The following is a 142,471-nucleotide window of genomic DNA, read 5'->3' as shown; positions in this document are numbered from 1 at the left end:
CAGGGAGTTTCTCTCTGAATCTGCCACATACATTTTCTCATATTAAATCCACAGGCCATGATAAAATAAATCAGAGCCTTTCAGTTTTTTCTGAATGGGTGGATTGTCCAAGAGAAGGAAGAAATGCATAGGCAAGCTATCAGTAAATCCAGTGCATCTTGATGAGTGTGTCCCCCTCCACCCATCACAGCAATCTTCCTTCTCTCCCAGGACCCTCACTGCCCCTTTCCACCCCACAAACCCGACCATCAAATCTCCTCCTTGAGGAAAAAGACCAACTCTGTGTAAAAATGGGATGAGAAGGGCTCAGGTTGGCCTGCTGCAAGGATCAGAGAGAGCAAGCCATCCCCTGATCCTGCAAGTCTTCCTCTGCCTCCACTTTGCCTGGCACAAGGGACATATCTTCTGCACGTGATAGTAGCAGCAGGGACCTGGGTAAACCCAGACACCCAAGCTGTGAAGCGTAGGAATCACGTGCTGGGTCCTGCCCTCTCCCTCCAAATTGACTCTACTCAGGGCTTCAACTCCTTGTCCTAACCCCCTGTGCCTGGAGACCCTCCAGTAAACTTATGGTTGTTATGTACCACTCATCCTTCAAACCCTTGCCAATCCCACAGGAGAATGTCATTTCAGGTGCTGATCCTGCTGTGTTCAAACACTGCATTATAGATTACCCAACAGCAGGTTTTCTCTGGGCCTATTTATGTATGAATGGGAAAGAAAAAGAAATTTTAAAAATAAAAAATTAAAAAAAAAAAATATCAAACTATTCACTTCAGGGTCCCCTGGAGCTGCAGCTGCAAAATCAATGTTTGCACCAGGTGAAAGAGTTGTGGACTCTGCCAAAGGCAGCAACCACGGTCCTGTCCTTCCTAGGAGGGATGGGGGGCTGTCACTGAGCTCTTACCATTTAGGTTACAAGTGTTATTAGGCTTTGCAGCAAGACCTTGCAACCCTTGCAGTTGTTGGTGTGTCAGCAATAAGAGGGCAGCCTGTTCAAAATCCAGCATGTACAAAAAGGGAGATGGGAATAATTTAGCTGAGATATCAGCCCTTATATCCTTTTTCTTAGGAAAAGCACAATAGGATCATCCACCTGTGGTAGTAACTCACTTTTTGAATCGCTCTGATTCAAGAGGCACATCCAGAGACCAGCAATGCTCCACCGGGAGTCCAGCTGAAGGATGCAACAGATAACTGCATCCAGATCTTGGAGCTGCCTGAAACAACACTGCCTCTCTTCAACACACTAACCTCTGATCTCTCTCCCAGGGCACATGCATTAGAAAAGGCAAATAGATCTAATTAAGGAAAGCATCAAGCAGGAGGGAATAAAACTGGGTCCAAAGGCAGAAATTTCATACAGAACAAAACTGCAATGACACTTGTCTAGACTGTGATGTCTTTGGGCTGCAAGCCATTAGTGTGGGCTCATCGTTCAGTACTACAGGCTTCTTGCTGGTGCACGGTTAGAAGTCCTGGCTGCCAGGGTCCCAACCCTAGAGAAAAAAGGACACAACATGAAAGGTAAACAAGACTAACTGATGGGCAGAACCCCCAGTCTGGTGACTTTGCCAGTGCCCTGTGTCCCTGACCCACCCACTCCACCAGCCAGCAGTAGCTGTGAACACAAGAAAGTGCAGCTGGAAGCAACATCCCAGCTTACAGGCTCTGTGTGTGGGGACTCTACTGAGCTGCACCTTGGTTCGTACCTGCTCGTTGCCCCAGCCCACCTCACAGGAGGTGGAGCTGATCCAGCCAACTCCTACCAGCAGCAGAGACGTTGCTGCAGCACTTGAAATGCATGCATTTTGTTCTGGGGGTTTTGGCTCCTTTTCCTGCACAAATTTGGCACACTGTTTCCTTTATTGCTCTCTAGCTTTTGATGTTAATAACTGCAACTGAGTCTTCAAAGCCCCGCCATTCCCCCAAAGGCAGTGAAACAAAGAATTTCAAAGGGGAGCAGAGTGCTCACAAGAAGCATTGGAGAAGTTTCAGCCATCAGGTTTCCAAATTTAGTGTCTGTTATCTGCAGGCAGCACTCAAACTGCACAGGGATGCTAACACTGACGTGGAGATGTGCTTTGCTCAAGCACACGAGAAGGGATGCCATTACAGAAATGAATCAGTTCCTACTGTTTTGTGCACCTAAAAGCATCTAAACCTTCAAGACCCTCACTTTTATATAAAAACAACCTGGCTTAAATACAACACTGACAACCAGGCAAAGTTTAGAACAAGCAACAGCGTTAAATAACCAGTGTTTTGCACAGGGGATTACGTGAGGGGCTAACGTACCCACCTTCCTTGCAGCCCTGCAGCCGGGGCTGGTGCTCTGCAGGGTCTGGCACACAGGAACAAAGGCTGCTCAGCTCCACCACCTTCTAAGGAAAGCATTTTAAGATGCAAATCTAGGGGTTCAGTTCAAAGGACAAAGCAATTACTAATGGTAACTTCCAAAAAGAGCAGTAGTTGATCACTTACAAACAGGTTTCATGGATTTATTTTTTTCCCCAAATTGGTGTTTTAATGTTCAGGAGCTGGCCAAACAGTGGGCATTTCCCAGTAGCAATCTCTCATGGACAGTCAAAAGGCATGATGATTTTGCAGTCTGGCATTCAACCAAAAACCCCACATAAATCCTATCTTGGAATTTGCTTCCTCTGCTCTGACTTTTTTTTTTTTTTTTTTTTTTCAGAGATGCTCTGGTGAATGGGATGCTTGGGAGAAAATGGGAAGAGCCAGCTCAACCACAGGGAAATGAAACCACGCTCTTGGAGCCTCTGTCTTTTACCTCCTTTATTCCGTAGGGTTTGCTGCAGTCTCTCTTTAGAGCCAAACTCTTCACAGCAATATTGACAACAGGAAGGTTGGAAAACTCTGACCCAGGATCTGCAGAAGCACCAGACTTGAAAGCAATACATGTTACCTGGACAGGGCACTCTCTTTTTGTGTTGTTTCATTCTACAGCTTTAAAACATGAGATGCAGAAGTGTACCAAATTTTCTCACCTGTGGTCAGGATTCTCCAATTGTGACTGTAAATCAGAGTCCCTGAAATCCCAAGTTTCACAATACAGAAATTTGTTTAGCCTCACATAGGAATTTGAAGAAAGTAAAATGGGAAACATGGAGATCAAAGATTGCATTGGAAGTCTGCTTTTTTTTTTTAATGGACCCCATTACTTATTATTTCTGGGTTTAAATTACAAATAACACAAAAATAAGGCCCCTTGCTTCTTGATAGGACAAGAGGGAATGGCCTCAAACTGCACCAGGGAAGGTTTAGACTAGATACTAGGAAGTATTTCTTTACAGAACAGGTTGTTAGGCGTTGGTGGGGTCCCCATCCCTGGAGGGGTTTAAGAGTCGGGTTGACATAGTGTTGAGGGATCTGGTGGAGTTGGGAACAGTCAGTATGAGGTCAATGGTTGGACTAGATGATCTTCAAGGTCTTTTCCAGCCTAGATGATTCTGTGATTCTGCCCAACTTCCATGGCCCAGGCCTGGAGCAGATGGGCAGTACTGAGTAAGCACAAGATAAGGCTCACATTTGCTCCAGTACAGCTTTTATGCTGATACAGCTGTGCAGAAAGTGAGTTTTTTGTCATTTATCAGCCAGTGCAGTCCCTCATGGAGGCACAACCCTACCCCAGCAAAGTGCAAGGAACACGTATATGAGGACATGTGTACAGGGAACATGAATTTGCAGCCCCTCAGCTCTTGAATACCTTCTTGTCCTCCCACTTCCACAGAGAAGCTAATGAAGTTCCAGTTCATCTGCTGAACACAAGCCTGTTCACTTGCTTGTACTGCCCCTGCCTATCACCCAGGAACCTCTCTATCCATATGTGTCATATGTGTGCATTTTATTGTGTTTCCACCTGTGCTCATCAGGTTGTACTGCTTGAAATACTCTGCCACAGACAAAGCCTAAGGGATCCTCTGCTCCTTAACCCAGCTCTGCCCAGCACCACACTAAGCCATCCCTGGAGGATGACCAGGGAGTGTTGGCAACCAAGAGAGCTCAGAAATCCTCAGGATCACCTAAGATCTCATCCTTCCCTGATTTACCACCACTCCTCCAGTGGCTAATCATCAATGAGGTATAAAAGCCTTCATATTGTCTGCAGCTGGGGCTCATTTGCCCTCCTTGGTGTCATGGTTCAGCCCTGATGTTTCAATCAAATGGTTCAGCTTTGGTGTCATGATCCAGACCAGGGCACACCAGTGGGGAACAGACAGCCATAGCATCACACAGACTGTGTGTCACACCTCAATCTGCTGAGGATCAGTGGGAGGGAACAGAGCAAGACACATGCAACAGGAGACATTACAAGCAAAAATATTTCAAACCCTAAAACTGCTTTTCTCCATCCCACAAAATTGCAGGTGTTTCCAATCAGTTTCTTACAGGGTAAACACTGCATTTGGTTTGTAATTTGTTTTGTAAACCTTATTTTCAGCTATAATTACCCCATCAAGGCAGCTAAATGAAGATGACATTTAAAGTGACCTTCAGCTCACAGCTGCAATAACCGTCCCACCGGAGAGGTGGAGCAGGGAGGGGAGGCAGCATGCCATTCTGCAGGCCAGAGGTGCCTGTGAACATGCCAGCCAGATGTTCCTCCAGAATCAACCCATTCAGGCAGAGGAGTGTTTTAGTGAGGACGACATGCACAAAACCAAACTATTTGATTTCTCTGCTAGGGGAAGGGCTGCTGTAAGATGCAAGCAGTTGGGGTTTCCTCAAGTGGGAGAGCTCAGGATGTCTTTTCTCTTAGGGAATAACAGGTCCTGCAAAACCAAGTTGTGTGATGATACCACTCTGCAGGATGGTCCATGTTACATGCAGTGTACATCTCCTGGTGTCCCTCCTGCAAAGGCATATGCTTTTCTCCAACATTTACTTGCCAAAGGTCAGAGATATTATTTTGCCTTGTACAGAGACATCCAGCAAGACAACTTGATAAGGTACACTCACACAAAGTCCTTAAAAAAAAAAAAAAAGAAGCCTCTAGCTCCCTGCTATCTAGCTCCTTTCCTGTCCTCCCATCTTCTCCACCTGGCCCAAGCCCTACCTCAAGTGAGCCCCTCTCTGTACAACACTCCTGTGTTTTTGCCCTGGTTTTCTGCTCTAATCTTTCAGACAGTCAGGTTATCCCTCCTCCCCCATACTCATTGGATTCTCACCTTTAATCCCAATCCATTGTTTTTCCAACCAGCCTCTCACCTGCTCTCTAGTTGTCCCCAGCCCTCCTGGTGTCTTCTCCTCCTCCAGCTCTCTCTCCCCTATTCCACCTCTCCCCAGCCTCGAACTCCTCTACACCCATTCCTTCCTTGCTGTTTCTTGCCCTCATGTAGCTCTCTCAGATAATCACCTTTAACAGCTCCCGTGCCACCATCCCTTCCAGGGCGTGTAGGAGGGGCACATGGGAGAAACAGGCAGGAATCTGCCTGTGCCGGCCTATCTCCTGCACTCAGAGTTTATGAAGCAAGCTTAACACAAAGAGACAAAAAGAAAACATCAGTACTGAGGATGGCATAAAATCCAACCATGTCAGCATTCAGCTTCTTAATTATCCTCCGGATCACCTCCCCTTCAAATTCACTGCTGGAGAATCTCAAGCCATTGCAGAATCTAAATAAATATGAGAATCAGAGGGAGACCGGGAAGTCAATACTGCAAGCTAACTGCTTCTGCAAATGGATTTTCATTACCAGAAAGCACCACAACAAGGGTAATTATTTGCTGGCAGTGCTCTATATTCACAGAAGGTACTTTGCCTTGTTTGCAGCAGTAAAGGGCAGCTGAGCTATCGATCAGGTCAGATGCCTGTCACTCCTGGAGGCATCAGGGGTTTTAACAAGCCATGCAAAGACCATATTGGAATTGTCACAAGTTCACGCTTGGTTTGTAAGGCAGTTTGAAGCAGATTTATTGACCCCCTTCCCTCCCCTGCCATCCGCAGGGAAGGAAAGCTGTCCAGCTCAAAGTCTTGCCAGGACCTGCCAGAAGAGGTCCCTGGCAGTAGCCTCTGAAAGAAGGAAGAGTTGAATGCTGACACCAGCAAAGATTTTAGCTGGAAAAGCACTGGTGTAGGAGCACAGGTCACTGAAAAAATGCTGCTACTAAAAGCATCTCTGTCCTTTTCCAGCAAACAAACATATATTCTCATGGGCTCCTAAACCCCGACTCGTCTCAACTGATACAGGTCCCACAATCTCATTTTGCTCCCACACAGACCAGTCACAGCATCTCCATCTTCTGGCACTGAAGGCAGCAACTTCATCTCATTTTCTTTGCAAGTTAATTCTCATCAGTTTCGAAGGTCTTGAAGTTCCCAAACCACAGGGACTTAATGTGATACAAAAATTGTAACCCAGACAGATCATGCCCGAGTAGGACCCCAGCTACCCAAGCAGCCCCTCAGGGAGGTCACAAGCCTTTTTTAAACATAGTGTTATTTTTACATCAGGCAATAGTGTAGCTTTTGCAGAAGAGATGACAATGTCCAAATGTGTCAAGAAACATGGCAGTGAAAAGAGGAAATTAAGTTCCTTGCAAGCAACTAGAGAGCTTTCAGTGAGAATTTCAATTTCCCCATTTATTGCCTTCATGGCGAAGCTGCATGGGAAACCCTCCTTAAGCAGTTACCCCTGCCAATCAGAGGTCATAGTTACATGTTGGCTAATGCCTCCTAACTCAACTAGTGAAAAATTACAGCCTTTTAGAGTGATGCTTAAGGTAGCCTTCACCCAATGCCAGCACATGCCCTGATCTAGAAGTCAGGCATTTGAACAATGAACAGCAGAGACTGAATGAAGAAAGGCAGAAGTACATGAACATGAGAATTAAATAATTGAAATGTTAAGCAAACTGGTAGAGGGAGATGGGGGCATCTACCAAGAGGGAAACAAGAAGCAAGTGTCCCTGTGATTGCATTTAAAATTCAAATCAGCCTATAACTGAGTTATCACATGAGAACACAGCATAAGCAGGGAGGAACAGCAGTAGGAGAGGGTAAGATATAATCACTTGGGCTATAATTATCAGAATCAAGGAACACTACATCATTCCCAAGGGCTACTAAGAGCCAGAAGAGACACCTCAAAGCCTGTCTTCCCTGCTGAGGTGTTTGTCTAGGGTTGTCACATTACCAACACATTTCTTATTTCTATCCAAAATGACTCAAGAATAAGTGTGGATAGTCAGACAAGCTTGGATAAGATGGAGAACAATCTGGATACTTTCCCACAGCTCAGATGAACTTCCATCTTAAACACTGCAGAAATCCAGCCTGTTTGGTCATTCCCAGTTTCCTTCCACCTTTATCCCCCTGCTGTCTCTGCAGCATAAATGAGACCAGAAGAGGAAGAGCAAATAAAAAAAGTGAAACTATTCCTGTCTGTGGCTAGTCTTGGTCAGAACTTTGCCCCTTCTTGCTTGGTGTAACACATCTCCATGTTTCCCTGAATCTTTGGAGGTTAAACAAGAGGCAAAACACATGCAGATGCTTCCACTCAGCCTCCTCTTCTCAAGTGGAACTTTAGGAGCTGCTATGAGAAGGCCATGTTAGCCTAGACCACGGGGACTGTAGCAGCAGAGGACCCACAAAAGCCTTACAGGTGCCAGGCTGTCCTGCACCAGCTCCAGCAGAGCAGCCAGGGAGAGCCCAGCCACATGCAGCGCTTAAGTTCCCAGCTACAACTACAGAGGGGCCCATGAGCTGTGCATGGGGCTCCCAAGGCAAAAGCAGCCAATAGTGTTTGCAGGAAATAGATTTAATCAACAAGCAAGATTATGCCCCAGTGATCCATAAGCAGAAGCAGCATAATTCGCTAGGCTAAGCACTATATTAATATAGATCAGATGTGCTGCATTGACAAATCAATATCGAGTACAGGAATGTCTAGCTATTTCTTATAAAGCACTTTTAACCAGGCAAGTTGAAAAACAGGATTCAGGCACTTCTAGGTAACAAGGTGCAGCTTTGTTAGTGAGAAGACAGCATATACTGTATTTCCCACCAAGCAGCAGAACTAGTTCCAATGCTGCTTACAGTTAGTGCCCCACTTCCCACCCTCCAAGTTCAGCTGTAATTACATTAGGCAGACTGGATCTGCCTCCGAGCTCTTTTCCAGGGAGAAATCACTCAGCAGTAATCAGAGCACACAGTGGAGATAGGACCCCTGCAACCTCTCAGATCTCAACCACAGCTTGACCTGGCAACTTAAATTACCTTATTATTTTGCCTTCAATACAAACTAGTTGCTACATTAGGAACACAGGTTGGACAGTTATCCAATAGCCTCTCTGACATGCAGAGCTCAGTGAAGTTGGATCCGAATCTTTACTATACCAGAGGGTTGTGTTGCATCAATAGAATAACTGATGCCAAAACCCAAGGACCACAAGGCCCTGCCACAGTGCAGCACAAAGCCATTACACAGAATAAGGTAGGATGAGGAATGTTGCTGGAACAGTAGTCACTTCTATTTAAGAGAAGAGGAAGTTCCACCTCTTTAAATCTGTATTTGTTCTCCCCGAGAAAACACCCTCCCCAATCCCTGTTTCTGACCTCCATGAAACAATGATTAAACCATCTCTTAAAAACATTTTTAAAAAAGTCCAGAAGAAGCAGTACTCACACTGGGACCAGATTCCACTTCTTTCCTTGAAGAAAGAAGGATGAGAAGCAAGGGGCAGAGCTTTTTTTTGAAAGTTCAATAGGCATTTATTTCTGTCAGCCTTTGCTACATCGTTGCCTGGCAAGTCTGAAAGCACTGGGCTGTTCAACCTCTTCAGAGGAGTCAGACATGGCCAATGAAGAGCTCTTTGCTTAACTGAAACATCTGGCCAGGAGAGGTCAGTGCTGGCAGTAAGTATCTATCACCTACACCCTAATGACTCTCCATCAATGAGTCCACATCTCTCCCAGGGAGACGCTTCTGCAGCCCATTATCCCACCACAGACCAAAGTTTTCACCAGGTATCAGCAGACAGCTACAGGAGGAGAATTAGACCTAGGAGGACTAATGACAAGGGATGCCAGGATCCTGACAGCTCCCCACATCCCCAAGCATGGGAAAGTGCCAGGTAAGTACATACCTGCCTCCAGGCTTGGAAGCGAAAAGGAATTACAACTCCATACTTCCCAGGACAGTAGCAGGGTTTAGCAGCTGTAACCCTTCCTGTACCACTGACTGCTCACCTGCTCTTGCATCCCTGACTGCACTGTCTGAGCATCAAGGACTAGACTGGAAGAATACAGTTCACATCCATTGAGCAATACTCACTCTTGGCATCTTTATCCAAGAGATACTAGAGACACTAAGTGTTTTTGCATGAAGTAGTTTTATTTTAAGCAGTTCTGACCTCGTACAAGCAGCTTTTAGGAAGACAATTCTTTACACTGTATACTAGCTGAGAGTTTAAGGCCAACAGCAATCATTGTATTGAATACAGGCAGTGCCTGGATACACCAGTGAAGGACGTACCATAAACAGCTTGCTAGGGAGGTAGGAGCACCGCAGAGCTTCAGCTCTGTTCTCCTTCTGGCCCAGAACTCAGCCAGCATGCCTAAAGGCAGCTACAAGCACTTGACAGTGGCCCTGCTACTTCCACCACCTTTCTTAGAAGCTCCTAAGGATTCACCAGTACCCAAAAATCATCCAAGATGTGACAGCTCCACCCTCAGCTGGGGAGTGGGGTTACATAAAGCTCAGACCAAGCTCTCAGAGTCATACCAGCAGACCGGTTCTCACAGCCTTATCCCTTACATGAGGGTGCTGGAGGCTTCATGATGCCCTGCTTCTGCTCTCTCTGCCTCCTTCTCCTGTGAGGGTTCACCCTCCTGTGATGTTTCCTCCTCCTCCCTGGGGGAGAAAGGTCCCACCAGCCAGGACAGAGGTGTGTTGTTCTTCAGGTAGTCCAGCAGCTCCTCCATGTACTCCTGGATCACAGCCAGCTTCCTCTGGCTCTGGGTCAAGACACTGATGGACAAGTCCTGGAAGGAGTTTGCCACTGCGAAAGAAGTATGAAGCTCCTCTATGGTACTAAGAGATTTTTTCACCTTATCCTGAAAGCTTGAGGGAAGGCCTTGGATTGCAGACACTATTTTATAGCAGGTGATTTGCAGCTGCTGTGTGATACTGCATGCCATGAGCAGGGTCAGAGACTCCATCTCCTGGGAGGAGGCAGGAAGGAGAAGATCAGAGAAGTGAGTTACTTAAAGTTTAAAAATCAAGGGGATGCCCAGAGCCCTTTGCTTCCATCCCCAGGGATGTACCTCTGGTTCTGCAGAACTTTCATCTCCACTCTCTTTGGAAGACTTCCTACTCCAGTCCAGCCACATCTGGTGTAGTTTCTCCTGCCCCTCCTGAAGCTTTTGATTAAATCCTTGCTTAAACACTTCAATCTGTGGTAGGGAAAGATCAGAGTGTCAAGACAGATCTGCTGGTGAACAGCACAGCTCTATCCTAGCAATGAAGCTGAAACAAAGCCAACAATTTCGTCCCCTCCTTCCAGGAGACTGGACTCTACCTACCAGTTCAATGATGCAGTGAAGCTGCACAAGGGTCTCCTTCATGCCCTGCCAGACCTGCTTCATTTTGTCCATTGACTGCAGGTAGGCAAACAGGCGAAGTTCATCAGAGAGAGACCCCAACCGCACAAAGTATCTCCTCTTCTCCTGCTGTTGCTTCACAGACATTATGTCTACACCCTCCTCAGTGGCTGCCAGTTTGGCTGAGGAAAGAAACAGTATTTGTAAGTGGCTGACCAGAGGTGCTGATCACACAGAGTAAACAAGCATCTTGGACTAGGGGCCAGGTAGCCTCCAGCACACACTTCCCGTTAGCCCCATTCCAGAGCAGTGGGCTGAGAAATGGGGCTGGCCATCCCCACTTTGACATGTGACAACTAGTCACATATAGCATTTCCTTGCCTAGTTCTTCATTTCCAATAGGAAGAGAGTTGTCTTCTGTTCTCCCCAGCACAGCTTCTGCTCCACTTGCAGCCATCTGGCCCTCTCTGGAGTCCATAACCATCCCCACGCTACTAGCCACTGCAGATCTGGCAGCCACCATGCTGCTCTCAAGGGTCTCCTTAGTTACATCTATCACTGCCATCACTTTGCTGCTCACAGTGTCCTTTGCATCAGCCAGTCCAGATGATACCAGCTCTTTTGTGTCAAAGAGAACCTGTGAAAGAGGAGACATCTCAGATAAGTGATTGGGTCATGTAGTACACTACAATTCTGAATTGCACAAAGAGGACAATTAGCACAGTGTCTGCTAAGTATTTACTTCTTTAGGAGCTTACACTCTGCACCTAGTGGTAGTTTGTTCCTCATATAAGAGTCTACTTCACTCCCAGGGTTAGACATCCTGTAAGAACCAGGCCCCTCTGTTAGCCAGGGACAGCAGTGTCTTTGATTTTTACCTGCTCCACTGGCTTTTGAAGGAGTGGGAGCTTCTCTCCTAGTTTATCCAAGCCCTTGGAGGCACACTCACTTGCTGCAGCAACTGAAAAGAGAAAAAGAGTGTCAAAACTTGTTTTTCTGCAATTCCATCTCAAGTTCTACCTTCCTGAGCATGTTGCTCTACAGGGAGCCTAGATGAAAGTCTCCATTGAGATCACCAGGCCAGGTGTGTTGTAAGCTGAATTTGTAGAGCATCTTTTCTTGGTGTCCTGTTCACTTTGACAGAAGCCGCTTTCCACTTGTACTGACATAACCACCTACATGGGATCCCCTCCTGCAGCTTCTTGAGCTCTTGACTAACTAGACATGTCTCTGCCCAAGGCTCCACAATCACAGATTAACTGACAGGAGGGGCATGTCCACTCTGAGCTTAGAGCAAACTCAGGCCTGTCACAGACCATTTTGTCAGACTTGTCATTAGGCATAGACCCTCTATCTCCAGGACTTTAGAGCTTCTTCTCAGACGCCAGAGTCATGTTCCTTAAGGGCCATGGCAAACAGGACATTTAGATGTAACAGATGTAACAGTTCCTCCAAGAGGAGGCTTTTTCCTATAACCAAAATGCATTTGTAAGAATCTGACTATAAGCATCTGCCACCTAATATTTTGGACCCTGCAAGATCAGTTTTAAGGAAGTCAACATCAGAGTCAAGTCCTGGTCCTCCAGGGAGCAACCCTCCATCATACTACTTGGACTAGGACTCAGATTTTTAACCTTACTAAAAGGACAACTCCTGGCTTACAAGTATGGTGATGAAGAGCTGCATTTCCACATTCTAGGACTCCTTCCAGAGCTGGAAGGAGCCAGAGTCCCTCACAGGCAGGTGAAAACCTGCCCTTCCACAGGGGATTACCATGAGGCTCCAGTGTAGTCAGAACTGGCTGCACACAGCTGGCTGTGGCTTCAGTCACACTCTTCACTCCTTTCTCTGTTGCATCACACACAGATCTGATGTAGGGGTGGCTCTCCTTAGTGAAGGCATAAGCTGTAGAAACCATGTCACAGGCAGAGTTGACCAAGGTCAGGTTAGCCACCTTATTTACTGCATCCTAGGAGAGGAAAAAAAAAAAAAGCCATGAAGCTCGCAAACATGACCCTGAGCTTCCTATGCAGCTTTGCCCCAAAACTCCCTGTTCAAGTCACCTAGTCTGGTTGAGGAAGCAATGCTTGCCTTTCTTGGACACTTGCTTTAAAATCAACAAGTCAGTTGTGAAACAAGTTGTGGAACACTGACACATATGGTTGGTCCGTTCTACCTGAGGGACAGCTGAGTTTATGGGCAACCTCAATACTTCTGTACCCATATCCAGATCCAATTCATTTGGTATGGTTATTCAACAAGCTAACATGCCAGGAAAAGCTTCATCAGACAAGATCAGGTTGGTTTTAAGTTGACAGACTTTACACTAGTCTGTAAGAAGCATGCTGTTAGGCAGGGGAGTAAAGCAAGCGCAGCAGATTTCAGGGCTGCTGAAACATGGGATTCTTTCCATAGAAACATTGCCTGCAGCAAGCCAGGATCTTGACTACGGAGTTAGAGAAACATCTTTCCTAGAGAACAACCAGGCTATTTTGCTTAGCCTAGGAGGTTACTTAAAGGGTCTTCAGGCCTACCCTTTTGGCTGTGCTGTCATCCACATTTCCAGAGAAGCTGCAGGGCACAGCCTGAGCAGAGGAAACACTCCTCCCTTTGTGGAGGCTTAGCTCCCCCCATCCACAGCAGGGCCACCTCCTCATACCTGCACCCAGGAGCTGCCACCCCTTACATCTCACATGGAGCACCTACCTGTTGCTCCTCTTCCTTCACCTCCAGGGAGCTCTTGGCAGCTTCCTCTTTGTCAGGCATATCAGATGCCATTGCAGCTGAAATGCAAATAGCACCGTGGTTTTAGGAAGAGACAAAGACAAAGCAGCCAGGGAGCCTCCAGAGAGATTCCTCTTCCCGTGGGACACTTCCCTCAGACCCCATTAAAGAAAGAATCTCTTTTACTACCCATTAAGGGAAGACACCCAAAATGGGTCTCTTCCCATTACAGAAGGAAGGGATCTGTGATACTTGCAGAGCTACCTAGTATTTAGGTTTCACATGGTTTTTGATAATCAGAGGAATGATGAGAATAAAGTCTTTCCTCACACAAGAGAGCTCCTGTCAGAGAGATCATAATGCTTATTATCAATATATTTAGAAGAGGCATTGGGTACCTCCTGCCTCCCCATCAAGACATCAGGGAAGTCTTGAATTAGAGAAATAGTAACAGCAGAACTGAAAAAAAAAGCAGCTCAAGAAGCTGTCCTACTGCTGTTAGGATACCCCAACCAGAACCAACTTTTCACCCAAAACCAACACAGGCTATATCTAACCTTTCAGGCAGGACCACAAGAAACCTTGTGTTAACTAAGACTAATTCTATTCCATAATTAAGCCAGGTAAGGAACAGCCAAACATGAACCAGAAGTTCATAAAACAATTACAGCCTTAACACCCAAAAATTTCAAACCAGTACCTTCTTGCCCTGTTAGAGGTAAGCAGATAACCAACAAAGAAGAACCAGACACCACACCATGCTCCATCATCCCTGCTCTGCCTTTTTGTACTGGCTGGGGTGTGGGGTAGGGAGGGACCCTCAGTGACTGACAGCTCTGGGAAGCAGCAGAAAGGAACCAGTCCTGTCCTGGCCAATTAGAGGTGGAATGGGGCAGAGATGGGCCCTGCTGTGGCTCGTTAATTACTCTGTAATCAGGCACATACACCTTGCCCTGTGTAGAGGAGCTCCCTTTGAAGGCCAATGCTGCTGCAGAATGAGAGAGGCGTTGCTGGCACGGATCATGCACCCTCTGTGATCTTGCCTCAGATCACACAGGGTCTGGAAATGGCAATTAATTTTGTTTCTCTTTTTGATGGGAAACAATAACCAGAAAAGAAAAGCAAATATAGTAAAACAAATCCAGAGAAGGACTTCACACCTAGTGTGGGATTCCTATTGCTTTTACCTGATAGTGCTTAGTGTTTAATGACAGAAGTAGCTGCCCAGCTGCTGTCTAATCTTAGAAACACTGGAACTCAACTGCCTCATCTTGAAGTCCCCAGAGAGTCCGGTCTCTCTACATTTTCCCCAAAGGCCGTAAGGGTGAACAGCCGTGCATAGGACTGATTAGCAGGCAGGTAAGGCCTTTTCTGCTTGGGTTCAGTGTCTACTTTCAGGGCTGATCTGACTCTTGTCATCCCCCTCAGATAATCCACTTTCCTTCAAACACAAGCACAACAGTCCACTGATCTTTGCATGCATTTTGGGAATTGCAACTTCCATTCCTTCATGTGCTGGGGCTGGAATTTGGACACCTGGCATCCTGGGAGAGGGCCAGCCACGGCCATTCCCCCTCAGCAGAGCTTTGTCTCATTGCAGAAAGACTCTTCCAATTCCCCAGGTCTCAGACCATGCAGGGACCTGCCTCATGGTGGTGGGCACCATTAGTGGGAAGAGGGAAGCCAGCAGTGTCTGGGCCCTGCACGGACCTGCATGTAATCTAGTGACTTTAGAATACAGAAATCTTGGAAATGGCTCTTGTTTCATTTTCAGAGGAGCAATTATACTGAACAAGTCATTCCAGGAGCAGGGGGGTTTCCATAGTTCTGTGTTTTGGGGCTGCTTTCCTCTGGCTTCTCTGATGATTAATGAAGAGTGAGTCCCACTGTGTGCTTCTCTTCAGAGGAGGCATTGCCATGGACCCCTCTCCTCCTGGGCCACCTCTTTGATTTTATTGGGATCTTGAGGCCCTTGATGTTCTGTTAAACCTGGAATCAACTGAGCAGTTCATACATTATACGGGGGAAAGGAAAACTGATAGTCACATAAAAGCACAGAGAACATGGCACTTTGACACGCCAGGTTAAAGAGAAATAAGGGCACAGTGATGGGGACACAATGGCTGATCAAGGATAAATCACTGACTTCCATTTGGCAGCAGTGGAAAGGACTGGTACTAAAGAGCAGCGCTCTCTCCAAAACACATGGACCAGTTTTCATGTCATCATGATTTTGTGAGATCTTGCAAAAAAGAAGTTAAGCTCACTGTACATTCCTAGGACAGCCAGCCTGAGAATACATCACTATCCATACAGCCAATGATTCAGGCAGCTGCATGCAGTCCCATTGGAAAGCTTTGAATGGGAGTGGGATGTTTCAGGTATCCTCTTAGTACCCTGATCCTGCTAAGGGTCACTGCTTTACTTCTGTGCATGCATGGTCCAACATTTCAGCAAGCCTGTTCGTGAGTGGGAGCTCAACACTGACGCTTTGCAGGATGAGGGTTGATGTGATTTTTGCTTTGCTTGCAGGAGAACATGAAAAACATTTGTGTTACAGCCTGCATCTAAAGCCCCAGCTCCTCAAATACAGTGTCAGTCATTTCCTTCATTTAAAAAGAAAATCAGAGAAAAACCTGTGAGTAGGTGGCACCAGTGTAACATCAGCTCGGATCTGCTCTGCTGTTACCTGCCAGAGGAAGCCGGATCCCGGCAACAGAGCAGACAGGACTGGCACCCACCCACACGTGATGTGAACTAAATTACCTTCCTCTCTTTCCAGTATTCATGAGCTTAGTCCCATCCAGCATCCATCAGGGTATGGCAGCTACACAGCTGTATCTTAACAGCCAACTTTCCTGTGCAGGGAGCAGCCCATTTCCCAGCCCCATAGCAGAGCAGACACCCCAAGGCAGCCTGTGTCCCCCTTGCAACCCCTGACCTCCATGTGCATGGTGGGGGACAATGTGCAGAGCCCTAGGGAGACCCATAGGAACAAACCAGCACAGCCCTCCAAAACCACAGTTATGTATTGTGAAATAGACACAGAGAGTATGTTAGGTGTCGCCTTCATATGCGTCTGGCAAGGAAAACAAAGCAAATGTGTTAGTCCTGGGCAGCATCCAGAAATAACCTACACACTTCCTCCCCAAACATCCCACATCCCCCAGCCAGACCTCGAAGCTTGGTGTGATGGCACCTGGGCTGCAGAGACCCAGAGGCTGCCGCTTTGCTGGGCTCATGCCTTGGGCAGAGGATGGCAGGTTACACGTACTGCCTCCATGCTCCCTGCGGGCACACCTGGGGGTGAAGAGCCCCAACAAGCTGCTTCGGGTGCTGCCCAAGAGGGAATCTGCTGTTTGCTCAGAGGAAGCCCTCACAAGCACTCAGCATCAGTGATGGGCTCCCCGGAGCAAAACAAGAAGTTGACCAGCTTGACAGTGAAGATGCACTTTCTACAAGACATGAATGAGGTGAGAAGTCTCATTCCAGCTCATGGGTCTCCCCCAGTCTCACTTAGGACTTCCCTGAGCATGACCACAGGTCTCCCCCAGTCTCACTTAAGACTTCCCTGAGCATGACCACAGGCATTTTTTGGTCCTGTTTAGTCACCTCAGGACCCACATGCAGATAGAATTGACTCTGCACAGCTTACTGTGGAAGATGTGGTGGTCACACCATGTCATGCTATCTTGAAGAGGAGGAGGAGGCTGGTGGCTGATGGAATAGAGGTGACCAAAGGCAGGACTGTTGCACATCTCACCATTTTTGCAAAGCATGAGTCAAAAGTGTCACAAGTAAGGCATCAGGCCCTGGAACAGTGTATAGACACGTGTCAAACTGCCTTCGCCCCAGACAGCCATAGGAAAGAGGTTCACCAGGAGTGCGGCCAGAAATGGTAAATCACAAGGGTCTGGAAGTCCCTTATGACTGTGGTTGGTTCAACTATTTACTAAGCAAGTCCCTCTCTTTTGCTGCAGAGCCTGAGTGTGTCTGTACTTATAAAAATGCAAATAGGCTAAATTGTGCTTGTCCTGCACAATGGGAAGGCAGCATTTACCAGGCTCTGGACACATCTGCACACCTGAGGGTCCCGCATGCCCACAGCTCACACCTCATCCCTGCTCTGGGGCAGCTGCAGATTTGGGTTTCTCCTCCCTCATCATGTGTCTAGAGGAGGGGCCAGCCCAGTCGAAGCCCTCGCAGCCCTGAGGAGCACACAACACCTTCGTCTTTGCCCCTGACACTACATGTTTGACTAAGTATATGACAAAGCAGCCTTCAGAGTCAAACCATGCATCTGGGAGTGCCCAAAACTGCCGTCTGAGGGAAGGGTTGGTGTCTCCAGCCATGTGAATACCTGTGCTGGGAGCACCACGGGGAGACGCAGCAGCGGGTGTCAGGGCTGGCAGCAACCCACGCGGAGCACAGCCACCTGCCGTGGGTGTCATGGGGGACACCGAGGGCTGCGTGGCACACTGAGAAGAGCCTCAGATCTCAGCCTTCAATCAGCATCTAACATTTGCATTAGGTCCCTCCTAGAGCTAGTCCTGGAATTTGGAGTAAACTTCAATAATCTGACTGCTGTGGGAAAGGTCGCAGCAGATGTGTTCGCCTGCGGTGACAGCAGATTCTTCCCTCACACACCAAGATGATGGAAACCAGACTAATGTGGTGTGGAGCAACAAACATTGCTGGAAACAATGCTCGTACAGCCAGTGACAAAGCGAGGTTCCTTTCAGCCCTGTCCTTGGCAGAATGCCAAGCAGGACTCCTGCTGCGGAGGCAGATGAAGAAGATGGCAGATCTTTACATGGCAGAACAGTGGGGAGCAGGAAAAGCTAAACCAGGGAGGAAAACACACTTTAGCCAGTCCTTTATAAACACAAAACAGCTACCCTGACAAATCCAAACAACTCAAATGTAACAGAGATAAAAGCAAATCTTTCCTAATGAGATGATTGAAAATAAAACTGAAATTTCTATGTCCTTTCTCCTTTGACTATAAAGCCTGAAAGGAAACCCAGGCAGTCCTTAGCTTGTCCCAAGGCCACTTGCACTCCTGACGCACAGGGCGGTGGCAGGGGGGGGGCAGGGGTTGTGTACAGGTGTGGATGTATTAACCCCAGGGGCACAGCAGGCAGCTCTGGGCAGAGCAGGGGCAAGCGATGACCCCCACCTCACTGTTTGCTTGGCAGGTGAAGACCCCCTTGGCCTGCAGAAGGCTTTGAATTCAGCTCTCCTATAACCTGGATTAACTCTTTAGCTTCAGCACGTATATAGTATCACCACTTGTATTTTTGTGTAAGTGTAGCGTGGCTACTGGGTCTTGAGAGGAATAAATATGTGCTGAATATCTGACAAAAAAAACCTTGAAGATATATACAGAAAAAATGTTTGCCTGGATGATCCCAAACAGACATTGATTTGGTTGCTTCCATTTCATCAGCAATAGCTATGGGCTTGTGTAAAAGCAGTTTCATGTTCCTAGATAACATTATTGATGAGCGATGAGATTTTGGGCTATTTAAGGGGCACTTCATTTCTAAGTTTGTCTGAGGTGCCACAGTCCTTTGCAGACCAGGTTCTGTGTGTCTCTGTATGAGTTATGTACAGATTTCCTTGTGTCCCTGGATTCTGAACATCACAAGTAATTCAGTTGCTCTGATGATGGACACTAAGTACCAAAGATCCTAGATTTTACACTAAATATAACGTATTAGCTGTGGTTTCTCAGGTGCATTTAATGGTAAACTCAGTGTTAGAAAAAGGACAAAAACACTTTTGAATGGCCCTGGCTGCACAAAGATCACGGTGTCATGCAGTTTTCTGGATGATGAGCTTGGGTGATTGTGAAGCTGCAAAATAAGCCTGTTGTAATGGCCATGAAACTGCTGGCAAGTGTGATGCTGAAAGCTAATCCAGTAAATCTGGATGTTCTGACATACCATCTCTCATCAGAGCTTGCTATCACCATAACAGAGAACATGAGAGCAATCAGAGTCTAAATCCCTCTGTATGCTTCCTTGTGTCTTTTCTGCAAAACAGGAAAAAAATCCTCCTGGCATGAACTGTCCTCTGGACAAGCCCTGAAGCAATGGTAAACGTCATGTCAGTGGATCCATTGTCCCAGAACACCTTGAGGAAGGAGCAGTGTTTGTGCTGTTTGCCTTGAGGTCTATCTTTCGCTTTCCGTTTTGGACTGTGACAACAACATCCCTGAAATATGTCATCCTCCTGCACGAGGAGCCAGGCAGCGGCTCCCACCACCCATCTCTCATTGCTCCTCACATCCTCAGCTCTGAATGCCATGTGCAGCAGAGGCAGTGCATCCGAGGTAGAGCCCAGGATGGGTCTTACTGTGTTGAGTAGAGGAGTCAGGGTGAGTAGGTCCTCCACGTCACAGAGCTCTGGTAAGGCTTTGGATGATCAGACTCATAATGGTTTGTCATCTCATATGGGGACAGAAAAGCCCTTGGCGTCTTGAGCTATTTATGCAGCCTTCTCTGCCTCACGTGAGTCTCTTGAGGATGTTTACAGGAAAAATTGAATTTTGAACTTGTGGAAATGGGAGTTACCACTGCTTCCAAACATCTTCCAGAAGATGAGCTTCATCTTGCTCATCAGTACGGCACAAGCCTTCAGAGGACCCCAGACTCTCTCAGGAGGGGGGCTGCTCCTGCTGTCCCATACACATCAGGTGCACAGAGGCAGTGATGAATTGATCCCAAAACCCCTCAGGTTTCCCAGAAAATAGAGGGACATTAATATTTCTGTTCCTGTGTTGAACTTGAGCTGCCAGGCTGTAGAAAGTCAAGCAGTTAGATCTCCCTCTTAGCTCCCTTTAACTGCCATCAGAGGAAAGAATTACCATTTACAAAGAGACAGAGGCATTGGCCTGACAGCACCTAAACTCCTGCAGAAAACCTTTCAAAAACATACTGACTTCCAAACAACTGCTCCTATCCTCTCTTTCACCCTTTCTTTACCACTTGTTTTTCACAGCTCTTTTTGAAAGCAGAATGTTTTGCTAAGCCCCCTTGGCAGAAAAAAAGCTCTGGCTGAGGTAGAAAAGAGAGCAATTTCATGTTATGAGTCTGCTGCTGTTAGTCACCAAAAGGCATGTCCTAGTGCTTTGTGTCACAGAGGGAAGAGACTCTCTACCTTGAAATTGTTGTTCAGATCCTTTGTGGTATTGACTGAGCCTTTCTGTCTCAGGAAGATGTAATGAGTGTGATAGCTGTCAGCCTGCTGTGGAGCTTAGCATAATTGCTGTACACCCAGGTTTCAACAGCTGGGTAGTTATGGTGATAACTACCCCCATTGCCTTGGCCAAAGCTGGCTAGCACTTGGTTTGTAAGGAAGATGAACAATCAAAACCAAAGGGAGACACTGGGAAAATCAATGGGGGGAGTATTTGATGCCTGAGATCACCCATGCCAAACTTACTGTGGTTTAACAAGTAACGTTTTTTCCCCTCTTTTAGCAGGAGTGAAGGAAAGGCAAGTAAAGGGTGATGGGAAGAGGTAGCCAGAATGGGCATTGTCTGTACCTTTTTCCCGTAGTCCACACAATTATCACAGAGACTAGGAAAGATGATGGTGGAGAACTGAAGTGGAGAATGCTTTGCTGCCTGATCACTGACGGTCAGTGGGAAAACCTGTGCCAATCCCTCAGGCTGGAGTTGGTGCTACAGAGACTGCATCCAGCTCAGTGGCAGGCTGCTAAAACAGCAGTCAGCAGACCTGAGAATGGTTCCTCTGGAGGTAGACTGACTCTGAAGGACTGGGCAACACCAACCGTGCTGGTCTCAGGAGGAGATTGGCATTTTTTTAATGACAGCATGGGGGGTGTTGGCCAAATGCAGTAACTGAGCAATATTTGGTCTTCAGAACTGAGCATTATCCATCAGTAGGTGCTCTGAACTGTCCCAGTCTGGGGTAGGAGAGGTCAACACAGCGACACTAATGCAACAGCAATCCAAAAAATAGAGACCTTCTTCCCATCTGCTTCTCCTTGGAGCTGCTGAGTGTGTCACAAGTACTAGTAAATCCCTATAACTGCAATTTCAGAGACTAGTGGGAGAACAGAGAACTGAGTCTTACTTGGGCAGGCTGCCTGGACATTTCAACTTTTCCAAGGTATGAAAGATGATAAGTTTTTTTCTTTTCCTGGTGAAACTCAACCACACTGGACAAGGAAGAAAAACACACTGCATTACAACAGCTAAGCTATAAATCCACATCTTTCTAATGCTGCTGGACCAGTGTGGGGCTGTTCTTCACACCTGGCCAAACTGCACCAGGTGGGCCTGTTCTTGATAATGGTTCTGCTCATGGATTAGAGGGCACGGTGGACAAAGAGGCCTCTCTGTGAAGCACTGTATAAGAGTCCTGTCCTGCATACAGTAAGCAAAACATGCCTCTCCTCAGATGTGCTGTCAGGGCTGTTCTGTCTACTGGCTCTGAAATTGTGGCAGAGCCACTTTTTGTGAAAAGAAGTGTATTGGGAGTGACCCGAGATCTGTACTGAGCTCAGCTGGGAAAACCAGCACCTCTGAGAAGGAGATGGCGTGGTGCTCTGGTGAGCTGAGTGTCCCTGCATAGGCAGGGATGGCAGGTCAGGTTTGTCTGTGGTTTGGCTGCAAGTTCTCAGCACTGCAGGTGGGTGCTCATCTGTGCCTCTGCAGCTAAAACCTTCTTGGGGGATGCATGTTTCTCTGTGTGTTTGTGGCTGGGGGGGGGTCTTTCTTCCTATTCACTGCTGAGACCACCTATTACAGAATCACAGAATCATCTCGGTTGGAAAAGACCTTGAAGATCACCCAGTCCAACCATTAATGTAACATGGATCATTCTCAACTACACCAGATCCCTCAGCGCTATGTCGACTCTACTCTTAAACCCCTCCAGGGATGGGGACTGCACCACCTCCCTGGGCAGCCCATTCCAAAGCCTCACAACCTATTCTTGTAAAGAAATGCTTCCTAATATCCAGTCTAAACCTTCCCTGGCAGAGGAAAGACATTAGCCAAGGTGGGGACAGGGAGAATATGGGTGCTGTTCTGCTGTGAAGGGCACAAATTGAGTGCAAATCCTGTAAGGAAATTACAGGAGGTAACTGATCCAACAGGTCCGGACAGTCTGCTCCAGTTGGTGCTAGAGAAATCAGTGAATCAGCCAGCTCAGTTAATCTAAGAGGGTCACAGCTACCAGTTTATTCTGTCTTTGTACTACAGGGCAAGCATTTGCACCGATTGCAAATGAATTGCTGTTTCTGTACTCATTATTGCACCGATGTTTGAAAACCACAGAGCTATTGTGGAAGAGCAGGGCTCCAACCAAGGCAGAGGAAAGCCTGTGGATGCTGTATCCATGGCAACAGCTCCTTCCACTTTCAATCATTTGACAGCAATTAGAGGTAGTCTTCCCAGGCTAATGATGGGAATAGGGAGGCTGGAGCACTGGGCTGGACTTGGGGACTGTGGGACTCTGTCCTCAGTTCTGCCAGCTGCCTGCGGGGTGACTTTCTCTGAGACTGTTGGGCTCTGTGTCTCAGCTTCTCCATCTTTAAAATGGTGATTGTGATTTTGACCTTTTTCCACAACATGCTTTGTGATCTGCTGATGAAAAGTGCCAGATGAGAGGTAGGGATTACTGACAATAAACTCCATGCTTACCATTAGAAAGGCAGTTCCTGCTCAAGTCAAGCCACAGTTCCCTTAACCAGAGAAATAGAGCTTCTCTGCGCAGATCTGGCCAGCACCAGTTTCCGAGTCCTTGGATTTGCTTCCCTCTGGGAGAAGGAGCTACATACAGTCTCTGATGTGGCAATGTGCTTATGCAGGAGCCCAACACGAGCACGTAAGCAGAGCTGTCAGGAGGACAAGCTGGGCTCTGCTGCCTTTCAAATCTTGCTCCTTCTCCTGAGACCTGTGCAAACTACATACAACGACTGTATGAAATAGGTGCCTGTCCCCTGAGAAGGTGCCACCAGCTGCCTTCCACCAGCACCCCTCTTAGCTGGATCAGGACTTCCAGGCAGGCTGGACCACTGGGCAGCTCCTAGTTGAAGCAGGCAATAGCAGCTTACCGACAGGAGACAATCCGACCCCCTTCAACAGCATCCTTAGCTCGGAGGCTGATGCCTGCTTAACTGTGCTCGGTTTCAGTGTGAAAAATGAATCTGGAGGCCTTGCATGATGCATGTGCACAGAGGGCGTTATTGCTCTTCAACAAAGTGAAATCAAAGGTTTGGATGCCCCCCCGCTCTACAGCACGCTTGCTTAGATTGCACTGGCCTCTTTCAATCACCTCTGTATCATGCAATCAGCAGGTAACTCAGGCCAAATATTTGAAGAGGGTGCCCACTAAACTGTCAGAACCTGGAGCTTGAAATATGTACAGAGCACAGAAGAATAGGCTCTAGCAGCACATTTTGAAAATCAGTGCTTTAGGCAATCTCCTTAGCAGCTTGTTAGATGTTTTATAAGTGTCCTTCCCAGCTCCAGAAGAAATAATAGTACTAATGATTGTGTCAGATACAAAATAATTTCACAGCCTTTTTTGTCTGCAAGCTTTCCAATTTCAATAAATCACGTTCTATGCAGCTGAAGGAATCCAAAACCTATAGTATGGACAGCTTGGCTGGCAAAAAAAAAAAAAAAAAATAGAAACGACAGCAGGGCCATCCTTTTTCTGCATTAGTTCCAGCCAATACTTTGTTTGCCTTAGCAAGTCAGACACTTGCTGCGCTGTGATACCTTCTCATTAGCACGGCTGAGCACTCTCTGGGATCCCGGGAGAAGGTGTTAGTATTAAGCATGGAGAAGCACAGTATGGGAATCGGCACACGCCCGCACGTTTCACTGGTCTGCAAAGCGGACTGGTGTCCCCAAGAGAGGCGGTGAACACCAGGGGATGGGGCAGTGAGATCGTCACCCTGGCAGTGGCAGCTATGGCACGACAGGTATCGCCTCAAGCAGAGAAGTGATTTGCGTGTCTGATGTATTGGGGGAGTGTTTTAACCGGTGAACTGTGGGAACTAGTAAGCTCCCTGCAAATACTCCTGTGCTCAGGATGATTGTCCTTGTGGACATAACCACACCTGAATGATTGCATCAATCCACCAGGAAAAGCTTTCCTGCTAGCCACATCCTTGGGGACAGCAGAGATGAAGCAGGGCAGAAAGGACACAAGTGCCTTTGTGCCTTCTACCCAACAACACACCAGTGAGAGTTTTATTTCTTTGATTTTAAAGATGGAATATCGTATAGGGAAAGTGGCAAACTCATTTCACACTTCTCCCTTGAAATAGTTGGTTTATTTCTAAAAAAATAATTGAACCCAGGCTAGAGTTGTTTGAAATACTCAGAAACAGCCAGTAAAAATTCACATTTCCAGGAGTCTCTTGAAAGTCCCTGTTGAATTTTCACTGTGAATGATGGGGGGAAAGGTCCCAGAAAAGACTGTTTAAAAAAAAAAAAAGAAAAAAAAATGCATTGAAAAGAGCAGAGGACAATGAATCTATGAATCTTCAGTGCTCAATGCAGTTACAGATCAAGAATAAATAACTTGCACTGCTAGATCAATCTTCCTGTGTGGATTGCATTCATCTACTCTTTTTGTTCTGAATAATAGAAAACATTACTCCAGACTCTTGCAGAAAGTAGGCTAAGGCCAACAGCTCTCTGGAATCAAGGTTTGGGCCTCCAGTGGTCTGTAGAGCACTGGATGGGGTGACATGCTCCTCTTCTGCTCCTCCTCCCTTGCAGGTGCTCGCTCCTCTCCAGTCCAGCTCGTGCCATGTGCTGTTCCAGGCTGGGGTAGAGCTGTTCCGTCTGCATCGGTGGATGAGATAGGACTCGCCCAAGCCTGCATAAGGAGAAACACAAGAATGTGTGTCCCTTGGCCACACGTGGTCCCCAAACACTGGGGCTGGCGAAGCAGGTTTACATCTCATGACTAATTGCAGATCCTGGCTGAGCTTTATCTGGAATTTGTATGCTCTCCATCCAGTTCTCTGGTGTCTGCTAGACTCTGAGCTCACACAATGATCTTTCCATCAGTTAGGATACTTACACTACTTTTTCTTATCAGTTGCCTATTTTCACATTTTGTAAGAATTTAACTACCTTTGAAACCTCTTCCCTGCTCTGTAAGATCTGATTGAAATTTAGCCAATGGATTCAGAAACTACAATGTAGGGACAATTTAAAAACCCAGAGGAGATAGTTACACAGCAATTTGAAATAATACATAATCCATTTGTGTTTAATTTATGCACAGCACTTACAATTTTTCCATATATGTTAACTGATGTCATTTTGAGAAATTCATTCCAATCCTGTATGTCCCCTCTTTTTTCTTTGAACTGCCTGAAGTATCTGGCACCACCTGGCAGATGTTCCCCCTCAAGATGCAACCCCACGCCAAGCAGAGCAGCAGCCTCAGCTCACAATCCTTTCGATGTGTCTACAGAGTGAAAAATGCGATTCAAACAAGAAACAAAAGGTCAGAAACCAGAAATCATGCAATTAACTACATTTAAATTTTTGTGTGTGGATATTTAATCTCTTAATTGTTAAAAGTGTACCTGAACTCCTGGGGTTTGCCATACAGGTAAGTGGGCAACTCAAGCGTAATGATCTTCTTTGGGACATCTTCATCTTCCACCTGTGTTGTTTCCACTGCACTGCTCTGTGTCTAAACTTTGGGTCTTATCTTGCTTAAACCCCCATATGGTCCCTGTTCCCTTCACTCCCAGACACTGCCTCAGGGGATGGTGGGGACCTGCCTGTCCCTCACATCGATCCATCATCGGCCATGAAGAGTGTGAGCTTTTTCTTTCTGGTAGAAAAGACTCCCAGTAACTGAAGGCTGAGATTGATAAGAATGACTGTTTGGGGCAATTTGGTATTCTGAATCCTCCCATATATTGTCCTTTTTGGAAAACACCTGATCTTTACTGTCCTCCTTCAAATTGTCTTCCTACTGCACCACTGACCGATCCCAAATGGACGTCTTTTCTCCACACAGCATAGCTTGAGGCTTTCTTGGGAGAATGATGATGCAATACACAGTCTTTGAGGTCTGGAAATGTCATTTTATCAGGAGAATCCGTGTCATACTTCTTGGCAGGTAGACTGCAGGGTGGGTGTTATTAAGTGCATAGATGGGTCTGATTAAGGTTGTCCATGATCAGTTGAATTCCAGCTGACGAAAACAAACGCTGAGGATTTAGACTTCCATAGAGTACTTGCAAAGTGTTGCCACTGTTTAAGTGCAGTCGGTAGATTCATTTCACTGTGGTTCAATTTGCAGTTTATTGGCACCAAGGTTAGAATGGATTACAGACATTTTGTCTGGCCTCCAGCTTTAACTGCGGTGCCGGGTGTTATTCACTGAATTTCACAAATGTTTAAGAATATCACTGGTATGAAAACAGCAGCCTATGGACTGTCCCAGTTATTTTGCATTTGAATTTTAGAACTGGTGGCCTGAGGGGCAAAATAGTTTAAATGATTGGTTTTGCAAATAAACATCCAATCTTATGTGGCTACATGATACCAGGCAATCAAGATCACTTATAAATGTAGAAATGTTATGGGATAACACTGATGCAATCAAAGATAACTTGACTGTAACATTCACATATTGTGTTCCCCATCTGCCAACAGCTTTATTATTGCTTTTTTTGTTTGATTGTTTGATCATTGCAGAAGTTAATTTTAAAGATGTTATAGGAGAAACATGCGTGTCTACACTGCAGGGTCACCTACCTTTAACCTGATGCCCTCAAATATTACCAGCAGTGCATTTTCCAGCAGCCCCGTTTCAGAGCCGATGTCCACGCTGCTGTGGCTTCGTGGCCATCCCTGCACCAGTGACCCTGGGGACATCTGGCACAGCTCTGCCTCTGGGAGGAGAAGGTGCATTTTCCTCCTCCTGCAGTAAATCTCCTTTCTGAGCAGTCTGTGGAGGCTCGTAGCTCCAGTGATCATCGTGGTGAGCCGCGGGCAGGAGCTCCTCTCCCTGCTTCCGCAGGATTGCCGTTTCCTGTGGCAGACTTCCAGAAATCTCTAAATTTCAGGGCGACATGCTGCAGCTCTGTTCATAACTCATGAACTGCTGGTGTTTTATTCGACTGTGTGCTCCCAAGTAGCCTTTGTTTTCATTATTATCTGGAGCAGTGTGATATGACTGTCCTACTTTGGCTCTTGTAAAAATAGCACAGAAATAAGGTTTGATGTCTCTCCAACCACAGAGATAATTGTGAGCTGTTTTCTTCCGCGATCTTCCTAGTCAGTTATTATAGCTATTTTAAAATTATTCTTTCAAAGCTTTTTTTTTTTTTTGATGGGGTCACCAAGATTGGTGGTAAATCTTGATAAACCTGTCAAAATACTTCTTTTCACTGACAGAACATTTTGTATTATATGTTGCAGCGTTAGTGTATTTTAATATGTATCCTTTTCTTTTGCCATTCTTTAAAGTAGTTTGGAGGATACAGTTTTCAAGTCTTTCATTGTACATCCTTTTGTAAAAGTGTCTCCATAGCTGCTTCTTTCTTTCTTTCTTTCTTTCATTTTTTTGAAATCAGATTTCATTCTGATAGGATCAGATCTGAAATCATTTCTTATGTTCCTTGCATTTTTCATTTCTGAAGTTACGCATTGCTTTTTACACAGTTTCAGTGGGGTTTTTTTGAGGCTTTTGTATTTCTTTTCTCCCCTTTTAATATCTATTCAAATGTTTGTCAGACAATTTTATTTCTGGCATCTTTGTTCTCTGCTTTATTTGATCTTTCCTGTTGGTGCTTTCCTACAAGTTTTCTAACTAAATTTCTTTAATTTCCAACTGATGTACTTTCTCTAAGTACTGTTGACATGGAAGAAAAGCAGAAGAAACATATAGACTTTGTGCTGGTTTGACAGTCTAATAAGATAGAAACAAACTACATGCTGAAAGGGGAAAAGCAGCTCCTTATAAATCTTATAGGTTTCTTGTAATGAAAAGATAATTACCTGACAAATATGAGTGACTTCCAAAGGAGAACAGCACCAGGCTGTGGATCCAGCCAAGCCAGCGTGGGAACATAAATCAGTTGCTTCATAAAGTGGATCTCCTTCTGGAGAAGAAATGGAGTGACTTCCACCAGATTCTGGCTGCTGGTGGAAAGTGATATATGGTGTATTTGGGCCTGGGTAGAGATGGATGTCTTTACTCCATTTCCATGAGAATTCAGAAAGGAGGTCTTATATACCAGGGTGAAAATCCAAGTACAATAATAGTCACTGAATAGTGATGTGAAAAATTAACTAGCAGTTTAGAAAAACTTATCCAGCTACTGAGGAAAGCTGAAATGAATCGTGCTCAACTGCTGCTGTTTACATTTCTCATGCTCTGCTTGTTTCTTCAATTTCTTACAGTCCTTTTTGTTTTGGCTGTATCTTTTCTTGATGCCGCTGCGCAGCCCAGCTGGGTTTCAGCTGTGCTGGGGGTGGAGAGAGCAGCCAAGGATTCATAAGGCATTTCTGCTATACTATTTAATTCACAAAATCTGTATTTATGGCGTTGAAGTCTAACTGAGAGTTAGAGCCATGGTGTGCTGTGCTCACACGCACAATCCAAAGCAAGAAGTGAGACTGATGCAAAAACCTTCCAGCCAGAGCAGGGAGGGCAGCAAATGGGAGAAATGTCAGAAAAACCATGAGATATTGCTAATAAAACTAGTCAGAATTGCCAGTGTATGGCAGGGGGCTTTGCATCATCCCAGCCAAGCTGAGGTGTCAGGCTGGGGACAGCATCACATCCCATCAGTGAGCTGCAAGACGTGCGGGGTGAGCTGACAGTGAAGGTGACAGCCTGGGAAATGCCCTGGGAGGACGTGAACTCAGGGGGGTTTGCATGTGCTGACTCTAGAGTAGCAAAGCAAAAAAAGCTGCCCTCATTACAGTAATTACAGCCAGGAAAAACATCCACCTTTTTCCTTTTTTTCCAAAATTCTGAACTTTCCCTCAGAATGTATTAGCAAAGCCATCTTTCACCACCACCTCTCCGGAGTCCCCCTGGCTCAAGAGCTGCTCATTTTAAATGATTCGCACCTCCGTCTGTAGTAAGGTGAAAGTCCCACTGGCCCAAAAGGAAAAACTGAGTAGCAATACAACCTTTTAAAATGAATGATTTCTGTGTAAGAAAACCAAGCTAGCCACAGAGTAATTGTTCCCCAAAGAGCAGGAACATCATGAGGCCTTTCCTCCAAGTTTCCAGGAATCACTGCCACCAGGTAACACTTGCTATTGATCAGGCACAGCCTCGATCCATTTATTACTTTCTCATTTATGAGCCTGTTTTAAGAACCTTATAACTCAGCTGCTGGGGACAGAACAAAGGAGGAAATGACAGGAACATGTAACACTTGGGAATTCTGCTGAAAGAGGCTGATTGCAATGGTCTCTTCTTCTCACAGACCAGGTATCTTGGCAAGTCTGGCCGGGCCCTCCCTGAGGTCATATCCAAAAGCAAGAATAAACATTGCACTCAACAAGTCCAAGGGAGTAGATGTTTCCACCAACTCCTCCTGTGATCATCCCATTCTCTTTAGATGTGCCAAGGATACAAGGGAGAAGGGTCCGTCTGCCTGTATGTGCTGAAACAACTGCTGGAGTTGCACAGCTTATAGCACAGGTGAAGCCACACATAATTTGTTTTCCCTCCCATATAGAGCAAAACTAGCATAGAAGTGATTATATTGGCACAGACATATCCACCAGCATGCTCCCAAGCCTGCCATTTTTAAGCTTCATGTGTATTGTTAAGGCTTGCTGGTCCTCTCCGTCCAAACTTGCTGGAAATCAAATTCCTGCTGCCCCCCAGCTCCTGGCTGGTCTCCTGCAGGCACCATCTCCCCAGTTCTCCCCACAGCATTCAATCCACCCCAGTGCAAACACCTGCCTGCCCTGCCTGATGTCCCAGGTCAGGGAATCCTGCCTGGGGGCTGCTCTGTCATGTGCAATTGCTGCTGGCAGTGCTGGGAGCATCTCTCCTCTTCCCAGGCCACCTGTAAGCACCCCAGGATGGACGGGCTCCAGCTCTTCTGGGTTAATAGATGGGGAAAAGTGGGGTGTCTGCTTCCGAAAAAAGACCCCAATACCTGCTCATGAAAGCTACCAGCTGTGAAATCCAGCATGCAGCAACAAGGGTCCTCTAGAGCATGACCTATGAGAGCTCTGAAGGCTGCTTGGTTTAGAGGAGAGATCAACAACAGACATGGCTGCAGCTTCCACATGAATAACAGATTCCTGTGCAAGGGCTAGAGCAGAAACCAATGGGCTCAGCTTGAGGCAAGCGAGGCAAGGCAGGGGGTAGAAGGAATCACTGGCAGCGGGACAGTGAAACATGGAGGAAAGCGTAGTCTCTACCTTCAAGCCCCTGAAGCACAAGATAGAAGTTATCTGTCAGACAAAACATTGTGTGGATGATCGTGTCCTGGAGCAGGGGCTGGACACCTTCCAGCATCACTCTCAATGGTGCCAAGGTGGGACAGAGAGGGAGGGATGTGAATAGGTAACTAACTAGCCAGGGTGGAGTCTGGTGAGATTTAAAAAAAAAAAAAATGGATTTTCTAAAATCATGAGATGATGTCATTTTGCACATCTGCTGCCTTTCATTAATTATAAGTAACAAAATGTGGTTTATTTTATGAAGTCTGGAGGTGTGGCACATGCCAAACATCTATACAACTTATTTGTTACCAGATGTTCCAGTATCCAAACTAACAGGCAGTGAAACACAGCCTAACTCCTGCTAAGTGTTCACCTTCATCATCCAGGAGTCCAAGATTTCAACTGAACTGATTTTATTGGTTTGGGCTCAGTTAAGAGGCTTCTGAGATCAACAGCCCAAAGCCAAAATTGTCCATGGTCGCCTTGTCTTAACTCTTTGCCACATCGTGCTCAGAGTAATGATTCACTGAAGCGCAGCTGGCACAAGGCCCCAGCCATGTTCTGAGCTTTGGCAGTGCCCAGAAAAACAAATACTGGCAGAAAATATATTTCCTGGAGAAGAAAGAAGCTGGCCCTTAAGTTTCAAAGCAGGAGCTGCTCTGCAGGTCTGGAGCCATGGAGATATTCAGCTTGGGGTAAATACTGCGGGAGGGAGTTGTTCAAAGGGTTTTGGGGAAGGGGGGCATTGTTTTTTTCTACAAAACCTCCAGTGCTTGATTTGTGCTTGCAAAGCCCCTGCATTGGTAGAGTGGCTCATGGTACAGTTCGGGTGCTTGATGACTCTGCCCCGTGACCGCTGCCCATCTCCCATGAGAAGGAATCTGGGGGGAAAGAGATGTATGTATGGCAAATCCTGACATTTCCTGCACAACAATGGATTGCCTAGGCTGTATTATTAAAATAATAATAATAATAATGTCATGCATTGACTGTGAGCTAGCACAGCCACTCAGCAGGCCACACATAAACGTGTATCACTTCATTTACAAGAGCGCTCTCCTGGCAAGGAGCAGCTTGAAAATGGGGGGAAAACAGTGTAAATTTTTACAGAAAACTTCATTAACCTAAAACCACCTTGCAGGTAGGAAAACAAGCCAATTAACTGTAAATCCAGCCAAGTGCTGTGGCTGCCCATTGCTCCTCTCCCTGCATTTCAGGTGGGACAACATGAACTACCAGCAGCTCGGAGACCTGCTGACAGCCCACAGGAAACCCTCAGCTTCCTGGCACCCCTGTGCTTAACACCTCTGGAGCCCAGTTTATGATTTCCAAGTCCAAGCCCCTGAAGTGCAGCTAATCCCACAGAAACACTCCTAACCTACCATCAGCAGCAAGCAAGGACACATCTCCCACCTGTAACACTCTCCACGGTTTCCTGTGTATGCAGCTGTGACAACAGCCTTCAGAAATGATGGTGCAATGCAGGAAAACTGAGTTACATTTCAGGCTGCATCTTGGACAAGAGGTAATGGCCTCAAGTTGCGCCAGGGAAGGTTTAGACTAGATGTCAGGAAGTATTTCTTTACAGAACGGGTTATTAGGCAGTGGAATGGATTGCCCAGGGAGGTGGTGGAGTCCCCATCCCTGGAGGTGTTTAAGAGTAGGGTCGACATAGCGCTGAGAGATATGGTGTAGATGGGAACTGGCAGTGCTAGGTTAATGGTTGGACTAGATGATCTTCAAGGTCCTTTCCAACCTAGTTGATTCTGTGATTCTGTGATTGTTGCAGAGTGGAGAGCACGTGCCAGGCAATTGGGACACACATGTTTGCAGCACCACTCCGTCACCACCAAACGGAAGATCACCGTGACCAACACATCTCTTGGCTCCCCAGCTACAGGCTGGTCATCGCTACCAGGTTCATTGGGTTCTTTGCTCATTAGGCTCTTTGTAAATAGGCAGAAAACCCAAATACATGACACTCTACCCTTAACTCATTGGTGTTTATTTGAGAGTGCTGTGCTTTATTTTTAGCTTTATATTCACTGGTAAAAGGAAGAAAAATTACAGGCTGTTTTGGCCAAGGCTATGCAGTGACGTGCAACACCCCCTGGACAGAATAATCTGCGGATGGTCAGGTGAGTCAGGACAGCAGGCAGGAGGGCGGGGTGGAGGCAAGGGTTCCTTGTTTCTGCAGAAATGGGAGCACAGGTCCCCAAAGCCTGGGTTGCCACAAGATTGCCTGAACTTGGGGAACTGGTATGGACTCTGAAAAGCACCTCCACCCCAGTGCTCACAGACCCCTGTAGACACATACAACTTTTGGACCCCTGGTGCTGCAGCTCCTTGTGTTTTTCCCTTTGGCTGAAGTAAAAAATTTTATTCAAAATAGTAAAATTTAACAACAACAAGAAAAAAAATGTACACATCTCTTCCCGAGAAGTGTTCCCAGAAAATCCCTTAGAAAGACAGTCAAGACATACACATGGCTGGTCTTTCTCACTCTAGACCTGGGTCTCCAAAGCTCCACCTAGATCAACAATGAAAGCAAAGGAGGAGTAAAGCACCAGCATTCACAAAGGCATCCAGACTCTGCATGCAGATGGACACCCAATAGATTTTACCTTCAAGAAATAAATTGTGTAAATTTTAAGCCACTTACATTTGAGCAGCTACCAAGTCTTTCCTCACCTCCTGCGGCGGAGAGACAGGAACTCTTCTACCCTTTTCTCCAAGCAAGAACTCCAGCCAGGTCAGCCCTGCTCTACTCATGGTAAATCAAGGACCCTTGGCTCTTCCAAGGCTGTGGCACTCTCTCCCCTCAGCCCCAGCCTCCTTCCCCAGAGGTCCCTCGCTTGCCCCCCAAGCCTTCTCAAAGCTAAACATCCACTTAGCTCTTATCAGCACCGAACAGCACTCGGCTGCTTGCAGACCCCTGGGACACCATTACTAAGTGTGTGGCTGCGTCCCCTGGCCACAGAACAAGCCAGTCAGCCCCTTCAGGTTTGATGCCCCTCCAAGTCGTCCCCAGATTTGGTGAACTGTTCAGGAGCACCTGTGCTGGGAAAGGCGCCATCATAACCGGTGTACCAAGAGCAGTAAGCACCACACTTGGTTTTTTGTTTGACTCTTGATGGGTAAATGAGATGTTTAATGATTTCTGTATGGTCTGGTTTACAGCTGAGAGAAGTTGCTTTATCTGAGCTGCTCCACTTCATTAGTTATTTAGAGAAGAAGGGAGGATAAAAGTAAACTGCCTAGAGGCTGGGAATGAAATGCTCTTTTCTGTCTATTCCCCCTTGAGAAAAAGAGCAGCAGCATTTTGGCATTTGGGAGATCCCTCCCCCTTACAGCTCGAGGGGAAAGGGGGGATACTCACAGCAGGACATCAAGGGGTCCACCAGGAAACCCTGAAGTTCTGGCTAGGGCTGCCAGAGGCCACATCAAAGCTATTGACAGTTGATTTTCTTCTTTCACAGGGAAAGGGAGACTAATGAAACCCAGCTGGGGCTGGATGAACCCCACAAAGCACACTGAAGCACAAATCGCAGCTCGTCCGTGGTAGCTGGATCTCACCACAGCATCATGACATTTGCTGTGTCCCAGGTCCCCTGGGATTTGTTAAGAGGAAGTAAATAAAGTTTCTAGTCCTCAGGACTGCAAAAAAAATCTCCATTTCAGGTCATTTGGCACTTTAGGTCCCTTTTTAACCCTTCTGCATTTTTAATTTCCCTTTCACTTTTTTTTTTTTCACTGAGTTGGACCCAATTTTAAAGCCAAAAATTTATTTGAGAGAGCAAAACAGAAAAACTGCCTTTGAAAAGCTCAAGGGGAAAAAAAGATCCTCACTTAAAAATGCTCAAAGGATTTTATGGCATTTTTCTTTTCATTCTTTTTTCTCATTCAAAACCTATTCACTGAACCTTACCCTGAGCTGTTTCACACCCTCAGAAATATGATTTTGGGGCAAACACCCCATTCATGAGAACATTTCACCCAACACTTGTTTTATAGTCAACCAAGTATCAGGCTTTGCCAATGCAGGAGCCACAAATGTGCCTTACCCCAGTGCCAGGAGCTTGGGGCAAGAGCCCTGGGCTCTGTGACCACTCCTGCAATTAGTGCAATTAGTCCATATTTTCAAGAAAATGTTGGCAGGCAACACCCCAACAAACAGGAGTGGAGCTACTCTGCAAATCTGGGCCTGGCCATGTACGATACCATTTTCTGAAACCACAACCCTGAAACGCATCACCCCTGGAGGTTTTGTTATCCTCAGCTTTGGCTTTTTGACACTGAAGATCTCAAGGAGATAAGAGCTCAGATGCTGTTGATATTGGACACCAGCACCATCTGGCCCCTGTCCTTATTCACTCTAGATTAGAGACTAGAAAGCTTTTATGAAGTCAGAAGAGAGAAAAAAAGAAGTAATATGTCATCTGGATTTCCTACTGTTTGCTGGTAATTAAGTTTGTCACAATCTTGACAGAGCTGGGAACAATGGAGGGAATCAGAAAGAAAAGGCAGAGGGAGGGGAAATATAATAAGAGTCTCTCCAGAGCTTTTTCCTTCTAATTCTGTTACCAAAGAAAATTATTAAAAGAAATAATGATATTTCCATGGTGTTTGCTCCCCAGTTCCACTACAGATATAAATTAAGCCTAACAATTTGTCAGATTTTTTTTAAGCTCAGGTAATGTCATTCCAATATTTACTGGGCTGCATGCCAGTTCCTGGGTTTCATATCAATTCAAATCTAGTCACTCCCTCTTTGTTCTTTCATCTTAGTTCCTTTCTTTTACTTGGAGAGAGAAAATAAAAATCACCCCAGCTCAGCGGCAGTGTCTCAGGTGCCAGGCTGAAGGGCATCTCGACAGAAGCACCTGCCCATCTGTATCTTCCTGCAGGAAAAAATGATCATTAGAGTTCATTTTCATCTTTTGCTCTGCTCACTGCAGACCGGGCTGCAGGGTAAAACCAAAACTACTTGGGGCTGATTGCTGCTGCGGGAGCTAACCTCCCTGCTCAGCCTCCTGCTGAAAGCCCTAGCACATCTCCAGGGCATTCTTTGTGCTTCGCTACTGCCACGAGCCCCTCTGCCAAACACCCCACCTATGCCAAGCCAACAGAGATGAAGTTATCTGCAAATCGTCCTTGTCAGGAGCAGGGTTTCATGCTCGTCTGGGACCATAGAATTATTTAGGTCGGAAAAGGTTCTTAAGATCATCAGATACAGTGTGCAAGCAGTTGGCAGAGCTTCTTTTGGATGGTGACCGAGCTGCAGAAACCCAAACCAAGGGGGCATGGGCTTCAGCCATGCAGCATCCATGATGCACAAGAAGGGCACTACTCCTGGCAAAGGGATGGTCTGCACGATGGGACTGTCTTCAGTGGAGAGGCAGTTTCAAGACTGGAAAGGCACATTTCCAGGCAAAAGAACAGTCTTTGTACTGGAAATATTTTTAAAGCAAAACATGAATGTGGGGAAGTCATTGCAAACAATCACCCCAAGCATTTCGGGATTTGTCCTCATCTCTGCTCTATCAGTGCCCAGCTTTGGAGCTGTTGCTGGCCTCTGCATGTCCATGGAGCTCCCAACAAGCAGAACTTCTGCCTATTTTCCTTTATTTTCCTGGGTTGAATGATAATTATTTGCCCCTTAGGGGAAAATACAGTCCTTACTGAAACAACTGTAGCATTAAGGGACACCACGAGACAGCTGCTCTGATGTAAATCTTGTGCTTTCCCACCTCTTTCTGAATTGTTAAATCTGCAGAGGGTTCTCAGAGTGGACTTTGCAGAGGGCCGTGAAAATAGATTTATTTTGGAATATTTCCATTTGTCATTACAATTAATCACCAGAACCCAAGGAAAAGGAGCGCAGTTTATGAAAACATCAGGCAGGGAATGTGACTGCAGGAACCTGACAAATGGGACAGCAAGACAGAGAGATGGTTTAGAATAATCCATTTTCATGCCAGCTCCAGTAAAAAGAAAGGAGAAAGACTGAGCAGCATCCTTCCCCATGACAACCTCCAGCGCATAATCGTGGCCCTCATCTGAAACCATGCAGTAGCTCCTCAGAACATTTTCAAAAGACAAGGCACCATATTTTTCAAACTCTGTCTCAAGCATGATACTCAAGAGAGTCCCTCTGCTGTGAAAAATAAATGCTCCTCTATAAAATAACTAAATCCACATTTTTCAAAACCAGCCTCAACTCTGGACATGAACTTCAGAATACACAGAGTAATGTTCTCTAAACTTTTGCTGTGAGGACACTGGCAGGACAGGCTCAGTTTCTCCCCCTCTTTCCTTGAGAGCACTTCCACTCCCCTCCACCATCTGCCAGGAAGCAACAGGCTCCTCTGGGATGCATCTCGCTGCCAGGTTAGCACCATTAATATGTAAGAGAAGTGGGGAGTGGCCTGTTTTCTAACTCAGTAGCTGAGACATAGGCTTCACAGTGAGACACATTTGGGCTGTAATAGCTGCACCTGTGAAGCATTTATAAATGACAGCCTGCCACAGGAGGATTATGCCCAGCCCCAGCATCTGGCTATGAAAGCAGACAGAAGCAAGCCTGGTTTCACTCCCCTAGTGAAGTGCTCTAACCTCCAAGTTACCTGAGAGGACGGCGATGAAGAGGACAAGGAGGAAGAGGAGAATCCCTTCCTGGCAGCCTTGTGATTCTCACCTTTGGCTCCATTTAGTACCAGACACTTGCAGAAGAACAGATGGTTGAGTCAAATGGGAATTTATTCAGAGTTTCACTGCAGTGAGAAGAAATGTATTTTGTGTCAATCCCAACCAATTTATTTTTTGCATCCTGGCAGCTGACCTGTGAAGACGAAACAAGCAAATTCCCAAATTGCAGCCCTGCCTTGGTCTTTGCTGGGAGATAAGCTCCTAAGCCCCCTGGATACAGGTGTTTGGGGAAGGTTATAAGGGTTCCGGTTTTTGCCTCCCTGAAGGACAGAGCCATGGAGTTGCTGACCCCAGGCAGTCCAGTGAATGGTGCCCCAGAGCCTCACGGCTCTCAGCTAGCCTCCATAAGAGGCAGGAGAAGATCAGGCAGCTTTTCTCTGAAGACCTTCACACTGCAGGCCTTCTAGGAAGCAGATGGTTGGTTTCTCCTACTCTGCTTCCCAAAACTTTTGGTCTCCTTTTTGTGCTCCACCCTCTGAGTGCATGCATAGTCAGACCGAAAATGCCTCAAAATGTTTTGTGGCTGTTGATTCAAGAACTATGAAAGCACATAAGCATATTTTGCAGGGTTAGGTTTGGTTGGAAAGATAGAACAAGTTTTGGAATGGTCTGCTCTCACAAGCCTTTCTTCATCTAGCTGCTGGTGACCAACCTGGACAAGTCTTCCCCACACAGCAACACCACCATTTCCCATTACAAGTCACAGCCAGCCAGAGCTCCTGCAGGCGGAAGAAGAATCACCAAAACCATGAAGTGGACTATTTCTTTAATTCCAGCCTACAGCCAGCTACTCACTGACCAGGAACTCCACAGACTTCTTGACCAGCAGTTAACCATGAGAAAATCAATAGCCAGCTTTCACCATGAGTTTTGTTAGTAATTCATAACCAGGAAAGCATACACCTGGGATTCCTGAGATGAATTATGCCTCACAAATAGTTCATTGTCTCTGTCCAAGACACAGTGCTTTCTGAACATACTCCAAGCCATGAAGGTCTCATGGAACAGGCATCTCTGTGGCTGTTATTTTAGAGTGGACATACCAAAATCCTCTTCAGCATTCCTCAGTGAGGAAGCCCTCAGTTGGAATCTGCAGAGGGAGGGAGCTCTTCACTCCAAAAGCTGAAATTCAGTTTGTGGTTAATAATTAAAACCCCAAATAACAGCTTTCATGTGCGAGCTGAACCATTAAGTTACAGAGGTGGATCTTTTTACACTGAGTGGAGTTTACTCATGTGGAAATTTCCTGGTGCATCCTCTAGTGGACTCATTAATGATGTAAAAAAAGGTGAGCGGGCATCAGTTTTATGGCATTGATTAAAAATGTTTCTCTTCCCTTCCAGACTACAAAAGAATTTGTGGGTTGTTTGTTGGTTTTTTTAATCCACTTGGCATGAAAAAATTCCTCATCGTTTGAGCTGTATATCAATGATGATGCACATGACTTTTTTCAGAGACATGCTATTGGAACTGGAGTGACTTTACAGCAGCCTCAAGTGAGGTCCTTGGGGCCAGTAAAAGGGGTCAGTGATGACTCCAGGACCCCTCTGACAGTCTTCTTCAGGGCCTTGTCCTGGGCCTCAGCCACCAGGCATGCATTAGCCAAGCAAATGCAATGGGACCACCATGCCAGCTGCATTCCCCTATCATCTCCTCAACTACAGGAAATTAAAGCAGAGGGTCTTAAGTATTGGATTTTCTCTTGTTCATTGCTCTAGCTCAAATATCAGTGATTGTACAACACAGCCGAACACCCGTTTCTTAGTTTGGCTCAGGAATCTTAGCAGCTTTTGATAAAACAACTTTGCCATTGTTTGGGCAGGCCAGCAGAAAGGCTTCCCACAAGCAGGTCTTTCTGGACCGCAATCACAGAGATCTTTGTTAAACTTAAATAATTTAAAAGATACAAACAAGACCTTTCTAGCTGTTCACCCAAATCTAAATATCTTTACTTCTTGAAGAAGTGTAGTAGGACTAATGAAATCATAATGTACATGTTAATTAATGTACATATTTTCTCAGTAAATTTTGCAGAGCTATAAATGTTCAAATAAATAATGAATGCCATGGAACAATTTATGTGAGCTCTGTTTCTTACTTTACATGTTCTAATTACTGGTATGGACACATCCCAATGAATTATTGAAAGTCACAGAATAAATAAAATTAATTTGTCACCCATAAGTACATGAGAAGCCAAGTTCAAATAGATATTTAATTCTACTAACATGTTATATTGTAATACTTGCCCAATAATCGGAGGCAGGAGAGGAAACTTTCCTCGTGGCCTGCTTGATGAGGAGTTCCATTTCTTCTGGGTTTTGTTTGTGGCTTCCAGTGTTGAAATTCAACAACTAGAGCTACGCAGATGCTTTTCATTATTGGACCTTCAGAGGGAACTACATGAGACTAGTCTCCTCTATGAAGCACCATGTATAAAACCAACACCCATCTTAAAGCATTATAAGCAGCACTTCACACTTGCACAGCACATTGCAGTTTAGAATTTCACAGTCACTTGTAGATTAATTAATTAAGCTTTAGCATTTCCCTGTGGAGCTACATATTATCACCCCACTGTTATACAGTAAATGAAAGGATGGGAATGTTCTGGGCCTCTAAATGCAATTGTTGCACAATGTGAACTGGTTTTGCAGCTGTGACCAGAGGTTAGAAGCAACTGGAGGAAAATGGCCATTAATTAATGTTGCTGGTTGTTAGCATGCTTGATTGCTTGTTTCTCATACGCATGCAGAGTGATTGTGTGCATCTTCTTAAAAACCGTGCTCTGCGAGGTGGATTTCTAAAAGGTGCTGCTGTGGTCTTTTGAAAAACTGCCCTGGATGATCTGCCTAGCAAGCTATTTGCAAACCGTTGCAAACATTTATCAGAAGCATGTGACTAGAGGTCTTCACCATGAGATGCTGAGTGCGTTTCCTGAATGGATGGATGCAGCCACTCCCCTCATCCCAGCAGGCACACTCCAGCCAAAACTGTGCCGCTTACCTATTAGTTATCCACTTACTCAGTGTACCATGATGTGCAACTCATCATTCAAACCTGCTCCCTTTCCCTTTCTCAGCAAACCCATGGTTAACATGATTGATGAACTGCGGTACCCTGAATGCTAGTTTAATCAGCAAGAAGATTCATCCTAGGTCGGGATGTTCATGGTGACATTGCCTTCACCACAACTCAGCCAGGAGACGTCCCATCAGACAGTGCAGCCAAGGGTCATTTCACCCCAAGGAGCACCAGTAGAGCCACCTACAACCCTCCCTGCTCCAAGCAGAGCATCCAGGCTGGGCATGGGCTGTTTCGAGGTGGTCGCTGGCAAGAGCACAGCTCTCGAGAGCACTGCTTTTCCTATCAGGGGCTGAATAGTGACTAAATCATTTATTAAATTAATAGCATGTGTGGAAAATGGTTCAGCGGTTCAGACCCTAGGCTTAGAATACCCAAGTGCAAGTCCTTGCTCTGCACTTGTGTGTGCAACACCGTGGGGGTCAAGAACTGCTCGCCCAGGAAGAGTCAGGAATCTAGACCAGACTTCGATGAGGGGTAACTGAATTCCGCCTCCTGCTTGCTCAGAGTGGTCCCACCCAGGCACACAAAGGGTGGCCCAGAAGACAAATACTGGATGAATGAAACAGACTGGCAGTGACATTCTTAAATGATGTCACTTCGAATTAGTCTCTCTGCCTGCAAAATGAGAGTAACTATTTTTAAGTTAAGTTGGAGATTTGTTTTCAAATTTTTCCAAGTTATATCAAGCATTTTCATTTGAGAGATGTCATAGCTCATGCTTTTGGTCCTTTTTATGACTTTCCTTTGTATTTCTTCATTTTTTCTTTCTGCTGTCATATCCCAGACTTTCATCAGTTTTCCCCACAAAGACAGTATGCACTTGTGATTTTTTTTTAAAGGTTTTTCTATAGAAATTCTTAGTGAACAATTCTTTGACCAGCTCTACAAATGGAAAATACTAAATACTTGATAGAAGGATACTTAGCTATAAGTGGACAACTCCAACACAGACACACAAAATATCATCCTTAAGACAGCTTAGTTTGCAAACAAAGCTGCAAAAATAAGTTGCAATTTGCAAATACACTGAAGGTAAAATTCAGCCACTACCCCACTCCTCAAAAAAAAAAAAAAAAAGTTTAGGAACAAATGCAAGAATGACTACCTAGTCATGACAAAAAGCAAAGTTATTAAGCCTGGCTTGTGAGACAGAGGCCAGGCCCCAGGGTAACAAAACCACCCTCCTCGAGATATTTGCGGAGTACATACACAGTTAGAGCCTGAGCCGGGGTTGCTCACCCAGAGCATCACACAGCCAAACACAACATCTCCATCTAGTTCCGCACAGGGCACGACACATGGACTTGCTCAGGCTCAGCTCATAGGCGAGATCCCAGCTCAACACCCTCCCAGCAGCCTTGGCCAGAACAACCCCAGATACTGGCATTCAGATACAAAATGCTGAGGATGGCAAGGTGATCCCTGCAAAGCCCAAATCTCATAGTCACTAATATTAATGATTTTATTATAGGATGGGTTCTCCACTGCTGATGTCCCATTTGCCATGTGTCCACATGCAGGGCTGGGCAAAACGCTTCCCTCCTGGCTGCGCACTGAGGTTTGCTCTTGCTTCCCCAGGTGTGAGAGCAGAGGGGAAGAAGGATGAAGATCCAGGCCCTGGAGAAGAAGGAGGTGGGAGACCGTCCCCCTTCACCCCTTGAAAGCATCACACAGTTCTGCTGTTTCCAGTGATGTCAAGGGCTATCTCTGCTAACAAGGTGGAGGTGAACTCAGGGAGAGGAACTTCATTCAGATTCACATCAAAAATAAAGTCAAACAAGAAAAGGCACCATTCTCACCAGGCTTTCCTCCTGCACCCTGGCTAGTCAAGTGACTTACTATTCACTGAATATTTAACTAGTGCATCTAATATGAACTTTGCTTTATAAATGATAAATCAAGCAGCTTTTTTTAAAGCTATACCTTATCATAGTCTCTCCTCCAGCACTTTCATGGGCAGGAATAATTATTTAGTGCACACTGCATGTATAATGAATTTTCAGGCATACTTGTTTGATCTATAGTCTTGGAAATAAAAATCCCATTAGTCTAACAAGCTCACCAATTATTTCCTGAGATCATTGAGGCTATACCGGTGAAGAAAGTTGCATAAAATTGAAAATGAATGGAGAACAGTGCAATATGTTGTTTTACAGAGTAAAATGTTTTAAAATAGTGTTTCACATCATGTTGGGGGGTGCGGGCAGAAGAGGGGTAGAAAGAGCAGAGAACTTGGGTCTGCTTTAGCTAGGTGTTTGTAGCTCACTTACCGCTAATGGATGGAAGTGGAGTTAAAATTAAGGAAGAAACACATTTGTCTAAATGTAGATATTAACCACTGTGATGTCTCGGTCCAAGCTAACCATTCAGACTCCTTTTGGAGGTTTCATGTTAAAAAAAATCAAAAAAACCTCTCCAAGACACACATTCTCACTCGTTTCAGATATCTAAATCCAGAGAGGTGAATGGCACTCCAGAAAATTTCTTTCTCTCAGCTTCAGGGGAACTCGCTCAGACACCTAGTCACCATGAGCTTCTAGGGGCTGCAGAGACAGTGTCCCCCAAGAGCCACACAGTCCAGATATCTTTAGATACCAACTTCCAAATCAGATCGGCTGCCCTCTAGGGTGACCACCTTCCTCCACTGCCTTGGCCAAAAGCAAAAATGCTCTAATGAGATGCCTCAACTTCAGATGGCTGATGGTGAGCTGAATCCAGCACACATCACAGGGGTTCATTAGCTGAGGGCAACAAGGGGACACGTCCAAGGCAAAGATTCCCAGTTACGTCTGCAGCTTGGAACAAGCTGGTAGAGGGTGTGGACAGGATACAACCTGTTTGCCAGCCTATGTTCTCAACAAGAAGTAATTTACTGTTAGCATTGTTGGGGGTTTAAACAAGGATTACATCCAAATCTTGCTCCTACATACACTTTGTAGCTCATGGATCAATACGTTAAGGAAGGCGTTAGAAAAGACACTCAGCACAGTTGCTCCTCCAATGACAGAGATAGCTCCAGCACTTTCATCAGACCTTTCTCTGCCTCTCACAGTGGTTGAAAGGAGGAGGGAGCCCCAGGCTCTGTCTGCAAATAAGGGAAGTCAAAGCATGACTTCATTCTTGTTTGGTCTTCAAGGCTGTTGGGAGATGCTTTTTATGTGATTATAGAGGGACAGAGGAATCTGCAGCAGCAGCAAAGGAAGGAGTGATTAGAGAAAATGCCTTAACATAACACATACAACACTGGCATTTCTGACTTTTGAGCACTCCACTCTGCGTCCAAAAAGGTAGTCTTTTACTGCTGAAACATCCATGAAAAATACAAATTAAACAGACCCTGAAAACAGAAACATTTTTCTCTGTGGGATGGGGTCAGCAACAAAAGTGGACCTTCATAGACAGAAAGGATGATGTGCATTGATCTAACAGGATAACTGTAGCTCTGATGAGTTATGGCCTTGTGCATGAAGTGAAGAGATGCATTTTGAGGGTCACTTCCACAGCTTCTTGCTGGCACCACAACAACCCCAGCATTTATCTCCCAGATGCCAGTCCAGCCTTGAGGAGGAGCAGGACTAGAGGGTGCAGGTGCCTGTCCCATCTTGCCCAGCCTGCTTCCTTCTGTTTTTATCCCCAACACATCCCCTTACCCTGTACTTTGCTGCCATGGAGTATTCTTCCTTGTTCTTGCTTCTCATCCTGTGCCTCTGAGCAGGTCACAGCTGGTTTTCTTTTCTTCTTTGCAGCCTTGCCCTCTTTGCAAGCCTGAGTGAGACCATCTGTTTTCTTGCAGTCCTGACACATGGCACCCAGCAGAAGCAGGTGTGATTGAAGTCTAGGTGTCCCCCAAGACCTTAGGTGGAAAATGTTGAATTGCTCTGGCTGAACAGACCACACTCAAGTTCATCCCGTGCACGGGAAACAGGTGAGTGCAAAGTAACATCAGCACAAATGGGCTCTTTGGAGGCTCATGACATCCCCGCTCTCATTTTCCCAGTTAACTGACCCTCCTGTTGGATTGATGCAAATGACCATGATGCCATGTGCTCAGTCAGATAAGGTTATTTCAATTAAAAAAAGAAAACCGACCACATTCTTTCCCCCCTGTTTCTCTGGAACAAGATCCACAATTGAAAGTCAAACATGGGAGTATTAAAAACTGGGAATGATGAGAGAAAGGGCATGAATGGGATAATTGAGCGATGAAAATAGAGTCTTGGCTTGTCACATTCAGTACTGTCTAGAGGATACTGGAAATACGTTGCTCACTGAATCCCTTACTACATATCTAACAGTGTCTAAGCTTTAGAGACCCATCCAAACAGGGCCATGAGCCACTTCTGGTTAACTTCTAAGGTTTGCAAGTACTCATCAGACACACAGCAGGATATTAATTAAGGGTTTGAACAGATGGACATCTGCAGATCACATCTGATCAAGTTCAGAAATGAGTGCCCCCCACTCTTCCCAGGAGCTGTTAATTACCACCCATCAGCAGGAGATCACAACTTCAGCGCTGAAACATGCTGCACGGTGCTGGAAGCTCCCGGTACATTTTAACACAGGTGAATAGAGTTTACTGCACAGCTGCAGCAGGGATGAAGCCCAGCTCCTCACCTGGGGAGGTGCTTCCCAGCTGTGGGCAACATGTGGCAACCCAAGCCACCAACCTCAATCTGCTCAAATCCACCTGAGCAGCTCGTCTGTCTTTCCCAAGACCCACTAGCCATGTGTGAAGTGCTTCATCTGGAGGAGCAGTGAAGTTTGCTTTTCTACCCAGACTCCTGGGCTATCTCTTACTGATCCCTTCAGTTGAAGGGCTCTTTCTGGACTATCCCAGCAGCATTATGTCTCCCCACATCTCCTGGTCAACATGGCTTGAAGACTCGCCACCCAACAGCTCTCCTGCTCTTCCGGAGACAAGCTGGTAGGAAACTACTTCCCTGGTGCTGGGGCCACTGTCAGCCATGGGCAGGAGGCAATTTTACCTGCTCACATGGGATGGTCCAAACGTTACCTGTTCTGGACCCAAATCAGCCCATGACTTTGCCCACATGGAAGTTACAACTCACCTCTTCCTGTCTAAAATAGAAGCACTCTCTGACATTGTAGAGAAATGGTTGACAGCCAACCCCATTTTCACCAGAAATTGGCATTGGAAGACCCTCCCTGTGGGTATGGAGACCTCCTACATCCAAGGTGTTCGGATCAAGGACGACCAGTGTCTGATAGGTTGTGCAAAGACAAAACACTGAACTGGAAGCAGAAGTCACAGGAAGGATTTCTTGGGCACATGGAGGTTTGTTCATGTCACTGCAACCGCCCTTCCCAGCCTTGAAATCACTGTGGTGCTGGCTCAATAAAGCAAAGCGATTTTGAAAAAGTCTGTCATTGCCCCTGGATCTGGGATGACTGGCAATTCCAGGAGCAGAGCAGGGTCACCCCAGCAAGGGGGATCTGAATGCACAAAGGCAAGAAACTCAGTGGAGCACAGTGAAGGCGGAACAGGGAGCTGGGATGCAGTCTGGCCCAGCCCCACAGCTCCTCTGCTTCTCAACATCAACCATAGGCTAAAACATTGGATTTGGTAATTACACACTGTGTAATTTGGCTGTGATGCTTGCAGGAGGCTTAGCTTGGGCTCTGAAGTAAAATTGCCCCTTATAGGTATCTCTTCAGGAATTGTTGATCAATGAAGGACACTCAGAAAATAGAGAGCACCTGAGAGGCAGAGCCAGAGCTGAGGCTTATCACACACCCCCAGAGCCAAGGGAGAGGGGATCTCCTCTTGGAGCTCAGGACCACCTCCAAGGCACCACTTTTTAGGGACACCATTTCACAGGGAAGAAAAGGGAGAGAGATCAGGAAATTGGTCCACCTGGTCTCCATTTAAAAAGCAGTGCTGGCAATAACCGTGGCTGAAGAGGAAAGATTATCTGCTGGGCCAGCTACTTGCCCTGCCCACAGAAACTGCAAGAGTTCCTGCTTGGTTTCCAAGAAATATGGCTTTTTGTCTTTCTTTCCACTTTATAAGGCTGTTTATCATTTGGTCTCTATCAGGCTGTCTTCCATCAATCAACTTTATTCCTAATGTGAGTCCAGCTGGGCATCTCCTTATTTACTATTGCCCACCAAGATCAGAATTGGCTCCACCAAAAAACAGAGAGCACAGCCCAGGCCCTCTTATCTCTGCAGCAGGCTTGGTCTAAATGCCAAAGCGAGGCTGCTAAATGCTGCAGTTTCAGATATATTATCACAAACCAAAGGGTTTATTGAATAAAATATGAAAACTCAGAATACCATCCATGCAGTACCATTTGACTATTTAAACTGATATTAAATACAATTTATTTTACCCAACTCTTACATTTTTAATTTTAAGTGAGCTACAGAATATTCTGGGTAAAATAAGAGTGTTAGAAAACTGTTACCAGTAAGCTGGAAGCTCCAGCAGCTGAGCTGGAGACACCTGGGCTGCACACCAGGTGGGGAGTCTCAGCAGAAACCTCCTGAAGTTCCTGTTACCAAAAGAAAAATGAAAAAGCATCCCTGGTAAAACTGCCCCCACACCCATGGGGGCCCTGTGTGGAAAGGTTTCTTTGTAGATAAAAGGGAATGATGTTTTTTCATGAGCAGCCCTAGGGTCTGCCAGCAGGAAAGCTGCCTCTCAACATCCCCAAGTGCAATAGCATGTCCGGCCTGTGCCACTTGTTTGGCAACAAAAAAGAAGTTTAAAAATCTTCTAATCCACTCCAGAGACAGAGCAAGCAACTCTCAAGGTGTCTGGGGCACGTTAGCTCCAGCAGCCCTTGCAGAGAGGCCACTGCCCTGTGCTTTGCAAGGCTTCATGAGAAGCATCTCCATGGGCTGCCCAACCACCACATGGGCTTGATGGCAGATAGGTGCCCAGTTCAAACCCCTCATGGCAGTGCTGCCCCAGTCACCCAAAGCCACACTCACCAGGGGGGAATTTCCTCCCCAGAAGGGCACTGAGGAATGGGTAGGAGCTGGTGAAACAGAGGGGACAGGACTGATGGAGAACTTGACTTTCAAACCTGTTGATTCAGCATATACACACACGGAGTCACGCAAAGGCAATTCATGAAGCACGGCCCAGCAGTTGTAGCTGAGGGTCTGGGTGCTCTCCTTTAGCAGTTTGCCAGGTCATCTCTACAATGCCATATAGTCCATTCAGACATCAGTTGCCCTCTAAACTATGGAGAATATATAAGTAATCCCCTTCATTCTGATGCTGGGGACGTGACACTTCTACAAAGGACTCACAGCTGAAAGGACGCTGAAAGCAACAAGCATCTATTTCTGGTCACTGCTGACTTTCCATAGACACTGTCTTGTAGAACACCAGCCCCAACGCGAGTGTGAGTACCTCTCTCGGGAACATTTCTGCACCTCTCAGAGCTCTCTGGTCTGCAAATCTCTATCAGTAGGGACACACACACCAGCTGGCCTACCAGTCTTCATCTTGCCAAGCAACTCACTTCCCAGCCTGCATTTGTGGTACTTGTTTCCAACATTTGCAGGAGACACAGCAGCTAATAATAGAGCAGTGCAACTGTCTGCTGGTTAATTTGAGGTGACTAACAGGATTTTCATCAAAATATATCCCAGCAAATTCCAGTAATAGCCTGAGACTGCAGGGAACCTTGAGCAAGATGAGCAGATGGTGAATTTCCTAGCCCAAAACTTTTCAATATCACCTCTATGTCCCAAGGGGCCAAGTAACTCAATGAACATGCTCAGTGCAGGGAACGTCTTGAAGATGCAGTTCTCAATGTTGGCCACAGAGACAACCTCATGCTAAAATTCAGGATAGCTCTAAGCTATGTTGTACAACTCAGATGAGTGCTGCCCTCTCCCAACTTCATGGGAGGTTGCAATTTTCCATGTTTTCTGACAGACAAACAGCTGTTAGCAAAGAACAGAAACCCTGAGAACTCAATATCCCTTCCTCTGTCCCCCCAAAAAACCCAAAACAAACAACAACCAAACAAAAACCACCCAAAAAAACAACCAACAAAATAAACAGCTCTGCAGAAGTTTGGTTTGTTACACAGATGGCAGCTATTCACACATGTTCCCATGCACAGGCAGGTCTCAACCATCACAAGCTTATCTTCTCCTGAGATGCTGGTAGCCTGACCTGAAGGAAAAGACTCCTTGGTTACACAGGTCTAGGAGATGTCTCATCATCTTTTCTTTGTCCCATTGATTTAATAGGATTCATGCTCGCAGCTGCCTTTGCGGCTCCTGGTCCGTGTGCTGACCCCATTCCCCCAGCTAACAGCTACTACTCACAGGAGCCAGCCGAGACGTGATGAAACCCAGCACCCGGGGACTGCAAAGCCATGAGGCAACACAACCTTTGCAGCTCGGCAGATCCTGACAGCTCTGCTCCCCTGCACATGTTTACCCAATGCAAGTGCTCAAGGGAAGATAATCAGGGCAGATTAAGCCAACACAGACATGTTTACTTATGTCTGCCTGAGTTTGTCAGGGTAGACTCACCAGTGACAGTGTACAGAGGACAGCAGGAAGGCGTGTGCCATAGTCCTGCCCAGCAGCTCCCCTGGCAGAGGTGCTCCCAAGGAGGCTACAGCCCTTTACCAGGCTGCAGTCAGCCTCCTCTTGCATTAGGTACCTCAAACCCAGCCCAGCACCCATTTCACCAGCTCTCTCCATCCCTCCCAACATACCTCTGTTCTTTGTAGGCCTCAGGGAAGATCAGGGATGTGTCTAAACTTCAGCAGATCACAGGTGCTAAATTGGTCTTAGGCAGCACAGAGGCAGCCTAAACAGACCCCACAGCCCAGCCACTCACACCCAGGTCTGCCTTGGCTCCAGCTGGTGCGATGGTCACTCCTGGACACACACCAGTCTGCCTGATATCCCTCACCCCCTCAATCCTAGACATAACACCAAGTTCTTGGTGTCAAAGATCTTCCCTTTCCATTGCTGGAGGGAGGACAAAAAGGGGAAAAAACAAAACAAAACAAGTTTCCCCATCCATATAGGAAAAAAAAATCTGAGGAAGCCCAAGGGAGGTGAGCTCTCTGGCTGAGTCTCAGGACACCCTTGTCCCCTGTGATTGCTCCCAAGAGTGGTTGAGCTTTGAAAAGGAGATTGAAATAGGCATCATTTTGTGCAGAAGGCTCTCACAGCCTCTACAGCACCAGCTCTTAATGGATCAGCTGTTGGGCTGGGAGAGGGCTCCTGCACACCCCGGAGAGCAGCAGGTACCCTGGGTGCCAAGGTCAAAGGCAAACAGAAAACAAGCAGAAAATATCTCCCTCCAGCACTACTCTGCAGAGCAAACCCTGCTTCTTTCCCTTCCCGCACCCACCCATCCCACACAGATGGGCAAGACAAATGATTCCTGCTTAAATACATTTTTGAGTTGGAAAGGGCTCAAAGATTGATGTGTCCCCTGGACCAGACAGCTGGCAAGAGGGGAAAAAAATTATAAAAAAAAAATATCAATCACTCCACAAATTATACTCCAATACGTCCTTCAGGCATGAAGGTCCCCTGCTTGCTGCCATATTTGCTTCCCTTAGGGTATCACAGATGACAGCAGCCGAGTGCGTGTTTAGGAGGACCCTGCCCATGGCAGCCACAAAGCCCGTGCAGGGCATCACTGCGGGGTACCCTGGCCGGGACGGACACTGGGTGTCATGCACCCAGCATCACAGAGCAGGTCCCCGCAGCCCCTCTGACAGGGCCTGGCTGAGCAGCACTGCTCGGGAGCAAACCAGCACCAGGCTGAGGTGTGCTGGGAAGCACTAAACCACTGCCCATGCCTCCTGCCTCCCACCTGCCTGCGGAGGATGCGTTTCCTTTCATCTGCTCAGTTACGGGTTTTTTCCTTCAGTTGTCATTCCTTCTCTCCAGCTGAATCTTGATGCTTATGTCTGTGTTTGATCACTCAGCTGAGAGTGTCATGTTAGACGCCGTGAATGAAAAATCAAAGCTTTCTGGTGTTCCAGAGCTGTCTGCAAACACCTCACGTACATCAGCCTGTTATTACAAGCGGGTGCCTGGCACAGCATACTCGAGCTAAGGTGACAAAACAAGCTCTGTTATTACCTCGGCTTTTCACATACAGGTAACTTTCCAGGTATTCACTATTTAAAGGTGAAACTTTCTGTATTTTCTGTCTGCCTGAACTTTTTGAGAGGGAAAAGGGTTTGAAGAACATTTTGTCATTTTTTTGAGTCATGGGAGAGCAATTGAAAGATGCTTTTCCCAGAGGTTTAAAAAGAAAATAACCATAGACACACTTTTCAGAACTGGAATAAAGCAAAAAAGCAAAAGTTTGAAACTTGAAACTGGTTCAGTCATCAGGCTGTGGAACAACTTGTAAATCAGATGAACGAATCGGATCACTTCTGAGCAGAGGCAGCAGAGACGTCCTAGGTCTGTCCCTTCAGTCAGCTTCTGTGTGATGGTTTTCTTTGCTTCTTTTTGTAGAGGAGACAAATGAAGTCCTTTCCCCCTCCCTTCCTCTCTGGCATTGCTGGAAAATCTTCCCATATCCCTGTTGCCGGAGTGTTTTGAAGAGGCGACTGGTCAGGCTGCTGGCATGGCTTTGTCAGGGCAAAAGCAGCCTGAGGAAGCTGCAAAGCAGGAGTCTGGGAAAGGAAGGACTGCAGCCTCAGACCCCTATGTTATGTAAAACACTGCAAAAACTTCTATAAAGACTGATAATCCCCCTCCTCTCTACTATCCCTGGACTCCAATACACCAGCTGTCTTTGAGAAATTGCATCCTATAAGAGCACACATGTCTATTTGCTGTAGCCATGACCTGGCCAAAGGACACAACTCATCAGGGTGGCATCCCTACCCCACGGTTTCTGGCAAGAAGTAGCCCAAGACAGCCCCGACGTATCAGAGGATATTAAGAAGTTGAGGGTCAGGTATCAGAGCAGAAGAATGTGGCTTTGCCCTCAGCACATCGCTTGGGGACTCTCTCCACCTGTGGAGCTGCTCTGAGCTCAGAGGGCATTTGAACATGAGATTTGTGTTGGTACAGCCTCCGATATCAACCAAAACTTAATTGTTGGTTTCAATAAAGCATATTTAGCTCTTAACCCATCTCTAATATGTCTGTTTCTTGTAGCCAGATGAATAATGAACAAATATAAATCACAAAGAATTTATCTGATGATGGCAAGGAGAGAAAAAGATGAATAATTTATTTGACGGATATTATTCATCCATCCATAGAGCCAGCCAAGTAATGAAAACATTTATTCACAAATCACTCTGTTGACAGTTGAAAACTTTGTACAATAAGTTATTCATGTATATGATTTGACTCCCTAAAAACCCAAAATAGAGATCTGACCTTGGAGAGGTGGAAGAAGTGTTAGTGCTGCACCTATCTTAGACCTACCTTTTGCCTACCGTCTCTGGGGTAGCTCTGGACTATGGAAAATGGGATCTTCACTCACAAGACAATCCCAGAATTGGACAGTCACATACCATACGGCCATGTTTGGAGGCCCAGTCTGAGCCTGCAGTCCCCAAACGTCCTTGCTGAGACAAGGCACTTTGTCAGTTGTCAGCACAGCTGAGGTTCTCCAGATCTGCACTCCAGCTTAGAAACCTCCCAAGGACCAGTTACTCCCCTGTCTGTGGAGACCATTGCTCCCTGATGCTTCAGAGGGGCTTCCAGCTCATCCCAGTAAAAATCATTAAAACGTGGCATGCCATTATCTGATGAAGGCAAAGAGATGCTCTTCCCACCAGCCCTGCTCTGTTTGAAAGGGTACAGAAGCACCTACCCCTCCATAAATAAACCACTAGAAATGCCTTAAAATAACTTTTTTTTTCTGTCAGAGGACATCCTGATACCTTTCCAAATCTCATGCAGCTTACTCCATTATAAGAACCACATTCTCCATTCTGTCTTGCAACTTTCAGATTGAATTAAATAAGCCAAATGGGTCCATATTCCCTCTAAGTAACACAAACAATAGTCAAGCAAGGTTATAGTTGCCACAGATGAAAATATGATATCTATGTCCCCCTGAATTCCAGTCACTATTTTATGACCTCAGCTCCTCTAAAGAGGGTCACAAATCTACATGAAGTCCCCAAGTGCAGGGCTGTGCATTTGGATCCTCCAAGATATTTAAAATTATGTGAAGATGGGCTGCTTCCTGTTGACCATGCATATACAGAGGCACAGAAACACACATTATTCCAACATGACCACAGAATAAATTGCCATCTGCTTTCAAGTAGTAGAAGAGGAAGAATTTCTACAGCCAGACCTCTGGAGCTGGTGAACCAGAAAACTTGCCACGGTTCAGTTAATCTCACAAAATCATGGCTGCTTCTCCAAAGTACATGCAAACTATCCATTCCCCTTTGGTGAATGAAACTGGGCTGGCAATCATGTTAAATCGGGCTTCTTATGAGGTTTTAGTGCTTCTGGGAAACTACAGTGGAACAACTCTGGGCATATGGCATTTGCAAGGTACTCTCCCCAGCTGAGATCATTATTGCAGAAGACGTGGAAATGAGAATTAACATAAAAGTTCATGCAGGCTGAACAGATGGCTGCCATTTCTTTGCAGCAAAGACCCTGAAGTAGATATATGTCTGGGGGGGAGAAAGGTGGAAGGGAGAAGAGCAGCCTGGGATGACTTAAGACGCAGGACTGGACTTCACCTCACAGACCTTCACATCCACTTCCCTGCAACAGCTCAGCAGTCACTAAAAGCAAAAGTGTGCACAGGTGAGAAACTGCTCTTCATCCTTATATCCACTTGCAGCAGGACAGAATCTGAGCAGCACTACCTCAACAAAATTCCCAACACGGCCCCAGGCAACCAGCTCTTTGTCCAAACTAAAAAACCCTGCTGGCTTCTTCCCCATGCCCATTTTGCTTGGACAGACAGATGTCCTGTTTGCCAAGATGCAGGTGATGCCAGCAGCAGGTCAGCTGAGGGCAAGATCTACCAGCACGTCACTGTCCCAGGACCGAGGTGGATGGCATGCTCCTGCCTCTGACATGGGGCTGACCAAAGAGACAGTTGTTGGTGGAAGAGGGAAGGAGGTCCTGGTGGTTTAGGTAGCATTTCTGGCGCAGAAAATCATCCTTGACTCATCCAGAATGTTTCGCCGAGATGGTGGGATAAGATAAGAGTGGTTAATGGAGCAGGTGGGCGGTGAGTGCTCTTGGGGTGAAAGCATTGGACAGCCTCACCTGCTGCAAGTGCAACACTGACCTTGCTGAGCCCCAGCCGGCCAAGTGGGAATGGTTGTATTTTCCCACAAAAGAAGGCTCAGAGGACAGATAAATCCAGATGAGTGAAACATCTTCACATCCTCTGCTGATTCTTTCTAAAGTGAAAAAAAGGTATTTACCTTAGAGTACCTGCAAATTATTTACGTATTTTTCAGATTTTTCTTTGTGGGGAGAAAAACCAGCAAGCAGGTATCAAATGAGATCAGCCTAAGGCATCCTGGGGGCTTTGCTGGGATGGACAGGGTGGCCACCAATGTCCCTGTGCAGGTCACCTACATCAGGTCCCTGTGTCCAGCCACCTTCCACTGCTGGGTTGTGAGCGAGTGGGCAGGCGGGCAGCCAAGGGCAGCCAGCTATCCTGTAGCTCCATCTAGTGCGCTGCACCCGTGGCATGGCCAGGGCCCAGGTTTTATTCCTGTCTCCGTATTTTGGGAAGCCCTGGCTCCTGGAGTCCCGGGATTCCGGGCGACTCATGCTTTATGATTCTCAAAATCAGTATGTTTCCAGTGATTGCCACTGCGGACACCACCATAAAAACACAATTCAAGTGTATCTACAACCAGAGAGACAGTAAAAGAACAGTGAGACTCTATTTTTTCAAATCCTCTCATTGGTTTTCCACTTGAAAGTACTTGGGGCTGCCCACACTGCAAAAGCTTGTGCTGCTCACCAGCGCTGCAGCCTCCATCTCTGTAAGTGCAGAGCAGAGCCAGGCATCACGGCATGGCTGCCCAAAACACAGCTCTGATTTTTCAGAAAGATTCAGATTTCCACGTTCTCGGCACCCACCCCATTGTCTTCATAAACATTCACCATGCCAGAGATGCTGAGGACTCTGGGAAAATGATGGTTTCCCCTTAACCTCTTGCTGTGAGCTGTCAGCAAACAGGGAGCCTGCACCATGAGCACGACAGAGCCGTGAGCTCCTGGTTTTGCTTTAACCATCAGTATCAAAGCGGGGGAAAAAAGAAAAGAAAAAAAAGAAGCCTTTTGGAAAAAGAGCAGCGTTAATTTCTGAAGGAATGAAGGAAAAAGCTGGATGAGATCCTTCTGGCTGCTTTTTCCCAAAATGCACTCCACTTGGCATAGAGACCAAGTATCTCTCTCCCCAGCACTCCATGCAAACTCGTTTCCAAATGACCCTCTGCTGTCCGTGCCCAGGACACCAGCCACAGACCCCTCTGCACAGCTGCACCTCGGGGAAGCTAAGTAAGACTTCATACATGGGATTACATTTTAAACCATACCCAATATTCAAGGAGTTTCAACAGTAAATACATCTTTGTCTGTTCAGCCATTTCCCCCAGCCACAGAAGCAAGAGTCTAATTACGTCACTGCGCTAACGAATGACTCGTTTATTTGTCACTTGCCTTAGTGCCAGATCAGAGCCCAGCCCCAACGCTCCACAATTCAGCAGAGCAGGTGGGCTCAGGCTGTCCCCTGCACTGAGAGAGAGGGGAACTTTAAACAGAGAGAGGTGTATAAATACTTAAATAAAGACATGAATGATTAACAGAAATAATTGGTTTTATTTTTCTGTGACAATTGTCGAGATGCGTTATAGAAGGCAACAAATTATTTCCAGCTATTAACGGATGAGGCGTCGGCATTAAGTGAAGGTCATAGAGTGATTTATACAACATGCTACAACACATTGGATCAATCTTTTATTAAATATTGCTGCAGTACTTTTCACAGAATCACAGAATCATCTCGGTTGGAAAGGACCTTGAAGATCATCTAGCCCAACCATTAACCCAGCACTGACAGATCCCAACTACACCAGATCCCTCAGCGCTGGGTCAACCCGCCTCTTGAACACCTCCAGGGATGGGGACTCCACCACCTCCCTGGGCAGCCCATTCCAACGCCTGACTACCCGTTCTGTAAAGAAATACTTCCTAATATCTAGTCTAAACCTTCCCTGGCGCAGCTTGAGGCCATTCCCTCTTGTCCTATCACTCATTACTTGGTTCAAGAGACTCATCCCCCCTCTCTGCACCCTCCTTTCAGGGAGTTGCAGAGGGCCATGAGGTCTCCCCTCAGCCTCCTCTTCTCCAGACTAAACCCTCCCAGTTCCCTCAGCCGCTCCCCATCATACCTGTGCTCCAGACCCTGCACCAGCTCCGTTGCCCTTCTCTGGACACGCTCGAGTCATTCAATGGCCTTTTTGGAGTGAGGGGCTCACTAACTGCTAACTCCTCATCAAACACATCCTTCATGCAGTTTACAATGGCTCGGATTTTCCAGCTGTCCCTCAGCCCAAACCACTGTGTGGAGAAAGGGGAATGGCTGTAAAGAAATAGGTCACAAACTCCCAAGGCCAGCGCCTCAGAGCATTAGAGCAGCCCCAAGGCTGCTCTGCGCTCCCCAGCTGGATGCAGCCCGGTGGCTCCTCGGTGCTGCTGCATCCCGACAGTCAGCTTCTTCCACCTCACAGGAGCTGCTGCCTGCTCTGCCACATGCCTGCTCTCCTCCACACCAGGCCTGCGCACCAAAAATGAGGCAAAGAGCATGGTTTAACTAATGAGACAAAACCTGTGGCCAAAATGTGGGGTTTTTTCCATGGCTTGCAGCAAGCAGTGGGACTTCCCACAATGCACCACTCCTGCGGCAGTAATACCAGAGAAACTCCACGCTGCCAGGCTTGAGACTGCAAAAACTCTCAAAGAGAAATCAAAGGGCAAATGTGCTTCTTTCTTGGAATATAATCATTGTGATTTTCCATGCTGGCTCCAGGGCGGGGTGCTGCCCTGCAGGGATGTGCTCCAGCTGGCTGCGGCTCCCATCCCAGGAGCTAAGGATGGGTGGGTGTGGGCCCATGGGCTGCTGCTTTATTTTGGCCTTAAGTCCCTTATGTCTTACAAAAAAAACCCTCTTAAAACAACTTCCGTAAGTGCTTTTATTCTGAGGATGTTCTGACTCGAATACATCTGATTCATTTCCCTGCTATAAATGACCCTTTTACAACACAGACTGAGCAGTCAAAGGAAAGTAGAGTTGTTTTCTCCCTGCTATCACAATGAAGTTGTTTCGTATAAAATGTGGCTTGAAAGTGAATCCATAATGTTCCTGGCAATACAAGGAAACTGCTATTACCAGGAGTAAAATGTAGGTAGTAACTCTGTGGGTTTTTCTCCACTGAAACTGTAATTAAAGTGGATCCTGTGTACTAAGTGCAGGGAGAAATACAGTCTTCACAGCAGTTAAAACGCATCTCATTAGCACTGAAACTACTGTATCGTCAAAATGCATTATGTTCAGCGAGGAAAAATTGTGTAATTGAATTCCCACCAAAGCACAGTTCATCTGCATCAAATGGCATTGTGCTCATCATGGAGCTCATTTCGGCTGCTGCTGGAAATGAGGATTAATTAGGATACCTGCTCATTATTTGGGGGAGCACGTAGACGTGCTGTGGTCAGGCTGGGGGCTGCAGTGAGAGGCTGCGTGCCCAAACCTCGGCCGGGCAGAGAGGGGCTGCAAAGGTTTGTCCACTCCCGCAGTCAACACCCTGTTAGCAGGATGCGTTAGACACTCAAAGATTTTTTGTCAACGCAACAAATGCTGGTAAAAAAGGGCTGACAATTCAAATGAAGGCACCCTTTTGCTGCATAAATACTTTGGTAATAATTAATTAATGATTTATGCAATTGCTTTTGAATTATTCTATGCTGCATTGGTACAAGTGGCAGTGATCTGTATAAATCATTTCATGCACAGCAGCTAACAAGCGTGCTGCAAGAGGTACGAATACATGAGCTAATAAATCCTCTGAAGAAGTACATGCAGGGCTCTTCACCTTGTTCAAGAATAACTTACTGATCTGCAGCATTTTAATGGGTAAATTATTATTAATTTAAATAAACACATTAAAAGCTTCCAAAGCCAGTACAATGCCAAGGAGAGACTGGGGGCAGATTGGAGACATGCAGACAGAGCAGCAGGGAAGTTGCAGAGATTCAGAGTCTGAACGTCTCTGCTTTCACTCAATAATTTTTCAGTCAGATCAGATGAGATCAGAGTGGATCTAATCTGTCTCTTTACTACAGCACCTCCTATCCATGCGTTGAGGCACTGGGGTGTGTATGGGCAGCAAGAGCTGATTAAATGCATTTCACATCATCATCATATATTTTCCCTTTTTTTCAGAGTCACATGTACACCAGATTCCCGATACACGGGTCACCAGCACAACAGCCAAGCTGAGAAAACCAGCCAGTAAACCAAAAAAGCCGAGTTATTTTGGGGCAGAGGCATTCTGGGGCAGAGTGGCACACGGAGAGGGAGCTCTGCTGCTGCTCACCCTGTCGGACTGCAGCAGTTCAGTCCAGGGATGACCTTACCCCACGTTCACCCACTGCTCAGCACCCCAGGCCCCGGCTCCCACAGTCCCCACAGTCCCCGGGAGAGTGGATCAGCCCCCTCAGCATCCCCGATCCCCCAGCAGCCCCTTTGGCCCTTGCTGTAGGGAGGCCGTGGGAGCAATCCATCATCTTCAAACTCTGCAAAACCAGGGGCTGCTCTGATATCATTTTAAGCAGTCACTTGGGTGAATTTTACTTACTGGAGGCGTGAGGGACACTGAGCCCCAGCTGGCCTCAACTCCCCAGACATGTGGGGCACAGCCCCACCACTCCCGGGCTCTTGCTCTGCTTGCCTCAGTTCCCTCCGATGCAGCCAGGCACGTCCCCTTACTTCTATTCTTCAAATCCCATTATTCAGCTCTAACGAGGAAATAATTTTAATTAAGGAAATTAAAAATTTATTTGCATTTGAATTTTAAGTAGGTGTTAATTTGAAGGCACTGAAAGGAGGCCTCCAGCGGCGTCAGGATCCATTTGTGTCAGAAGGAGCAGGGAATGGAGCTGGAGGATGGAGGAGGGGGAGAGCCCACTGCATCCCCGCGGAGCAGGGACAGTACTGACAGTGTGGCCAGGTGGGAGCAACCCTCTCCAGCCTAAATGCTGAGACATCTGTCCAGCCTCCCTGCATATCATTACAGGGCTTGTTTGCCTTTCAACCCCCAGCAGACCTGTCAGACAAACTACCATAATGCAGCAACTGCCAAGAAGGTGCCCGATGATGCTGAGCAGGACATGACTGCTGATGTGACAATGGCATGGACAGCAGGCGACTGCCTCATCCTCACCTGGTCTTTGCTCCAATTTGAAATGAGTTGAGCTGAATAACTAACTATTAAGGCTGCCCACAGCTCCCAGGTCTACCTGACGACCTGATGGCTTTCCTAAGGTGAGAAAAGGGTCTCCAAGATTCTGTCAATCTGTGCATTACCAGTGTGTTGAGCACTTTCAACCCACCTGTCTCCTTCCAGTTCCTGTTCAAACCCAGTTTGTCAGCTAAGCAGGTACCACTCTCTTGATGAAGCTCAATACACAGCCAGTTATCAGGATCTCCCAGTGTGGAAGTGCCAACCAGCAACAGGCAAAGCAAACCCCCAGCTAAGGAGACCTCCTGCTAATTGCATTTCTGCAGTAGGTGGGAAAAGCAGGAAAAAAAAAAAAAAAAAGGTGTTGGAAAAATCCTTCAGAGCAGCCCTGAAGCCATGAGGCTGCAAGGAGGGATGAGCACGTTCCCAAACTGGCCCATGTCCCCATGGCCTGCGGTGGCCTCTCGGTCCCCTGCATGGGCAGCCCTGGAGGGCTGAGAACCCCCAGGTCCTGGTTCCACTCCCTCCTTCAGTTACTGATGGTCTCTGACACCGCAAGACTCTTCACCACCAGCTTGCCGGGGCTTCCAGAGGTGCCACCAACCAGCGGGCAGCTCAGCTGAATGATGGTGCCACAGGGAGATGGCTTTCGGCCAAAGAGGAGATGCTTCTCATTTCATGTCCTTGCAGCCAAGACAGCCCAGAGAACAATGCAATGTAAGGCTCAGTCTAATGCATCTGGATAACAGTCCTATTGAAAACAGCAGCTAATTAGTTAAGTAATACCCAGTGTTATTAATTCTGCAGCTCTGCCGTCATCGATGTATTTGTAATAATAGTGTTTCCTCTGTAATAGCATTAATCATAATGGATTTACTAAGAAATTAAGGGGGAAGGGATATTATCTCCCTTGGGAACACCATTTGACAGCAACTCTAATTACTGTGCAGATTTTTATTGGTTTAATTCTTAATGTCTTGCTTATTAATCTGCTTTCTAACATCCCCTCACAAACGCCCCTCTGTGAGTGGAAACCACAGGACAGCAAATGCAGCCCCTCTCCTGCCAAGCGCAGCTGGGCGAGGGGGGCTCCAAGCAGAGCAGCCCCAGAGAAGCCCATCAAGTCCTGACGGAGGGTCAGCACAGCCCCTGGCGATTTCTCATGGCCTTCGAGGGCAGGACCTGCTCTGCCTTGGTGGCGATGTCCACTTCTGGGTGGTGTCCACTTCTGGGCAGCATCCACTTCGCCAGTCAGTTTGCTCATTCTCAGCTCTGTGCTCAAAAGCCTCTTTTGGCATTTTCAGGGGAGAAAGAAATAATCAGCATTTCTTCCCAACATTTATACCAAGCATGGAAAGGTTTAGTTGAAACTTGTTTTCCCATAACCCCTTCTCCTCCCAGCAGGCTTCTGGCTCAGGACACTTTCACCAGACCAGGCTGTAGACCAGCAGCAGCTTGTCTGAGCCAGGGAATCAATCGAGACACCCACCATGGACCTGCACTCAGCTCATGGATGCCCAGGCAGGACACCGAGCCCGACCACACTGGCACAGGAGCACCCAGGTATCCCCACACACCACGTCAGTCACAGTCATGTCCCCACAGGAAACCTCAGCAGCTCAGTCCCACCATCCTCACTAGCACCCACCCACAATCAGTTAAGCTTTCACCAACAGCTCCTTTCTGATAAAAAATAAAGCCTGATTTAGCTGCTAAATATCAGATAACCTGATAAAAATTAAAGCCTGATAAAAATTAAAGCCTGAAATCTAAAGCGATCCAGCTCAGGATTTTTACTAAGATTAGTTTATGGCTGTTCATAAAGACGATGACATTTTTAATGCAGCCTGCATTAAACCCCTTCAATGACTTGCCCAGGAGAGCAGCGATGCCGTGGAGGCTGTCCACCCGCCAGCAAGAAAACAAAACGAAGACAAGTGCAGGATGTAAGAGCATGGCCAGTGCTGCTGCGGCCGCCAGGGCAGCACTCCTCCAGCCTGCCCTTCCGAACCAGCGTGGCCTGGCGCTGGTGTCCCCAGCACGGGCAGCTGGCTGTCCCCGGCGGTGGCCTCCGAGGAAACGCAGGGGTTTCACAGCTCATAAGAACATGGATTTGTTGTCCCTGTCCTTCACTCCTTGCAAAGGACCCAGTGATGCCTGGTTCATTTTTTCAGCCCAAGTTCTGGTTCACAAATAAACACATTTTTTTTCTTTGCCCCTTTAATTTTTATCTTTTTTTTGCCCCTTTAATTTGCAGCAGTGACTTTCTGACAGTGGAGAAAGCTGAGAAGTCATCCCCTGTGCCCTGGATGAACTCTAGGAGAGTCGCTGAGTTGAGGCGATGCCCAAGCTCCCGCCTGGGCTCTGCGCTTTTCAGAGCCGTGAGCCTGACTTCCCTCTCTTCATGTTTGCCATGTTTTGGTTCTAATCTGTTAAGCATGAGTTGCAGCCTGGCTAATTACATTTGTCTTAATTAGTATGTATTACCACACACCGCCGCGCTGAAGAGACTTTTCTTCTGTGGCCAGCTCCTCGCCACGGCTCTAACCCCTTGTTTCCATAACCATGAGCCCAAGCTGCTGAAATAACGCAGCCCATTGCCATCGGGCTGCTGGCAGCCAGTTGATTAAATACAGAAATGCTTTTTGCACATGTCCCCAGAAGTAAGTTATAATGTCAGTGCAAAGCAGGATGCCCTTATTACTGTTTTATCCTGGGTTTTTTGACCTCACCAGAAGCAAGCCTCACCCGCGGGAGAAGCTGTGATGCTTTGTGGGCCGCGGAAGCAGGGGGGTCACAGGGAGGGACACCCAGAAAGGCAGGGAGTGGGTCACAGGCAGGTTGAAGGGAGCCTTTAAAGGTATTTAAAGGGAAGATTTCAAACGAAACCTTGAAGTCAGAGTGTACATCTGGAGATGAAGCCCCTGCTGCAGGGTCAGCTTTTCTGCCCATGTTGAGAAGCCACCATGGATTGTGGATGGGGGCTGGAGATCCAGGGGTGGGAGAGGGTGGAGGTGAAGCGTGGAGTACGATAATTAAATGAGCAGAGATCAGGAAGATTAGTGGTAATACCCAGCATTTCACCAAGCAATGCTGTGGGACTTAGAAAAGATTACATTATATTACGAGTGTTTCAAGACATGTGCCGTGGATTAGAAATGAGAGAAATGATCCATCTTAATCAGGGGGACAAGACACAGTGCTGGGGAGGGAAAAACTGAGGGTGAGATGGTGCCAGCTGCTGCCTTCTGCTGAGGGGCCTCATCTGCCCCACGCTGCTGGTGAGCAGGGTGTAAAAGCACGCAAAGCCAGGGAGAAAACAAATGCTGTGTCCAGGTCATACCACAGATGCCATTTGTCCCCAGCCCTCTTGGATGTCAAACAGGTTAATCTAGGTCCCAGGTTATGATTAATACCGTGTGGAAGAGCATGATTCTTGCATCAGGACTGAGGGGTGGCAAGGCTGCGGCACACAGAGCCCAGACAGGGTGCAGGGAAGAGTGCAATTTGATGTAAACTGAGCTTATTTTCAGCCCCAGAGCTTCTTATTGAGCTTTGAATTTCCGAGGCAGCTGGCTTTGGGGCTGAGCGCTGGAGTTCTGCTGTTAAAAATGAACTGCCAAGCACTGCCAACAAGTCACTGACTTTATGAAGTCATTAACCAGTCGATTGAAATGAGCTTTCTCTTCCACTGCCATCCTCCTGCCAGGCACCCATCCATCCATCACTCCTGGCTCTTCACATCCATCTCAGTGCCCCAGCGCCACTCCCTTGGGTCTGCGCTGCAGCTGGATTTGGGTAGGGTGAAGCAGCTGTGGATGATGTAGGTGAGAAATTCAATTGCCTGGCTGCATAAAAACCACATTTTTTGATGGAGATGGGCCGTTTTAGCATTTGTGATGCTGAGAAATGAAAAGCACTGGCTGGGGTCTGGTGGGGTTCAAGCTGGGGCACTGCAGTCCCCCAAATCTCACTGCTCCCCCCCCAGCTCATGCTGCAGTGGGATTATCCTGCTGCAGTGGGCTCATCCTCCCCTGACACTGTTTCACTTCTGTGATGGCACCAGCAGCACCCCCACTCCACGTGCCAGCCCAGCACCGGCCACAAAGCCCAACTCCATCCAGACAGAGGAGCTCCTGTGCTGGGCAGGGTACAATGACCTGATCAGAGAATTAACAGCCCAGGGAAATAAAACATAGTCAAGGTCCCAAAGCGAGGACAGGGGCATTTGGCACAGGTCCTCATGGCTGCGAAGGCAGCTCCACCCCCGGCGCAGTCGCCTTCGGCTGCAGTGGGACGTGCTGGGCCAGAGCGACAGCAATGTGGGCTGGGGGATCACACCCAGAATAGAGGTGTTGGTAATACTCACCTGCACGGGGCAGTGAGACAGTGGGTGACACCACAGCAGCCACCCTGGGAAAGAAGGTCCCTTTTCTTGCAGCTTTGCTGTGGCACCCTGGGGACCAGCTTTGCCATGGAACCCAGGAGACCCCAGCTTCGCCGCAGCACCCCAGGGACCCCCAGCTTCACCTCGGCACCCAGCAGACTCCAGAATTCCTATGAGCAGAGCTGGGGCAGTTCTTTCCCATTCAGGTTCTGGGATTATACCTCCAAGATGCAAGCAGAGACCCAGCTCTGCCCATCAGGTGCAGCCTGTTGGGGTGCAGAGTGATCTCCAAGAAGGACTCAGCCATTCATGGCACCCCCTGTGCCCCAGGGACAAGTAGCACAGTCTGAAGTATGCTGGTTTGCTATGAGCTTTGCTGAACCAGACATCAGCTCTGCATGAACACCGAGCACCCATTGCCACCTGCATCAGGATAAGCAGAAGAAAAAGGCCTTTCCCCTCTCTCAGCCAAAATCTTTGACTCAAGTTCAAGGCAACAGACTTGAGCCAGTTCATGCCCACGATGCTGCTTTGCTCACCAAGCCCCAGAGCCGCGGCAAGGACCGTCCCCAGCTCCCCGCCAGCCACCGCAGGAGTGATGGGGACCTCAGCAGCACGTGTCCAGCAGAAACTGCAGCGCTCGCTGGGTCTTTATCCCGACACTCCCATCACTCTCCCTGACCCGGAATTGGTTTTTGATGGATTGGTAAAACAAAAGCGCCCCAAACCTTCCAAGCAATAATGTGAGCTGAGGCACTGAGAAGGAGCTGATTTAGCACCTCCTGGCCTCACTGCAAGTTGGTTTGGTAGGGGAGAATAAACTGCAGGCAAGTGATGAAAGTAGTGGGTGCGGGAAGATTTGTCACGCTCTCCAATAGCGAACACTAGAAACTGTCCCGGCAGGAATATCAAAGCAAAATTCTCCCCGCTTGCTCGCCGGAGTGACGCCTCCTCCCATCACGCTGCGCCGCAGCACCGCTCAGCCCCGGCCAGGCTCCAGCACTGGGACACAGCCCCAGCCCCGCGTGTCCCTTCTGCCCGGGGGTCTGTGAGGCGCGGCCCACCCTCATGTGCCGGGTCTCCAGCTGGTCCCCTGCACAGCACCATACCTCTGTCCCTGGAAGAGTTACAGAGCAGAGAGTTTCCCTCTTGCACGTGCCATGGAGGATTTTCCAGCCACACCAGGACACCAGAGCCCTGGGTACAGGGGGATGCCCGCGAGGGGATGCGCTCACAGCCACCCAGCCCCGACAGCCCAAGGCTGGGCAGACACGTGGGGAAGAGCAGCCCTGGTGCCCAGAAAACACCCCCAGCAAACTGCATGCACACACAGCCTCTTTGCTCTCCCGTCCTTTTGCTCTTATGATTTAACTTTGAGTTTGTGTCCCTTGGCTCCTGTCCAGGGGATATAGACTGTACCAAGCTGCAAATAAAATAACGTTCTCTGGTACCGGCAGGATTATATGAAATTTGTCAATATTTGCTCAGGATTGAGGTGAAACTGAACTGAGTGAGGCTAAGAAATAATGTCAGATATTGGATTGTGAAGTGCCATTGACAGCCCAGGGTGGTGGTTATTGAGGCATAACCAGCTGTTAAACTGAAAAGGCTCTTTTTTTTTTTTTTTTCTCCCCTTCCTTTGTATTTTAACTTTAGGTAAATTGGTTGTGAATTACACATTGTACAGCCACAGAGCCGACCAGTGCAGAAAACCAACAACCCATAATAAGCTCAGCAGGGTGAGTTAATCTGCACGCCTGCTTCATACTAACAAAGGGAAAAGCAACAGCCAGAACTGTGGGTGCCACAGGCTGCCGCTCGTGCACCCCGTCCTGCACCCCCGATGGCTGGATACGGGGCCCCCTCACCCCGGGAGCTCCCCACTACCACCTGCCAGCACCGGCCGCTGCAGCTCAGCCCTGCCCGGCTCCACAACCTGCTCTCGAGCAGCATGGAAAGAGTCAGATGAGCCACGGAAAGAAGTGAGTGAGAACCACAGATTTAAAATTTAAACATTTCTTACCCAAATTTGCCCTGGGTGATGGAAAACTTACTTGAAACATCTGCCACAGCTGCTCTGCACAGCTTTTAACGGCTGTTTTTGAGATGCTCCTGCTCCCCTTGTGCGAGGGATGAGAGCTGGCAGCGGCTGAGGCTCACCGAGGCACAAAGCTGGCACAGCCACCACCCCTCACTCGCCAAAGCCTTACCAAGGACAGCAAAGTCAGACCCTTCGTACCACGCAAGGGCTGGTGGAGCCAGTGAAACACATGAGGATGGGAAGGTGCTTCAGCAGGGCCGGGAGACCACGGTGCCCACCCCAGCCTTACGTGCAATGCAGAGCTGCTCCCTGTTGAGACCATCTGACAAATTTCGGTGCAGATGCCTGTAAAAAGAAGTGGTGGCACATCCTTCCACAGAGCTGCCAGGTGGCCAGCAGCCTCCTGCAGTGCTTCCTCCCACAATGGGAGGAGGCTGAACCAGTTCAGGTCTTTCCTGGGGGAAGACATCCCCCACACTGCTCTCAGGCTGACACAGTGGGAATGGGCTTTGCTGACATTGTCCCCTGCAGTACCAGCACCTCAGAGGACAGGGTTTGGTGACACAGAGAGCAGGAGCACCGGAGAGGTCCCACAAAAAGCAGTGTCTGTGATAAAGGGGAAAACGGAGCCTCTGCACAGAGGCTGGCTGGCACTCACAGCCCCTCGGCTGCTCACCATGGACAAAGAGGGAGTCCCAGGGTTGAACCTGCACTGAGAAGCTTCGTGTAATGCCACGAAGGTTGCTGAGACCCAAACCCCACTGTCACAGTCCCCAGTGGTCCTTCTCTGCTGCACAGGAGTGCTGAAGCATCCATCCACATCCCTCGGCAGCCCCCGCTGTCCTGCTGGCTCCCCAGCCCCCCCAGGGCTCCCCGACTCGTTCAAACACCAGTGCTTTGAGATGCCAGGAAGCTCCTTTGCAGCTGACATTCCAGCAGCGCCTGGCAGAGCTGCTCCAGGGCACCCCGAGGATGAGGCAAACGCTGCCTCACCTTGAGATGAAGGAGGCTGCGAAGGCTGGGGTGCACGGGCCTCTGGGGCAGCTCGCATTGCACAAAACCCCAGATCTCCAGCACTGTTCTCCTCCTGACCTGCAAAGCTGCTTTTCTCTCCGGGTCCGGGACCTGCCATGGGCAGAGCACTGCTGAGCAGCACCCCCAAGCACAGATGTCTGTGTGACCATTGGAGTTGCCTGCACGAGCAACACGGCTGCAGCAGCCAGAGGCAGCACCAAACACGGCCATAGGTTTGACTTTCCAAGGGAGTGAGTCTCCAGAGCACCCACTGATGTGGTCAGAGCATGAAATTTTGGTGGGAGCAGCCTCTTGGTCAATGGATGCTCAAAATTGGGTCACTCATTAGACCTCAGCAGAGCTGCAGCCGTGCTGCTGCCCCCACCCTCCCTCCAGCCCCCCCACTGCCTGCACAGCCCCAGGATGCACCCCCAGACCCCTCCCGCACCCTCACCAGAGGCTTGGATGCCCCATGAGGGGACCCATGGGTCCTCCTTCCCCCAGCCCTGCACATGCCAGCACATGGCACCAGGACATCTGGGGTGAAGGAGAGCTGCTGCCAACCCCCAGAGCTGGCCCCAGCCCCCATCCCAGCACTGCAGGATGTGGAGCTTCCCAAAAAGCCCCACTGATGTGGTGGCCCTGGGGCCACCTGCTCCCCAGCAGCTTTGGCCCCACAGCCAAGGGCGCTGATGAGCCCATCATCACACTCAGCCTCGCTGCCCACCAGCTGGCCGCTGGATACCACTTTTGCACAACATGATGACAGTTATCCAAAACATTTTTGTAAATAATTAGCAAAACATTAACGCAAAAGTCAGATTTAATTATCATATCAAACGCAACGTTAATTAGAAAGCAGTGACAGATGGCTCTGCCCTACCTCCCTGCGCTACACATCTTTCACAAGCACCTCCTCAGTCTGCGGGACATGCATAAGCATTTTCTGCTGGGAACATGTGTCCCAAGCAGAGCTCTAGCACTTGCTTCCCAGCTCGTGCCTGCGGGCAGCAGGCTGTTAATGCAGAAACTGAAAAAACACATCCTGGATGCTCCTGCTCTCCTTGTACGCAGGGTTATGGGTATGAAACCCTGCCTCTATGCATGTCTGACCTGGGGCTGGGAGGTTTCTGTTTCCTCCACGTGCCCAAAAATGCCAGCAGGCCCCCGTGAAAGTCATTACAGGTGTTTCTGCCCTGCACCTCTGCAGTCAGGGAGGAGCAGACACAGGCAAGGACAAGGGTGGACAAGTGCTGTCGTCTCTTGTGGGACTCAGACGTGGCAGAAGGACTGTTTGGGACAACAGACTGAAAAAAAGATTACATGTCTCACAGGGCTGCAGAAAGCCCCAGCACAGCCACAACCATCAGCCCAACAATCCCTCCTTCTCCCCTGTTGCACACAAGAGCCCCAGAGCTGGGACACCTTGAAGATGCCTGCAGGGAATGGCTCCTTCACTGCAATGGATCCTCAGGGGCGTGCAGCAGAGATGCTCCCCTCCCAGGAGCCAGGCCTCCATTTTTGGGGATGCTCAGCACAGCATTTTTTGCCTCCAATGCTTCACCAGAGCCAGCACAAAGCCCAGTGATGCCACCAGGCCCAGCATCCCACCACCACCGTGGTGCCAGACCCATCACCTGGGGCACGCAGCTGCACAAGCCTCTGCCAAAGTAAAAGTGTCACAGAGGCGAAGAGTGTCCCATTGCCATTGGGCTTGACATTCACTGCTTAAAATTGTTCATTTGCATCTGTAATAGCTCCACTTACAGCAGCACGCCATCGAGAAACCATATGGCGAATTTCCACTTTCTCATCTTCCAGCAGAGGTGAAGGAGAGAAAGGTCTGGGAGTGTTCACTGAGCATCGGCAATGCCACTGACACGAGCGGGACGCGCTTGTGAGAGATGAAAAACCAGGCCTGCGAGAAACTAAGAAAAACAGCCTGAGAGCGATGAAAGTTGAGGCTGATCTAAGGAATGTCTTAAACACTCGCAAGACGAAACTATTAGTCACGGGGTGGATAGTGTGGAGGTCGAAGCTGATAAGGCTGCCCGAATAACACAAGACGCAGCTGGAGGAGGGAGCCCTGTGGAGACAGGACGGCTCTGCTCTGGGGCACCTGGACAAATTTCAAGGGCCATCTGTCTGGTGAATGACCTTTGCTTCATTATCCACGAAATGCATATTAAAGTTAACATCCCTCAATATGCGAACGAAGACTAACATGATCATGCTAATTACATCATCCCATGAAACACCTTACCCCTCCCTGTACATGGGATACGTGGGTATGTGGGTCGACCTAGGGGATGGACCCAAGGAAAGTGGGTATAAATCAAGGCAGGGGGAAAGAAAGGGGCGGGGGGGGACACTGGAGAGTGCAGTGAAGCGAGGAAGACAGATGCCTCCTGGAACCCTCACTGGCGGGATCGATGCAGAAACCCAGACCGGTGGTCTCCATTCCCTCTATCTCCCTCGTTTCCTTTTTCCCCTTTTTTCCTTCACTACCATTAAGAAATGCAAGGCATATTGTATTGCTTACCACAACTTGCTATATACCTAGCCAACTATCGTGTGTTCAATTAGTACATTGTGGGTAGTTAATAAATGTTTGGACTTTGAGACTTGTCTCACCGTTGTCTGCTCCATCAGGGATTTGCGAATCTGAGTCCCTTGTCTCCCTCATCTGAGAGGGACGTGACAGCGCTGCTGGTCAGGATGCCGACACGCCACAAGACGGCCCGGCCCGAAGATGGTGGTTGTGCTTCCCAAGAGCCTGACCCACGGGGCAGCGCTGCCACTCTGCACCTTGGTTTCCCCACCTATAAACCAGGTTAACTGCTTGAACCAACAAGCCCAATTCCCCCCTGTGTTATCAAACATCAGCTGATGGTTTTCTTACTAGAAGTGTGAGAGCCACAACCCAGCCCCGAGCTGCACCTCGATGAGTGGGTTCAGTTTTGGGCCCCTCACTCCAAAAAGGCCATTGAATGACTCGAGCGTGTCCAGAGAAGGGCAACGGAGCTGGTGCAGGGTCTGGAGCACAGGTCTGATGGGGAGCGGCTGAGGGAACTGGGGGGGTTTAGTCTGGAGAAGAGGAGGCTGAGGGGAGACCTCATGGCCCTCTGCAACTCCCTGAAAGGAGGGTGCAGAGAGGGGGGATGAGTCTCTTGAACCAAGGAACAAGCACCAGGACAAGAGGGAATGGCCTCAAGCTGCGCCAGGGCAGGGTCAGACTGGCTCTTAGGAAGGATTTCTTTGCAGAAGGGGTTGTTGGGCGTTGGAATGGGCTGCCCAGGGCAGGGGGGGAGTCCCCATCCCTGGAGGGGTTGAAGAGTCGGGTTGACCCAGCGCTGAGGGATCTGGTGGAGTTGGGAACAGTCAGGGTGAGGTTCATGGTTGGACTGGAGGAGCTTCAAGGGCTTTTCCAACCGAGATGATTCTGTGATTCTGTGAAAGCCAGGTGGATATGTAAGGCACACTGGGGCAGAGCTCAGCCTGGTTTTGGGAAGCCTCCAATTCACAAGGAGGGATGGGAGAGGCTCCCCGTGTCCGCAGATCACAGCTGAATCCACCCAGCTTGTAATGATCCTGCCCAGGATTTATTCACAGATCAGAGTTTGCACCATGGGACTGCTTGCACCACAGTCTCTTTATAGCCCTCATGCCTTCAGGGGGGCATAAATTGTACAGCCATTGCCAGCGTGGGAGAGAAGAGCCTTGGACTGTGTCTTCCCTGCAATAAATAAGCATACTTTACATTTTATCTCCATGTCATTGCTGGTCAGGTAGAGCTGAGACCTGCATCTCCCTGGCATGGGTGAGCAGAAGCTGGGACAGGCTGTGCCAAACCCCACAGACCCCAGCATCACCCCGGGGCATTACCCCGACAGGCTGGGGGTGTCAGGGTAACAACAGAAAAAAGAGCTGCTGAGACTGGGGTTCAGACACAGCGGCCTGAGGACAGCTCTGCAAAGGAGGGATTTCATTGCTCAGAGCTTCACTAATGACTCTTGCACCTCGGAGGTGATGAAGCCAATGGGGGACAGAAGGAGTATGTGGACATGTGGCCAAGTGCCCCAAAAGCCACCGGCCCTGGCCAGGAGAGCCCTAGAGACTTCAGACCAGGGGCCATGTGGCCATCAGCCCAGTTCATTCCACCACGCCCACTGCAAACAGGAGTCATCAGTAAGTGGTGACATCTCCCACCTGCAGCTGCTCCTGCTCACCCATTCAGCATCGCAGGGCTGAGCACGGCCGTGGGGACCTGCCCTGGGCTTGGCTCCCAAACAGCCAAGGATGAGGGCTGAGGATGGCTTACCCCAGCTATTTTCTTACCAGCAAGCAGTCTTCTGACTTCAGCCCTGAAGATCAAGGCCAGTAACACTCTCCATAATTGATGCCGGAGCGGGTGCATGCTTAATAATGAAGGTGGGGTATATTTTATTTATGATGAAACTGGCCTTGTTCTGATCTTTTTTGGAAGAACGAGGCAAACTTCTTCCCTGGAAGCCAAAGCAGTGCAATCTTGGAAAATCACAGCTGGGTTTGAGGACAGGGCTGTGCTTATGGCAGCCTTAGGAGCAGCAGCTTTCCTGGTGGGTGAAATAAAAGATGTAAGTGTGGAGAGCTGATCGGCTGAGCTGATCCCTGTTTCTGCAGGGAACGGCTGCGGGATGAGGAGAGCCTTTGCAGTGTCCGGAGCAGCATCGCTCTCTAGCTGCAGGCATGGATCGCATCCTCCTCCGCTCAGCGCTTCAGCTGGCTACAAATTTTCCCTGGCTTGTTCTTTTAGTAGAGACTAAAGAGACCGTCATGTGCTGCTGATTCATTGAAAAAAACAGAGCAAGGCAAAGCAAGGATGCCAAAGCATCAGTGGCCCCTGGGAAGGTGCTGCTCCTCTGGTGGGGTGCCCATGCCCTGCGTGGCAGGAGAGCAGAGCCCAGCACCCGGAGGTGCGGCCGGCCCCGTGCAGGGGTGCTGGTGCTTGTGCTGCCAGTTACCAGTCCCGTAGAGGAAGGCATTGTGCTCCCCGAACCCGATGTTGCTGTCACTGAGTGTGACCTCTCCCACCTCCAGAGGTGGCCAGAAAAGGAAAATGCAAGTTGCTTTTTCAGCACATCTTGGTGGGAGAGATGAGGACCGATGGCACTGCAGAGCACACGGAGATCCAGGCAGAGCAAGGGACAGGCAGCAAGCTGTGGGTGCAGTCACTTGAAAAAGATCATCTAACTTCTTGCAGGATCCGATGCATCCCTCTGTGGCCAAGCTGCCATGTTACTGCCCGTCTGCAGAGCCACGAGAATGCACCACGACACCATGCAGGCACCCTGGGATTTCCCTGATTATTGTAATGATTTTCTGGTCTCCAAGTCTCTACTTTCAGCCTATTACGTGCAGCTGCTGCTTTTTAGTGTCTTCTATGCAAAAGCATGTGCTTTTCTGTGCTCCACACTATGTGTATTTAGTGCAACCCCCCTGTATTTTGCCACTTTAATTAGATTTTCCCCTTCCCCTACCACGTTCGCAAGAGACCAAGTTCCAACCAGCCCCACGTGCATCTGGCCTGCACGAGCACAAGCACGAGCGCTCCTCGCCTCCCTGGATGGAATCGGCACGCCGAGGGGAGCGGCAGCATTTGTCAGTGCCTGCTGGAAGGATGCTCTTGTCTCCACCGATGATACAGGTGCACAAACCCAATTAGGATGCTTTCAGCCTCACAAAGCCAAAGACAACGTTCCTCCCTGTTCTGCTGAGGGTTTGAAGAGCAGTGTGAGCGCTTCTCCTCTTGCCTCCCAAATGCTCTGCCTTGCCCTCAGGGAAACGGGCCAGCAGCAAAGCCAAAGCCTTGATCTTTGAGAGCGGTCAAAACACTCAGCATCATCCAGGATTTGGCCCACCCTGATTTGGGATACCCCGATCCCGTGGCTGCTTCCCCAGAGCTGCCCACGATGGCACGGCGCAGGCAGGGAGGCAGCTCCCAGCCGTCACCTCCACCCCTCACCGGTGGGACAGGGAGGTGCTGGGCAGTCGTGAGCTGCCTGTCCCGGCAAGAATCACAGAATCACAGAATCATTCAGGTTGGAAAAGACTCTCGGGATCATCGAGTCCAACCCTCAGCCCGACTCTACAAATTTCTCCCCTACCCCACATCCCCCCACAGCTCATCCAAACAGCCCTTAAACACACCCAGGGATGGGGACTCCACCCCCTCCCTGGGCAGCCTATTCCACTCTCTGACCACTCTTTCTGGGAAAAATTTTTTCCTAATGTCCAGCCTGACCAAGAAGGTGCCCTCCTGCCTGCTCCTGCCTACTCCTGCCTGCTGAAGGAAACGTCGCCAGGGCTGAGGCAGTTTGAAAGGGCCAGGGCGACTGTGGCCCTGGCATCTGCCTCCTTCCCGCTCCCACGCTCTGGGAGAAGGACCAGCTCTGGTTTAACACCTACTGAACTGCACAGAGATGGAAATCCATCACGGCATTGCCCTCTGCTGGTAATTCCTCCTGGATAAACCGTTCCCCTGCCACGTCTCCCCAAAATACCCTGGGGAGCTGCTTCTGGCTGCTCATCTGGGCACCCACAGCATCCCCAGGGCGAAATCCCCGCAGCACCACTGGCCTCAGCTGGAGGGACTGGGCGAGGAAGACCTTCCTCCAGGGCTTGGCTGCAGGCTCCAGCAGGCTGCTGTATGCCCAGGAAAGCAGCCGAGCGACTGAAAAAGGGGACTGGAGCCTTTGAGGGGCTTGGCATCAGTCTTGGGGAAACCGGGAGCTGAAAATTAAAGTGGGGAAAAAATGGTTTTCATTAACAGTTGGCAGCCAGTGACCCTGTTGCAGCATTCAAATATTAATCTCTAATTTACAGAAGTTTCACACAGTTCAGGAGAGACACACAGAAACTCTTTTATGGTTGCAAACCTCGTTGGGAGATGCTTTCCAGAGCAGGGGGATGCCTGGCTGAGGGGCCACCACTGCTCTCGGGGGCTGGGGTGAGGCTGGCAGGGTGCCCTCACCAGCATCAGCACCACCCCATCACCTCCCACCCGCTGGCCGTGGGGACCCAGGGCAGGGGGGTGGCTGGCAGAGCCCCACACAGCCCGGCCCCGCTGCTCAGGGCGAGCAGCTTCGTGCCGACATCACAACTCATGGCAGAGGGACAGAGCCCACGGGCAGCGTAGGAAGCCCCGGGCCTGCACCACGCAGACGTGTCCATACGTCTGTCCAGCCACGTGTGACAGCAGGACATGGCACGGATGGCGATGGCGGCCCCACTGCCCGCAGGCCACAGCACAGGTCCAGAGGGTGTCTGCGTGGTCTCGGCAGCGGGCTGAAGCGACGTGGGGAATGGATGGTGTGCACACACGTGTGTGTGGACGTGCGAAGGCAAGCACAGCAGAGAGGATGGGACAATCCAGGGCAGCAGGACAAGCTTTCTGCTTGTGTCTCTGTACTCAATAGCCCAGTCTAAACCTCACTGGTGCCTGGGGCATTTGGGATCCTCAAGCCTGTGTGCTGCCTACCCAGGACCCCAAAAAGCCCTAGAAGTCCCAGTTCCACCTACCCCCAAAGCCATCTTCTCCCTCATGCCCATACGTGAGTCCCTGGGACTGGCTGCCCCCAGCCAGTGCCAGGAGCCGCGAAGGCGGCCGATTTTAGAGAACTCACTGTGGACAGGGAAGATCTGTCTGAGCCATTTGGCCCTCCGTGTCGTGTCCCTCCTCCCTGCTGACCACTCTCATCTGCAAAACCTCCTCACGTCATGTGCGTGGAGCCAGTCACAGAGGAGGATGGGGAACTTCCCCTGTTAGCACAGCAGGAGCAGGAGTGCAGGCAAACAGCTGAGCACACAGCAAAGGGCAGGAGAAACCCAAGAACAGCAGAAGGTGACAGGAGCCAGCAGAAGGGTAGCATGAGCTGGCCCCAGACCCAGCTGGACCTGGCCAAGCATCCCTTCCTTGCACCCACTGGACAGCCAACAAGGGATGCTCTCAGCCCCAGCCCTGAGATGACATGTGGGAGAACGTCACCGAGTTCCCACAGCGCAGGCAAGACAAGGGCAAACTTCCAATAATGCCCTAAAACGTGGCCTCGGAATCCTTCCAGTTGACCAGCTCAGGAGACATCCAGCAGAGCTGAAACGACAAGGCAGAGAAGGGAGGGGTGGGGACGGGGATGGGCTGCTGAGAGCCACAAGATCTGGAAAGCATCACTTTGACTTAATGGACATTGATGTTTGAAAATTAAGTCAAGAGAGCTCTTTTATTTGCCACAGGGCTGAGCATAAGCCGAACGCGAGCAGGATTTAGAGGGGGAAGAGCTTTCCAGCTGAGCAGAGTGCAATTTTGTCATAAGAACCAAAATAATGATAAAAATAACTATCAGGGGAGAATGAGAGCATTGAGTGCAGCATACAAATGTCAAACTCCAGATCCTCACAGAAGAGCCATAATAAAAGGGTTTAACCTATCCTATCGATTAGCGGTATTACACCTCTTGAGCGAGAAGAAACTCATTCTTACAGACAGGCTAATTTCATAAATATGCTGCATTCAGAGGCTTCAATAAGCTGATCGGTTTTAATGAAAGGGTTGAGATTTAAATATACGTCTGCAAAGGGATTAGAGAGAGTTGCAACAGGTGATGGAATCTCTGGGGATGAAGCCACATTGCCATAGTAACCCAACAGGCTGTCAGATGCTGGCGGTACCCACAGAGGTGCGGAGAAGCCCACGGTGCTTCCCAGGGCACCAGCAACCCAGGGGAGCTGTGGAGGGACAGGCTGCCAGGGACAGACCCCGTTGCCAGGCAGCCCTGGTGCAGCCGTGGGGCTCTCCAGCCCTCTCTGCTTTTTGGATGCCCTGTGCCGTAAAATGCTCACCACGCACCAGCCGTACACAAGATGATGGAGGTGGCCTCGGGACCCCAGGAGATGACGTGTCACAGGGGTTGTGCCTGGGGATGAAGGAGCTGCAGCGTCACAGGAGCGTCCAAGGGGTTTAACAGGGGATGCAGGCAGCGTAGGTCCAAGGTAGAAAAGAGGAGGAAGAAAGGAACAGCCCAAGCAGCTTAGCCCCGGCTGTGACCTTGTGAGAGACTGAAATGTCAAATGATTGTCTCAAAGCTTGCTTGTATGTGTGCAAACCTCAAGTACAAGTTTTGCCCTTTGGATTAGTCTAAGGAATGTCACCCAAGGAAGCAGGAGTATATCGAAGGCTGCACCCCGCACTCCCTTGCAGTCGCATTGTCAGACTCCTTAGATAAGCCTCAAAGGGAGAAACATGGACTGAGTGAAACCAACTGTTTATCGCTGGCTCCATCGTGTAGCCATTTGTGGCTCCATCTGTACGCCAGACACCGTGCACGCATTGCTAATGGACTGGTGAGAGGCAGCAGTTCTGCCCCAGAAGCTGGATGATTGCTCAAGAAGTGTGAAGTCGGCAAAAAACTCTGGGACCAGAGGAAAAACAAAAGGTGGGCAGATATGTTGATCAGCTGATACGATGAACTTAAAAAGGCAGCAGAAGACTTTGTTGTGTGTGCGCCCACCATCAAAAACTGAAGACTGAGAACCAACAGGACACCGCTGGATCCGTGGTGGTGACTATTCTTGCAACTCTATTCCGGATGTTTGCTTTATTTCTGGAAAACTTCCATTCTGTCCCATCACTACCACTCTTCACCTTTAATAATAAAAACTGGTTTGGGTGTATGGCATTTGACCTCATTTGTGTTTTAATCTTGCTCTTGGGATCATATTGAAACCTCCCCTGACTGGGACAGGCCTCCAGGGCCAGGCTGCCCAGGGAACAGCAGTTCCTCAGTGCCAAAACACACGGTCGCAGCCCCAACCTCCGTCCAGAGCGAGACAGGGGCTCCCTGCTCCAGCTCCAGCCCAGCACGTGTCCCGCAGCACCCGCACCGGCTGCTCCCAAGGGGCCCAGTGGGTGGCACCCACCCATCCCGCAGGAGAGCCCAGCAGTGAGACACACGCAGGACTCCAGAGCTTGAGGGTCAGTTTAGGGTTGGGAAAATCGGGGGCAGAAGCAACCGGACAGTAACTCACATCAGACAACGTGGGGGCAAAGACTGAGCCAGGGAACTGTGCCGAGCTGCTGTGAGAGCTGGCAGCAGGGTTTCTTTGGCAGTGAAATAAGGTCAGCTGCCCCCGGATTAGGAGTAGGTCCTGCGGGGGATCCAGCTCTATGGGCAGAGGTGAGATGCCATGGGCAGGGGCGGCAGCCAGCATTTCAGACAGAGAAAAGGAAGTCCCCAGGGCTGCCATGAGCTCTCACTCCTGTAAGAAATGTCACACCCTGTGTGTGCGCAGGGTGCAGCAGCTCCTGAAGAGCTGGAAAGACGTTCCTGCTCCCTCCCATCACAGCGCTGACAAATATGGCCGAGATGGCCCCTCGGCCCCTTTGACATAGGCCTCCTGCCTCCCACCACTTCCATATTCACCTTCCTGAGCTGAGGACACAGGTTCTCCATGCCCGTAGACAGCAGTCACATCTCCACCCATCCCTGAAGTGACCACGCTAATGAACTGCCACCCCAAGGGCGCTCAGAGCAGGTTCAGCCTTGCTCACGCTGTGAAAGTGAACTACAGCCCTGTGCAGGCACTCAACCACTGACCTCCACTGGCCGCCGAGCGTGGGCAGAGCCAGGCTCTGGCACAGCTGCAGGAACAGCTCCCAAGCTCTCTCTCCCCAGAGCCATAAGTCCCTTTTCTGCCACTGCAGCTGGCGTTGAGGCCACATCTGACCCCACAGGCATGGGCAGCAGCCATGCAGAGCAGGGGACTTCCCCAGACACAGCCTTGCCAGTCGATGCGCGGTGCTTCATGCACGCTGGATGTGAAACGCTCAGACTGAAGCGGGTGGAGAAGACAAACAGCTCTTCCTTCCCTCAGCATTGAGCTATTCTCGCTGACACAAAGGAGGCTGTTTAGCCATGAGCAGTAAGAGCAGGCCTATGAACACAAGAACAGTTGTGGCAAGTCCAGCAGAAAAGCCTTTGGCCGCCACCAGGTCCGTCAGGGACAGGCAGCCGGGGCACGACACCCATTCCCGGGGAGCACTTCCCTGCAGGCGAAGCAGACAAAGGCCCGATGACTTTTTCTGGTGAAGTCACACCGTCCCCCCAAACGCTTCAAGTACCACCAGCAGATCACACATTTTAGCGAGCGCGTTGCCCCGCACCACAACCCGAGCTGGTTCCGGGTACGTTACGTCCCCAAGTGCCCCCACACGACGCGCTGCTTTGCTCCTCCTGCTCCCGCACCCGTGTGCGAGGCCAAACGCTCTCCAGCGAGCGCTTACCGCTCGCGCCAGGGACGTCCCACGAAGCGCCTCCCGAGAGCCCGTTACTAACATGCATTAATTAACAAGCAAATTTGCTTACAACTCATCACTTAAGCAACTGGAGAGTGATTTGCCACACCAGTGGCTAAGGAAGCGCCTCTTATTTCCTGCCTATTTGACACCATGCTGAAGGTTCTCGCAGTTAAATGTCTGTATCTTAAAACAGTCCCAGAAAGAGCATCTGTTGGAGAGAAGACCAGGAAAGGTGCACAGAAAAGCCATTTATACATCTGTAAAGATCCAACAACACTGAAGATGGATTTCACAGACAGCAGTACTGGGCAGAGCTGTGGATTTCCATCATTCCTGGGAGGGAACAGCCCCCACCTGCTGCACAACGCAAGCGCTCTCCAGCCCCGGGGTTTATAACCGACAGCACAGAAAGCAAAGCCATCTCCGCCACTCTCTGGCCCAGCTTTTCAAGTGCTCTTTGCGTGTTTGCCCTGTTCTAAAGGGCACAAAAGCAGATACTTGGTGTGAGTGAAAATCTGAGCCTCTACGCAGCCAGCACGCAGCGATCTCTTTCCTAACTCAGCCAACCCAAACACGCAGCATTAATACAAAATGTTTCCCCGCCTCTCCCGGTGAAAGCGCTGTGCTTCCCTAGGGCCCAAGCACAAATGCAATGTCCTGGTTTCTTCACCTGCATAGCAGAGAGAACAGCCATCCCCTCTGTAAGGGGCTGAAAGTGTTGAAAGGGTAAAGCAGCAACAAGGTCCATCAGCCCAGACTGTATTTTTGCCCTGCTTTAAATGTGTCAGTCCCATACACCCATGTGTCATTGGCAATGCTTCTCACCTTCCCTATAGGAAAAAAACAGGATTAACCACAAACTGAAAACACCTGGATCCCAGCTTTCTGCTTGACTTCTTTAACACCTAACAGCAGCTCTACAGGAAAACACTGATGCAGTTGCAAATTAAGCTGCCTGATGAGGGCAAGTTAATTGAGAATGGTTTCCCAGCAGGAACTAGACTGCCTCTCCTAGGAAGGGGAAACCCCGGGCACTGAGTGCACAGCTGCAGAAAGCCTGCTGGCAGTTGGTAGCTGCTTGCTTTTACATTGCATCTTGGTGCTCTTCACAGGTAAGTTCTGCCCACAGAAGGAGTCTGAGCAAGGCAGAAAAATGTTTTAGCCTAAGCATTTTAGCTATTCACTGATATTAAGCAGTATGTCAAGGAATTTAGCAATATTCAAAGCAGAAAGGTGATCAGTCCTCAGACATATTAATAAATCGTAGGATTAAGAAACCACCCCATCATTTATTAAAATAATCAAGAAAAGATAGGTTATAAGAAATCAGATTGTCCTAGCTGTCTGGCTAAAAGTAAACAGGAATCATGCACCACTCATTATTGCATTTTCTTCTTGCTGTGCAGACGAGGTTCTTCCTGTAGTTAAAGCAATTGGCTAAATGAACAGGAAAGAAAACATAACCCAGGAAACAGCTGGGTTGCCAGGTGGTGCCTGTGACACTTACAGTTTCTGAGCTTCCACATCAGTAACCTTAAAAGCATTAATGGTGCTTATGGGATTTCTTCTCCCTCTCCCAGCTACACCTGAACACTTTTATTAAGACACTTCACTGCACTTGAGACGCTCACCATAACTCCTGTAATTCCACTGCTTTAAAATACAGTATTTGTTAGCACAGTGCACAACAGGTATCATTTCTATAACAAAAAGTATAAAGCCAAGGCTCCCAGCTCTGCTCCTAAACCTGTCGCTTCTACTGTGAATTCATCTTTGATTTCTCCTTCATGTGGGGATTTTGACATGGTGGACCAGAATATTAACAATAAGAAAACAGCTATAGCAGCCCTCCAGCAATTTTGCTTAGCTAAGACTGTAGTTTTATACAACTATGCTACAGTCATACAACCAAGTTCAGCTAGCTTTAGAGTTCATGTCACTCATGTAGAAAGAGGCCAAACTGACACTAAGTTATAGCCAAATTAAACATCACAAAGAACTGACAACAGCAGCCATAGATGAAAATTAATCAAGATATTTAATACAGTGCAATCCATAGTAGTTTCTTAATTAAAATAATTGTGTGCATGTATCTGAATGGGTTATCAATTATCACAAAAAAGCAATAAACATTGTAGTGCTATGTAGAAAAATGTACAACTGAAATTTAAATCTTCCCTACTTCCAAGATAGCATTTGTCAATTGCAAATCATTATCACCAATTAAAATGGGAATAGTGACTACGTTGTTGCGGTGACAAACACAAGGCTGGCCACACATCAGTCAAGGGATATAAATATAACTTGCAAAGAACTAAAAACCTAAAGCATTCTTGCACCTAAACACAGTAAGAAGCCGATGGTGGCTTACGACTTTTCCTGGTTTTTAAATGCCTTACAAGACTTCTAGACACACTTAAACTGACTTAAAATCACAGAGTGTTTTTCAGCTTATTTCAATTCAATATGGCCCAAACTTTGAAGATGAAGATCCAGCAGTGGCAGTAGCACAGTCCAAAAGCTGAATGTTTGATTTTGCAAATACCTTTTTACAGAAATTCAACCGTATAAACTGCAGGCAATTCCCCCTGCTCCCCTTTCTTTCCTCTGTGAAGACCATGCTATGCAGAAAACAGCAATGCAGTTCCCACTGCTTTGGGTTAAAATTAAAGATAAAGACATTTTGCTTATGCTTTCTCCTCAACACAACACATTTGCACCCAGAATAGGTAATCAAAGTCTTTTTCCAGCCAGTTACTGCTGTGGTTACATGGTTCCTGCCCAAGCTTCCAGCTCTTTCATGTCATCATCCTCTTCTTCCTCTTTCTTCTTGGCTGCAAAATATTAACAGAAGACAAATGAGTGGGAATCTTGACAGAACTCTGTCTCAATTCTTCGCAGGAGAGAAGCCTCTGTGCCACTGACCTAATAAACGAAGCACCAAATGGCAGTAGAGGAAAAAAAATACACAAGACCTTTTTGAAGTAAAAGATGTCTTTTGAAAAAGTCAGTATGGGCTAAACTTTCTGTCACTACCATTTTAAGTGGAAAAAGACAATAGCTCACATGGGAAGGATGCAAACATGCACGGAGGTTAAGATGTGTGCACCAGTGGTGTCTGTCATCTTCCATAACCACTGAGCCTCCAAGCAGAAGACCCCAAGCCTTCAGCTTCTGAGTCCCTCTCAGAGGGATAAAGTTTCTTGCAGAAATTTGTCTGACATCTCCAGTAAAAGAGATGTCTTTCTCCCATAAAAAAGTAATTTCCTTATTCCATCATTAAGTCCTCAAAGTATAACAAATGAGGCCACTGTGTTTCAGACTAGCCAGGTACCGGATTTGGAGACCTCCAACTCTTGTGCCAGTTCAAGCTCTCCAAGGGGCTGAAGAGCTAACTAGCTCTGCGTACGTGGTTACCCCCTCCTCTTGCTGCGCTCACTAGTAGCTGGATGGACATGCCTTGTTATCATTATTGGTTCTTCCAAGGGAGCAAATACTGCTATTTGTCATAACATGACAAGTCCAGTTGCTGGAGATGAAAACCATTAACTCAGCAAAAAGGTTTTAACCCAGAAATTGCTGTAATGATTTTGGAAAATACCAAAAAAAAAATGTCATTTCCTCAGACAGTGCTTTTGCTTCAAAGGGGGAAAAAGAGTCAAATAATTCATACTCAAAATGGTTTGTGTCATTCCAAAGGAAACATTTATGTAAGAGAGAATTGAGTCAGCTTTAAGTCAAACCCAAGAGCTATCATTTGTACAAGTCTGGAATTTGTTTTTCTATATTAAGCGCTTCCAGTCTCCATTAAACAAAAACAGCTTTTGCCCGAATGTCTTCTGACATCAACTCAGCTGGCAGGCAACAGCAAAAAATTTCTCATTCAGGCTGATTAAGTCAAAATCCAGACAGCTCCTGAGAACTGGAAAAGCAAGAAAGCTCACAATCATTTTCCATTCAATGAATAAAAAGGAGGTAATAGTCAGTTCTACCGCAGAAGACACATTACTTCTTTCCAGAAGACACATTACGCATGTAGCTGTGTTGTTAGGTGAAGTAGTCCCTTTGAAAATCCAACCCACGATGACCAGAAGTCAACTTTTAATCCCAGTGTATATTAAGTCAATTTTAAGTGAAAACTAATTTACATTAAAAAAAAGAACAAACAAACCACACAAAATCCCCCACCCACCACCACCCCAGAATCCCAGAGTTTCCCAAATGCTGGTCTCGGAGGCAGATTTATTTAAGTAAAAAGTAGCAAGCCATTTAAATACATTAATAGAAATCTAATTTCCATCCAAAAGCAACTTAACATAAATCCTATAAATCACTGTTCTATACTCACAGTCTTCACTACAAAAACATTCATAATTTTTATTATTTTAGGAAGTGCTATGTCTGCATAAGTCTTTTTCTGTATAGTTACTTAAGTATATGCACAATTACAGTGCCTCTTACTAACGCGCAGTCATTACTACCTAATATAATGCAAAAAGTGTATTAGTTTCAAGTCAGTGTTTTAATGTCCATACCCAAATAATATTTAGAGAACAAACCTCATTAAACTAGCTAGGAAATAAAATGGTAATGCACAGGTTTATTTAATCTATTTCTCCTGCTGTTGGATCTGAATCTAGATAAAGTCTCAGATTTAAGATATTTTGATGTAACTCACTCCTCTCGTATCAACACTTGTCAGCAATTCTGCCTAGCAAAACACAACTAGAAAAACACAAAATCAATTATGTCAAAATAAAAGAACTATAATGCACAAGGAGCAAACTTCACAGAGTGTCACCTAAACCAGAACCTTGTTGTTTGGCAGTGTCAGCTGCTTCCCAGGTCCTTTCAAGCCTGGAAAGGCAGCAAGATGATTACAGATACACTGACCAATTGGGACTGATTTCATCCACTAGTTTTTTGGACCTTTTTTTCCTAAGCACGTGAAATAGAGCTGCAAAATCTACAACTTATTCATAATACATTAAGGCAGATTCAGCAAAATTGGCTAGTAAAGTTTCATATTTCATTATTGCATGCCAGAGGTATTCCAACTCAACAATATTTCATGAGGCATCACTTCTAGTTCATAGAAGAGCGATCAGTTCAGATTTAACAGCAGCTTTGAACTCTCTGTGAAAACACGGATATTTCTTGCCTGTTCTACATGTAAAATCATCACACTAAAATTTCCTAGTGCTCTAAGACTGGGATGACCCTAAGTCTGGTACTGTCTGGCTTGAGTACGTGCCAACCTCAGAGGAGGCAACAGCTGTCCCCAAAGAGGGGACTCTGATGTTAGTTCTGCCCAAAAGCTGGGAAAGCAGGGATCAAATTAAAAAACAAAGCATCAGCAAGGAAGCATGGTTCAGTATGGGAATCTGAACCAGCCTGGGACTAATTCTAAAAGCTAATTTACTCTCCACTCCCTTTCATAGCCTTGGTATGTTTGTCAAGATTACTCTCCTGTTGGGCCAGCAGCAACTGGTAGAACGCTTCCTCTCTCCACATCTCCACTCTACCCTGAGCACCATCCATGCTGTACATAAACTGGTAGCGCTAGAATAGATAATAACAGTTCCTGTGATAGCTATTAATTTTCATGGTTCTTATGAAAGACAGGTTACCCCCACAGAGAAACGGCACTAGATGTAATTTGTGATTCATGAAGCAATTTCAAGCAAAATGTCTGTGTTGCCTGCAGCTAGATCTCTCAAATCTGAGGAGCTGGCAGTTAAATAAGCATACTTTTTAAGAACTCAAAATGTTTCTGGTAAAGGTCCATACATACCTGGCTTTGATGGTATTGATATTGAGGGCACATTTGGTAGTGGTACTGTCTCGGGACCACTTATTTCCAGCAAGTTTTTGTCTAGTTCTTCTTGTTCTAGTTCCTCTAGTTCTGCCATGAGTTCATCCTAGGTTTTTAAAGAAGGAAGGAAAAAAAAAATAAAAGGAAGAAACTTTAAGTCATATTTATTAGCAAGCAGATTTAGCTGATCATATTGTTAAAGAAAGTAGCTTAAACACACACAATCAGAGCAAACCGAGAAGATGAGGAGTCTAATTCTTCATCTGAATTCCTGTACATGATCTCTTGGAAGGTGGGGAGAGAAAAGCAGTGAAGGGAAGAAGAAATCGGAGTCCAAACATTCTCAGATCAGGCCATCCAGACCATTCTCAGCATAAAGTCATGGTCACAGCTGCTGTATGCACTGATAGGAACAGCTAGTAACAAGTTCTAGGAGAGATTTTATATCCTAGTACTATGCCTAGACACAGGCAATATGCAGATTTTAAAAGAAAGATCTCCTATGAGCCACCATCCCTGGAGGTATTTAAAAGACGTGTAGATGTGGTGCTTAGGGACATGGTTTAGTTGTGGACTTGGCAGTGTTAGGTTAACGGTTGGACTCAATGATCTTAAGGGTCTTTTCCAGCCTAAATGATTCCATGATTCTAGGATATAAACAGAGGCAAATTTAAAACATACCTCATCAAATTCTTCCCCGAATCCTACTGGCTTTGAGATGGCTGTTGAAATCTCATCTGCCAGCTCTTGCTGTTCTGCAATGTCCTGCATTAATTCATCTACTTTATCAATATCCCTGTAAAAGAAAGGAAAGAGTTCAATACAATCAGACACTTTCCCAATCAACGCTTAGGACTGTACTTCTTGGGTTTTGTAGAAATGCCACACCATAGCGACATTTAAGAGGTTCTTTCCCAAAATATACTTTGCATGCAAGTCTGAACTTTATCCCCCTGGTCTCAACAAAACTATGTGTGCATTTTTTACTTCCCTAAATGCTTAGCTCACAGCAGTTATATACAGAGACTTCATATGAAAAGGTTTTGTTCTGCATTACTGGTATTAATAATAATTTGCTCTGTTCCCTGATCCAGCATTATTAAATTACATCTACAATATTTGCTTTTGGAGCAAGTAAAACATTCCCATAACACAATTTACCTTTAATTACTGCTACATACACAAACTCCATGGCACAGAAAGAAGTTTAAGTCTCCCCTTGCAGCTTAAAATTCTTGCTGCTACTAGGTGAATCTGTAACTGGTGCATCCTCCCATTTGCTTTAGACTACACTGGTGCGAGCCTTCTGTGGACAAAGGCAGCAGCTTTGTGCAGTATAAAATGGTGGCAAACTGAGAAAGCACTGATACTCACATATTTTGTTCAATACGGAAGTATATCCAGTATTTTAATTTAAATTAGAGCCTTTTAAAAGATGATTTTGCTACTCTAGCTCTACCTTTGGTTATGAAACAACTGGCATTTAGCAGATCAAACAAATGATAAACTAAAGGTCCTACAGAAAGAAGCAGAAGGGAATAACTTACATATTGTCATGCGCAGCTTTCATAGCTTTAGCAGCAAAACCCATATTCTTCAGCACTTCAGTGTTAGTGTTGGCATTCTCAAGGGCTTCCCTCTGAAATTCAATTGTTGATAACGTGCCATCTATCTGTGCAAGCTGCTTCTCATACCTCTTCTTACGCTTTAGGGCCTGAAGAGCAGCTGAACAACAAAGAAAAGAGTAGGATTTGTGAGATTTATTCCCAAAACAGCCATTCACATTTTATACCAAATGCCACTCAGTACAGAGAAATATTTAGCATGTTCTATTGTTTGTTGTCCACTTTTCTTCCTAGATAAAGTTGCCTAACCCTTGCATTTGCCTCCTTCGACAAAATTGTTTAAAGGTGGCCAGATGCCAACTGTCCGTTGCCCGTCACACAAAGGATGCAAGTCAAGAAGCAACTCAGGGACTGGTAGTCCAGTCACTTGTAACACACCACAGACCAGAGACTACGCTACAAACAGCAGGCTTCAATACGCAAGCTGATCCGCTTAAAAACATCTTTGTTCACCAACACCTCCAATACATCAAGGCACAGCTGTCGGTGCAGGTCCTGTCCGATGAGGTTATGATGCTGTGGCAGGTCCCCACCAGCCAGCTGAACTCCTGTGCAGCTGCTGGGAGAAGCAGCTCATTCAAATACAAAGCAAGACAAATGTTTCTTCAGCTTTGCTACTTAATGCTGTGTAATACACATATTTATATATAACTAGAAATATCTGTGTATAAACAAACTTTGTGCATGTTTCATATTACTCCTACTACAAGGTACTGTCCATACAACAGTCTCTACTGACAGAAATGAGAAAAGAGATACCATCACTTAAATTGGTTTGAGCAATTTGCTGCTCGCAAGCACTTGTACAGTGCCTGCTGTTGCAAGACAAGCCCACCCATGACAGCACCAACATAGTCCCACACCCACAGGGATCGCGGGAGGACTGGTCCAACTCGCCACACTGCCAGGCTTCTCCAGCTCCTTCTGCAGTGCTCAGCTCCACCCCACCCAGACAGGTATGCATCCAGCCGCTCAACAGCTACCTCCTCCCGAGACACCCCGATAGACTACGGGTGCACGCCCGTGCCCGAAACACTGACAGTGAACACAACCTAGATTTACATATAATCTTGCCCATCTGTGGCTAAAAGTTCTGGCAGGAGCTGCAGCGTGGGCAAGACTGGTATACCAAGCACTGAGCAGTGCCAGCTGACAAACAAACACCAAGGATCGCATGGGGTAAGACACGAGCACAGCTTCCCTTCATGGCATTTCTACACCCCCTCCTGACACGAACACACTTGTCCACTGCACGACAGTCTTGGTCATATAATACACCAGGTTGGACACAAGCTTCTGTCTTACCAGCCTTACTCTTGGTTTCTGAACTCAGCCACATGCACAGTTCATTTCTTCAGCGCTCTCATCTTTGTGAGCCTCATAGCAGAAAACAGTTAACATGATACAGGATTAGCTCTGCTACAAATCAACATCCTGGTCCTCGCCAACAGCTCAGTCACATGCACCAGGAATAGTGGCAAATAAAGGCTTTAAATCTCTAAAAGACATTATTTCAAACCTTTGCAGATTTTTTGGAGGGGAGTAAGAAATCCTGACAGCAGCCTGCTTCCCTTATCTCCCCTACTAGAGGGATGATAACTTTGTGACATGATAAGTATGTTCCTGCAACACACACAAAGTTGCTCCTCTCCTAAAAGCAGATTAAGGCTGCAGGCACTCTGCGTATTTTGTCAGATGCCATCTTGAGAAGCTTTACAGTCCTTCAAGATAACGTCCTGGCATCCAGAAGCCCTACATATACCTTCAGTTCTACAACTGGTTATGAATATGCTGTATTTGATTACTTTCAAATTACATTAATGCATTACAGAATAAAAAAAGTACTTTTGAAGGTACAGCTAACATTGCCAAGCATGCAAAGTAGCTCAGGTTGATTTGTACTGCAGTGCTGTGTCCCACTCTGGGGCCCCCAACATAAGAAAGACACAGGCCTGCTCGAGTGGGTCCAGAGGAGGCCACAGGGCTGGAGCACCTCCCCTGTGAGCACAGGCTGAGAGAGTTGGGTTGTTCAGCCTCGAGAAGAGAAGGCTCTGGGGAGACCTTACAGTGGCCTTCCAGTACTTCAAGGGGCTACAGGAAAGGTGGGGAGGGACTCTTGATCAAGGGCTGTAGGGATCAGACAAGAAGTAACAGTTTTAAATTGAAAAAGGGCAGATTTAGATTAGATATCAGGAAGAAATTCTTCACTAGGGCTGGTGAGACAGTGGCACAGGTTGCCCAGAGAAGCTGTGGCTGTCCCCTCCCTGGAAGGGTTCAAGGCCAGGTTGGACAGGGCTGTGGGCAACCTGGGCTAGTGGAAGGTGTCCCTGCCCATGGCAGGGGGGTGGGAACTAGATGGTCTTTAAGGTCCCTTCCAACACAAACCATTCTATGATATGATACAATTTAGTAGAAGTGATCAAAACCACAAAAGCACAAGGTCACCTCAACTGTTCCAAAAGAAGCCAAAGACCCAAAACAAGCCCCTTCACTGACTTTCACTCCAACGACGAGTAAATCTCCCCCCCATTTTGGGGATATCCAACACCCATTCTCATTTAACAGAAGCAGGAACAGTACTGGGTTTTCATGTAACACAAAGGACAATGTCTGCTCTGCAGAATGAAGCACAACACAAATATCATCTAAAACATTCCAGCTTTATGCCAGATCATAAAGTGATGAGCAACACATTACTGGTATATTTAGTCTGGTTAATTTTGTGTTAATGGTTTAATTGAGGATATATAAAGTTTTCTTACTCAGAAGGATAAAACTGTTAATAGGCTGTATTTATATAGTGACAGATGCTGGGGAAGTGTCAGACAGTGATAGGACAATCTTTATTGAGGATTTTGTGCATCATGGAGAATTACTGGCAAAACCAGAGATTTTATAACCATTATACAAAGCCAAGTAAAGCACTACAGTTTATGTACAGTTCCCACTATAACTTTCTCTGAGAATAGCTACAGGTTATCTACATTTCATGCTTATGTACTTTTAAAACAAGCTGCTCAGACACCAAACATTGCAAGCATCATTGTAAAAGAGCTTGTGATCAGGAGTTTTTATCAGGACTGTTGGGTAACCCTATCCCTCCCGTTCCCATGCATGCCAGTTCAGTGTTCCAGAACTGCACTCCCCAGCCTTCATTGTTCTGTAAATCCTTTCCCTGATTAATTTCTCATTTGTATATACAGATCAAGGCTCCCACTTTTACAACAGTGTGGTACAAAATCTTCTAGCTCACAGAACGAAGCTGGGATCCCCCCACAAGATCTGGAAGATGGCACACATCTCCCACCTGCGTGCAGGCTGCAGCACTGCTACATGCCAAGTGCCTGCTGAACCTCCTCCAGCTCCTGCTGGTCTCTCAGCCAAGCACCCACCATGCTCAGATCTGCTACAGTCAAAAGCCTGGCACACAGACCCCTGCCTAGGAACAGGAATATAAACATGCTTGTTTTAAAAATTGCCTTGTTTCAGGTGAAAACTTAAAATGGATTTGTGGCTTTTCTAACTCCTTCAGACCAAGAGTGGCCAAGGAAGATATTTGTATTTTCTCCTCTCCTCCATAAGGCCAATGCAAGGACTAACCTGCCCATGGCCACAGTGCCCAGCTGTACCTACTTGAGGACCAACTGGTAGAAATGCCTGTTTCAGTAGCTTAAAAGGAATAAGGACTGATACACTGCCCCAGCAACTAACACAGGGCCGCACATAAAGCTTCCAGGTGTGGATAGTTCAGCATGTATATTTAGCACAGATCGATTAACATCAAAGTGATAAATGAGTTTCTGCACGGAATAAAATCTTACACAAGAGATTGCAATTTTTTGCAGCCAGAAGAACTAAGGTAGAACAAGGTATTTAAGTACCTCAAATTAAATGATCGCAACTTCCTGCAATTTATTTTCATCTGTGTTTCCTTGCTTAACTTTTAATGTAAAGTCCTTGTTTATAACTAGATTTTATTAAGCTAAGTTAAGAAGATACGAAGTTAATTTAGGTCACTCACATTCATTTCCCATATTCCTCCCCCCACAGAAGAGGATTTGCACTTGACATTCAGAATTCTCCTTGCTGCAATTGGCAGCGCAGTCCTTTCACCGTGCCCCTTTCAGGGATGCTCCCAGGCGCCCGCAGCCAGACACAAATGCAACTCGGAGAAGGATGCTCTGTGCCATGTTCCCACGCCCCTGCCCTCTACGCAAGGTGGTGGAGACTGCTAGGTATTTGTCTCAGCTAGAAAAACTGCTAGGTATTTGTCTCAGCTAGAAAAAAAAGATCACAATGATCATTTCTTTGCATCTAATTTTATTAAAAAGTTAATAAAAATGCATTTTCTGTCAGAGAAATACTAAAAATCACAGGTTTTATTTAAGACCACTACACTTAAGTCAGTTTTCCATCTCTCAGGACTGATTTCCCAACTTCAAGGTATTTTTTGATGAGCCCACTACATCAATACCCATAGCTCAGAGCTCACAAGGAATTTCTACAGTAAGGACCCATCTGGAGGCAAAAATGGGAGCCATGCCGACCTCTGCACAGGGTCAAGGGGCTTACCCAACTGGGCACGGGCAAGGCAGAAGTGCCCCAAACTCCTGCTTGAAATGCAGGACCAGCAATAGTCTATATTAAATTTTCCATATGTTGCGATTATACTTTACATACTTTACAGAGTGGTGGTACCTGACAGAGGTTAGATCCAAGGAGGTGATTCTCTTCTCATCTACAGCTACTTTATCTCTACTCTCCTATTTAAGCATTGATTTCTGAAAACTGTTGAGCAGCTGTGCTGCTTTTTTCCTGCAAAAGTCTTTACCATCTGCATAAATACCTACTGAAATCTTATGTACTGCCAGAGTAATACATTTTTATTAAGTATTCATTGAAGTCAAAGCTAGAAATACTTAATCTGAAGGGAATGACATTGGCTGTTGTTCTCAAAAAAAGATCAGTTTCCAGAATTTTAAATAAATATGAAAGAGACAGTAGGCTACAAATATGTCCTCCAGCATTACACACATGCAAGAAATCGATGTGCATTTGAAGTCAAAGTGTAACACGGCCTACCTTTGCTCTTCATAAAGACTGCTATCACATTAGGCAGCCGTGGAAGAGGCAGTCCTCAGGACCCACACCCTTCTAATTATGCCTTTACTGCTTCTAAGATAGTAATTACGTAAGTAGGCAACATAATTTAACACCCAGCTTCAATTGCTGTGGAACTGCTTCAGCAGGACCTGTAACCATATATTAACTTTAAAGCATTTATTCTCTAGCCTAGCCAAGACAGAGTTCGCTCATGACCCAGAACCTGTTGCTAAAGAGATCACCAGCACATTTTTCTAGAAACGGCTGATCTAAGTTTTCCAACAGTGTAAGAATTTCCTTATCTTCGACTAAAAATCTATACAAGATTACAAGATCCTCTGACCAGACTCTCACAGCAGTTTCGGCAAAGTGCCTGATATTCAAGAGGCTCAAAACAAATAAGGACTGATGCTTGCTCCCACGTTGTGGCTGCGTATTTGTTATGGAAATATCTGCCTTTATACAGAATAAAGCACAGAAAGATCCTAACTATGATCTCTACATGTTACTAATTACTTCAGCACAGCTGGTAAGTCCAGTGTGTGGCAGGCAGTGAGTAAGGGCCAGGCGCAGGTCTCACAGGATCACTCAGCTTGGCACTACTCTTGCACAGAGCTGAAGGAAAACGCTCTGTATAAAAACCTCCCCAGGTCCTAGGCATGGGGCTTGCAGTGAAGGACATCAGGAGCAGGTACTGAGAAATGATGGGCAGTGTCCCTGATCAGCACTCACTGTCCCATGAGCAGCCCTCCCTCGGTGAGAAGTGATGCTCCAGTGATGTCACTCAGTAACTCCACGTTTCCCCTCACAGGGCATCCTGCCTTTGGGTGGTTAACTTACTCTAGAAATATCCCTATTACATATAAAACCAGTAGTACCAGTTCAAATCACTGGCTGGTTCAGGGAGGGATTTTTTTCTTGGCCCACCTCCCCCTCTTTTTTTAGCTCAAATCTCCCAGAGGTTGCACATGAGGAAAAGACAGCAGTTGCTAAACCATTTACTATTAAAAAAAATTAACATTTGAGATAACCTTCACTTAATGAATCAGTGCAGACCCAACGACAGTAAAAATATTTGATCATTACATGGGAAATTAGTTTTCACAAGATGACAGCAAGCTCCTACCAATAAACACTCAGTATTTTAGACAACCTACAACCCCTACCTTAGGCTCACCAGGCACTGTGCATGTTTTAGCCTGTAAGTCCAATGTGCATTATGAATTGCATGCACTTAAAGCATTCTCAAAAAAAAAAAAAAAAGCAGATAACAAAACTTAGTTGTACTTTATTTGAATTCCAGTAAAGTTTTCAGCAGAATACATAAAGTATGCACTGGGAACAAGCAGTTATATATCTAGTATTACAATTAAATTAAAGGTAATACATTTAAAACTAACTGGGTGACTCCTGCCATTAGGAGATGGTGAGCAGGCTCAAAATTATCTTCTCCACATGACATTTTGATATATCCATTGTCTTTATTATCAGCTACAACTGGGATATTGGAGCCAATTTTTATTCATAAAGATTTCACCACAGAGATCTGACCAATTAAAATTGATATAAATAGTTTATGACCTCTTTTACATTGGCAAAGTAATATAAAATGTCTCAGTGCTAATGAGCATCAGCCTCTAAACTCTGCAGTTCCTTTTTACGCAGAAATTCTCACAAAGAAAACATCACCTTCCAGAGAGGAGGACAAGTCCAGTAAAACAGCAGCCAAGTCAAAAGCAGTTAGATCTGGACTGACCGCTTCAATTACTTGAACGTAAAAACATGTATAAAAGTACACTTGAAGAACATTCTACAGCCTTTTTAAGAAAAACTTTTTAGTACATAAAAAGCTATTCCTCCCTCTTTTTTTGGGGGGGTGGGGGGGTGTTTTGGGTTTTTTTATTTACAGTCTTCAATCGATGAACTACAATTACAATTTTTAATTTCCTATTTATTTAAATTTCTGTGGTAGCCCCCCCCTAGAAATTCCAGCAGAAGCTTTACACTTGCCATTGGACCACAGTGAATAACAAGAAGCCAAGGGTTTCATTATTATGCCTACCACGGCAGCACCCAGCCCTCCAACACAACTGATAAGCAGGACCTCGCGTTACGGCTTTCAGTCACTGCTCCTTCTGACTAATGAACACTCAGAAGTGGAAAGAGTAGAGTCATTTAGCCAGACTATCCTCCTCTGTCAGCACTCACAGTCTGAAAAGCATGACTGCTCACCCACATAATTTCACTTTGTTCTCACGAAATGCTATATGTAAGAATTTAATTTTATGTATTTTGAAAGCATTACAACCTGTTTATAAGCAAATTATTAACAGAGCTGGTTTAAGTCTTAAGACTTTTTTCCTTGCAATATTTACAGCAGCTTGTTAGTGAAATAAGAAAAATGTTCACTGTGATAAGAAGCTAGCAGGATAATAAAAATACAATTTTACTACACAGTACCGCATTCAGAGAGGAAAAATTGACTATGAACGTGTCAGTGATTTCATTAAAAATCAACAGTCCTCCTGCAAATAAGTACTGCTTATACACCTGTAGGACAAGTACTGTTAATAGGATATTTATGCACACAGCAATTCTATTGAACTAATGTTTTTAAATATCATTAGTAGAAAATTATACATTAGTAGATAAAAACAAGGAAGAACTTCACACTTCTTTTTCTACATACTCGCAACTCCAAATTTTGCCAGCAAAAACACGTCTCAACTTCAGAGCAGCAGGAAGATCAGTTACTTCAAAGAGCAATGGGAACAACTGGGAAGTTGTTCAAGAGTTTCACTGAATTCACAATCACACTTGTACCAAGGTCCACACGTTTATGAACCCCAAGGTCCAGACGTTTATGAACCCCAAGGTCCACACGTTTATGAACCCAGAGAATTTGTCCCGACTGGTGGCTCACAATGTGCACATTTCCTGCCCATCCAACTCTTTAGCAAAAATCTGCTAAAAATCCCACTGATACCTAAAATAGAAAGACTTCTCATCCAGACCAAGACACATGGGTTAACAGCTCTGATTACTCCAATTGAAGGGAAAAAATAACTTAATCTCACATCTAATTCTTACATTCTTTCTAGCAAAGGAGAGAAGAAATGGCAGCAGCAGAGATACCACTGCAAAAGGACACCAGCTACATTAATATGGGATGAAAAAGTTCCACAGAAGCCTCAAAAACACTGTATGTCAAATGGCAGCCACGCCAAAATAAATAAAGACAGCTGCAGCAGAGCTTCCCAAATGGGGGTCTCTTGGCCCCTCTAGCAGAAAGCCCAGACACTAGAGATGATTGAGATAATCAGCTTAATACTGGGGGACTGTCTTGCACATTATATTGTGTATCCATCTATAATTTGCTCAACAGAAAGAAGTGTCATTATTTTTGCTGCTTCTGAAAATACCATTCCATCTTCCTGGCACTTGCCTCGGCAGCAAATTTCATCACAAACAACATCCTCACTGTCCTTGAAATAGGATAACCAAGAGGCACCAGTAGGTGTAAGAAGTAATTGGCTGCCTTGCCTGCAGCAGAGTAGCTTAATCTCAGACAGCAACTGCTCATCTCTCGTTCTATTGAGAATTAGCAAACTGCCTGTAATACCTCAAAAAAAATCCTAAGAAGCAAAAAGGTAATTTAAAGCAATTCACAAAATATCCTCCAATGCTACAAGCAGATTAAAAGGTAGATATAAATCCCACTACAGTCTTACCAAATTTATTTCATACCATTGAGTTTAGCCTTGAATAAATATCTTTCTGCAGGGATTTGCTAGCTCAAGAAACCGTTAACCAGCTGAAGAACGTTCATGTTGGTTCAGCCAAGCCCAGCAGAAAAGCATCCAGGCAGTACCTTGCCACAACAGACCTGCAGTACGTACCAAGCAGTGCTCGTCCCAGACCAGGCCAGTCTTACAAGATGCAGAAGCCAGTGACTCTTAATTCTCTACTCAGGGTCCTAAAGGTCACATCTTTTCAGAGTGTTTCCAAAACCTTTCAGGGTATTTCCAAAACCACTCTAGAGAGGACCCTTGTCCTTCAAGCTTCTGTCTGAGCATTTTTCACGCTCTTTCCAGTTCTGGAAATACTTCCTACCACTCCCGTGCCACAGCAAAGCCTTTCCCACATCCTGCACGTTAGTGAGATTTCTCTACATGAAAAGAAATGTAAAGTCTTTCAGAGACAGTAACATACAGGCCTCATACAAGGGACTGAAGAGGAAGAAAGCAAGCATGGCCACTGAGCTGATACATAAGCATATTCCTAACTAGTTCTCCATTAAATACCCAGCGACACTGAGCCAAGTGGATGCCAGAGAACAAGATGTCAGAGGTCCAAGAAGTCAGGTTTGATTTTAAGCATCACAGTGTGAAAGTGGTTGAGAGACAGAGGCACAGTTAAAAAATAAATTCACATCAATTCCAAGGCTAATACAGTGCAAAGCAGCATGATTTCCTTTCCCATGAGGATCACCTACTGAGATCTGTGATGTCTAGAGAGTATACACAGGTCTAGTCACTTCATGCTGAATGTCTGAAGTCATTATCACACACTTCCCCCAGTGCCAGGGCCTCATGTCTCCAGCATGGCTCCCAGAGAGCAGCTCACAGCAGCCTCCTGTGCCTTTCTTTCAGTTGTTGGGCTTTTAGCAGGGAATCGTGAGCAGAGTTCAGTCTCAGTCCTCCACTTATCTTTCTGTGTCTGTCTACTAAACATCTAATAAAGTTCCCAAACCCTATCATCAAAGGAACGCAACTATTCCCAGCTCAGCGATGAAGTGACTGATTAACACTACTGCAGTGAAGCATCCAAACCCAGGCAGAGAATAGAAGGTTTCTGTCCCACCTGTATTTAAAGCACAAGATTACAACTTCCTCTTGAGCAAAGCAGTGCCAGAACATTCAGTCTGTTATGCAAGAGATTAAACGACACAATAAGCACTCCTCATCTAAAAATCTATAAATACACAAAGGTTTAAAAAAAAAAAAAAAATCATGAAAAAAGCATCCTGTACAACAGCAATCAGAGCTTTGATACAGGCAGTACCCAAACAAAACAGTAATCACCACCTTCACGCTGTCACCGACTGCGGCACTGCTCAGTGCTCTGACCAGCGTCGACCCGACCTTTGCACCAGCAATTGTTGATGTTGTTCCACATCCCAGAGCCGAGGCGTAAGGCAGCTACACTTGAAGCATAACGCACTTCCTCGTCATGCTCCTATTACAAATTGGTCACAAGCAGCCATTTTCATATGGAGTGCAGAAAGTGTGTTTCCAAGGGTTAGAATCCATGATTACAGTGCTACTTATTCCTGAAGCAGCGAGTAATTTGCTCAGGCTGAAAGTTACAGACGGACATGTATTGCACCTGTGGCTGCAGAACCGGCAAGTGAGTAACCTCCTCTTGGCCTGGCCTTCAGGCAACAGCAGTGGAAAAAGGAAGCAAGCCTTCAGCCTTGGAAGTTGATTCCTCTGCCCCTGGAACATCAAGGCAACAATCCTCTGGTCAATAATCCTCTGTGAAATAATCTCTAGGTGAGCCTGGGACAGTTTTGTCCAAAAAAAGGAAAAAATGTCAACTACAGTAAGATTTGAATCCCAATTGCAAAGAAGTAGACAACAGGCTTGTTCCACCCAGGAGCCACAATGAGCCTAAGAAACACTGGACCAGCCAAGATCACCTAGGCCTAATGCTTCAAACCACTGCATTAAATCTGATCCACCCTCTGGACGCAAAGCGTATACCGTATTTCCCAATTTTTGGTGTTTCACTTCTTGCAGTCCTGCGTGTCATTGGATGATGGCAGGGGATTGCAAGGCACCTCCAAAACTGATATGCCCGACACATTTCTTCTTTCTAAATAAAACTAGGTATTTTCTAAGGCTGCTGGGGTAAATTATCCTCCTTACCCTTTTAAATTGCCCAATAACTTTGCTGTTAAAAATCTGCACCTTATTTCACATTAGAATTTTATATCTATATAAAAGATAATTATTCAGAATTCAATAAAAGCTTCAACTTTTAAGAAGAGAAAAGTATATCTTAAGGACTCCCTGGGATTCTCACAGCCTGCAAATACTATTTATGGGTTTTCTTCTCTATTTTGTGATTGCTGAAGATACCTTGTTAAAGAGAATTCCAGCAAAAAACTGTAATCTTCCTCTGAATCCCTGCCAGAAATGCATCAGGTAGAGGTTCAGCTTTACAAGATCAGAAGTATCTCTTCTTAAATATCTCAAAATGTTCTTTTCTCACAGGGAAAAAAACCCAATAACAGAATTCCCTATGCTTAACAATATTTTTGCGGTTAAGTCACAAAACTCAGAAGATCCTACCCTTAAGTGGCCCATTTCAAGACCTTCTCTTCCTGGGGAATGAGGCAAGTGGCTGCCTGGGTAATCTATCATGCATTTTCCAGCTTTGGGTAATTATTATTAACAGTGTTGCCAAGTCTAAGAATTTCGTTGAGGTTGTCATAATATTTAGCATTTTTCTTAACATATCATCTGGTGAAGTGCTATTTTTGAGATGTGAAAAATTACTTTTTTCATGAATGCTTATATTCCAACACTAACGACTAAGAGGAAAAAGTTGAAAACACAGAACTTTAGAAACCCAAAAGTTATAAAGCAAATAAGAGAAACCATATTTACTTTCAAAAAAAAAAAGTTTGTACTTCTTGAATCAACCTCCAGACACTTACCTGGCAACACTGCAGTACGTCTCAAGGCCAGAACTGTACTGCATTTTTTAATGGCAGTCCCATACTCTTAGGCAGGGATCAGCTCCAGGAGCGGGGGTTAACAATAAGCAGATACTACAGCCCTCGCCTCATACTGATGGTGCTGCCAGGGAAGCACTTACCAGAAGAGGCTTTCTACCACTCAGTTTCCTCTCAGGGCATTGTACATGCTGAGCCCACCATGGGGATGCTGTCAAGACTTTCTATTAAGGTACCACCTTCAGGGGAGATGTAATGACTCCAAAAAGACAGGTTTTACATTTGCAAGTCTTTGCATGCACGGAGTGACGTGGCAGCAGGTTCCCAAATGAGCTCAAGATGCAGATACACAGCCAGATTCACAAACAGTCACTCTCAGGTTAACCTCAAGGGGTTTGTGCCAGCAGGATGGTGACCACATTACCAAGACTCTTAGTTTACCTTGTGCCTAAACCAACTTTTGACTTCAACACATCAGACTTACTGGATAAGGGACTGGGGGACATCTTCAATTCTGTTTTGAAGCAACTGCTGTCCGGAAAGCAGCTGCAGGGGAAGGTGGTACTACCTGGCCATTGCTGCAGACACGATCCTGCCAGCAGGAACAGCACAGTCCGGGATGGACCATCAGTTGTGCCAATACACTTGCTGACCTGACTCCCCTTACGTGGGGGAGGGCAAGGAGCTGGGGAGACGGCTGGCTGCAGGAGCAGAGGCTGGGAAAAGGAGCAGTCATGGAAGTCTGTACCGAGCTCAGCCCTCACTTGCTGCACACAAGGATCAACATGCACGTCCCAGTGTATGCAAGAGAGATGGCTATACTGGTTATTTGGACAACCCCAAACTTCCATCATTCATTGACAGTCAGTTGAGAGTTGCAAGACAACAGCTGTCTGTATAATTATCCTATACTTGTATTAGCCCCTATAAAAGCAGTTATTGGCAAGGCTTCATTTAAACAACGAACCTGGAGGAAGCCATAGCAGACCTCTTCCAACTGGGCCCCCAACTGCAAGGACATTACAGGCAGAACTATTCTTGCCTTTGCTGCAGCCAGGCACTGAGCTTCACCATGAGGAATCTTCTGCTCTCCCGTGTTCCCACCAGCGGGAGGTCACTGTGGCCGTGTCACTGCCCTTTGGTACTGGACACCAGGAAGGTTCCTCACCTGCAACCTGGCCACATCCTTGTGAGCAGAACTGCCTGCATCTGCCAACACCTTCAGCAACTGCAACACCGCTTCTGCTCGGAGACTCAACCAGGATGATTACAAGCAGAACTACCCTCCTTATCAGCTACGTGCTGTGGCCTTGGCTTGTCTGAGGGAAAGGCAAAGGTCTATCAACATCTGATGCGTGGCCTATTTAAGGATTCTCCAACTGCATCCTTTTTGTTTCAGGCACTTCGTGCCAGGAGTTCCAGTTTGCTGGACACCTGGCTGCAAACTTCATGGAAAGCAGGTTAAAGCGTGCGAGTTGCTCCAACTTTCAGTTTTGCAAAAATCATCCATTTTTTAAGTGGTGTGAGTAAAAGGCAAGCTTTTACTTTACATCTCACAACCCCCCCACACACTCTTTCAGAGCCTTGTTGCCTGCAGAAGGTCAGGCCACATCCTCCCTGCTCGCATCACATCCCATGCAGTCTCTGGAACAAGCTGCACACACTGCCTCAAAAAAAAACAGAGAGGGCAATGTTAACAACTTTTGTTTTTTTCCAAAATAGATGGGGATTTCACAGGGAAGAGCAAAAAAGCTGTCAAAATCATCACAGTGGTCTTTTCCTAGCTAGACTCAGCGAGTGCCAGCAGCACATCCCCCAGCCTGCTGCTGCCTCCAGCCAGTACAAGCGCCCAGGAGCAGGGCAGAGCACCGCGTGCAGGCAGAAGGCCCACGGTGTGCAGGCAGGAGAAGCTGAACTACCAGAAAAGGAGACACAGAGGCACATGGGCACACACAGCTGCGGCAGAGCTCTCCCAAGGGCGTCCACTCAGGCCAGCAGTACGGGCTACACAGTCTGCATGAGCTGTGAGGTGATGGTACCCTCCTAACGCAGGTCATCCCTGAATGCCAAAGAGCAGCTGCAAAACAGTCTGGGGAACAACAACAACAACAAAAACTTTCCCTGGACAGCACTGGCTGCAGACTCCTCTTGACGTGACACTGTCCCTCTCTTCTCTGTGTTAAATTAACCCCCTGCTCAGCAATGAAGTATGGCCATGTCCTTCACCATCACTTCAGGCCAGGAAGCACCAAGATTTGCCAGGTAAGGAGTAGCGACCGCTTTTAACTCCACGCCCCGGTACAACACCTTTGCTACGCTGACCTGTCTGCCGAGCAGCACTGTAGATTGCACCACGAAGCAGACCTGAGTGCACAGCACCCGGCCATGCCCAGCATCCCAGGAGGTCCAGCTTGGGATCCTGCTGCATGGCCCAGATGATGTTCAAGTACGAGCACATGGTTCTTAGCAGAACTCAGTCAGAAGCAGCGAGAAGGGATTGACAGAGAGGCCTGAATAATACAAGTGCAAAGCCCAACAGCTGGTCCAGATAAACATTGCACAACCCAGCACAAATTCTGCCAGCAAGAAACAACCTGGCAGTTTTCTGCAAAAGTCTGAGTAAGTAAAAGAGGGTTACACCAAATCAACAATTTGCATCACCCGCAAATTACAGTTTTGAGCTAGCACTAGGAGCCCTTAAGCAGGATTCAGTAACTAGGCCTGGTAATTAATGAAATACTAGAATCCAACATCTAATACATTGGAGAGAAAAAGTAATAAACACAAAGTCAGTGGCTGCAAACATATCAGGCTTCCCTTCTGACAGGGCTTGACAGAGAACAGGAACAGAGGAAGGATGCATTGCATCAAATACAGTTACCAAAACACATCTGGCAGAACCACAGGGTTTTTTATTTAAGCCACCTTTTAAAGCTGTTTTAAAAAAGTGTGTGTGAATCCCCCCCATTCCTCACAAACTGTTCTATTCTACAGCAATCTGTTTCCAAAAGCCTCTGTTAAACATAGGTAGGGCAGAATTACGAACTAGAAGTTTCCTTGTTTTTAAACACCTATTTAAAAAGAGTAAATATCACACTTTTCTCAACCCAGGTGGTTAATGCTCAACTCAGCCTCAGGGAAGATGAAGGACTGAGGCCAGCACTGCTGTCAGCACTCTTGCACTGAAGCCGTGGTCTACAGTTAAGCACCTGGAACTCAAAAGACGCATTTTACACTAGACTATGACTTAAAACACAGAAAAAGCAGACTGAACTACTACAAGAAGGGCTGGATAGCATTTGCTGTAGGACTCCTGCTTTCCCTACATCAGCATTTTATGATTCATGGAAACAAAACCAGGTTCATGTTATTTGATTCTGGAAGCAAAGATCACTTCTCTTGCCAAATGTCAAGCAGGACCTCCAAAACACGCTCGCAAGCAATGCATTAATGTCTAAGACACAGTCACAGGTCATCCGAGTCTTTGCCCAGGCCTGAGGTTGCAGCTTTCTCATCCTTGAATTCCAGATCACTGAAACATTTTGAACGACTCACACTTCTTCACAAAGATGTCCACGCCATCATGCAGGCATGCTTCCATTTTTTAATTAATGATCAGCTGGCCCCCTTGGTGGGAGATCACACTTCACCCTCAGATTTTATCATAATTAGTAGCTCTAAGCCGACCAGGCAGGGGAGCGTTGCCAGGAGAGGCAGAACTGCCCTCCTTCCAGTGACATTCCTGACTCCCTCTCCTGCCAGCTCTAGCATTTGTGCTGTTAAGTGCACAAAATAACTTTTTTTTGTTTTCTTTTAGAGTTAGGTTTTGGCTGGATCAGCAAACTAATCCAACTCATGCACTGCCCACACAAATGCTAACACTGGCACAAGAGAAACAGGCAGGACAAGGCACCACCGCTTCCAGCAGCCACATCACTCGAGACCAGTTCCACAGCCACACCACCACACACCAGTCCTGCATTTCACCCAGGTTAACTAAGCTGTGACTGAAAGGGGCAGTTCTGTCTCCTCTCGGGTGCCAGACACAGTAACCCTGCGGCAACAGGCAAATCAGATCAGCAGACCGATGTGACAGATTAAAAAAAGGTAGGGGGATGGTAAACAGTTACTTTTCCATCCGATCAGCCAGCTGAACTGACTTACCTGTGGCAGCACTGTGATCTATCGTGAACCCCAGATGGGCATAAAATCCTGGCTTTTGGCTTCAGCCTACACCCAAGTTTCTTGTTTGTTTGGTTTTGGTGCGGGGCGGAGAATAGGAATGTTCTCTTTCCAGGAAGAAGCTATATTAAACAGCAGGAACGCAGCAGTGGTTTTGCATCCATTTTGTGTACCCAGACACCACTGCTGGAAAAAAAAAAAAAAGCATTATATTTATTTACAATGAAAGAGAAACTTTGACATCAGAGAAGAAAACCACTAGGTAACAGAAAACAGAGTTGACAGAAAATCCATGAAATGTCAGTCTCCTGCTAAAGCCTGAATATTTTCACTGCATACTGGCATGCTATTAGCTTTTCACCCATTCTGGTGTTCATTAAAAAAAAGGTAAAATCTAGTTGCAGGCAGGAACATAACTGCATTGATTCACCCTGGATCTAAACTCTAGAGTGGACTGCTTATAAAAGCAGCACCCTAGGACAGTGTCAGGTTTCTCTCCCTACTGTAATCTTCACATTGAGACATAACTTGAGCTTTGGGTTTCCAAAAGTACCCAAAGTAGTCAGAGATCAAGGAATTAACCCATCGCTTCTTTGTATGTGCATGCTATTTCTCTGGTAGCTTGGCTTTGTGCGACCAGGCAATAGCCACAAGGAAAGGACTAAAACTGGAGCAGCAGTGATTAAGATCAGCTTGAGCTATCCTAAAATTGAATACTGAGCCCCTGAACTTCATAACCCTTGGCAAGATCTAGCAGTTTGGTTTGTTTCATGAAGTTTGAGTGCTTGATAAAACACCTCAGACTTGATAAAACAATGCCATACTGACAAACTGGAGCGGAATAAAAGGATGCAGCAGCAGCACAGTACTTCCAAACCGTCAAGCTCACAGCTGCGTACTTCTTTTGTTGAAGCAAAATTTATTTTCAGGACAGATTTTAAATCCAGTAAGATACTGGCTGATCATGCTGTACTACTGCTAATTCCATTAACTTCACTGAGGGAAGTAAATCCACTACTCATGAGGCAGAAAGAAAGTTCTGAAGACCCTCTTGGGGGGGGTGGGAAGAAGATAAACATAAACACCAGAACACACACTGTTTTCAAAAGAATAGGCTGAACATTTCCATGAGAACACAAAACAAAACACAAGCATAACTCAAGTTCTTTCCAGAAAAGGCAATATTAGCTTGCATCCTTTCAAGAAACCCTTCTAAAGATGATCAATCTTCTCCTCTGCAGTTTTTCATCCCATGGACAAAAAACTGACATGCACATTAAAGCCATAACTATTGGTCTCCTTAACATGCTCTAGAAGCAACATAAGTGCCTTCACACCAACCTAACACTTGGAGACTGTTGCCCCTCTCCCTTCCCCAGGGGCTATTTTGATATTGTGGACTAATGAGAAGGAATTTGTAGAGTTTCTTCAGAAGACACGGTGATCATAAAATTGCCACATCTGTACAGCCAGAAGAGAACAGAAAGACTCTGAACAAAGGAACTTTTAATAAAAAGTTGCAAGCGATGCCATGCCAAGAAACAACACAGACTAAGGAAGTTTATACCAGATAGTTACTCACTTTAACTTTAGAGTTTCATGAGGAATTGTCTGGTTATACAGCCTGGATATCCTAAATGCAGATTATGAAAAATACACACCTATAATGATTTCATAAATTAATAAAAACATGCATGTGCTTGGGGCAGGCACAGGAACCAGAGGCCTGTAAGTTTCTGTGCTTTCATTAGACTCCAGAAGTGTTGCAGGAATTAGTCAATGAGCCTTTAGAAACCCCGCTCGCTTGGCACCCGAACAATCACACAGTGTGCTGGAGAGCAGAGAACGTTTCCTTTTGTTACCCCAAGCGTGCCAGATACCCATCTTTCTTCTGAGAAAACAAAAATATCATTTCCAGGTTTTTCAAGGTGTCTTTAAGCTTTTAGGTAAGCTCCCTGCCCCACTGCTGCACACACATACATTCTTCTGCCAGCTTTACCACAGCAGCTCCCATTAACGTCAGCACGACTGTCCAGCTGAGCATGACACATATGCACCATCCAGAGTATGCTTCTCTATAGCAGGGATATACAGAAATCTCCAAAGTAAAATGCTTAAGTCTTGGAGAACTAAGAAAGCTTAAGGATTCTTCAAGCTTTTTTAAAAGTTGATTAGCTTTTGCTCAATTGTACTTAAAACATTTCAACTATATCAAGGTATCTCCACCAAAAAGACAGACTTTCACATACAAAACATTTTTATTTTCACTTAAATTATGGATTTAAGCGACTTCGCATTAAATTAGATAATTTCTGGATTATAAAACAGCCTGAAGTCAGAGAGGGAAAAATCCTAAAAACTGCATATAAAAAAAATGCGATTTGTTACAGCTCAGCTGCTGACATGTTGAACCCAGAATAAACGAGCAGTCCCGTAGTCTGTCCGGAGGGGAACTCACTTCCCAGCAAGGTAGCAGATAACCAGCTGTCTTTCCTAGCAGCCCAATAATAAAAGTTAGCCTCTTAGTTTCAGAAGTCCTCTGGAAAAAAGAGGGTTTGTTTTCCACCAGAAAACCATCCCTAGCCCTTCTCATTTTCACAGCTCCTTAATTACTCGTCAGGATCCTGTCCTTCTGTGAGACCTCAATTAGTCTGACCCAGAATCCCGCTAGTGAATGGGCAGGTTTTTCTCCTTCCTCCACCTCCAAAGAAATTTAATGCCTCCACTACCCAAAGTGCTCCAGAGCACACTGACGGGCAGCATGCACAGCAGGGCATGGAGAGAGATGACATTAGAGCTGAGCAAGATAAAGACCTGAACAATCAGCAGCAGAAAGAGAAGTTTAAAAGTTAAACAGGACCAATGCAAGACAGAGGATGTGAAAACTGCACAAGAAGAGGAAGGCTACAAAGAAATGTATTTTAGTTCTCCTTTTAAGCTCATTACCAATCTAGGCCAAAAACTGCACAAGCAACTCAGACTCATTAGAACTGTTGCAATAAATTTGATTTAGAAACCAACTGAATTAAGCCTGAAGTCAGACTCTGTTGATGTCCTTCAGAAGACACGTGGGGCAGCAAGGAAGGCTCTGCCACACTGCCTGCAAGCCCAGCAAGCACCCGTAGCTTGCCCCAGTCACGCTATCACTCACACGCTGTGCAAGTGAGCAGCACACTGTTCTGAAGTTTGAAAGGAGGCTTGAAATGCTGACTGAAGTAGTGACACGAAGCAGAAACTGTTATTGCTAATTACTGTAAATTAACCCTTGCTACTTGGCCGGCAGTTGTGTTAGCAGCTCTCAGTGCCACAGGCGGAGCTGCACCTCCTGCTTCAAACCTGTCTGTAACCCAGCACAGAAAGGGCAACCTCAGCACCAGAATCTAAATACGCTTTCCTGAAAACGCTGCTTTTAACGACCGCTGTAAAATAAGCAAGAAGCTCATCAGAGCACCGAAATACCTGAACTGACAACCCACTTCTTATTTTCAGGCTGACAGAGCATTAACGCATATCAGGCACTGCCTGCAAATACACAGCTGGACCTCCCGGGGAAGGCCGAGTTCCACCTGGTGAACGCCAACTTCCAACCTCCATTTATAAGTCGCCTATAGCTTCAGGATACCCTGACAACAATAAAAACGTATTTAGCCAAATCTTCAATTTGAGGAGTGGTTTGGTAAAGGGTTTCGTTTGTTAGAAGAAAAATACAACGCCATAGTAAAGCAAGGCCTCACTCCACGCTGAGGCAGTGCTGGGCCAGCTACTCCCGCACGCAACCAGCGACCCCCCAGCTTCTGCTCCCCTCATCTCTCCCTAAACCGAGGGGCACACGGAACAGAAAGCAGACCTCGCACAGGCGAGCCGAGCCACACCGTGACATCGTTATCACGCGGGCGTGACGCGGCACCCTCGGCAGGCAGCTCCCCGAGATAAAGGCTGCCCCTCCCGCGCGGGGGAAAGCCTGCTCCGGTACAGAGCCGGCCGGGCAGGGCGGCAGGCCCCGCGGAGAGGGGAGGGCTGCCGCAGCTCCCGGGCAGCGCGCTATAAAATCAAGGCAACGAGCGACAAAATACAGCTACACGGCGACGTCCGTGCTGTACGCAGAGCGCAGCCAGCAGCCTGCCCCGGCCCTCCCCGCTCCCGCGCAGCCGGGCCCGGCCGACCTGTTGCCGGGGGAAGGGGCGGCCCGGCCCGGCCCAGCCCGGCGCCCCCGGCCCGGCCGCTCACCGCGCTTGTTCTTGGTGCCGTGCTTGCGGGCGGCCGCCAGCTCCTGCTCGATCTTCTTCTCCAGGAACTCCTGCTTCTTGCTGAGCATCTCCTCCGTTTCGCGGAGCCGCTGGATCGCCTCCTGCGGGGACGGGCCCTTCCCGGCGCCCTTCCCGCCGGCGCCCGTCCCGAACAGCTTCCCCAGGAGTCCCGACATGGCTGCGCCGGGCCGGGCCGCGCCGCCGAGGCCGCGGTGTGAGGCGGGGGCGGCGAGGACGGCCGTGGAGCACCGGTACCGGCTCCCCTCACTCCGTGCCTGCCTTCCTCACAAACCGACCGTCCGCCCGTCCGCCAGCACAGCCCGGGCCGCCGCCCGCTCGCCGGACTCCCCGCACCCCGCCCGCCGCCCCGCCCTCGCCCGTCGCCCCCGCACCGCATACAGCTCCCGGCGTGCCCCGCGGCACCGCCCCGCGCCGGCAGGCGGCGGCCGCCCGCGGGGGCTGCTGGGAGCTGTAGGCGCGGGCCGCGGCGGGAAGGGCGGGGCCTGCGGGCTCCCGAGCGGAACCTGGAAGCGGCGTCACGGGGCGCGATGACGTCAGGTGACGCCGGCGGGACGGTGGCCCGCGGGGAAGGAGCAGCGGCGGCGCCATGGCGGGCCCGGCCCGGCCCAGCGGTGCCGAGGCGGGAGCTGGGGACGGCCGCCCCTCCGCCGCGCCTCGGGGGCCTCCTCGGGGAGGGCGGAGGCACCTCCCTGGGCCGCGGCCCCGAGAAGGGCCGGGAGGCGGCGGGCGGGGGAAGGAGGCCGCGGGGGTATCCCGGCCCCACGGGGGCTTTGGGCCGCGTGTGCTGGGTCTGGCGGGGAAACGCGGGAGGAGCGTGAGTAGATGAAAGTGAAACCGCGACCGAGGCTGGACAAGGCTCGGGCAGGCGGCTCGGGCACCCCGGGCGGCGGTTGAAGAAATGAAGGGTGGGAGCCTGCGCTCTCCAGCCGCCGCACCGCCAGAGCTGCGACCGGAGCCTCCTGCCCCGCCGGGAGCGGATGTGGGGGCGAATCCCGGACAGCCGCCGCCGCCTCCTCCAGTGCTCGTCCCCCCGGCAAGGGACAGCAGCTGCTCTGTTACCACCCGTAACGTACCCCCCAAACTGCCACTTGGGCACAGCCCACTGAGGTGTCGAGACAGCATGAGGTGACCTTTCTTTTTTTGAACTTCCCTTTCTCAACTTGCCAACTTTACAAAACCAAAGATTTAAATTCAGAGTTATGGTTGCTTAATTGCTGATGACTAGTTGTGAGCTCCTTATTTCCTGGACAGCTGAGTCACACCTGCTGATCTGTGGAGGCAGGGGGGACATAGCTCCACGCTATGTGACCACAGTACCCGTGTACAGAGTCCAACGAAGAAATCAAGTCTTAAAGTGCCTCAGCCTGGGACCAACCCTTACTGGATACTTTTGAGTTTTGTTTCTTTGCGCTTGGCCTCCATCATCTGTAAAAATAAACACCCCCCTCTCCACTCACGGGGGTGTTGTGGAAACAGACTCAGACAATAGTAGTTTACCATTGGAAATCGCCCAAGAAAATCATTGCTTTTGAGCAGGGTTGGACTAGTTGGTGCTCTGTAAAACAGGCCGGGATAAACACACCAAACAGCAAAGAGGAAAAATGAACAAAACGACTGTTTATAGGACAAGAGAGCCTTTTCACGCCCTCAGTAAGTGGGAAAGGCACTAGCAGGTAAACAGCTAAAGACAGCCTCCCTGTGCACGAGGTGGGAGTTCGGCAACACAGCTGTGTAATGGATCCTGCCTCATCTACCTCGCTAACGCCATAATGGCAGATGTGTAAAAAAAGACAAAAAAATACACAAGAAAAATCCATGGAGGCATAGAAACCACTCCCAGGGTAGGAAAGCTCCCTCCCAGCCAACAACATTGGAGGCTGGAAGGATACAAGTGGAGGCAGAGCTGTTACCTGCCCTTTTCTTACTCTCATAAGCATCTGCTGTCAGAAGTGGAGGCTGAGCGCCACGGACCTTTGTTCTGATCCAGTATGGGCTCCAGTTCTCCCAGGGGATGGCTCTGGCCCTGGAGTACTCCAGGGAACTTCCAGAAAATGCCAAGATGCTTCTGACAGTGGTTTTGTGAAGAAAACAATTGTACCCAGGACACAGGATGGAATCAGTCCTGTGGAAAGGTGCTGCGACAAAATCGGTGCCCCAAGCACCTTACATATGTCTTGGCCCATGCTGATTTAGTCCATGGGGTAAAATTCTGGGTAGAACTCTTCCCTTTTGTCCAGGAGGAAACAGAAGAGCTTGTACACAACTGACTCCAGGTTTGCAGAGGAGTTTAAGCAGCTGGACAAGACTGAGACAGGGAGGAAGAAAGAGGGTTTCTGAAGTGCGTGGCCTGCTGTGATGAGGCACCTTCCCTGCACAACTGGTCCCCGCGTTCTGAATGGTCCTGAGGTCTGCATGAGACTCACCATGGCTCAGTGACAGCATTTAGCCTTCTAATGAAATTCTCTTTCCCATGACATTTCTTTCCATGTCAAAATTTAATCTGCAGGCAGTACAGCTAGAGGAGAGGGGGTTTTCTGTTGTTGTTTTAAATAACTGCATTTTTTTTTTCCTTTCCACAGAAAGGGTGGTGAGGCTGCAGGAGCACCCCCCGAGCTCTGCAAGGCTGCCAGGACCTGCTGTTGCTCCCGTGCAGGCAGCCTTGCAGCTGGGAAGCACCAAACAGCAGCCACCACACTTGCAGCATCCTTTCCTCTGCCCGTCCCCCTGGGGCTGCAGCACCCGTCAAACACATGTAGGACTCGCATCCACAGAGCTTCCAAAGGCAAGAGCTGCACAACCAACCAGCCCGGCCTCGCTTCCCATCAGGGACCTCTGTTATCTTACATATAGTGCTCAGAGGTTTACTCTAAGAGGACAATCATTACACTCAAGATAAAACTTGATAAAACTTGTTTCGGTTCAGCACCACCGCACATGCAAATGCAGATCAAGCAAACAGCGTGGCACCTTCCAGCCCAGTGTCCCACAGTCAGAGGCTGTTTTGTGGCTGTTTCCGCTCCTTGAATTACACCCAGCGTAGCCAGTGGAAACCAGCTTCCAGCATCTCGTTTGGAGTGGCTGGCCTGTGCGCAGGGCTGGTGGGAAGCAGGGGCCAGAAAGGAAGGGCTAGGCCTCCAGATGGTGCCTCCGAGCCGAAGGAGTGCTTCACCCACACATCATCTGCTCAAAATAGACCCGACTGCAGCTCCGCAGCAAGTGCCAGAGACCACATAATGACACCGTACGGCACGGGTACAGAGGGGAGGAAAATAGGAAAAGTATATTTAGCAAACTATTTCCTGATACTGTTCCCCTCCTGTGAGAGCTAAGTATTTAAAATAAACATTGTGGGCAAATAAACTCTGTCCTTCAAAGCAGACAAGACATTTCACAGAAGCGCAGAAACACGCAAGGAGGAAGGGCCATCTGGAGGTCTCTGGCCCAGCCACCTCCTCCCAAGCACAGCCGCTCAGAGCAGGATGCTCTGCTGGAGTATCACCAGGTACTGAGCTCTCACAACCTCTCTGCGGTCCCCTTCCTTTGACCACCCTCTTGGCAGAAATTTCTTTTTTTTTATATCAAGTCAGAAGTTGCCATGTTCCAGCATGTCCCTGCTGCCTCTCATCCCATCCCTGTGCACCTCTGAAGAGTCTGACTCCACCTTCTCCACCCCCGCCTGCCAGGCAGCTGTAGGCAGCAGCAAGACCTCTCCTCAACCTCTTCTAGAGCCTGAACAACTCCCCTTCTCCAGCCTCCCCTTGAAAGCCCCATGCTCCATTTCCTAACACCCGCCAACAGCAGGAGGTACAGAAGCATCACAAAAAAGGGAAAAGGGCAAGAAGTGAGTTAGGAAAGTGAGTGAGCAAAGCAAACTGGTATTGGGACCCATCCTGACAGGAACCATGTGACAGCCTTCCAGGGGTGACAGCGTAACCCATCGTTAGGCTGGGTGCAGCCTGGGAGCACACGCTGCCAGGAGGAGCTGCCACAATGGGCACGGCCCCAGCACGCTGTCTCTGCTGTTTTTAAGATTTGAGCAAGATACACTGCAAGGAGACAGGAAGAGCACCCTGAGGGCAAGCGGTGGGCTGGAGCTCAGGCCAGCAGCAGGGTCGGGCTGGTCAGAGCAGCAACGCTGGGCTGGGTGCTCCAGCAGCCAGAAGCACCCACAGACAGCAAGGCAGGGCACTCTGCAGCCGGAGTTTTGGCACCCAGGACTGACTGAACCCACACTCTGCTCTGCACCATCCCCAGAGAAACAGGCTGGAAATGCAGCATTTTGCATCTGCAGACAACTTAGCAGCTTATCACACAGATTTACCAGGGAAAGCTCAGCTTGGCTGGCCTACACATGGAGTGGGAAGAAAGCACGGGAGAGGAGAGCAACCTCCTCTGCCAACATTGCACAATGGTAATTTTCAGTTCCTGGGTTTGGTGCTCCTGTGCTGGCTTTGGGACTCCTACGTGGGAAATCAGAGAGGAGAAGGCAAAAGGACAAGAGGAATTGTCCCAGTCACAGCAGACTTTCTTGCTACCCAACCACACCAACTCCCCCCCTGCCAGTGACCCACTAAACTACTAACAGCTGGCCCACAGAACAGAGCTGAGGGAATGTGCCGGCTGGGAAGCAGCTGACAGAAGACATGCACAGCAGCACCCAGTCCAGAGTCGATGCTAGAAAACTGGCTCGTGGATGCATCACAGGCTTCCTGTGTGACCCTGGACAGGTCACTTCACCCAGGCCTTAGTCTCTCCTGCTGTACACAGAAGGTGTCACGTTTATCTGTCACAAGGGTTGACTTACTGATGTCTAAGGCACTTGGAGATACTTGGATATGGAGAAAAACCATGAAAATAACAAACACTGTGGAGAGAATACCAACCAGAGAGAAAAGCCAACGCGCACGCATGCTCCCACCCACTGACTCCACACGGCATGAGGTCCACGGTGTTTATAACACATGTAGTATAGACAAGGTGATCTTTCTACTGATAGAGACAGAGAGAAGAAAGATACCAGAGATAAGTCTATCAGGGTATTTCTGAACAGTGTTCCCAAAGGATCTCAGGATGAACTTGCTTCCACTAGGAAGGATCAATTGTTTGCTCTTGGAAAGGCCACCCAAATACTGGGCAATACAGCTTTTAGGCCAGAAAACCACAGATGGAACAGGCTGTGATTTGCAAAGCCACCTGATTTCAGCAGCTCTGTTTGTTGCAGGTTTGCATGCTCCTCCTTCTTCTTACCCTGATTCAGGGATCTCAGTCTTTCTTGCCCTAGGCTGACTGGTGATGCAGAGGGACAAGAAATAATGGAGCCATTCTCTTCAGTGCCTTGTAGCCGTCAGTGGCTTCCAGGCAGTCCTCTGCCCAAGGATGGGAAGAACAAGTGGAGATGAAAGCCATTCTCTCCCATATCCATCTACCTCCCCGCAAGAGCTTTGGTCTTTTTCACTGGGATAAATTTCAGCACAGAGTCTGACAACCCCAGCAGCAGCCCTCAGCCACACAGTGGCTTTACACATTATCACTCTGTCGTTTGGATGTAAACAGGGACAGCCAGCATGGTGCAGGGGACGTCGGAGGCAGTCTGCAGTTCTGCCAGGGCCAGATTGGACGCGATGCTGTTGGGCTGCCCAGGAACGACAAGGTCTGAGTCAGCAGCTCCCGACCCACCAACCACGATGGACAGGACTGCATCCGACTCCTGGAAGGGTTCTTTGTTAGGGCCGCCTTCGGGGGGGCTTTCCCCAGCAGCACCGTCCTTCAGCTCTGCCAGACCCAGCTGGCTGGGGAGGGAAAGGCCCGCCTTGCGCCCCCGCGCCACCCGCTTCTTCTGGGGCTTCCTGAGCTGCAGGTCTTTGTCCTTGGGTGACCCCAGCCGGCACTTGTGGTCCTTCATGTACTTGTGGCGCGTGAAGCCTTTGCTGCAGGTGGGGCAGCGGTATTTGTAGTTGCCGGTGTGCGAGCGCTGATGCTCTATCATGTGGGCTCGTCGGCTGAAGGACTTGTTACAGTACTGGCACTTGTGGATCTTCATCCCTGCACAGAACATCGGAGGAGAGAGAGCTCAGTTAGAGACCCTGCATCCTAATGCAGATCTTCAGGAAACCTGCACCGCGCCGAGGGAGCGCACGACAGCTTCATCTCCTCTTCCAAGGAGATGTTCCCCGATAAAAGCACAAAACAGCCACCTCCTCACCCAAGAAGCCCCATTCTTTTTCAGCTTGCCAATTAAAATAAACCCAAAACTCCGTGGTCTAAGGAGACCCCAGGCAAATTCGCAAGGAAAGGGTGAGCAGCTACACCTGGAAAGTCTGTGTTTAGGAAGGGCTAAAACAATAGTTCTTGCCTCAAATAAGAGGATTAAAATATCACCAGAAAAAAAATCAGGTAATTGTGATAAAAATGTAAAACAGTGTTAAACTCTGAATTTTTTTCAAATGTATTCTCTAAGTAAACAAAGTTTCACTTTTTTTTGTTTTCTCCCAAGTATGGGGATGTACGGTCTGACACAAACCATCCAGTGCACTGTCAGCACAGTCCCTTCTGATCACACTCTGCAGGGCTTTGGACATGACAGGCATGAGAAAAGACCTTCAGTTTTACCCCAAGAGACAAATTCAGAACGTTCCCAAGGGCATGGGAATAAATTACGTGTCTTTATTAGGAGTGGGAGCATCATTTTTGAACACAGAGAGAAGGGAGTCAAATCCCAAGAGATCTCCTTCTGAATGTGAGATAGTACTGGGGAGGAGTGGACAGAGGACTGTAGATATTCATTCGATAGCAAACACACCGAGTAATCCAGCTCTGTTCTGCCTCTCACCAGCAGGCCCTGCCTACAGATTTGTCTTGCCTTAATAAACAGCCCAAAGCGCAGACACAGCTGTGAATGCCAGCTCACTTAAAGAGGCCTGCAGCAACAGAGATACAAAGAAATCTAAAGCTAATAAATGATAGTAAGAATTTAGGCCTATATCTGGGAAATACTGTATCACACACGGTGGAAAATTCTCCCACAGGAAACTACACAGTAACTGTGTTAACTGAGCGGTGGGTGGAGGGACACTGCAGGGAAAGCACCTCTAAGGAACATCCTGCGATTCTCGGGGTATAAAGCAGAAGCACTTCCACGGTTTGCTCTTTTTTTCTCAGGCTTACTGCTTAACATGCTCCTGCAGCACCACAGCAAGTCCCCCCCACTCCGTTCCCAACCACCGGCAGCGTGGGCAGAGCTGCACTTACCCGAATGGGACAGTATGTGAGCCTTCAGCTTGTCAGGCCTGTTGAACTCTTTATTGCAGCCCGTGTGGCTTCTGTAAGAACAACAAATGCTGGTGAGCAGCATGGATCAGCTGAGGATCGATGTACAAACAGATCCTGGACCACAAAGAGATCCACAACCCTCCTCCTGAGCAGCAGGTCCCTGGGTGCAGTCACAGTAGGAGCTGCTCTATTTCAGCCCTTCTGGAGAGGGACAAGAAATAAACAGGCTGCTACGGGGACACACGGCTTCTGCTAGATCACGCAGGGCCTGTGTCTCCTAAAAGCAGCAGGTTCAAGATCCCGGCTGGAGACAGAAATACTTTGGCAGGAGCTACAAGGTGGTTGGAGCCGAGAGAAGCCGGTCAGTCTTGGCTATCTCAGAAGGCCCGTGGTTGTGCCACAGATTTGGGTGTGCACCTTCTAAACCTGGACTTCCCTGGCTCGTACATTAGCTCCTACGTTGCCAAGTGCTTTTTGAGACATGGCAGTTAGGGAGAGCCCATCATTCTGGCAACCTTGTGCTTTGTGGTCAAAAAAATACCCCTTCTCTTCCCCAGTGCTCCCCAGGTGCAAGCCCCCCAAGCCTCCCATGTAGGCAGGCATTATTTTACAGGCAATTTGGTGAACTGAGCTGAAATGATGTGGCCCCACAGGAAGTCAGTGATAAAGAACTGGGACTTCTGGGTTCCCAGTTCAACAACACACAGCATTCCTGCCTCCCCAAGAAGCAGTGGAATGGCAGATGCCACACATGTACCCTCGGGTACCTGCAGGAGACATTCCTTCCATCCCAAACCCCATCCCAACCGCATTAAGACATGCTGCCATGCTGGAGACACGCTACGTACGAGAAGGGACATTTGTATTTCTTAAAAGGCTCGTGGATCAGCATATGTCGCTTGAGTTTGTCCTTCCGATTGAAAGCTGCATCACACACTGAGCACTTAAAGGGCTTTTCACCTGGATAAAAAAAAAGAGACCAAGACTCAGGGAGAGTCCAATCACACAGGGCTACTCGAGCCACGTTCAGGATTCGCTGCGGCAGCTGTGCCGCTCTGCTTCTCTATACACTTCCCCAAGCTTCCCTACCCTGCCTGATGAGGAAATGGATGGATACAATCCACACTGCACGCTGCTCCTGCTCACCAGGGCCAGCTTCCTTGGCTTCTGCAACCACAGGCAGTGGGGAAGCCACCTCCGTGTCCCACTTCTGACCAGTGCAGCACTGCGCATGAGGCTGAACCAAAACCATACATCTCCTGAGCCCGTGTTACTACAAATGCCTCAGACAGTCAACTCTGTTACTCTGGTTATCAGGAAAATAGCCATGGCATTCCAGGGAGCAGGAAGGACTGTGATACTGAGCTAACGAGCACTGCGGTGCTGGGGGAGCCCGTACCCGAGTGGATGTGGGCGTGCAGCTTGAGGTAGTGCTCCCGGCGAAAGAACTTCTTGCAGATCTGGCACTTGAACTTGCTGCCCCCGCCATGCGTGGGGATGTGGCGGCGCAGGTACCTCTCGCAGGGGAACACCTGTTAACGCACAAAACCAAGGCTAAGAGGCAGCAGCACACAAGGGACATCGCTGAGCCCGCACGGGTATGGGAGGTGTGGCCTGTATAGAAACCATAAGAAGCTCATGGTGATTGCTTTCTCAGAAAGGATGCACTGAGAAAACCTTCAGTTTTGTATAAGGAAAATACAGATAAAGCTTTAAAAAAACAAACCAACCAAGCAACAACCCCCCCTGCCCCAAAATCTTATTATCCTTAAGAAACACATAAGCTGAAACCTTGCTGCTAAATTTTGTAGCACCATACTGCTGAGGACCAGCACCCCAGCTGGATGCCCAGTCTCCCACCAAAGCCAGCAGCAGGACAGGCTGGGCAAGGACCCCCAGTAGTTACTACCTTCCCACAGCATTAACTTCAGTTTCTGTCTCCTGATAATGTTACCAAAGGCTCCCATTCATTGTCTTCATAGAACCAGTAGGAATGGTTCCTTTGGCTACTGGGGATACTGGAAATACCCAAGCTAAGTGAATTCCTAATGAGCATGCTGCAAGCACACATCTGAGAGAAGCACAAGAGAGCCAGGAGTTCTGGTACCCGGGCCTGTGCTCTCACATCTCCAAGAAACAGCACTAGTCGTAAGAATACAAACAGAAGTAAAAAATGCTGCTTCAGATAATGGCTTTCAAACCCTTATGCTGCATGCTGAAAATCCCACCTAGGCTCAGAAGGGCAGCTGTCACCTGGTGGGGGAAGTGGAGACAAGACAGGTAAAGTAAGATGGGTTACTAACCATGGCAGGAGTGCGTTTCCCCTTCCTGAGCTACCTCAGTACAGAGTGGTCACGCCTTTGAGATTGTCCCTGCCCCCACTGCAGGATTTTCATTTCCTTTGCTATAAACAGAGGAGCAAGGGTCCAAATTTTAGTTTGGATTTCAAAAAGTAATTTATTAGAATTCAAACCCCACAAAATTCTGCCCCTCAAACCCCCTCAGGGGCTGTGCTGAAGGGAGCATTTCCAGCCAAAACATACCCGGGCATCTCTCCAGTCCCAGTCACATCACTCAGACAGGTTTCTCTTTGCCAAGGACACAGAGCACTCGTCCAAAGGAGAGGAATGAGGGGGAACCCGGAGACTTCTGTTGCAAGAGGAGATGAGAGCAGTGGAGGTGTAGGAGCTCCTGCAGGAGCCGGGGCTTTCCACGCCCAACCCTCGCAGCCATAGGTAGCCAGGCACGGTGGGTCAAAGGCACTGCCACCACTCTGAGACCTCCCCAAACCAGCCTTGCTCCTCCTGCTACACCTGCTTTTAAGAAATTAGGAGAGCAGCCCGGTGTGCAGTCCTGTGCTGTCATGGGAATAAGGGAGCTCCCCTGAGAAAATCTGTTCAGCAAACAGGACCCGGGAGAAAAGCCAGCACTGCAGGGAGGAACGTACTCTGTGTGAGAGGCCAGAGAGCTGGAGGCCAGGGGTGCAACCACCTCTGTCTCTCTGAAAAGCACCTGGCAAGCCTGCCAGTCCGTACTGAGGTAGGAAGGGAGAGGAAAGAGAGCTGAGGGTCCTGTCCCCCTCAGAGCCCTAGCTACATGTCCAGGACCGGTCCTGGCAGCAGTCACCCACCCACCTTCTGGCAGTGAGGGCAGGGAAAGTTGTGCGTTGCTGTCTGCAGATGGTGCTCCAGGGCTTCCGGGGTGGAGTATTTATTTACACACTTCACACATCTGAATGCGGAGAGAAAGGACAGAGCCTGTGAACAAGGCTATGGCCAACAAAACCCACAGAGCAGGCAGAGCCCGGGCAGGACTGCCCAGCCCATTCAACCTTCCAGGCTGATTTCTGACAGGGTTGGTTTGGTACAGACAATACCACCACCACCCCCCAGGTGCTCTGAAACCTCAGCAACCCACATAGCCAGATCACACTCACACTCGGCATCCTTCAGGAGGGGGAATGCTGGAAAACTGGGTGGAGAAGCTTTTAAATGCTAGTGCTCTTCCACACAGAATCCCACAGGAGCACCCAGACCTGAGCACATATTCCACATTGCTTCCTCACGGAGACAAGCCCTAAGTAACGACTTCACCTTACTTAAAACACCTCCTTCCATCTTCATTGCACGAAGACAGCAGCTCCCAGTGAAGGAGCTGAGAGCGGGCTTACAGCACAACAGCAGTGTTCCCCATGGCTGGGGAGCCACAAGGCGACACGCTTCCACGTGGCATCTCCAGCGTCTAACAAAGCTTCAGCTCACGCCTCCACCTCTCTGAAACCACCTGGGCCCTCTCCACCTAACTCGCCTGTTCTCACACATCCTGGCAGTATTTCTGCTGGAGACCTCTGCCAATGCTGACTGATAATGGGCAATGAGGACATGCATCATCAACAGTGAGTACAGAGGCACTCACACTGTGTATCTGCTGTGAAACCCTTTTTCCTTAGATCAGACTAAAGCCTCCTCAAATAAGCAGGGCTCTGATCTCAAAGATCCCCACTAGCAAGCTGTAAGACAAAGCTCCACAGTGCAAGGACAACTAGAAATCACAGTCTGTGCAAGAAGTAGCAGATATTTATTCCATGAAGCTCCAGTATCTTCTGGGCTTCCTACTCTTCCTGTATGTCTCTACAGGCATTTCAAAAGCTCCAGAGAGCTCTTTGTGGAACTCCTCACCCTTTCCCTCTACACTAGTCGAAAGGCTTTCCCAGGTAATAGACCCTTTCGCAACAAAGGGATAGGAAATTTTTTCTGGTCACATCTTTTACAACCCACACCCCCTTTGCTGCAGGTTTTTAAGAATCCCAGAAAATAGGCTGGGAAAGGGCTTCCCTGGATCTCTGACCCAGTCCAGTGCAGGTTCAGCTGTGCCCATCTCACTCCTGACTGACAGTAAGAGGACTTGCAGTGATGGAATCTTCCCACATAACTGACCCCAGCCTTTCACTATCTTTCTGAAAGGTTCCTTGCATTCAAAGTGCTTGGTCGTAGCAGCCCCATGGAGAGGCCCCCCCATTTGCCACCTGGGTGCCAAAAAGAACCGTGGCCACTGGATCCACAGCCCCCTCTTCCCTCTAATGCCCCCACCACTCTCAGCCAAACACGCTCTGCACCCACTCACTCCTACAAGCCTTGTGAGCATCGATTGCTACTGTACTTGTACACGGCCACGTCCTTCTTGGGGCTGTGCTGGGGCAGCAGGCTGTGGGAGTACTGGTGGACACCCAGCTCATACAGGGAGGGGAAGTCCTTGCTGCAGAGGTGGCAGCGATAACTCAGCTCCTCCTGGTGGCTCTTGATGTGCTCCAGGAAAGACTCCAGCTTCTGGAAGGTCTGAGCACAGGTCTTCACCACACATTTGTACACCTGGGAGAAGAAGGGAGAGCAACTGGAGTGACACACCATGGAAACAAACAGGGAAAATCCTCTGCCAACAGACAGAGTGGCTTTCCTTTTTGGAAACCGTTGCCTTTACAGAAAGGGACCACTGCCTCTTGACCCACTGTGCTGGAGAACAGCTGAGCTGATGTTATGAACAAAGCAGCACTGTGCTTCCCAGAGCATCCCACCACGGCCACAGCCGTATCAGCGCTCAGTCAGGGCACAGCAGTGAAACCCTGCCCTGCACTGCAGCAGGACACAATGTGGAGGTAAAACATCCCCTTCCTCTGCTGCCTTCCTCAGAGGAGGGGTGTTTAAAGAACAATGCAGAGCAGCTCAGCATCAGAATGTGGCTGACAGCTCCAGGTGAAGCCACTCTCCTGGGAGCTGCACGTTCTGCACACACACATTGTCAGGGCACTCCCCAAAAAAGCAAGGTGGGAGAAAGGGGTGTTTGAGTGAGCACCTGAAACCACTCGAGTGGGAGAGACTACAACACCCCAGTGGTGACTGTACTGAGAGTGCCACCTACACTGAAAACTTTGGACTTTGCTTCTTCTCTAGCCACCCAAACTGCTCAGCTGACTTCTCACTCAGCAGGGTAGAAGCAGCAGAGCTTTTCAAAGCCACCCAGACCACACAGCTGCAACCCAGACATGCAGAGAGCCGAGCTGCAAGGGAAGCGCTGGCACCTTTACAGAGCAAGAGGCCAAGGACAGACCCTGGGAGCCAGTGCACTATATGAAGCCCATTCCAATCTCGCCACTGACACAGGGCACCCTCCGTCCCTACCTGCTCGTTCTTGTGCTGTGTCATGTGTGATTTGAGCTGGAAATAAGTGTTGAATTTGCTGGGGCAGAACTGGCACTGGTAAGAGCTATCGATCAAGACAACCTGCTTGGCTTCCAGTTTGCCCGCCTCACTCTCCTCCAAGGGGCTCATGTCTTGGGGTGGTGGTGCAGGGTTCCTTGAGGGCTGAGTCAAACCTGGAGAAAAGGAGAGAGAAAGTCACAGCCTGCCATGAGACAGCTTTGAAAGCTGCTCTGCAAGCCCCATGCTGCTGAGACATACCAGGCCTGGCTCTGGGTCCAGGTTCTTCCTTCCTTTCAAAGACAGATTCTTTAGGTCAGACTAATCTCACTCTCTAACAGGGTAGTTTTAAATTTGTCTACAGATTAGTAAGGGCTCTGACTACACCGTCTTCCCCTCCTTAACCCAGTCTCTTTTTCCAGGGACATAACTGTGCTCTGTGGAGCAGTCAGCAGAACAGGCCTCCACCAGTGAACCAGAGCCAGATTTACTCCCATCTCTGGCAGGAGACAGGAGGTAAGACACAGCCAGTAGCTCCGAGTCCATGATGTCTGCAGAGAGCAGCTCCAGTGGGGCCTTGTCCTAGACATGACACTGACACTGCCTTCCCTCCCCTCCTACTAGGACTGAGGCCACCAGCAGAAAGGGTGTCCAGACTCCATCTGCCTGCAAGGAGTCTTCTCTGCCTCAGGTATTTTCAGTTGGCTGCTGGGGCCAGACCCAGCCCAGGCATGACTCGCACACTGCAAACAAGCCAGAGCACTGGGCTATGCTAAACCACCAGCTTGTCTGGCGACTAGACCAGAGCTGTCAAGTGTGGCTCATGCACTGCCAAAACTGCACCTCCCAGGGAGTGAGAAGGGGGAAGACACCTCACCCTGTCCGCACGCACACACTTGCAGAGGTTGGAGTCACTGTCTCCACTAGCATCCGAATACCCCACGGCTCGGGGTACGAAAGGATGCACCTGCCAGCTGGAGTCGAGCAAATCCGACCCACTTCTCTAGTGTGTGCTGCTAAACCCCACAGGAGGAATGCAAACAGCACACAGAGCTCCTGTCTCCCTCTTCTCCCTGTCTGGAGGTGTGGGAATGCGCAGACTGCTCACACCACTGCTCTGCCCCAAGCACATGCCATCCCCAGGCAGCAAACCTGTGTTCTCCTCGTCTTCTGGCTGGTTGGGATTCAAGGCCATGACCTGCACTGTGATGGAGTTGCGGGAGATAGTGCACCCCAGCCCTGGAGGCCACACTTTATGGGTTTGCATGTGCTTCTTCACATTGGACTTCTGGGCAAAGGCTCGGCCGCACACAATGCACTGGAAGGGCTTCTCGCCTGTGTGACTGAAGGCAGAAGGCACCGGATCAGCAGCTGGTGGCGGGAGGAGGCAGCCCCCGGGCAGGGACCGCGGAGGGGGGAGGCTGCTGCAGGACTGCGCTAGGCACTCTGCGTGGCAGATCAGCACCTGGACCAGCCAAACAAGGGCTGTGAGACCTGGTTAACTGGAGTAAGTGGATTGTGAGAGGCCTGGGGAAACAAGGCTGTGCACAGACAAAACGCTCCCGGTCTGGGGATGACAAAGGATCAAAGGAAGAAATGGGAGAGGAAAAGAGCTCTGCAGCAACATCAGGGCATTCGCTGTCAAGGTCTCTGCATGCACCTTGGGGACCCCATCACTTTCTCAGGGGTACAACCTTTTTCTTCCCTGTCACCCCTCCCTCCCCCACACACATCTCTTCTAGATTGCAGCCCCCTGATCTCCCTGAATTTGCTCTCCCCTGTCCACAGCAGAAAGGTCTTTCTACCCTGCCCTCCTGCTTCAGGAGAAAGAGTGGACTCTAACCCATGGAGTAAGTCATGTGGCGAGTCCAGGCCAGCAAGGGGAGCAAAACCACCACTTGCTCATCTGTCCTGAGTCCAGCAGACTCCACGGAAGATTTCAACTGCCTCCTGCCAGAGAAAAGCTCTCTTATAAGAGCTCCCTATATAGACCCTGAGCTTGGCTTACGGTTTGTTAACACCAGCAAACACGAAGGCTGCAGCTTGCTAGGGAGGGAGGGTAAAGGGCAGAGGCAAGCAGTGGAGGTGCTGCTGCTCCAGTGACCAGGTGACAGCAGGTTTGGCTTTCAAAGTCTCATCAGTGAGGAAAACAACTCTCCAGTCCCAGCCCATAATCAGCAAGATTACATCTATAAGGCAACCTTCACCCCAGCCACTGGGCAGAAGGTGTCCTGGTGTGAGGGGGACAAAGGACAACCTCCCAACGCAGCACAGATTCTGGGACATGACAAACACAAGCTCCACTGGACTGCGCAGACTCCCTCAGCGGAGCAGTGCCCACCTCCATCCCAGCCACTCATTACCTTCTGATGTGCTGCTGCAGGTCGAAGTTCTTGGTAAAGGCCTTGTCGCAGTAAGTGCATTTCAGCTTGGGGGACTTGGGTTTGCCTGAAAGAGCAAGAGTGCACACAGGAATGAGATCGCGTGGCACAGCCCTGTCCCCCCTGCACCACAGGGCCCTCACCCCAAGACATGCCTATTCAGGACCAAGAATAAAGGGCTTATGAAAGGATAAGATCTGGCTGGCCGGACTGGGGAGAGGTTATGGGCACAAACATATATTTAACATAGCCTGAGCTAACTCTAGAAGTACTGGGGAGTGTAGTAGTGGAGGGGGCAGGGCCATCCCCTTCAGGCATTAACCACTCCAGGGATCCTTCCAGCTGCGCTGCAAATCACCTACTTTAAAGGCATGTTGGGCATTGGGAAAAGACACAGGATTAGTGAGAGGAAGGGCCCCAGTTCTGTCTCTCTCCTATGAACTCACCAACGTCAGCCATCAGCCAGAGCACATGCATATTTCTGCCATCCAGAAGATCAGTCAGTCACATCTTCTATCTACTATGATGGGGGTATAAACCAGTGGAAAACAGCAGAACCGTGGGCTGCTCTAGGACATTCTGGACTGAGAGCTGCAGCCCGCACGATCATTCACACCTCTGCAAATAAGGTTAAACCCTAGCATCTGCATGGTTGTAACTCCAGAGGCCCAGCCTTCCTGGGGAGGAAGGCCATGGGGCTTCCCTCCTCCTCACGCCTGGGACCCTCCTTGCAGCACAGCTAGGTGTGCTGCATCACCCCAGCACCAGGCAGGCTCAGCCAGCGGAGGATCTGATGCTCCTCCATCCTGTAACAGTCAGGCCCATCCTGCCTCACCTGGGGACAGGCGTGTTTTCTTCACAGGCACTAAAACACACAGCAGGGACAGGTCAGCTGGGCCCCTGAGAAGAGAGTCTTCAGGGCCAGGCCACACCTAGCCCACCGGCCTTGCGGCTGGGCAGTCTTCCTTAGGTTAAAATTACCAAGCTCTAACACCTTACTTTGCAGGATCTCCCCCATTTCAGGTGTGATCCAGTAAGCCTTTAGCTGCAGAGATTTAGCACAAGCTTGCCCATGCAGTAGCACAGTCCTTTCACATGCGCTCAGAGGTGACAGACAAGAAGCATGTCCACACATCCTCCTCTCCTGATAGCTTCGTGCAGGGCATCGTGTTCCCCCTCGGAGCTGCACACACAGTCAGTGCCACCCCACAAGGCCTGGAGAGCCTGGGGCTCGACAGTCCACTACGGGATAAGCACGGTGGCCTACAGGTTAGCACAGGGCCAGTGCTATAAGGACACTTACCTTCCTGCAGCCCACTCTCGTTTTTGCAGCGCCGACTTTTGGCAGTGGAGGTGGAATCAAAACCAACCACACTGCCTCCTCCTGCACTGGTCAAAGGCGTGGGAGTGCTGGTGCTCTTGGACTTGAATCCCTGCTTCCCAGGGCTGTACACAGGAGGAGAAGGGTACACAGGACTTTCCACACACTGGCTTGGTACCTGCAAGAGTGCAATTTATCAGTGGAAACAAGTCCTAACCTCCATCTCCAGCAACACCTGCCACACCAGGCTATTAGTCTGGCTGAGTTTTTTGCCTCCTGCCAAACTGGATCACATTTCTGCTTCACCAGTCCAACAGTGCATCTTTAACTAAAACTAACACCCTGCACAGTGTGAAACTCTCATGCTGAACACCAGAAAGTATCCAGCAGTTATTACAGCAGGAACAGGACAGCAAAGAAACACTCTGAAGGAGCTGTCTCATCTATGTCTCATGCCTACAAGAGTTTCTTATCCCCCCGGAGCAAGTTACCAGAATGATCACCACTGATGCTGTGGGTTCACACTCCCGCTGAAGGCAGGGATCTCCAGGCCCTGCTGCCTGCTCTGGCAGGACTGCAAAAGGGAAGGAAAGCACAAGAAAACTCTGGATGGCAAAGCACAGCTGTTTACATCAGCACTAATATTAGAAAAGGATGCTTTGAGAAAAAGACAGAGGCATCAGTCTGGGGTGACATGGTTTGAGGGTGCTTCTGTTGCCTACCCTGATAAATTAGCACAGACCACTACATATTCAACATCCCCGTCTGTTTCTGATCACTGGCACTTCCAGATCAGATGCCAGCTACAAAAATAAGGCTGCCAAAGCTGTCACACCCAGGAGTTTCTGTTGTGAACAGCAGTGCTAACATGGAGGCTGCAAACAGCTGACCCACCAGTAAATCCACCCCTGCCTGTGCCTCTCTTTAGGAAAAGCTGCCTTATCAAGCTCATCAACATTTAGACTGTATTCTTCTCTCCACTTAAGCCTGCAGAGCACAGCACGGTGCTCTGTACCTCTCTGGGATGTGAGCCCCTCACCTCAGCTCCCTCTCACTCCCAACACCTGCAGGTATCCCTCGACCACAGCAGATATTTGGGTCTCCTAAGCCTGTGCCAGCCAAGTCCTCCGTCCCTCTTAACTGTTCCTCTTGTTCTCAGAATCCCCATCTCTTGCCGAGACCCTTCCCTTCAGTAACTTCTCCCAGAGGAAACAATCATTGTCGAACAACCCAACCCATCTCCCCAGACTCTAATTCTGCATTTCTGGTCTGGGTGACTGCCGAGCAGCCTGGCTCGTTAGACAAGGCCCAGGAGGACAGAGCCCCTGCACAGAGCCCCCGGCCGTACCTCCATGGGCGGGTAGGGCTGCAGCCCCAGCGCCTGGATCTCCACCGTGCTGTTTGCTGCCAGGGGAGCAGGCGCGCTGTACACTTCGACCACCCCGCTGCCGCCGGCGCTGGGCTGCCCCGGAGGCCCCATGCTCGGCGGGGGAGGCGGCGGAGGCTGAGGAGGGGGTGGCGGCGGGGGAGGCGGAGGCGGGGGGGGCTGGGAGAGGTAGCCAGCCCCAGCGTGCATACTCAAGCTGCTCTAAAACCAGAACAGAGACAGACAAGACGTTGAAAATGCAGCAGCGATGAGTCGGAAGGGCTGCTCCCTTACACACATTCCCAATCCCAATTCAAAATGGCACCTACAGAAACAGTAACAATGTCTTGACATGATACAGCCCTGTCCAACTGCCAGGCTGGACCAGACTGTGCTGGCTTGAAGAGGCTTGGTGTGACACACTGGTAGACACTGTCTCCTCCAAAACCCAATCGCTCAAGACCCACTGCTTTTTTTGCTTTGTTTTTAAAGCTTTTAATCCTTCTGGTTACAAAGAACATTTTCAGAGCATGGAGAGTGTATACAGCCTGGCCAGTGCCAAGGAGAGGCCAAAACAACCATGCCAGGAGGAGAGAGATCTGTGGAGCAAATTGACAAGGGCTCTGGAAGCCAACCATTATACAGGGCCTCAACAAAAAGCTGGAGAAGCCACGTTACAAAGATCTGAGCATCCAGCAACAAGGACACCAGGAAACAGCAGGCCCTGGAGCCATCCTGTCGTTTATCCATCACTCCTTCCTGAGCTTGGCTGTCATGCTGGGAAGGTGCCCAGGATTCAGCACTGAAGCAGATCTCTAGAGTCTGATCAACCAACAGGACTCTCCTGCTGTGCAAGCACAGCCCCATGCAGCGGGACTCCCCAGGCCCACACGTGCCCCTTACCTGCGCCGGGGGCTGCACCGTTGGCATGGGCTGGTCCAAGGATGTAAAAGCAGACATGGCTGACATCAGCACCTCATCGCTGACTAAGATGTTTCCCTGCACCAGGGTCTGAATCAAAGGTGATGGAGGAACAGTGATGTACGTAGAAATTTGCTGAAAGAAAAAAAGGATGCATTGTTGACCAGCAACGGGACAAAACAATAAACAAAAAACGATGACACTGTTTTTTACTGAAGCTCAGAGTCTCTGCTTTCACAGCCTCTGGTCAGCAGATGAGCCACAGTAATTATCTGCAGCTTCCTGCTGAGTCCATGGTAGTTTCTAGCCATAACAATAAGGCAGCTCCAGAAACATTCTCCAGAAAAGGAGATAAAAAATATTGCAGTGGCTTGGGAAAGTGGCCACTGGCTACAATTCAAGTCAGGGGTTACTAAACAAGATCTGCAGGACAAACTGGTTGCAGACAAGTTCAGGCCTTTCCTGGGTGCTTCTCACAGCACGGAAGGGGGAAAACTGAGGGAGGCTGCTCTGGCTGCAGATAGTGAATGTCAGGCTCATCTCTTCAGACTGGAGTCGGATTATAGGAGGGGAGGGAGGCTGTTCCACATTCTGGGTGGAAACAACTCATGTTTGCAGCCCTGGGCAGTACCATCCACTGGCACTATGTCAGCTTGAAAAAAACAGTTGGTTTGAAAGCACTTTGGAAACCACTATGATTGCAGGCACAGTACATGTCATGCACGAGGGACCTGCTCCTGAGAAGTCTGCTGGGAAGGAGAGTTACTCCAGAGAGGATATTCCCTTAACGCTCGTCACACCACATTACGTAGGCTTATTTGCAGGAAACTGAGGGGAAGGATGCAGGGAAGAAGCTGTCAGACACTGCCCTCCTCTTCTGCCCACAAGCCAGACCACAGCCCAGGGGACAGCAAGAGCCATTCCACCCTGAGCACTGCACAGCCTGCACCCAGGGATGGGGGCAGCCTGCCAGGCTGTGACGCTGGGCTCTTCGGTAGAGCCAAAGTCTGGCTGTTGCACACAAAATGAAACCCCTCCTGTCCTGAAAAAAGGGTTATCAGACACTTGTGCTGAAGGACCAGGCAGCTTCAGCCATGAGGTCAAAAGTCAACAGGACCACAACTGAGCCTCCTAGAAAAGAGGTCAGTCAGGAGGCACCACTGGATCTAAAAGCATCACCCAGAGATCCCCCCAGTGCCCAAAACCACGGCGACAGACCAGTAGAGCCTCTGCCTGCAGCACGGTACCTGCCGGCTGGCGCTCGGAGCCTGCTGCACCGATGTGATGGAGGGGGTGTACACATTGTTGGTGGCCAGCGAGACTGTGGAGAGGGAAGGGGCATTTCCCTGGCACTGCTCTCTCTTGTGGGTCATGAAGGCAGGCAGTGAGTTGAACTGCTTCTTGCACTTTCCACAGAGGAACACGTCTTCATCATCTGCAATTAAGAGGACCAGATCACTGTTCCAGGCTTTCTCCCGCATTCCCCAGTGCTACACCTTACACCCACAGCTGTAGGAAAACAGACACCTTTTGGATCTTAGCACCTCAAGGACATGATCAGCAGGAGAGATCAGCCACAAGGGACAAACGGTTCCTCCTCCCCAGTCCCAAGCTCTGCCTAGAGCCAACTGATATGACTGAGCCCATCTCAACCGTGCTCCCATATATGACACCCACCACCTCCCTGTGACAAACTGAACCCTGTTGTCTGTCTTCCCATCCCAAAGACATGAACAACCAACCCAGCCTTGCTCCTGCAGCACCCTCTGCTTTTAGTCAAAACAGCTTCTTCCAAAGCACCTGCGTTATGCCAGCTAAGGCAGATATTATTATTCAGGTTGCACAAAGGAAGATCCAAAACTTGCATCAGGGCACAGAGTCAGTGGCAGCTTGTGACCGAAAGCCACTCCCCACAAGACTGCTGGTCTTTGGCACCTCTGCTTGATGTTAGAAGCAGAAAGAAGACAACCCAATTACCGCATCCTAGACAAAATCTGCAGCATTAGCATAGCACACACCATTGTGCCCTTGATCCAGTCAGGCTCACAGGCTGTACCTCCTGTCTGAGTCACAGCCTGAAGCAGAACATTTCCAGGGACACAGACTATAACCCCTCCAGGGGTAACTCGGTACCCACCCAGCGAGTCCTACCCAAGCCCTGTGAGTGTTCACGTGCACATAAATGACCAGTTCCCATATTCATTCACACAGATGAGATACTCAATGCCTGGAGTAGCTGTACATCCCCACAGGATAAGGAATGGCTCGTTACGTAAAAAATGTGAACCGTAACAAGCACTAGTGGCAGGGAGAGCGGCTGCTCCCTCCCTTCATGCCTTTATTGGAAACACATGGTCAAGTCTATCATCATGACCATCTCCAAAAGCAACTCTGCTTGCTGGGGCACTTGGTCCCTTCCTCCTGCTCTGCCTAGTCCTGCTGAGTGCTCACAGCACTTGTAGCAGCACCCTGCACATACAGCTGTTCTGCCAGCTGTTCCAACAGTCAGGAGTGCACACTGTAGGAAGAGATCTGCAGCCCTCCTGCCCCTCTTCTCTCTCTCGCAGTGCTATCAGGACTCACCCATCGACTGGATGGCAGTGGAGGAGTTGACATTTTGAGCAGATGGATCCGTCACACCTCCTTGGCCATCCAGTAAGGACTGCACAGCCAGCACCGTCTGATTATCCATTCCTGAAAGGAGACACAAGTACGGATGGTAAATTGAGCACAGCCCAAACATGGAACGCTTGGGCACTGGGAGCTCGCTCATGAGTCATGGAGGGAAGCTTCTCCCACAGAGCCACTCACCTTCCCATCCCCCTCTACTCCAGAGCATTATTAACTATCATACTAAAGCAGTGCTCCGTTGATACAAGAAGAAAAGGAAGAAGGACAAGGAAAGCCAAAAGCGAGCTTGGCTTCAGGCATTTGCTGCAGAGAGGAAGGATGCTTATGAACAGTGGGTATGAAAAGAGCTAAGAAGTAGATATTTGGGATGTCACGGGCCAGGCAGGGTAGCAGCCTGGGTGGATCTGCCTGGGGACACAGTGTGACACAGCACAGACAAGCACTGAGCTCGGTGAAGACAAAATCCTTGGTGTGCAGCAACTGTCCCAGCAGCACTGTCAGAAGTGCCTCCCTGTTTTAAAAACCAGTGTTCCCGGATCTGATCAGACACAGCTCTATGAACTGTGGGAGGATTTAGATACAGTTTTAAGAAGGAAATATTAAACATGGGTTCCTGGGAGAGAGGCTTGGGAGGGGACCTGCTCAGCCACCAGCTGCCACCCTGGTTCTGGGACATGCGGGAGGGTGCGACCGTGGCTCCCCTTGCTCCCAGGACTGTGCTCCTCCACGGGCTCCTCTCAGGCAAGAGCTGCCAGTCACTCGCTCTCACTTCTATTTCCCTGAGGACTCCACGAGAGCACACACACCCAGCCAGATTTGTTGTCAGAATCGGCTCACTTGCTTTGGCACAAATATTTTTCGCTACAGCTAAAATGTTATAAAATATTCCAGATAAATACAGGAGATGGGGATTGCTCATCTAGGGAGACAACCTGGCCAGCAGCACGCAACCGTGGATCAACCCTGACATGCTCTTTCTCTTTAGAAATAAGATGTAAAGACATGTAGAACAATCTGATTATGGAAAAAAAATAGTGAAAAGGGGGGATTTTTATGCACCACTCCTCCCTACCATTTCTTTATGACAAGGAACCCATGAATAAAACAAATGGCATGCCAGGTTGTATGTTATACTTTGTGGATTAAGAGAGAAAAGAAAGGTGGGGTGTTCTTAAGTTGCTTTTCACTTTTCTTCAAGATCTTTCCCAAACAAAACTGTAAAGCTCTGAACTTGGAATTATGTGCCACAGTAAAAAGAAAATCTATCAGTCTGATCATTTCCAAGCAGTGAGGTGAGGACGGTTCCTGACAAGAGGCTGCACAACAAACAGCACCAGGAGGGACAGTGAAACACCCTAACAGGTCACAGCATAAAGAACAGCGCAGCAGAAGCAACCACCACTGCAAATTCCTCTTGTAATTTTAAAATTTTTCCTGGATAACCACGATGTTATCTTCCTGATGGGGAGTACCCATATAATCCATGGCATTTTAAAGATACCCTCAATACTCATTTCTCCTGCATCTCCAGTGTGAAGCAAGTGACATTAAAACTCCGTGAACACCTTTTTCATCATTTCACCAAGAAGAGGTCGCAAACACTGCACATGGCTCTGGGGGAGAGGACAGCAACCTCTCACAGTTGCTGGGGAGCAGAGGGCACAAGCAACTACTGGAAAGCAGCAGATCACACTACTTCACATGCTACCATAAAATTACCACCATGCCTATGGGAACTCTGTCACATAAATCACGGGCAGGCACAGCAAAGCTGCAGGTCCAGTTCTGCAAGCCTTGGCTTGCGCAGAGAGCTGCAAGCAGCCCTGCAGGACGGCCCCGCCGGCAGAAGGCCGCCGGAGCACTCCTGGGTGGATCTTCTCACACCAGCTGAAGCCCTGCTTTAAAATATACCTCCTCTTTACAAATAACCTCCTGGTCAACTGCAAAGGCAGCACTGCAGGTTCTTGTTGGCACATCCAAACCAGAGAGTGAAATGGAGCTGCACTTCTTCAGCAGAAATAAGCTAGCACGATACAAAAGAAAAAGGAGGATCAAGAATTTAGGTTAAGTATATTATGGGGATAATTAAAAACAGTTTGCATCAAGAATGCCATTCTTGATATGCCCGGCACTGGACAACGGGGTTTCCTTCTTCCACATAGTCAGATCTTCCAAGTAAAAAAGCCAGATGATTGACTGCCTCGATCCTGCTAGCAGGAAGAAGCTCGAGGAGAAGCCAAGACATGAAGACAGGCAACAACGACGCAGCAACACTGTCTGTGTTGCATTCAGCCTTGTGCCGGAGCAAAGTGGCCCAGGACAACAGAAATATGTTGCTCTTCATTCATTTGGCAATTCACGCCAATGCCCACAGAGTCCCCACAGTTCCACAGGGTAAATGCACATCACCACACTTAACATGGAGGGAAATCACCAAGTTCAAGGTTTAGTAATCCACAAAAACAAGCAGGTGGAGTTACTTGGTTACACGGATGCCGTTCGTGGCCATCCATGGACTCCAGGAGAGAACTTTGGATCAATCCTGCACGGATTACAGCCAGCACCAGTCTGCAGGATGTTCTTCACAGTCATGAAACCTAAAAAAAAAAGGCCATCTCTTCTCTCCTTGCAGCAGCAGGCTTTCCCCAAAGCCTGACAAAAACAAGGCAATTTGGGGAAGCCAGGATAAAAGTACAAGACTACTGATCCATGCTTTTTTTTTCCCTTTCAAATCTCTCTGTTAGAGATGAAACAAGACTGCCCATTTCACTCAGGTGCTACTTTTCCCTCATGCCCTGACTTTCATGCACTGAATCTTTTTTCTGCTGACAAGAGCACCAGGTGCTTCAGTGACAGGCGAAAATGCACCTCTGCCCCACAGCACCGCTGGGAACACGCTGCTCTCAGCACCGAACTCGAATGCCAAGTCACCATCAACTTGTAATCGAATCAACAAGACAAAACAAACAAGCTCAGCTACTCAAAGCTGCCAATTGTTGTGGGCTTAAAAAAAAAGTCACGCTTTTTCTTTAATTTGCTAAAATGTTTTGCTCTTTTGAATTCTGCAAGGAAACCCACACAATGAGGAGCTGATTGCATAGAGGAAATAGGGAACCTGATTATACAGAGCACTGTCAAATGCACCAAGTAACCTGACAAAATAGAAATATTTCTTCTTTGCTCCTCTTTCTGCTGCTGTGATCACAGGTGCTGTTTACAAAGCACGGGGTGACGATCTTGATTCAAGGCCTTCCAGTCAGTGGCATCCCCCCACATAAAGGAAAAAAACATGTGTAATCCGATTTAGGAAATAAATGCCTTGTGAAATAGTTTTTTCTCCAGATGGGCTGACCCTGAGCTCAGTGTCAGAATCCCACAGCTGAGCACGTCCAAGAGTGCCCCTCGGATGGCACCTGCCCAGAGCACAGTGTCCCCACGCTAAACTGAGACCAACGCGACCGCGACCCGTTCGCCCACACAAGGGCCAGGAGCCGGGCGCTGCCCCGGCTGCACCCGAGAGCGCAGAGCCCCTGCACTAACACACACATGCCGGGGGCCAGCACCCACCAGGGGACCATCCCTGGGGCAAACGGCGAGCGTGGCACATCGAGGGGGCCGGCAGCGTGAGCCCCGGGGCGTGGGGAGAATGGGGGGACCCCAGCACTCTGGGCATGAGGGTGCCCAGCTGCACAGCGGTGTCCCAGCACAGGGATGGGAGGCGAGGGGAGGGCGAGGGGCACATGAGCAATGGGGGTGGCGCTGGGAATTGGCGGGGCACAGAGGTGGGGGTGATGGGAGCGCCCCGATGTGCAGGGCACAGGGGCTGGAGGAGATGGGGTGCCCCGGGGCAGGGTGGCAATGGGGCGCCCCGGGGCACAGGGGCCGGGAGGAAATGGGGTGCCCCGGGGCTAAAGGGGGCTGCCCGGGGCACTGGGATGGGCGGTGCGGGGATGTCCCGACGCGCAGGGAGCGGGTGGCACAAGGCCGGGGGACGGGAGGTGCCAGGGGTGCCCCAGGGAACCGGGGACGGCGTGGCGAGCCCCGGGCTGCCGGCGGGGGATGCCCGCTGCGGTCCCGCCCCGCCCCCGCCGCCGCCGCGCGGGGCCGCTCTCACCGCCCGCCTGCCCCGGGGCCGCGCCGGTGCGCGCTGCCGCCGAGGTGTGTGGCGGGGAGCGGGGTGGAGGGAACGGAGGGGGAACGGGGCACGGCCCCGCGCTGCCGGCAGCCCCCCGTGCGCCGCGCCGGGCCTGGCCTCGCGGGGCGGCCTCGCCGCGGCCCCTCGTCCCGCGCGACGGCAGCGCGGCGGCGGGCGGGGTTGGGAGGGGAAGAGCGAGGAGAGGCGCATCCCCGCTGTCGGCGCGGCGCGGCCCGCCCGGGCCCGGCGCGGCGGCCCCGTTACCTTCCAGGGCCTCGAAGATCGCCTGCGCCATCTTGGAGCCGGGGCGGCCGCGACCCGCCAGCCGGAGCGGGCACCGGGAGCGGCGCCGCCGCCCGCCGCCAGGGGGCGCCCCCCGCCCGCGACGGGCCCCGGGGTGGGCGGGCGGGGCGGGGGAGGGGGTGGCCCGGGGGCCGGCCCGCCGCTCTGGGCAGCGACGCCCCGGCGCGTGCGGCCGGGCCTGGCGGGGCCTCGCGTTTAACCTGGGCCGCGGCGGAGCGGCTCCTCTGGCAGAGCCCTGGGGGTCCGCGGAGGCCGGGCCCCGCCGAGAGGGGCGGGAACCGCCCGGCGGCTGCACACGCCGCGCTCGGGTTCCCGGCGAGACGCCTGCGGGGGCCCGCGGAGCCCCGGCCCCATGACCCGCGCCGGGCCGGGCCGGGCCGCGCCGCCCCGCGGGGCCGCCAGCGGCGAGCGCTGCCCCGCCGCCGGCCTCAGCGGGCGGGGACGGGCGGGACGCTCCTCGCGCTCCCATTGGCTGCGAGGCAGACGCTCCCCACCAATGGGCGGTTAAGGTGGCGCCGATGGACGGCCGGGGAGCCTATGTGAGCGGCGTGCGGGGCCCCGCCCCCGGAAGCGTGCCTGGTGCTGGCGGCGAGGGCCGGTGCCGGTGGGCGCTACGGCCATGGCCGGTGGTGGGGATGCGCCGTGTGTTCCGCTCCACGCTCTGCTCCGCGCTGTCAACGCCCTCCTGCAGCAGCGCCGCTACCATGCCGCGCTCGCCGTCCTCAAGGGCTTCCGCAACGGGGCTGTGTGAGTGCGCGGCGGCGGCTGAGGGGAGGAGGGGGCGCGGGGGGCGGTGTATGCCGATTCCCTGGGGCCCAGTCGCCCCGAGGGCCGCGGGAAGGCCGCCGTGTGCCCTCCTTGCCTGTAAAGGGCTCTTGTGGTAGAGGTTCGGGAGAGGCGTTTCCGTCTCCCCTGCCGGTAGGCGAGGTTTCAGCTGCTTTTGGGGTCCGTTTTGGGCCTGGCTTATTGGGGTGCATGTTCTCTTAAGTCTGTGGCCTGGGCTCCTTCTGGTTTGGTGTGCTGCTGCCACTGGGATGACTTAGAAGTAAGATGTGGTTGCTTAAGTGGCATCTTTTGGCTGTCAGTAGAATAGAAATAGAATCATTTGATAGTATGGTACCGAAACTCTGAAATATGTGTTTGCTTTTGCAGTTACGGAGCCAAAATTCGTGGTCCGCATGCCCTGGTGATGACTTTCCTATTCAAGAGCGGAAGGTATGAACCCTAGTTCTGTATTTCTGTGTTACTGCTTAGAACGCTTTCATTCAAGCATTCAATTTTTCATGTTTCTAGAAGGTTTAAAAAGGTACATGAGCCATGTTCATAGCCTGTTGTTCTGATAGCTAAGCAGGACAACTCCTATGCACGCACAAATATGTCATAGGGATTGACCACTCTTAGAATGGTTGATGAGGACCAGTGGGAAGAGGAGAAATTAGCAGATGCACACAGCAGCACTCCACTCTGTTCATATAAGGGAAGTCAAACTGAGTCAAACTGTAGCAGTGCGCGTTGTGGCTTTCCCCACTTATACCAGAGGTTTGCACTTAGGCAAAAAAATTTATAAAAGGCTGCTTGACTAGTCATAGAATTTGACAGAAGCACAGTCCGCTGTCTGTGTTCTGATGGGTGAGCCAGAGGTGAAGGTGTTCTCACATCTCACAAGATGTTCTCTGGGGTGCCCAAGCTGCCAGTCTAGATGGGCAGGCCAGAGGGGTGTAGTGTCCAGGCTCAGTAGCTGCAGTGATCCTGCCTTTTTGCTCTCCTAATTGTCTGTTTCTTTTCTTCAGTTTAAGAGAGAAATTGAAATCGATTGCTCAGGCTACGTACACTCATTCCCGGAACTTGGCATATTTTGTGTTCACCTACAAGGGGCTGATGGCATTGCAGTCCCAACTACAGGGGAAAAAAATTCCATTTCATACTTTCTTTGCAGCCTGCATTGGAGGTTGGCTAGTGTTCCGTGAGAACAATCCCATCAACAACCAGGTAAATGCGTTCATTGAAAGTTTCCTTGACACAAAAAAAAAAGAAAAAAAAAACAAAACAAAACACAACAGATGGGTGATGGTGTGCTGGGAAGTGGTTGGTATAGCCTGGCATGTTTCTGGTGGTTCCTTACCATGTAGCATTACTATATCACCATATTCCTCTTCGCATAAGTTCTTGTTTTGGCCGCTCTGCACTCAAATTCTAGAGGTGGTTGTGTGCCTCCGTGAACGGTGTGTGCAGTTTGAGCACTAAAAGCCCAGGTTTGCCTCTGGAGCTACACTTGTCTGCATCAGAAGGCCAGCAGTCATGCAATCCAAAGCTTTGGGCTACTCCACCTGTGATCTGAGCTGTGGTAACTAGCTGTGTGCCCTCCTGGTCTGCCCACTCGCAGGGTTAAACCCTTTAGCTTGAATGTTGTAAGTGTAGAGCATAATCGGTTACTGAGCTACACTTAACTAAACTGGTTAAACTGACAAAAGCTGCTCAGGGGCCATTTGATTTCAACCTGGTTGTTAACACACAGTCACAGATTAGTCAGTAAAACACACAGATGCAGATTAATCAAAAGTGTTCTACTTATGCAATGCCCTGTAAGAGCATCCCTTCGGTCTGGTTTTAGGCTGTGTCCAGACTACCCAGTTTGTGTCCGCCTGGCAGGCTAGCAGGGCGGCTCCTTGGCTTTCTAGTAGCAGCAGCATCTGAGGTAGTATTAACTGAGCAACAACAAAAGTTGTGCAACTGCAGAGATGTGTTGCGTGAAGTGTAACTTGATTACTAAATTAAAGCACCAGCAGCGCCACAGGACTTTGAGAATGTAGGGAAGACACAAACATCTCCAGTTATAAAGACTGCTTGATATGTGAACCTACGGCCTGTTTGCTTTTAAGTTGGGTAAATTGTTTCCACTCCTCTTGCCTAGCTTATCGCTTCAAAATCACTTAACCGGCTAGTATATCTGGTCAGGTTATTTACCTAATGCCCTTTGGGTTTTCTCTTCATGCAGATCATTATGTACCTGCTGTCTCGTGTGCTGTTTGGCTTGTCTCGGCTGGCGGTGGAAAAGGGCTATGTCCCACAGCCAAAGCGGGATCCCTTCCCACTCATCGCTGCTCTGTTATGGGGGACAGTTCTCTGGCTCTTTGAATACCACCGGCAAACTCTGCAGCCTTCTCTGCAGTCCTCCATGACCTACCTGTATGAAGATAGTGATGTATGGCATGACATTTCTGACTTTCTCATTTATAACAGAACGACAGACAGCAAGTAGGTGGTTCATTGTAAACACCTTTGAATGGGATGGTACCTTTTGGCAGCTAAGGGAAAAGGTTATTCTGTTGCTTTTGACTGGTGATTTTTTTTTTTAAATTAATATCTGTCAGGCAGTTGCCTCTTGTGTCCTGGTCAAAATGTTCTGATTAGTCTTGGCTCTGTTTAGAGCAAGTAAATACTCCACAGAAACTTGTTGCAGTCTTTTTTAGGAGAGGCCTTATTTTCCCTACAATCTGGCTCTGGGTTTTTTTGTTTTTTAAGAAACTAAACATACTTACAAAATGTCAGCCTGACAGTAATTGGAGAGTATGTCTAATCATGAAAAACTCTTCTAGGAATCATCTGTGTGCTTGCAAGACAGAAGGGTTTTTCTGTGCTCACTGTAGTGTGATGGGAGCGGGGGACCTGCTCAGGTCTGAAAGCAGGGACATAACCTTGATTTCTGTGGATGACTGGAAATCTTGTTTAATCTGTTACAAGGACAGCTGTGTGCTCCTTAAGAGAGTTTCTCTGGAGTTTTCCCTCAGGGAGACAATAAGATGTTTGAGACTAAAATTGTTAAGGCTGTCTGGTACAAGCCTGGTAAATCCGGTTTGGAAGGACTGGGTTTGCTCGGTTTCTTTCATGCACTTGAGCTGAATCTGTCCCTCTGCAGAGTGCACTAATTAATACCCTGTAATTATTTTAAACTTACATGTAAAGTTTTTAAAAGCTGCTTGAACTAAATACCAAAAACAGTTACACAACTTAAACTCCTTTGAAAACAGACTGAGATGCACTGCACGCCTTCAGATATCACGCTGGGTACTTTATATGTAGAAACGAGCAACACTTTTAACAAGCACTTTTATTTTGGTGGAAGGTAAGCACATGGGTTTCTCTTAGGTCCCAAATCTACCCTCCACAGCAGTGGCATGTATTAGCTGTAGTGAAACTTGAATGTACCTGCAGTTTGTGTAGGCTTGCTGAGTCAGGTTGAGGCCACAGGTGAATAGGTGAGTGAATCTTCCTCTTAAAAATACACTTGCTGAGCCCCAGGAGTAGTGCAGCACACACTGGGCTTTAACAGAACAGAAGATTGACTAGATAGCTGAGAAAAACAGGTTCTGTTCTTAAAAGTAATAAATTCAAACTATTAATAGTGCAAAGCACTTTGCACTGCCATATAACACTATACCATTCCCTTCATGATGTACATTAAAGTAACTCCTGATGCAGTGGTTTTATGTGGTGATATTTGCAAGAGAGTCGTTAAGTTTCCTGTGCTAATTGTTCCCTTTTGGCTCAGTTGGGACTATTTTGTTTGCTCTCTTTCTGTACCCATCTGCTTTTCCATCCTGACCTGACCATGTCATGTCATAATCCCACTGATGCTGTTCTTCATTGTCTTTTGAAGTCTCTTTACACTCCAGGCTCTAGCAATTTGTTGTATTCAATGATATGACTGAAACAGTACATTTAAGTTCAGGTAGTTTCTGAGTAGAAAAAAATTCTCAATTTCTTCTTAAGTCATTTTTCCTTGTCCTCCTAAGATCTTTGTATTACTATTACACATATTATGAGTCCCACTTTGCTCTTTATTTTTCCAGTCTCTGTGTCAGCAAGAGGGAGAGTGAAATGTTCCCCTCTCCCTAGTCTGTCTGGTGCTGCGATGTTTGGGATTGAATTGCATCAATCAAGCCTGAGTGGCTCAGGTGGAGTAGGAATAGAGTCTTCTGGCTCTTGAACTGAATCTAAGGCTGAGTCCAACTACATTCCCTGTGAGATCTTGCAGTGCAGAGGTGGAACCTTCTCTGTGCTCTTGCCATGCAAATCCACGACGTACTCATGTTTGGTGCCCAAAAGACAAGATACTGCTTTGCCATAATAACTGTCTGTGGTACCTTTAACTTTTAACTTCACCTGCTGTTACAGTCTGTACCGAATACTTAAATGCTGATTGGTGTTCAAATTTAATCAGGTAGACCCCAGGAAAGCTATAGAAGTTAGGAATTGGGTGTGTTTCTTTGTAGTTAAATGTTTTCTTTGGTGTAGATAAGCTTAAAGATTCAAGTACAGAAAAAATACTGAAGCTACAGGTGAGGTCTGATTTCTTTATAAACATTGTATCTTCATTTGCACCCCTGCTGCATATCTGAAGCAGCACCAGTGCAGAACTCTATTTTTCTGTCAGAAGCCTCAATATTGTTCCAAATAAGAATGTTAGTATTCTGCTAATATTGCTGAACTCCTACAAGCTTTGATGGGACAATCTGACAGCTATGGCTTGAGAATTTCTCCCTAAAATTATTAGACTGACAAATCCTTGACCATGTACAATTATTGTAGTAAAAGATGGTGCAGGCTGGTTATATGAGCTGTGTGTCTGTAAGAAGTTTTTAACCTTTTTAATTTACAGCTGGCATTCCTTTCTCTGAGAAAGGCTTGTGATTCCCTTAGAGGCAAAATCATTTTCTTCTGCTAGGAGTTCCACCACTGCAACCACACGGCTGCTCGTGGAGCACTTCTCTGGGCACATGAAGGACAAGTGACCTGTCCTGTCTTTTTGATACTACAGTCCTCTCTAGATGACAAAAACAAGCCAATAGCAAGTTTCTAGTATCAACCTGGCAGCAGTGGCCAACAGTCCTTGGTTCAAAATGCCCCTTTTCTCTTGGGAATCTATCACCAAACTCACTTTCAAAGCAAATTGTGCCTGAGCCTCCAACCATCTGTACTTCTGATCCAGGAACCAGCTGCCATCCCTGGAAGACAAACTGCAGCTCATCCCGGGAGCAGGACCCGTAGAGCAGCAGCCATTAGCTGGGTGTTTGCAGGCGGTTGGTTTTCCTGCTGCGTTGGGGCAGGACGTTAAGCTGCAAGTCACTTCTTTCCCCAGGGAAGTAATTGGAACAGTTCTTTAATGGCATTAGTCTGCATTGCTGTTCCTGTGACCAGATAGCTGGGGATGAACCCCTTATGCTACCAAGGTGTTGGAACAATGCGGGCGTGTAGTAAGGAAGTGAACTAGAAGTAATTTGTCTGAGTCAGACTTCTCGGATACATAAGTTACACTCTCTGCCCTCCCCCAGTGCATTGTGTGGGGGATTGAGTCCCCTGTTTGTGTTCCTTTTTTATTAGCATTAAAACCAAAAGAAATAAAGAGACAGTTGGGAAGCCACCTGCGAATCGGCCAAATGCTTAAGAATCACAAAGGAGTGCCATTTTCTCGCCCCAGCCCTGGTTGGTTTTGAATTTTAAGTTGAACGTGGGTTTGTTTGTCTATGGTTTTGAATTTTAAGATGAATGTGGGTTTGTTTGTCTACATCAACTTTATTTTCCCTTGTTATTTCTTCCTTGACACCTGACCGTGAGATGCTGAGTGCCTCTAAGGAGGAGTAGAGTGTCTCAATGCTTAGCTCAGTTTGTCAAAAATTAGGTTTACTGGATAAAATTGAAGTGTTCATTTTAAAATTATGTCTCTCCTTCAGATTTTAAGCCTTGTTTAGAGGCAGTTTTAAAGGTTAATGAATCAAACCGATCAAAAGTTTTCAGCAAGCCTTGAATAGCAGACTGCCTATACTGAGCTATTAATCATTTATTTTATGAAGGAACAAAGCAAGCTCAGGGTTATTTACTGCCGCTGCATGCTGCCCTGGCATACCCACTGTGCTTCACTTCTCTTTGGAGGACAGCTTCTATGCTAGTGCTGGCTCTCAGGATTGCTGAAGAACCGTTTCCGGGACAATTACATTATTTAACAAAGGTGAAAATTAAATGGGTGCATGACATTTGGTTTAGCTAAGGTTTTTTGTAGTGTGTTTGATCCTTTCGGTTAAGGGGAGGATATTTCTGAAAGCAAGACCTGTGCTCGTCCAATTAGTGCCCCAGAGGAGCGCTTAGGGAGGCGGCTGCTGCTGGAAGGGATGAACCGGTGTTGGCAGTGTGACAGCCTGCCTTGTCCCGGTCACCAGCCCTGCGCGGGGCAGCTGGGTCAGGAGGGGGAGGCTGCAGAAGAGCTGTGATACTGGTGCTGCGAGACTTTCTCGCCCTGGTGGAGTAGTTCAAGCTCTGCTTTAAATCGAGCTGGGTGGCAGGTAGAAGTGTGAGGATGTTCTCTGGCTGCTGCTGAATTAGACCAAAATGAGGTGTCCACGGGGACAGCCTGTGACTGCAGAGGGTCCCCTGTGCACGCTGGCTGGGAGCTGTCGTGGGTGGCTGGTGCCAGTGGAGTAACCAGAACCCCGTGCAGGTACCCTCACACAGGGGAAACTGCTGTGACTCAAACTCGTTTTCACTGCATCAGCACAAATACAACCTTTGGATAATACCCCGAGCCCCATGCTGTTTCCTATTTGTCAGGTTGTGTTTGTCTTCCAGGATCATGCCAACTTGAGCGGAATGTGTTAGGTTTTCTGATGCTGGTTTTGAAATCCAGCAGATAAGGGAGGAGAGAAAATAAGGCATAATGCTCTCCAGCATAACGTCTGCCTGCCGCTGTTAATATTTTAGGGGTTCTAATCTTGAATTTTCAACCTGTGTCTTCATACCAGATTGTTGAAGGGGGTAACTTTTTTTGTTTACTTAGAAGAATTTTCATCTGCCTCATTTCCTTACGAGACTGGTGATGAGGAGGGGGAAAAACAAATTAAATGCTCTATAATACAAGCATTATTACCTCTGATTTTGGTATATATTTTGTGTTGATAATTGCTGTGTAATCCAGGCCCTGATTTTCTGACAGCGTAGAATAAAGTTAAGAGCATAAACTCAGGTAACTTGTTATTACACTGATCAGAATGCTTGTAGGAATTAATGTCTCCGCTTTTGGTTTTAAAATGTGTGAAAGAGGGGGCAGTGGGTTGTTGTCCACTATGAATTGACTTCTTGTGCAGTTGAAGTACATCAATCCAAGACTTTGTGCCAAACTCATTTGCAGATTATTTCTCTATAATAACTCTGAATATTATAATACTGGGCTTTCTATAATAATAATAAAATCCTATTTTTTTCCTCTTTTTTTACTGTCGTCATTATTAAGCTAAAATATTGGAAGTAATGCTTAATTATTGCATGTTACCAGTCCTATATGTAGAGAAGTTATGCACAGAGTGTGTTTGTGGCATCAGTTGTGCCCTTGTGTTACCAGCGTGGAGGCAATAGGCAGTGCTACTTTGAGCACATGGTCAGATCGAACTACTGCAACATTGGCTAGCTCAGGTGAGGATCCTAGATGCAAAGACAAATTGGGGTGGCTGTCTTTTTTTTTTTTTTTTTAAGCATGAACTTTCCTATGCTGCAGTTGTTTGGATCACTCAGCATGGCCATGCCTTCAGACCAAGTGACTCCAACTGTGGCTGGGCTGGGAGGATCGTAGCACATACAAATGCACGCACTCAAACGCAGTGTAAATGGGGAAGAGCGTGACCAGCTCTTGCATTGCAGCAAAGAGTCCGTCTGTCCCACCAGGTGTTCCTGGGGTGATGTGGTTACAGGGCAGACTGCTCCTTGGTGCCTTGCAGTCCGCCAGGAACGCACGCAAGTGTTTGCAGAGAGCACACAACTGTTCGGAGAAGTCGGCCGCAGGAAGCTCTGCTGGTGACTGCCCCGCTCGCGTGTGGAGTCCTGGCTTCGGTCTGTGTGCCTGGTCCTCGCCCAAATACCCCTCCTTAGGGCAGGCGGCCTGCGGCAGGACCATCTGTCAGAGCAGGGCGCGGATACGAGGCACTGGATGTGTGTCTGAATCTGCTTCGCCCATTAGCTAAACACAGTAAGGACGTACACAGACAAAATACAGATGTATGTAGATGATTGTACTGCCTCTTCCAAGCTAAGAGCTACAGAAAGAATATGCTGTAGAGGTAACAGCAGCCCCTGTGTGAGGAGCTCCCTACGCACGGGCAGGTAGGGGAGGTCCTGATCCCAAGCAGAAGGTCCTTCTTTGAGGGGATCACTGAGTAGCTGTAGGACAAAACCTCCTGCTTTATAGCTGCTGCAGTGCTGGAGTGTCCAGCCCAGGCACATGAGAAGCCAAATTAACACTTCTAAACTGATGTCAGTCCTATCTCAAAGTGGTTTTTTCCCCTCTCAAAGCATCATGCTGTACCTGAAGCCTTCTTCCATTCCAAGTGAAGCTCTGACTGAGCTGCAGGTTTTGCTCTGACTCTTTACCTGCCTTTTGGGTTTGCAGTGCCAAGGACCATGCTCTGAACCTGCTGGGAAGTGAGCTCAGACTGGCTAGAGTTACTAAGTCTAGGTAAAAGCTAAAGCACAGAAGCAACATCAAGGGGCTTATTCCCAAATGTACTCCTTGATGACTCTCAGGCTATTTGCACAATGTACTGCTCTGAGAGGAGACACTTCAGCCTCCTTCCCTCTGTAGGCCTTGAGTGAAGGAAGTCATAGAATCATCAAGGTTGGAAAAGCCCTTGAAGCTCCTCCAGTCCAACCATGAACCTCACACTGACAGTTCCCAACTCCACCAGATCCCTCAGCGCTGGGTCAACCCGACTCTTCAACCCCTCCAGGGATGGGGACTCCCCCCTCTGCCCTGGGCAGCCCATTCCAACGCCCAACAACCCCTTCTGCAAAGAAATCCTTCCTAAGAGCTAGTCTGACCCTGCCCTGGCGCAGCTTGAGGCCATTCCCTCTTGTCCTGGTGCTTGTTCCTTGGTTCAAGAGACTCATTCCCCCTCTCTGCACCCTCCTTTCAGGGAGTTGCAGAGGGCGATGAGGTCTCCCCTCAGCCTCCTCCAGACTAAACCCCCCCAGTTCCCTCAGCCTCTCCCCATCAGACCTGTGCTCCAGACCCTGCACCAGCTCCGTTGCCCTTCTCTGGACACGCTCGAGTCATTCAATGGCCTTTTTGGAGTGAGGGGCCCAAAACTGAACCCATTCATCGAGGTGCGGCCTCACCAGTGCTGAGCACAGGGGTGAGATCCCTTCCCTGTCCCTGCTGGCCATGCTAGTGCTGATACAAGCCAGGATGCCACTGGCCTTCTTGGCCACCTGGGCACACTGCTGGCTCCTGTTCAGCCAGCTGTCAATCACCCCCCCCAGGTCCCTCTCTGACTGGCAGCTCTCCAGCCACTCCTCCCCAAGCCTGTAGCGCTGCTGGGGGTTGTTGTGGCCCAGGGCCAGCACCCGGCATTTGCCCTTAGTGAAGCTCATCCAGTTGGCCTCAGCCCATCGCTCCAGCCTGGCCAGGTCTCTCTGCAGAGCCTCCCTACCCTCGAGCAGACCAACACTCCCACCCAACTTGGTGTCACCTGCAAACTGACTGAGGGGGGCACTCGATCCCCTCGTCTAGATCATCAATAAAGATGTTAAACAGGAGTGGCCCCAAACCCGAGCCCTGGGGGACACCACTCGTGACCGGCCACCAACTGGATTTAACTCCGTTCACCACAACTCTTTGGGCCCGGCCATCCAGCCAGTTTTTTACCCAGCAAAGCGTGTGCCCATCCAAGCCTGGAGCAGCCAGTGTCCCCAGGAGAATGCTGTAGGAAACGGTGTCAAAGGCCTTACTGAAGTCAAGGTAGACAACATCCACAGCCTTTCCCTCATCCAATAAGCGGGTTGCCCTGTTGTAGAAGGAGATCAGGTTTGTCAAGCAGGACCTGCCTTTCATAAACCCATGCTGACTGGGGTCGAAGAGCCTTGTCACACGGAGTGGCTTTTAGCAACTGTGATGGGAAGCAGCACAACCAGTAGGTTGTGCT

The 142,471-nt window shown here is 48.3% G+C and overlaps 4 protein-coding genes and 1 long non-coding RNA gene across 11 annotated transcripts; 2 read left to right on the top strand and 3 right to left on the bottom strand.

The window, feature by feature from the left end:
- Nucleotides 1-9,778: 9,778 nt before the first annotated feature.
- On the bottom strand, nt 9,779-14,058 carry LOC141931338 (perilipin-3-like). The gene is given in 9 exon segments (XM_074843335.1): nt 9,779-10,189; nt 10,292-10,420; nt 10,550-10,749; nt 10,949-11,204; nt 11,446-11,528; nt 12,341-12,536; nt 13,274-13,359; nt 13,993-14,037; nt 14,040-14,058. Coding segments are annotated over 9 exon segments (1,425 nt in total).
- Nucleotides 14,059-79,774: 65,716 nt separating this feature from the next.
- CHMP4B (charged multivesicular body protein 4B) lies at nt 79,775-105,834 on the bottom strand. Its single transcript, XM_074842886.1, has 5 exons — nt 105,450-105,834; nt 85,118-85,295; nt 84,252-84,366; nt 83,550-83,676; nt 79,775-80,589 (listed from the first exon to the last, which is right to left on the bottom strand). Exons 1-5 carry the CDS (start codon nt 105,643-105,645, stop codon nt 80,522-80,524), a joined length of 684 nt encoding a protein of 227 aa, XP_074698987.1. The 5' UTR covers nt 105,646-105,834; the 3' UTR covers nt 79,775-80,521.
- A 4,593-nt stretch (nt 105,835-110,427) lies between these two features.
- On the bottom strand, nt 110,428-131,541 carry ZNF341 (zinc finger protein 341). Of its 7 annotated transcripts, none has more exons than XM_074842772.1 (16): nt 131,472-131,533; nt 128,984-129,669; nt 127,025-127,135; nt 125,689-125,876; nt 124,424-124,576; nt 123,503-123,742; nt 122,137-122,332; nt 120,816-120,900; nt 119,605-119,795; nt 118,435-118,628; nt 117,419-117,627; nt 115,894-115,990; nt 114,159-114,291; nt 113,608-113,719; nt 112,739-112,809; nt 110,428-111,532 (listed from the first exon to the last, which is right to left on the bottom strand). In XM_074842772.1, the coding sequence occupies exons 3-16, from the start codon at nt 127,131-127,133 to the stop codon at nt 111,018-111,020; spliced, it is 2,493 nt and encodes an 830-aa protein (XP_074698873.1). In that variant the 5' UTR covers nt 127,134-127,135; nt 128,984-129,669; nt 131,472-131,533; the 3' UTR covers nt 110,428-111,017. The 7 variants fall into 7 exon arrangements, with proteins under 7 accessions (XP_074698873.1, XP_074698871.1, XP_074698874.1 ...); XM_074842770.1 differs by having other exon boundaries at nt 127,025-129,095; nt 129,553-129,669; XM_074842773.1 differs by having other exon boundaries at nt 129,553-129,669.
- Nucleotides 116,001-119,340, top strand: LOC141931080 (uncharacterized). Its single transcript, XR_012625493.1, has 3 exons — nt 116,001-116,654; nt 118,875-118,968; nt 119,077-119,340. It is a non-coding gene; the product is annotated as an uncharacterized LOC141931080 (long non-coding RNA).
- A 464-nt stretch (nt 131,542-132,005) lies between the features above and the next one.
- Nucleotides 132,006-139,768, top strand: PXMP4 (peroxisomal membrane protein 4). The gene is made up of 4 exons (XM_074843006.1): nt 132,006-132,257; nt 132,663-132,725; nt 133,301-133,499; nt 134,506-139,768. Exons 1-4 carry the CDS (start codon nt 132,130-132,132, stop codon nt 134,767-134,769), a joined length of 654 nt encoding a protein of 217 aa, XP_074699107.1. The 5' UTR covers nt 132,006-132,129; the 3' UTR covers nt 134,770-139,768.
- The last annotated feature ends 2,703 nt before the right edge of the window (nt 139,769-142,471 follow it).

Source organism: Strix aluco, chromosome 17, assembly GCF_031877795.1.
Source record: "Strix aluco isolate bStrAlu1 chromosome 17, bStrAlu1.hap1, whole genome shotgun sequence".
Classification (NCBI taxonomy): domain Eukaryota; kingdom Metazoa; phylum Chordata; class Aves; order Strigiformes; family Strigidae; genus Strix; species Strix aluco.
The sequence above is the reverse complement of the archived record's forward strand: the minus strand, read 5'-3'. Positions and strand labels throughout refer to the sequence as shown.

Excerpts from the sequence above, each read along its gene's own strand:
- PXMP4 (XM_074843006.1), top strand. The coding sequence starts at position 132,130 with ATGGCCGGTGGTGGGGATGCGCCGTGTGTTCCGCTCCACGCTCTGCTC. Across the intron at positions 132,726-133,300 it reads TTCCTATTCAAGAGCGGAAG|TTTAAGAGAGAAATTGAAAT; the intron begins GTATGAACCCTA and ends TCTTTTCTTCAG. Across the intron at positions 133,500-134,505 it reads ACAATCCCATCAACAACCAG|ATCATTATGTACCTGCTGTC; the intron begins GTAAATGCGTTC and ends CTCTTCATGCAG.
- ZNF341 (XM_074842769.1), bottom strand. The coding sequence starts at position 127,214 with ATGAGCGAGCTCCCAGTGCCCAAGCGTTCCATGTTTGGGCTGTGCTCA. Across the intron at positions 115,991-117,418 it reads AAGGACGTGGCCGTGTACAA|ATGTGTGAAGTGTGTAAATA; the intron begins GTACAGTAGCAA and ends CTCCGCATTCAG. Across the intron at positions 113,720-114,158 it reads GCACGCCCACATCCACTCGG|GTGAAAAGCCCTTTAAGTGC; the intron begins GTACGGGCTCCC and ends TTTTTTATCCAG.
- CHMP4B (XM_074842886.1), bottom strand. The coding sequence starts at position 105,645 with ATGTCGGGACTCCTGGGGAAGCTGTTCGGGACGGGCGCCGGCGGGAAG. Across the intron at positions 83,677-84,251 it reads TCGGGGAAGAATTTGATGAG|GATGAACTCATGGCAGAACT; the intron begins GTATGTTTTAAA and ends TTAAAAACCTAG. Across the intron at positions 80,590-83,549 it reads ATCAATACCATCAAAGCCAG|CCAAGAAGAAAGAGGAAGAA; the intron begins GTATGTATGGAC and ends AATATTTTGCAG.